Source organism: Hippopotamus amphibius, chromosome 2 (genome assembly GCF_030028045.1).
Source record: "Hippopotamus amphibius kiboko isolate mHipAmp2 chromosome 2, mHipAmp2.hap2, whole genome shotgun sequence".
NCBI classification, from domain to species: domain Eukaryota; kingdom Metazoa; phylum Chordata; class Mammalia; order Artiodactyla; family Hippopotamidae; genus Hippopotamus; species Hippopotamus amphibius.
This window is the reverse complement of record NC_080187.1, coordinates 199,456,932-199,601,110: the sequence shown is the minus strand read 5'-3', so window position 1 is coordinate 199,601,110 and position 144,179 is coordinate 199,456,932. Positions and strand designations below refer to the sequence as shown.

The following is a 144,179-nucleotide window of genomic DNA, read 5'->3' as shown; positions in this document are numbered from 1 at the left end:
TCAGGTTCCAGTTCAAACAGGTGGCACCTCCCAGGAAAAACACTTACAGTTGGTCACTCCTGGGGGTAAATGACGGTGCTGCAAGTAGCTTTTGATACCACGTCCAAGGTCAAGTGACAGGTCCCTGGGCTCGCGAAGGCACAACTCAAAGAGGTAGGGTAACCTACAGGGCAGACAAATGTCGCACATTTCATCATTTTTCCAAAGCACCATCATGCCACGGTTTTCCATCCCTTTCTTATTGTTTGTTTACTGACTGACTGGTCAACATGGCAACAATAAACAAGCAAACTAGCAGCAATAATTCAAAATGCCAGATCAACAGCCTGCGTGTGGTTAAGCCTTTTTCCGTCGTCTGTGTCGTGGGGAGTGCGGCCTTGGCTGGAGGCAAGATTGCACACCCCCCCTGCGCCTTCCGTGTGTACGCTCAGTGCTAGGAGTTACGGGAGGATAAACTGCTGGACAGGTGTTGGCAGAGCTGAGCCTTCAGATGGAGAGGTGAGACCTTTGAAGTGTTGCGAGAGGATCAGGGAGGTGAGGTCCTGGGGACTGTGGCAGAGGCAGCATCATTCAAGTCAGGGCCCGGAGGCTGCAGGGGTCTTTGGCAGAGGGACACGGACCTTCGGCTGGTGGTGCAAGGGTTGAGAGCAGGCTGGGGTGACTGAGGGGGAGAGGACAGGTGACTGCAGGGGGCTGGCTTGTCCCCGACTGCGGAAGGCCTTGAATGTCAGACAAAGAGATAAAGCTTTGGATGGAACAGAACTTGAGCACCAGAAATGGCAAGAAGTGCCTGGGCCCCTAGCAGAAGCTGCGTGGAACAGACGAGAGAACATGAAACAGAATTCAGCCCCAGCTGGCAAACTCTGGGATCTGGACGTGCTCCTTAGCCTCGGTAAGCCTCGGTTTCTTCATGTATAAAATCAGGATAATTATAGTACTGGTTTCAAAAGTTGATAAGAAGAATGAGTGAGATAATGCATATCCAGTGCTTAGCACAGTGCTTCTCGTGTAAAGTTCTGTCAATGTTATCTGAATTATTGAAACTACTGTTTATTAGTAGGAATATCAGGGAGACGGAGCTTCCGTAGGAACTGAACCCCTTGGGCCCTACCTGAAGGTTACAGACTGATAGACCATATTAAGAATCTTGCCAGACAAAGCCAATTCCTGCTTTGCCCTTTGTGCCCTGCAGCTGGGCTGATCCACTTCGGTAAGTGGGTCTGTACACTCAAGGACCACAGCCTGCGTGTAATGGGGACCCACAGCAGAGAGGCATCATGTAGGAACAGGGAGAAATGGTCCAAACTTCCGGCAGGTGGGGCAGGGTGGAGCTAGGCAGGGAGTGAGCATCATGGGAGGGGCAGTGCATATAGCCAGTAGAATAGAAGGGAAACTTTCGAACACTTTCAGGGCTATGATTTGTTAGCTACTCTCTATCCCGCCCAGCCAGAAGCTCCTTGAGGACAGGAATCAGCTCCGCTCACTCCCTGCAGCATCCTCAGGCTAGGCACCCAGCCAGAGCTCCGGGAGCCTCCAGGAGAGGGCTTTGGTGAAGTTCACTACCATCTCCCAGCCTTTCCAACTCTGGCTGCCAAGGATAGCTTCATGGTCACACACGCTGGCCTCAAGCAGCCTTACGTGGTGGCATTGTCAAGATCCAGGGGTCTCCATACTCTGGCCTAAGGCGTTTGGATGTGGAAGTGAAGGAGAAAGTGTGGAGGCACTAACACACTGGGTCATTTCCACCCCGTTGCTGTTAATCACACTAATGAGAAGAGCCAGTATTTCCTGTGCCCCTAAGAGTGCTGATCACTGCACTAAGTGCTTTGTATGCATTGTATTATTTCATCTTCACAAAACCCATTTACAAGTTACAAGAGTGAGATACAGAAAGACTGAGTAACTTGCCAAGGTCCCCCAGCCAGCCAATACCCAGCTGGGACTTCTGATCTCGGAGCCCATGCTCTCTGAGGGCAGGACCCCGGGCCTGTGGGAAGCAGGTCAGTGAGGGGCACTGCTGGGACAGACAGGGAGGTCCTGGGTGGGTGACCTTTGAAGCATCTGTGCCTTACCCAAGAAGGCGGGAGACACGGGGACAGGTGAGTAGTAACCTCCTGGCCTCCCTGCACACACTGCTTCCTCACAGTTTTGCTCCAGTCCTGTTCTGGAAGTTGGCACTTCTTGGAGAGGTTTGGGGACTGTGGGAGTTAAACAAAGGGTCTTTCGTGTCCACCTGCGTTCACTGGAGTTTTTCTCAGTATTAGAAAAACTCAGGGCTAACGTTTAAATGTTAAATGCCCAAGGGCAATTTTCAAGGTTTAAAAAACTGTTATTTGGCCTTCAGTGACAAGAGTTCTAAAAATGGAACTTAAAATGCATTCTGCCCAGAGGAGCTGGAAGCATCCAGGCCAGGGACGACAAAAAACAACCATTTGTAAACCTCCGCTTCTGTTATTCTAACCTGTGTCTCCCCCTCTTTTCCTTTTGGCTGTCAGCAACGTACGTAAGAGCACTGGGGAACGAATTTGAGATTCTTTTGATGAGAGTTATCTGTTCTATCTCTACTCCTGTGAATATGGAAATATCATGACTGAAGGGTTAATCCCAGAGGAAAAATAGCCACCCGGTGACAGTTAATATGAAAATCTACAGTTAAGGCCATTTCCAAAATTTCCTGTGATTCAGGATGGGAAAGAAAATGGTTCAAGTGTACTTGATGTCCATCTATGGGATGCTTTTTTCTCTCCCCTTAAGATTAGAATATATTTTAAGCTTCAACTTTAGCATCAAAAACACTACAGAGTCCTCTCCTGGACTGCATTTGGCCTTTGCTTCTGCATGTCAGATCCCCTCACAACCCCATCTCCCTGCACTTCACATATAATTCCTGGTGTTATAGGAAATGACATCAATGTGGAGGTAAACATACATATGCTTTCAATATGTCATCGATCCATGTTACATTTGGGGAGCATTTAGCAGGAAGAACAACAAAATTGGAACCTTGAATTCTGGAGAAATTTAAACTGTAGAAACATTCAACTTGGGGCTCACTAAGCCACATACACAAACCACCCATAAACTGACCTTCAGAGTAGAGCTCAGGGCTCTGCAGGTCAAATTGAGGGGCCGAGGACACTGATCAGAGCACTTCTCACCCAGACATGAAGGAAACACCACAGAAAGTACGGGCACGTGCATCTCTGCCACGAAGACCCCAAGGTGCCCTCTCGCTACTGCAATTCCTAGAGAATCAGGCTCTTTTTCCCCATTAGACTTGATAGCAGGAAAACGATCTGAGTGAAAAACTTATCAGTTTATACTTTACTTAGTGGTTCCTTCAAAGACAATAGAAAGGAGAGACCCTGAGATTATTTCAGTTTTTCAAAATGACTAAGGAAACTATACATACATTTTTCCCCTTTGTTTCTGGCTGGAATTATATCAACTCTGTGAGTGAAAGTGAATTATTACAGACCAACTAGGGAAGTTGGTGGTTAATATCTTTGGGTTAATAACTAAGCTAGCCCCCACCAAGTAGAAAAAGGTTGTTTCTGAAGAAAATCTTTGAAATCATGGGGTCTCTGAGGGGAAAATGAGTAACAGAGCCATTACTGATCAAGAGATTGGGAACCACTGGGTGAGCCAGTGTCAGTCTGGGCAGGATCCAGCTTCTAAGGTGGAGTAAATAAGGACTTTTCACTCCTTTCAGGTGAACTTCTGTTTTAATGATTTTTCAAGTATATTCTATATCCCTGAGCCTTTGCTCAAAGACTGGGCATAGCATGACTTGTTGTTTTACAATCTGGATGCTGGAAAGAACCAGAGAAGTAGATTTGGAAGTAAAAGATTCTTAATTGAATTGCCTTTTGTTTTGACAGATGTTTTATACAGTACTTTGTCTGTTAAGAACAAGATGTTCCAATAAATATTGGATAAGTGGGAGAGAAAATTTACTACAAGGCCATAAATCAATTGGCAAGAGGTCATAAACTGCAAGATTGGTGCTCAAAGCATTTATTAGATTATCAGAATCTAAGATTGATCTGTAGCTTTATCTACCTTCCCCTATCCATCATTTTTATGGGACATGAAAAAGAGTTATAAAGGACAAATTGCATTTAAAAAATTATAATACAGGTTTTAGACAAAGCAGTGCCAGGATATGGAACTAGATTAAAATAAGTGATAAATCAAGAAAGATCTTCAAGATAGAAATATTTTTGTCACTTGGTAGGAGACAAGTGCCAGTTTAATAGGGAATGAAATATTAAGATAAGAGAAATCGTGGAAGCTTTAAAATACAGAGGGGTCTAGAGATTGTCTTGTCTGATCCCCAAACAAAGACTCAAAGATCCACGAGGTTAAGTGACTTCTGCAATAACACAGCTGGTTGGTGGCATCAGAGATCTTATTTCTGCTAAAGATAATGCAGAAAGTTCTGTGAGTGTTTTTTCTTTTTGGAAGAATCTATTTTATTAACACAGAGTATATAAATTTAAGTTAGGATACTTACACACCATGAACTCCTTGAGGACAGGAACTGATTCTCGTTTTTACTACATATTTCCTAAATATTTGCCTGTAGACCTCAAAGTTTGGGAGACTCTTCTGCATACCTAGACTGTGTGTTTTGCTCTCACAATGTGCTGGTGGCCCCACAGACCCAACCACAAGCCTGGTTCCAGCCTCCACATGCTGAGGATGAGGTAAGGGAGGCACACATGTAGCAGCTGGGTTGGGAAACGCGCTCTGTTGCTTGGGTGATCCGAGGCCTGTTTTCCTTTGGGCCAGGCGGTAAGTGGTCCTTCCTTTCCCAAGAGTCAGGGCCAGACTAGGGGGAGGCAAGTGAGGCACTGTGGTGTACAATTTAAGGAGGCACTCGCTCTCAGGGTCGTGCCAGATCAGGGGCAGTACTTGCAAGACCCTGAGAGTGAGTGCCTCCTCAAATTGTAGCCTAAGAGCCTGGCTCTCAGGGAGGAGGAAATTTGCCAAAGCAAAGGACGACTGGAAGCCTAAAGGAGGAGGAGGCAAGGAGGATGAAACCAACCATCCAGCTTCCTAAGTGCCTCCGTACAAGCCCCATCCCCACCGCCACCCCTCCCCCCAGGGAACACAGAAGGCTTGAATGTTGGTTTCTTCCAGACGGAAAGTTCTACTAACATTGAGTATTCTGCAAACTGGAGCTCTGAATATAGGATTGCCAAATGAAATGCAGGACCCTCCATTAAATTTGAATTTCAAAGAATCAACAAATAATTTATTAGTATAAGTATGTCACAAACATGGAACATTAGGCTAAAAAAATTTGTTTATCTGAAATTCAAATTTAACTGGGTGTCCTGTTTTTTTGTTTTTGTTTGTTGTTTTTACTAAATCTGGCAACCCTATCTGAATAGATCTGGTGACAAAGGGAATGGAGTAGAAGGGATGGAGGGTAATTAAGGAAGGTGCTTGAGGAGCTTTACAGGGAGGTCCAGACTATCCCACTACAGGGAAATCCTCTGCTCTAAAAGGAAAGTTGTAGAAAGAATCATAGAGCTGGAGGAGAATTCAGAACAGTGGTTCTCAATCCAGTACACACATTAGAATGTCCCAGGAGAGCTCTTAAAATCCATCAGTGCCGGAGTCCTTCCTCAGAGACTCTGATTTAATTGCTTTCAGTGTGGCCTAGGTATTAACATTTTTTAAAGCTCCCTGGGTGGTTCTAATGTCAAATAGGGTTGAGAACCACTGCTTTAGAGACCACTATGTCCTGTCCTCTGAGGCAGAGGGTCAGACAGAGCTGGGTTTAAGATATAACTCTGTTACTTCCTGGCTATGACCTAAACTATGCCTGTTTCACCCTGTGTAAGGCAGGGATAATAATTGTACACTGTAAGGTTATTGTGTAGACTGCTGCAGAATTCCAGTTAAACATTGCAGATTGAGTGCATGCATTCAAACCCATTCTGTTCTGAAGCCCTACTAAAATGATAGTAGAAGAGTAAAAATTATACCAACCCACACACCCACCCACCTACTAGAGTAGGGAAAGCTGGTTTGTGACTCTCTGCAGATGGAGAGAAGCCAATAAAAAGCAAGCCAATTTATACCACCAAACCCCAGAAAGTTTCAGAAATGGAGGTAGCAGCATTCTCTCCAGGTCAGTCTAAGAGCTGGGCTAAAAACTGGAGGACTCATTAATGGTGTTCATAGGGCATAGACAGACCCCCAGACCCCTTCCTCCAACGCTTGCATGTGATGGTCACCCCTCTAGAGAGAGAAACCAGAGAGGGATAGACTCAAGGACGATTAGTGGGCATCGAAGGACACTCATGGATGCGCAGTGAAAGTGGGGGGAGGCAGTTAATTAAAAATAGGAGGAGGGAGTGAAAGATGGCAGCCCAAACACTGAGAGTGCCAGTACTCATCCCTGAATACTGGCAGTCAGGGGCACAAATACAGAATTTGGCCAGCACGAGAGAACGATAGACAAGTGCTGACATTTAAGGATCTCCCAAAGAAAGGCTGGGTGTCCCCATCACTCTAGGCCCACATGCAGATCCTCCCCTTAACTTTTTAGTAACTCATTAGAGAGCCAAGATAGAGGAGATCAGAAGAGAGCCTCTAACATGATAGAGAGATCAAAAGCAAACAGGGGGAGAAATGGTACTTAAAAGAAACAGATAATTCAAGGAGCAGAATAAAACAAAAAAGAAAACTATAATGCATATGGATAAGCATAAGAACATGACCATCATCCCAGAGATCCAACATCTGACTAACAGTTCTACAATGAAGATTTCCCAGAAATCAAGACATACTTTTCTATATTGAACAAATCTAACCACTAGCAACCCTCCTCATACCTACACACACACACACCCACACCCACACACACACACAAAACAGGGCGGGGCGGGGGGGTGATGTCAAAGCTCATCATCATGGAATTTCAGTATCCTAGGGATTAAAAAAAAGTCTAAATGTTGAGAGAAGGAGAGAGAGAGAAAGAGAGCGCAAGAGCAAGAGAGAGAAGTCATATACAAAGGATTTGGGATCAGAATGAAACTAAAAGGCAGTAGAGTCATTAATGTCTTCAAATCCTATGGGAAAATGATTTCCTGCTTATAATTCTATACCCAGCCAAACTATGAATCAAGAGTGGGGGTAGAAAAAAACCATCAGACTTGCAAGTTATCAAATGCTGCTTTTTTGCTGTTTCCATATTGAATAGGATATGTGTTTTATCAAAGCTTGAGAAAAAAACAGGAAATACAAAGACATGGGATCCCAGAAAACAGATTACATACAAGAGTGAGGTAAAGGGAATCCCAGGATGAGAGAGAAAGGAAGGCTCAGGATGACAGCGCATGGCTGACCAAGAGACCAGTCAGTCCAGAGTGGAGCAAGACGGGGCTCTAGCAAGGAAAACTCCAAGTGAAAGTGCACTGAAGTTTATTTGATTTGTTTGACAGTATGGAGAGGAGCTTAATGCTTCTGTTGGAAAGTTTGAGACTTCCTTTTCTAGGCACATCTAGAAAATCAGGCAAACAAAAAAAGTGAGTATAAATTCCAAAGCAAATTCAAGTCATATAAAAAAAGGACTTGGAATCTTAGAATACTTTGAAAGTATTGTCGATAGAAAATACTGTTTACATTCATTAAAATGTAAACACTGAATATTTAATCAAAAATTGGGAGGATGAGAGGTGCAGAAATGTGAGAACATGGATGGATATAGGAGCTAAACCATACCCTTTAATCAGTAGGTAGTGTGTATTTTAAAAATTAAATAATAACATCATAAGCATCCTGTTTAGAAATCTGGAGAGAAATAACTGAGAAGTACCTAAAGTAGTGGCTTTAGGAATGAGATAGGGTTGGGAAGGGGATTGCTGTTTTTCATTATAAGCCTTGTAGTTCTATTTGACTTTTTATATTATACACATGTATTTCTTTAATGTAGCTCCTCATACAGTGCTTTGTATTGAATAAGAGCTCAATGAATGTTGGCTGCTATTGTCACATCCTAGATTTAAAACTGGACAGTGGAGATATTGTCACTTGCCTAAAACTTTCTCCTCCCCAAAGAACCAGAAGCAGAACTAGGACCTCTTTATTCAAAACATTTTGAAAGGGCATCCTCTGTACCAGACCCAGGGATGAGCTACTCCTGGTCTATGAGTTTGCAGTCTACTCAGGTTGGGAAGGAACAAGTGTGTATGTAACAACTCCACAGATACACCCTGGTAAGTGCCATGTAACAAGCTTCCAATAGCGATGAAGCTGGCCTCTAACCAAGACGACCTTTTTCATGCTATAGTCTTCATGCCGGTGTAGGTCGTAAATATTGAGAGCTATCCGCCACAGATGCTAAATTTTGATACATGAGAGTTTAGGGTCTGGGGGTAATATACGCACTTCATCACATTTCTCTGTTTTATTTTCAACTTTTAGAGGAAAGCCTGTATTCATATTATAAAATGTACCACAGAAATCAGTAGGACTATTCCAGTAGCTTTGGTCATGGATTCCTTAGCTATTTTTACTTCAGTCAATTTTTCCATCAAGTTCGGTTCTCTTGAAACATTACCAACATGCTCCTGGTCCCTTCCTAACTAACTTATGGCCAAACAACTCCAAAGAATCAAAGAACTTTGCTAAAAGACCTAGGGAGTCCCTCTTCCTCTTTTACTACTACCGGGGTCTTCTCTGGAGCTGGCCATGCTGCACAAGTTCACAGAACAGCAGTGCTGAGGGCTGTAAAAGAGTCTTTCCTGAAAATAAAATAATAAAAAAATCGAGCTCAGCTGGATTCTGATTTAATAGTATCTGGCAAGCTAACTATATTATTTTTGAACACACAGACATAAATTTGATATGAATAATAAAACTGAAGTATAACATGGACAAAGGAAATATAAAATTCACCTAATCTTCAAAAGAAATTCTATACTTGAATAATTAACTATGCTCTATTTATAAAACTAGAATAATTGAAAACAGGATTTTCAGTTGATTCATATAGCCTCTGAAATATTTATTATTGCAAGTCGAAAAGATCTGTCTGGGGTTTGTCACTGAAAATGTCTAAACTCAGTGTCCAGATGTTTATTTAAGTTGCTCCCACAGAGTTCTAATGTCAATAACAGGGGTTATCAGAGAGCATCGCTGTGTATCTTCCTTGACTAATATTCTCATTTCTTCTGCATCTTTGATGTTTTCTTTCATTAAAATTCCTGGCCCATATCCACAAAAATCTGCTGGGCATGCATTAAAAATTAGTCTGCAGACTTGACATATGATGATGCCCTATGTCTCCACAAAGATAATATTTATCAGCAGCTATCATTTTGGCATTACAATCAGCAGCATAGAGTCAATTTCAGAGAATAAAAAAGAATACGGAATCCAGATTTTAGAATGCCTAACTTGCAGATTTCAACTTCCTGCCTAACTCTTTTTTCCTGATGTTAGATAAGGCAAAATTAGAACAAGCAATAGGATTTCTCACCATGAACCCATGTGCATTCCGTTCCTCTCCTTCAGTCTCTCATACCCTGTCTTCTTTTAAAAAGCTAAAGTTAGATGACTATAATATAAAGAAAACAGACTCTGTCAAAACTCACTTCCTATAGTTTCTGCAGAAAAAGACACCTGGGAGAACATTTTAAAGACATATGATGACCTTTCTCTTCATGTGAAAGTGGCAAAAGACAAAATGAGTCTATTTTTGAGCTGATCAGATGGGGATTTTGTTTTAATCAGCGGTACAAAAGAAACAAGTCCTAGAAGTTCCTCCTTCCCAAAACTAACCGAATTTTACTCAAATCGTTAAAGCACCTAGAACCCAAAGAAAGGAGGCATGAGTACATGAAGTCTATGTGAACATTCCAAAAAAAATCTTGTGCATCTGAAGCCTTGTTCAAGCCTCTGGTAGGATCCAATGGGCAGTTAAGACCAGTATGAGGTTAACACTCCTTATCCACATCTGTTCACCGTATTAATTTAAAAGAATTAAATCTGATTTGAACTCCAATACAGTGTGGAGAAAAAATTTGGCACTGGCGTGAAAAACCACTAATGAAACTAAACAATGCCCTCTGGAAGGTAGGAAATCGCTCCTCGGAACTGCGGACCGATTAATTAGAAGGTATTATCTGTGGGAAAGATCTCCATCTACACTGTTTATTTGATTAAATCATGAGATTCATAAACTCATGTAATACAGCCCAAGAGGTAACTTCCTAGCACCAAGTAGGAGCTCAATAAATGTTTATTGGCTTTTCAGTGAACATCTAGTCTAACATTTCTGTATTAATAGGTATTACATAAAATTGGATCTCCAGGCAAATACATTTGGGAAATGCTAAGGTAAATAAAGTTAAACAGGCTTTTTACTCTAGGACCTATCAAAACCTTTAATATGCTAAGGTGATTTTAAATTCCCATGGGATAGTGAGTGACGAGGGGAGAGATTATGCTGCATTTCCCAAACTCATTTGACCACCAAATTGCTTTTTTTCTCAGGATTTCTGTCTTGAGACACATTTTTAAAAGACTGTACCCAGGTCTAATGCGTTCATTTTAGAAAGTGGACAATTCAGATCTCCAGCAGTTAAGTGACTTGGCGAAGCGCTCAACTTATTAATAGCAGAGCAGAACTCTCTCCCCTCCCACTCTCATCTTCCCATCTGCACTGTCCCTGCCACCCAGTATATCTTGATGTAGGAGCCTAGGACTCTTCCTCAGAACACTCTCCTGCGAATACATTTATTTTTGCTTTAAGTGGAGCCCAACAGTTGAGATCATGCAGCATTACCTGGTGATGTGCTACAGTAATTTAAGCAAGATGTGGTCTCTTTTGAGTGGACGAGGGTAAAGGGAGCAGTTAACACGCTCATTGGCGGGAGGGTGAGTAGACGTCATGCTTCCATAGCACTCTCCAGTCACACTTCCCACATAGGTAATTGTTAGTATTCCCCACTGTGGTGTGCTCCAAGGACAAAGAACAGATAAACTCAAAGGGACAGCGTCACCTGACCCTTATCACTCTGTCACACAGCAACCATTGCAACAGCTCTGAGCTTTCCCAAGCAGCACAGCTTGCTCCTTTCCCATCCCACATAAGGAAACGTAGTCGTCCCCTTCTTCTCCCACTTTGCACATTGGAAACATGCAAACCCTACCCAATCAGCAGGTGATTCACAAGTCCCTTTGTTCCCTGGCTGTAAAAACAGACAAGCAACCCATGCTCATCCTCGACTCTCCCTGGCTACCAGGAAGTCAGCCCACTGTTCTGGCAGCATCCCTTCTCTTTAATAACTCCTATCTTCTTTACATCCTGTCTTATGTCTTTACATCCTTTTCCAACCCGCTAGACACCCACTAGACTTAATTACAAGAGGACAAGGAATTAGTCCTACACACTGTCCGTGCCTAGTAGGTAGTAGGGGTTCGTGAACATCAGCTGAATAAGTGAAGGAAGGAAGGAAGGAAAGAATGACCAATGGGACAGACCAGCTAGCTATTGTCTTAAAGAACTTCTCAGCTCTTTGAAGGAAAGAATGACAAAGCATCCCTCTGCCCACCAGTACAAGAAAAGACCAAGAGAAAATGTCTATTTCCAAAGAAGACCCAGGCAAGAACAAAGGGGCTGCCAGCGGAGGCCAGGCAGGATGGTCCCCAGGGGGCATCTTGGGATACAGTTTACCTCTGTGGTTTCACAAAAAAGAGCTACCAAACAGTGTGGTCAGTAACTACTTAGATCAAAGTTAGCAAACTAGTTTTGTGTCTTGTGTTGTCCATACTTTGAAAGGGCTGTATATCTGATGTACCAACAATAATCTGCAGCAAGTTACCTTGTTGGGAAGCCAACTTTGCCTGAAAATCTGGAAATGGGTAAGGACTGTACTTGGAACATTTCTCAGTGTATAATTCAGGACGAGCCCTCTAGTGGTGGAAGCCCACAGCATCGTTTTCAAAGGGCCCTCTGGGTGGGGAGGGTTGCTTATGGAAATTTCTGGCTAGCCACTATCCCTTTCTAGTCCGAGATTATGTCAATGTGAATTTTATCTCAGATTTTTGAATGAAGGAAAAAAACTCCTTTTAACACAAATAATTTGCACAATGCTTCTGTATGCAAATTCTTCTGAAAAGAAATGCATGGGTCCAATCTCAGGAGCTCTTCCATTTGGGCGCTGGACATGCCAAGCCAAAATTCTTGGAAAATAGATGTGGTTAAGAACGTTTAAGCAATCTGTGTACCATCTATGCTATTCTCAACTAAGCGGTCAAAATTAAGGGTAGAAACTTTATCTTTCTTCTTAAAAATCAGTATAACGCAAAGGGAGCAGTAACACACGGAGACACACACCCCTGAACTCAACCCAGGTATGTGTTTCTGGGATGCAAAGAGCGGGCAGTTCCATGGGAAGGAATGTGGCAGGACCTCCTGATGAAAAAGCCCATCTGGGACTTGAGAAATCTGGATTCAATTCTTGGCTCCGTCTCTAGCTCACCACATAATTAAGAGGGCAAATCGGCTAATCTCTCTGTCCTTCACTTTGTCCTCTTTAAAACGATAGTGTCTGGCCTCTCCCCACATCTCAGGAATGCCTTGTCAGCAGATGCTGGGAGTGGGGCCTACAGAGCCAATTAGCTGTAGGCAGCAGGGACCTGTGCCCAGCCCCGGCTGCCCCTTGTGCCCCAGCCTGTCTTGCAAATTAATGTCTTTGGTCACACGGAGTCTGCCTATGAGAGTGTGAATGAATTTCAGACCACTCAGAGCTCTTCCCTTCAGATGACAAGGCAAAATAACATTTCTTTTGTGAAGCACATATTTTGTTTCACTGCCTAAAAATACTATCCGTGTCATGAAAAGAAGACCGGATTAGGCACATGCAGAGAGGGGACCTATTCCAGACGGAGGGGTGTTCCAGGTTCTGATCTGACAGCTATGTGACCTTGAACACACCCCCTATATTAATAGTTACTTGTTTCCTGGGTGCTTGCAATATGCTGGGAAACATACAAGTATAAACTCACACATAAGTATGCTTGGCATATATACAGTAAGTGCTCAGTAAATGTTAGCAGCTAGTACCATCATCTAATTTTGTATCCCAGCAGCCTTATGAGATAGGTCTTATTGTTATTCCTACTATATACGTGGGAAAACTGAGGGGCAGAGGAGCAGCTGCGATAATGCATGGTCCAGATAGTTCTCAGGAATGAAGGATGTATTCCCCAGGCTCCTGGGAGTGCTTTCAGACAAGGGCCTCTAAGGGGACTGCCCCTGCTGCAGGAAAGTGGCTCACCCGAGGTCAGGCTTCTTTCCAGGGGCAGCCCACATCCAGTGACTGATCATACATGGCAAAAAGCTCAGGCCTCCTGTAGTCGTTTCCTAGGGCTGCTTAAACTAAGTGACTTAAAACGATGGAAGTTTATTCTCTCAAAGCTCTGGAGGCAGGAGGCCTGAAATCAAGGTGTCAGCAGGTTGGTTCCTGCTGCAGGCTCCAAAAAGTCTGTTCCAGGCCTTTTCCTAGCTTCTGCTGGCTGCAGGCAATCCACAGCATTCCTTGGCTCATAGATGCATCACTCCAATCTCTGCCTCTGTTTTCACCTGGCCTTCTCCCTGTATGTCTGAGTACTGAATATCCCCCTCTTTTCTCTTGTGAAGATGCTGGTCATTGGATTTAGGGCTCACCCTAAATGCAGGATGACCTCACCTCAAGATTCTTAATTGCATTTGTAAGTCAGGTCACAGTTCCTGAGGGATAGAACTTGGATATATCTTTTTGTGGCTACTATTCAACCCTCTAGATCCCGCATAGGGAAACTGCTTTACAGGGCCATCCAGGCTCCTAGCTCCTGGGAGGTCACCTGAGGCTTTGGTGAGACTTCAGCATCTCCTGGCTTCTCCTACACCTGACCCTGCATCCTTCTCTTCCCTTCCACAGGTGCTTCTTTCAGGAGGCCCCCTAATCGATGTCCTGCACACTAACCTCCATCTCAGCATCTGCAGCAATAGGGTTCATTTCAAAGTCTCCCCAAACTTCAATCTGTGACTCATATTTTTTAATACTTTTGAACTCAAATCCAATTCTGCATTATTCCATGAGTTCCTCTGCACAGATACTAACTGCCTTCTCACAGTTTCTCAGACGCTCTGAACTCTCCTGCCTCCTGGCCTTTGCTAATGCTGTGTCCTACCGTCTCCCCATCCCACCAGTCCACACCCCATCCATGGGTCAAAGCCTAGTTCAAACTCCGTCCTTCAGAGTCCTCCTGGCCCCCGTGCCTGGAAGGTCCTCGGTCTCTTAGTCACTTGGCCCTGTGTACTTTGGATAAGAATTATGTATGCCTGTGTCGGCCCTACAAGATCCATGAGGGCAGGATTTGAGTCCACTTTGAGGCTGCTACCTGTCGAGCTTGCCCCTGCCCACCCTCTATTGTGCTTCCCACGGTTCTTCACTGGTCCTTTCTCTTCCTGCTCTGTGCTCCCCCTGGGCATCGAGTCTGTGGGCTCTAACCACCTTCTCCATATGGAGGGGCCTCATCCTTGGTCTCTAGTGCTGACCTGTGTCTCCAGGGTCAGGCTTCCTTTTCCAGTGGCCCACTAGACATGTCTGCAAGGATCCCCGCAGGTGCACGTCCAACGCTGAATGCTTATGTTGTCATCCCTGGTCTCTTCCTGGAACACAATTCCTCCATCCTGGCTCCCAACCTTAGGAACCATGATGTACTAGAACAACCCCCATCACCGAAGGAAAGTCTAGTTCCTTCTCCTTGAATGCTGCTGCCTCTGTGACGTGTGAAATTAGGATCACTTCTGAGGACAAAGAGCCCCGTGGGAGGGCTCCAGGTGGGCAGCCTGGCTCTTCAGTTCTCTTCTGCGAAGCAGTGACTCAGAGGGCGCAGGGTGAGTGGTGTGTGGAACAGAACTCTCCTCACCCAGACAGGATGGATGCAGGAAGAACAACAGCTAGCCGTTGTTGTAAACTTAGGACTATCTCATCTTCCCCACAAGCCTATGACAGTGGCACTCTTCTTATTCTTCCCCCTTTTCAGATGAAGAGGCTTAGAGCTGCCAAGTAATGTTACCCTGCGAGTAAGTGGCGGGTCCGAGCTGCTGGCTCAGGTGGGCGTCTAAGTGCCGGGCAGCCCTCTGGGGAGGTGGTGGCTGTAAAAGGTAGAATCCACGACCTGGACAGGGATGAGCCAGAGAAGAGCCATCGCCTGGGCTATGCTCGTGCTTTTGCCGTTTCCCCCTGTCATCTCTTCTCAGTAAGGAAAATATCTGTGAAAGGCACAGCCTGTCACAGCACTGCTGTCAAGACTAACTGGAGGGTCCACCCTGGCGGTCTTAGGCTTGGTGACATGATCTTGCTTCTTCCCCCCCCTCCCCGGCCCCCATCCTCACCAGCCCCCGCAGGAAAGCCAGGCACTGGCTGCCTGGAATTCAAGCAAACAGAGCAAATAGGCAAGGCAGCATGGAAAATTGAAAAGGGCACTTGACTTGGAGAAAGAGGCAGGTCTTAATAGTTTGTGACCTCGAGAAAGCCACTCCCTCACTGACCCTTCGTTTTCTTCCCTGGAAAACACTGGAATGATAATACCTCCCTCCCAGGACACGTAGGAGAAGCAAGAGAAACCACAGATGTGAAGCCTGGTCCTAAACAGCACGTGGCCCCTGGGGTGTTGGCATCAGGATCACGCATGAGAGCGAGGGGGCCCTCAGGCGTGTACAGAGGGCGGCCCCCAAGCCCCTACTTCCTCCTTCATCTGCTCCTTTTCTCCTCTCTCATTCTGTTATCAAGATATTACTGTGTGCCCACTATGTCTGGCATTGTTCTAGGCCCCTGGGGAGATAGCAATAAACAAAACAAATAAAAATCCCTAACCTCATACTCTGGTGGGGGAGGTCAGGCCATAAACAAAGAGGAAAACTACAATTCTATGGAGAAAAATAAAGCAGCTGAGGGAGGTTATTTGCTGTTCATTGGCATCCCTGATCTGGAGACATTTGGGTAGATACTTGCAGGAAATGAGGAGCCAGGCCCACTGGTGTCTCAGGGAAGAACATTCAAGACAGAGAGAACAGCTCTGCGAAGGCCCTTAGGTGGGAGCACTCTGCACACATTAAGGCGACAGCAAGGAGGCCTGGTGCCCAGGTGCCCCTGTGAGATACCAAGGGCGGGGTTACATGGGTCATCAAAAGGAATTTTGCTTTTATTCTGAGTGAGTTGGGAGCCACTGGAGGGCTTGGGGCAGAAAAATGACTTGATCTGATGATGACTGTGTTGTGACACCTCTGTGATGTGGACAAGGACAGGAGGAGGTAGGAGGCCCCAGCAACAATCAGGCAATAGAGCACAGTAGTTCACTGGACCACCAAATCGCATTTCCTCAGGATTTTTGCTATAAAACAGACATTTTGGGAGATGCTAACCCATTCCAACTCCCTCATTTTAGAAACTGGAACACTCAAGTCCCAAAAAGTTAAGTGACTTGACCAAGAATATTCACTGTGTTTACAGCAAAGCTGCCACCACCACTATATTCTGATTCCTAGTCCCAGAGTCCAGGACTTGCCCAGAGCACTCTCGTTGCACCTGGATGTGAGTCTGCAGTTCAGAGCTGGAGATGAGAGCTTGGGAGTCAGGATGTATCCACAGGATGTAAAACCACATGCGGAATGAGGTCACCAAACCAGCAAGCAAAGGTGGAGAAGAGAGGTTCAAGCAGAGAACCCTGGGCGTTTCAATATTTCGTGACATGTGCTGAATCAGCAACATGAAGGCCTTTGCTGGCCTTGACAAAAGCTTTTTGGGGAGAACTATGGGAGCAAACACTTGATTGGAGTGGGTTCAAGGGAAAATGGGAGAAGAGGAGCTGAAGACAGTGAGACAGACCACTCTTCCCAGTTTTGCATCCTTGCTGCCCCCTGACTGTTGAGGGTCCAACCAAGCCTCCTTCCCATCCTGGCTTTCTCCTCCATTTTCCATTTCCTCTCTTCCCTCCCTCAGAACTTGCCTGTTTCACCTCCCATTCCTTAAGCCATACTTTCCTCTGAGAAAAAGTCATCTAATAAATGGACATCCACTGAGAGATTAATTAATGAGTTTATTGATGTTTTGCTATCTTCAAGATAGTGTGTATTCTGACATAGAACTCTGACAGATAAACAGGCTTTTCCCGGAGGAGATCATGGCGGCCATAGATTGGAGGAGGGAAGAGACCCAGAACCATGAACACCATATTGTATATTGTGCCCCTGTGCGTCATTATATCCAATACGTACTTTTGACCTGCACAATTTGCAAATCTGAAATTTTCCATTTTGAAATAAACTTTCATGTTGAGGAAATTGCACAGAACACTGAGGCCGTTGCCTAGAGCAGTGCTACTTGAGGGACGTATCAGGACATACCATGAGTCTCCACCAGTTGTGAGGTGTGCTAAGGGCTGTATTACCATAACAAAGTTTCAAAGTACAAATGGTTTCCTTTTGTCTGTAAATTATCTGAGGGACCCCCATACGAATAAGGATCTCAGTGTGTTGTCTTCAGAGGGGGTAAAGCCAAAGTATACTTACTGCTTGTGGGTTGAGACCTGCACATAACGCACAGCCTTCATCTCTGGATAAGACCAAAAGGTGCATCCTATGAAGAGCAATGCTGATCACACCCCTGGATGGTAAATTAAACCAATATTTTTTTATGATGTGAAAAAGTCAAATGCAAGAGGCAATCTGAGAAATGATCATTAGTAACAAGACCACCAAAACCAGAGACTTTACCAGAGTCAGGCAAGGAGGACTCACTCCTCCATTCCGTATTTGGCCACTTGGTTGCAAGTACTGATCACAAAGATGGCTTAGCAACACACCAGGGAGGTGGAGACGGCTTGCCTGCCAAAGGACGGCAGAGCTGGAAGATCCAGGAAGCTCTGAGAACTCCTCCTTGTTCCCAGAAAGAAAGAGAACCAAGAGGGGTAAAATTTGGCTGGCCCCTCGCTGTAGTCACAGATACTTCATTAACATTTTAATTCAAATGGAATTTAAGGGGGAAGGGGGTTAAATGGGTGAAGGTAATCAAAAGATACAAACTGCCAGTTATAAAACAGGCCATGGGGATGTAACGTACAGTATGGCAACTATAGTTAATAATACTATATTGCATATTTGAAAGGTCCTAAGAAAGTAAATCTTCAAAGTTCTTATCACACACACAAAAAACATCTTGCAAGTGTGTATGGAGATGGATGTTAATTAGACAATGTGGTGATCCTTTCAGAATGTACACAAATTGGAATCATTGTTGTATGCCTGAAACGAATTTAGTATTATGTCAATTATACCTCAGTTTTTAAAAAAGAGGCAATTCCTTGGCAGTCCCATGGTTAGGACTCCACATTTCCGCTGCAGAGGGCATGGGTTTGATATCCCTGATTGGGGAACTAAGATCCCACATGCTGCACAGCACAGTGGAAAAAAAAATTTTTTTAAAGAGGAAGAATTCTCAACGTTTATTTCTAAGTCCATCTGCTTCATAGAAGCCATTTGATTTCCTGGAGTTCTTATTAATGGTGCTGATTAACCGGCAATGCTAGTCAAACCCCAAGACCCCTGTTAGTATAGTTGCAGAAGGTGGTAGAAAACAGATCTCACAGAAGGGCTGGTGAGAGGTTTGATAAGCCAGTGAAAGTCAACCTTCTGACCAGCAAAGGAAGAGCAGTATGAAAGTGTAGACATTCAAAACAGACCAAGTCAGGCAGTAAAAAGGAAAAACAGGGTCATGCTTATAAATAATGAGAAGTACATCATCTATTTTTAATTTTGTATACATTATCCACTTTTATTTCAAGAAAATTGTAGTCATTGAACCTAGTTGCCATAGTTAATAACTACCTAAGGAAATTAAACATTCTATAGTTTTAGAAAATAGATTTCTGGCACTGTGCTTTTTCTATAATTTTACACAAATGTGCTGAGGAATTAATTATAAGTAGACTCCACATTAAGCAAGAGCATGGATGGGGCAGAAAGAGTTGGCTCTGTCAGAAGCAGCTGCACAACCAAGGGCAAGTCTCCACGCTTCTCTGTGCCTCAATTTCCCCATTTATAAGACGTGGAAAAATAATACCTAATTTTCCTTCCTTCCCTAAGAACTAAAGATGCTAATTTGAGATAAGATGTGCCTTCTATTGCCAGTTAGTTTCCTAATGTGCTTCATTTTGCCCCTGCTAAATGTAGCTGAAGGGGAGAAGAAATCTTTATTAAAAATCTAAGTAATCAAGGGACTTCCCTGGTAGCACAGTGGTTGAGACTCTGTGCTGCCATTTCAGGTGGCATGGGTTCAATCCTTGGTTGGGGAACTAAGAGTCCACATGCTGCATGGCATAGCCAACATACATATATATTTAAATAGAAGAGCTATTTAACTCAATACAAATATATGTGGTACTGATTAAGAGAACTGATGTATTTACTAGCAATATTTTCAGACAGAGTTTATAAGCACCAAGCTGAGTCTCCATCTTTCAAAGAGCTTTTCTGTTTGCTCTAAGGACCTGATTTACAACTCTCATTCTTTTGCTTTAATAATGTGAAGTTTTTCCATACAAAGCTGGGTCTCTCCTTAGCTCAATGTCCTAATTTCCCCTTGTCAAAATAGCTTTTTTTAGGGAGTCTCTATTGTTTTCAGTTAATTTTAACACTAAATTAAAAGCTTCATATGGTGGTGATTTTAAAACATTTTACTTCGGATGCCAAAAGGTACCTCCTAAACTACTTCAGTCATAATTGTTACCATCGTTACAATAAGGTTTTCATATAGGATCTCTTTTAGACCTCAAAGTGTTCTATAAAGACCACACTTTGAAATTTTGTTCTCTCAAAACATACCCCATACATTAGATAAGGGGTCACTGACCTCATCTTACAGACTAAATAGTCAGGAGAGTACAGAACTTCCCACTGCATTCAAAGGAAATAGCGGCATTTAAATCCTAAATCTAATAATCTAATGCTATTCCAGTGGCTTACCCTCTTTTTTGCCTTTTTTTAATTCCAAGTTTTCTAAAATCATCTGGGAAGTAATAGATCATATTTAATTGTTCAGGCTTTTATGCTGTGCTTTCAGAATCACTTCTGATTTGTGGTCTGGCTCTAGTTCAGTATTATCCAACACGAGGTTTATTTCATCAGCCCTGTATCAAAGCTTCCGCACTTTAGCCAGAAATTAAAGTAATAGCTTTAAGTTTCCCCTCCCTGTCAAAGAGCTAGTCAGTAATACAATTTGCCATATTTTGTAGATGACTGTATATGCTCCTCATAAAAGTGGGATATGGAACACTTTCATTTATTTATTAGCACAGGCACACTCAACTTTCCCTACACAAAGAAAGAATATTTTTTTTCCTCTAATAACCTTACTTCCTTTTAGTGTTATAAATTGTCATGAAGCCTGCAAAAGACTGACTGCCAGACTTTTCTGGTCCTCTGAATAAAGCCCATGGTCCCCCATGTCACTTTCACTGGCATCACTTCTCCTAAAAAAGGTTTACACAGCCAACTACAGTGCCAAGGGAGGAGGGAGGGGTCAAGATAGCGGCGGTGGTCAAAACGGCCACACAGTTGTAAGATGTAAAATAAAGCATTCCAAATACAAAAACTATCAGAAGAAAAAAGCTCTTTTGTAGTATATGTCACAGAGACAGAACACATACCCCCAGAGCAACCTGAGCGCTTGCTTAGCGCTAGCACTTTTTAAAACCCACGCGTAACCTTGATTTGTGGTATTCATGTGCAAGGCTATGTGGTCCAGCGCCCAGAAATCCCGAGTGTTGGGTTCTTTTCTTGGCTGTTCTGAGTGCCCTTGAGCAAATGACTTCAACACCCCTGTTACAGGAAACAGAGATAATCCCACAAACTCTCTACCTCCACCTTGACTCACAGCTCCAGGCTCCCCAGAGAATGAGATGCGGATTAAAGCCAGGTCCTATGAAAATGAACATTACCCTATAGACGACTGTTAGGAGATTAATCCTCTCCCACAGATGAGGTAAAGCCTCAAACCTTAGCACTTAACTTTCTTCTCTTAACATAATCCCTTGAAAACTGAAGATTCACTCCATTTTTCCTGGTTTAAACCCAAATTTAATATTTTTTAAAAAATTCTTACTTGCTAACTCTTCTCAATCAAAACTACACACTAAAACAGCATTGTGAATTTTCTATTTAACTTGTATAGACTAAAAGTAGTCATCCTAGTTTAAAAAGTAAGTCTATAAATGGCAAGGGTCCAAATCTCCTAAGTCTCAAAATACAGAAATAAAGTTAAAATCAGAATACCAAGCGTCTTTTTGAAAATGGAGACTTGCACTACCAAGGATATATACATAGAGAGACATATGTCTATGTTATATATATGTTTCATTTTGTGGAACATGGCAAGCTGATTCTAAAATTTGTTTAAATTTAAAAATGCAAAGGGCCCAAAATAGCCAAGCCACTCTTGAATAGGATGGCAGGCTTTACTCCAGCGTTATCATAGCTATCATAAATAAAGTGGTGTAATATTAGCACAAATAGATTAATGGAATGGAGAAACTGAAGGGACCCAGAAAGTAACACAGACATATACAGATGCTTGATGAATGGCAGAATGGCACTGCGTAGTGCCAGGACCAGTGGCTATACAAAGGACCCTTCCTCACAGTCACAAGTACAACCCAAGGGGAATCAAAATATAAGAAAGGCAAATTATAAAGCATTTTTTAAATGAAAAGATTTTAAAAGATAATATTTTCATGGCTTCAGGATAGAGAAAGATTCCTTTAAAAAAAAGACACAAAAGATACTAAAGAAAAAAAATGAATAGATTTGCCATTAAAATGAAGAATTTTTATCCATCAAAAAACCTTGAAGAGAATGAAAAATAATCAGAGAAGGAGAGGATATTTACAACAAATGTAACTCAATAATGATTAGTACCAAGAATATATACAAATCAATGAGTAAAAGATGGCAGACATGAACACAACTGAGACAAGTTTTGAATAGGCACTTTTCAAAAGAAATCCAGTGACCAATAAACATAAGAGGATGCTCAAATGCTGCTCCTAATTTGAGAAATGCAAAATGAAACCACAATGAATGTCTCTATAAGAACATCACATTGGCTAAAATTTAAGTCTGGCAATATTAAGCGTTGGTGAACTGGAACTCTCATACACAGTGGGGGATGAGGGGACGGGTATTAAATGATAAAGATATGCCTACCTTGTAATCCAGCAGTTAAACTCCTAGGTGAATGCCCTACAGAAATGTGTTTATGTGCACAAAGATGCTCATTGCAGTATTGCTTACAACAGCCAAAAACTGAAAACACTACATAAGTGCCCATCGCAGTAAAATAAAGTGGTACTAATGAAATGGCACATCACACAGTAATGAAAATGAATAAATCACACCGACACGCGATGTGAACTGTATAAGCAACGCTGAGTGAAAGATACCAGACACAACGTAGTGTGATTCCATGTCTACAAGTCAAAAGCAGGCAAAACAAACTAATCCTATTGTTGCACCCATAACCGGTAAAACCATTTTTTAAAAGGGGAGAAGTATTGCCACAAAGTCAGGATAGTAGTTACCCCTGGGGGACAAAGGGAAGGCTGGAGGGGACACACAGGGAGATTTTGGAATGCTGGCAGTGGCTTTTCTGCACCTGGTTTGTGATTACATAGCTGTTTGCTTCATCCATTAAACTGTGTATCTGTTTCATGTACTTTTCTGTTTATTTCACAAAATTTAAAATAATGAGGGAGAATTTGTACTACCAAATGTTAACACTGATTAGAACCATAGTTATTAAAATAGTGTGGAAAAACTAAAAGGCCCACAAATAGGTCCAAGACACAAAAACCACAGAGGAATTTAATATTCTATGATACCAGGACAGTGTAGATTTTTTAAAAATTAAATCTCACCCCATACAATATTCCCAAATAAATTTAAGATGGATTAAAAATTCCCTTCTGAGTTAAAGATAAGTATAAAAGTGAATTTTTTTAAAGTACTAAAAGAAAATAAGGATAAATCTGTAACCATCCTTGGGGTAGGGAAGGCATGCCCTAGCACAACGGCAAAGGTAGACCCCTAAAGAAAACGACTTCTACACAGAAATACCATTCACTGTATTGAAAGGCAAGTAACATGAAAACAGTAGCAACACATGACAAAAAATGGACATCTTAATTCATTAAAAAACTTATAAACCAATAAAAAATGGTAAACTCTCCAAGAGAATATAGGAAAGATATGACTAAGCAATGCTCAAAACAATGAATGTAAATGGCCAATAAACATGGAAAAAACTCAACCTTCATTTGTAATCAAAGAAACACACATTTTAAAGGTAGTCCTTTCCTGTAATTATTGGCAAATATTTTAAATAGCAATTTGCAATTCTGGGAGTTTGATACATCGCTAGTTGGGAATGTTAAAGGAAACAGTCTGTGGGGAGTGATGGGTATCGTCTCAAAAACTTTTACCTATCAAGTCACTTCTAGAAAGGTACCTTTTGGAAATAAGTCACTTTTACACCGATGTGATTATATTTTAAGACGTTGATCACATCACTGTTTTCAGGTTACACTGTAATTAACAAATTGTGAAACAAGCTGATTTTAAAAGTTACAGTACACCCATAAAATGGAATATTCTGCAGCTATCTAAAATGCAAAATATTTAGTATGTGAAAATGTTTACTGTATTTAGAGCAGACTATTAACCAGTATATGACTGCATTATTGAAAATAAACATGTATAATTATGCACAGAAAAGGATGCATCTGTACATGTACCCAATGTTAACAGAGGCCCTTCCTGGGTGGTAGGACTAACAGGGGGACTTGTGCGTATGTGCATGTGAGCCCTCCCATGATCCAGCTTTCCAGAAATAACATGTATTCATTCCATAAAGTAGCATCAATTAACTTTAGGATGTGAAATCATTTACAATTAGAATTGAACCCTTCCCATCACACATACATCTGCCTAAATGTATTCTCATTTAAATTTCATATATGAAAAGTCTCCTTTAAAGTTACATTTAATTAAGCACCAGAAAACATCGCCACTAGCATTTTGAAGTTGTCCAATATTTTATTCTTTCAACACTGTTTAAAGGTGCCAACACATTAGACAAAGAAAACTTTGATAACATACGTGTTAATTTCTTTGGAGACAACCATACAGTCCCTTAATATATGAGATTGCGGTTTCTGTAGCCTATGTAACGCTCTTTTTGGGGGGGGGGGAGGGGGGAGATAACAAACCAATGGTAGCTTTAAAAAATTTTTTGGTTTTCTTATCAAATTGAACCTATCATCTGTTAGAACAATGAAGTCAAGGCAGGCCAAGCCCAAGAACAGCTACTCCCTCCACAAACATCAATCATCTTAGACTTTTCCTGTTCCTCATTACTCCAGGCAAATCTGGTCATCTAGAAAGAGCATCCACCCTCCAGCATCAACTAAAAGTACCCCTTATTCCTAATAAGAAGAAAGAAAACATTTTTCCTAAGGGAAGACAAAGGGAAAAAATATTTTAAGCATTTTCTATGAGTGTCTTCCTTGGTATTTCACATCCAGTACTGTAATAGCCCCATGCAAACATGCACACAGTTCTCTAGATTGCCCCCTTCGTTACTCAAAAAAGGAGAGAACTATATCTTTGTAATTCATTTTAGGTGATGCCTGGGATAACTAAATAATTCACTGAAAGACATGTAAGAAATGCTACTTGGCAGAGGTAAGTATAAAGAAAAAAGCAGTTAATCACCTGCTTTCATTTGGCTTAGAGAAAAAAAAATACTGTATACTATCTACTATATACTAAACTATCAGACCAATATACGACATACTGCAAAAGTTTAATATAATGTGATCAAACACAATACTCAAATATTAAACTTTTCAAGCACAAGGACGTTATCTTCTGAAAGTGGGCTATTTTTATAGCTTCCCTGGTGTAACTTTACAAAACTCTTTCTCTCAACAATGTCTGACACTGATCTTGATACTTGTTAGAAAGTCTGATGTAAGACAAGGAGATCTCAACAGGCAGAGACTCAGGAGATGACCCGAATGCCCATCTTCAGATTTCATCATCGGAGGACGGATCACCATCTTCATCCCTTACTTCCCGGTACTTCCTCGAAGACTCCCCTTCTGGATTATAGCTCTGCATTTTAATATTCAGTCTTTCGGCTAATTTCTGTGCTGCGAGCTTGGCTTGCATTTCCTTTAAAACAAAAAATGAAGCAAAAATTACACACACATCTTTTCCCTACAATTTTTCAGTGGGAAGTCACTGCAACAGAACTGGAAGTAAAGGGGCATTCCACCCTACTCAGTGTTCTCTACCACAATCTGGCTATGCCTACCACAGACACCACAGAGCAGGGCTGGGGAGAGCTACTAACCTGCTATAGTGGTGGTGAGAGACTGCCAGTGATAAACAATGTGCACTGAAATACCCCACCTCCATGCGAGAAACTGAGGAATCAGCTTAGCACTACCATGGTTATAAACATGCAAGCATTTTCGAATATGTGGGCATGTGCATGTGTATATACTACCCTGAAGAACAATCTGAGCTACCAAGTGTCAAAAATCACTAAAGCTGCACTGATCCTCCAACTGGAAGAATCTTCTTTCCTAGATTAAATCACGGCTTCTAGGCTTGAGAGTTACATTTCAATGCCACAGTGAAAACAAAGAATACTGGGGGTGGGATGAATTGGGAGACTGGGATTGCCATATACACAACACGAATAGGAAAAAAAAAATCAAATTGTACACTGTAAATATATGCAGTTTACTGTATGTCAATTATATCTCAATAAAATTCTTAAAAATTAAAATTAAAATCAAAGAATACTAAAAACTGATTATCCCTCTCCAAATTAACTCGCATGAAAATTACTACACAACGAAAAGTCTACGTAAATCTTAGACACTGGCAATGTGCCTGTATATATCCAAGGACACCATCACTGACTGATGGCAGGTGGCAATGCTCATTCCTCCTCTGCCTCTTCACTTTTCTCAGGCTGCCCCCAAACCCCTCGAACTTGTTTATGTCCCTCCCCTAAGGCCTCGGATAGTAAAGGTAGGTGGGACTGAAGTGGAACTACTACTACTACCCTGCCAAGGAAACCAATTCCAAACTGAACGGTTTAATTCAACCTAAAAATAACTTCAGACAGACAATTTAAAAAACAATTCCTCAATGTTTAGTTACAACTAGGCAATAACGAATGCATTGAGAGGAAGAACACTGGCTTTTAAAAAGTATTGCCTTGAAAATACCAATCCATGCCAACCGAGCTTTTATGAAAAGCCAAGGCAGAATAACAACCTAGTTTTGTACGAACTGACACATAGCAATACTAGATTTGGCTGCTGTTTTCCTAGAAGCTCAATATACCCAAACTATCAACATATATATTTAAAGTTCTATGCAGAACACACAGATCTTTGAAGAAAGTGCTATCCAAAATTAAAATAGATTTTTCTATCTTCACAAGAGCCTGCAGATTTGCTTTTAAGCTTAGTGTCCAACTCCAACTGTTTGTTTGTAACACACCACTATTTTCCCATCCCTCTCATGCTCTCCCTGTACTGCAAGAGCCTGGAAACCAAACTTCCCCGATTCTCTTAGCAGGGTTCCAGTTAGATTCCACCACTGACAAGCTCTCACGTGGGTTTTTTAAGGTGGAAGACCAAGAAGCAATACACCTCTACCTGACGGTCTGGGCTTTCAGAGATGTGAAATTTTGCAGTAGTCTCCCCCACTTCCGGCAAATACCACTTTGATGTCACAGGTAGCTGTGATCATCTCCAGCTGTTTCCTGCAGTTCCAGCAACCTCAAGACTCTGCAAGCTAGAGGCACACGCTGTGAGCTGATGGATTAGCTGACCATCCTCTAGTACCTAATCCCTTCTACTAAATTCCGTCCTCCTCGAACCACGTGGAGTAAATTCTGACATACTCAAGCAGCGTCCAACAGGCAGACAAGAAACAAGTCATGCTCTAAATACCTCATAACTGTGCTTCTGCTGTTTCTGAAGTGCCAGCGACTCTTCTATGGAGAGCAGCTGTGCAGGCATGTGGTGGAGCGGCAGAAGCCGGGCTGCTGTGATGTCATCAAGATGCTTCCTGTCCCTGCGCCGCCTCTCTTCTGAGGAGACAGGAGACCCTCTCCTCTGACAAGGACTCGACAAGTCACGTTGCTGTGAAGGTAATCTGAAGGAGGCAACACATGTTACACCATCAGACTATTTCCTTTTCATACACACATTTACAACATTCACACACACAAAAGTGGCCTTTAACCTTGGGGGTTAATTCTTCTACAAAGGTAATAGTAAGCCCTTTGCCAATATTTCCATGTGTAGATAAAACGTTCCTTTCTTTTTTTTTTTTAAACATATTTACCTCAGAAACAGAAATATTTAAATTGGCACCTTCTTGGTGAATAATTGACAATGCATTGCTCTAACAGATAGTAAGTGTAGATAGATATACTCTTTGCCTTCTCTCTTCAAAGCTTACACTTGAGCTGAAGCCTGTGTTCATTTTGTCCATTCAAAAACATCTGCAAAGGGGCTTACTGTCCAGCAGAGGGAAATACACCTGTAAACAGTTTCCCTGCAGTATAGTATCACAGGTACTATGACACAGGCCCACACACGGAAACGGCCAGTTGTAAGGGAGACAGGGTGGTGGTCAGAAACACTTCCAAAAAGTGCAATCTGAGGAGTCTTGGAATAGTAAGAATTCAGCACGTAAATGATGGGATCCCCACTGGCATCCTAGGAGGGAGTGAGGAGTGACAGGGCTGCAGCACAGATGAAGCACAGGACGTGGAGACTACGGAAAAGGCAGCAAGATCCGGCTGGGGGGAGGACGCTGGGTCCAGCCCACAGTGCAACTTCTATTCTACGTAACAGGTTCGGGTTCACATTCTACAAACTGCACTCTGGCAGCAGTGGAGAGGATGGACTGGTGGAGTTAAGACTAGGCCAGGATAGATCACAACTACAGCCCGAGAGCGCGATGAGAGCCTTCACTTCAACAGGAGAAAGGATGAACGTAAGAAAGATCAGAGAGGAAAGTCAAGGAAATGTACTGTGAGGTCCCATGGCTAGCAGATATGGAAAGGAGAGAAAGAAAGAAAGTGGTGGCACTACTGACTTAGGGAATATGGGAGAAAGTAGTTTGGGAAGAAATGAGTTCTACTTTGTACATGATAAACCTAAGGTGCCACAGATCACCTCCACGTGGTCGGCTTTCACAGGGAACTGGCTGTGCAAATCTGAAGTTCTGGGAAGACCTGGGCTAGACGTCGATGAGGGGCAGCCTCCAGCATCCAGAAGAGCACGCAGGTGGCCAAAGGAAGAGCAGAATAGGAGCCAAAGGACACCCTCATCCCACCCTCCCAACCTCCATCTGTCTACAGCCTGGCTCACCAAGGTCCAGCCTTTTCAGATAACTGCATCCTGTCTCTCTCTTGTAAACGTCCCTTGGGAACCCTCATTGATACTCCTTACTCTCTTCCCGCTTCTGGCTAAATGACCATAATACAGAACCAGGATCAGTGTATTCTCTGTCGTACGTGTTGACTAGATGATGCTTCTGGTTTTCTGCCTTCTTAGAAGTGCAGAAAGATACGTCACCACACACAAGATGAGCAGTTACTTAATCAAAAACTACGTTTTATTCCCAACTAAAAATTAATATAATTCTGGTTTTTTATGCAGAAGAAATAGTTTTGAGGTTAAAAAAAATGGTAAGATAGGACTAAACTTTAAAGTCTCTATAGTAATAATTTAAAAATTTGGCTTCAGGTATTTTTACCTATAGGCTTTGAGTGTTTCAAAGAACGGCAGTAGTGGTTAGACTTTGTATCTGATGTTACATTCTTATAAATCTACTCCCTGATTTGAGTGTTTTATTTGCACATAAGTAAATTATACTCTTTGCAAACAGCTTTTGTGTTTCTGAAAATCTCAGATACAAAACTATGACAAGGAACTCAGAAGCCGAGTTCATTTGCCCCTCCTGCCCAAATCTGTTTTCCGTTTTTTTAACCCCTTCTCTGCTCCCTTCCTCCTGAAATTATTATCCAGTTTAATGTTCTTCCAAGTGTGTAAGCCTTGAGTCCTCATCTAGATCCTAAACTCCACAAGGAGCAGAATCTTTACTCTTGTGTTGCCACAGCATCTGCTACTTACACGTAGTGAGCACAAAAATAATTTTTACTGAGAAAGGCCATTGGCTCCTACAATTGTTTTCCCCTTAGCTTACAGTCTAGTCAAAGGGGGAGCCATATACCAGAAAATGGTTCCGGAAAAAACTGTAATAAATTCTCTAACTCTATGTTAAATATGAAACATTGCCTAAGTATCCTGAAATGTAATACTCCATCTGCTATTGAAAACCTTTTCAATTATTTGGCTAAAAAAACCAAAGCATTTTTCAACAGGAATCCCCTACTCTTGTCAGGCTAGTTTCACTATTTCCACAATACACTCATGCCCAAGTATAAGCAGTTGTCACACCAAGTCCACTGACCGTAAAGCATTCTCCCAGTTCTCAGAGTTTAACAAATATTATGCTCCTGTGACAAGCCTGCTTCCAATGGTACTTACACATTGGTTTTAAATTTATGCGGTGGGGGCATGGGGTTTTTGGCTCGCATTTCTAGCACTTCCATGTAATGAGGCTTCTTCTGCAGCCCACTCCAAAGGCCAGCCAAGTTCTCAGGCCTCTGGTTTTCTTCTGAGTGGTGTTCAACAGGGTCTGCAATCATGATCCTTTGTAATCTATCAATAAACAGGTTTTCTGAGCTGCTAGCATGATCCTCCGCTGGACCTGAAGCACGATGCTGAGGGAGGCGCTCACTGGCTTCGGGTGAGGAAGGCATGGCTGCTATGCTGCTGGAAGCTGGGCACTCACTCACGGTGTGTTCAGCCTCGGGGACCTCAGCATCGCCTCCTCGAGTCACATGTGCCAGTCCCTGTTGTTGTGAGGTTGTCTGAGATGATGTGATGTTAGCTACAGAGGAACAGCCAGGAACTGGTGATGAAGTATCAAGCATCTGGTCAGAATTCTGGGCCTTATCTGTGTCCCCATCAAAAACTGCAATCGCTTGTTGCCTCTCCTTACAGTCTAAACTAACAGGATGAAAGAGTTCACTTCTTCCTCTAACGTCTTCACGTTCTGCAATGGCAGCTTTCAGTTTGGCGACCGAGTCTAAGATCTTCTTACCTTTGTCGGGCAATTTGCAGATGAATTTTCTGGCAAAAGGAAAAGAACAGGTATACATTAGAGAGAGCCATGTTTTTAAACTTGACACATACAAAGCATTATTCTCAAAGGGAGAAAAATCGATCAAAAATCCAATTTCCAACGGACCCAAAACAGGAATGAAATATGAGAATCATTATCCAAATACCTCTCCAAAACAAGGGGCTGCAGGAAGAATAGTGAATATGCCTCATTAGTCTCATCTAATTAGAATTTCTGCAAAAGTATTTTAAGCATGATACCAATACAAGATACCCTCCAAATCAGCAATTTTTAAAAGTGTGATCTCCAAGACTTTCCTGGGGAGGGGAGGTGGATGAATCTGCAAGCTAAAAACTATTTTTATAATAACACTAAGATACTATTTGCCATTTTCAGTCTCATTTTCTTACCATGATGATATGGATGATACCACCGCTCTGATGGCTAACACAACTTGTATGCCTGTGTATTGTTGTGTTTTAAAGATTCTCACTTGTAATTCTTAAGACAATGATAAATATCAGTAGATCTAACACACATATGACAAGAGCTCTTCAGGATGCTCAATAAGTTTTAAGAGTAAAAGGGGTCCTGAGATCAAAAAGTTAACTCACCACTAATAGATTAAAAATCGGTTCTCACAAAGTCAAAATAGTTGTCTCTACCATGAAGCCCGCAAGTGATCATTTGCCCTTTTTGCTGAGTGGCATAAGTTCCTTTCCTGATTTCCTTTTCTTTAGCTACACAATAAATAGGGAGGGAAAGTTACATCTCAGGCGCCCTATTCCTTATGACACTACATTCATTCCCCAAATTCTAACTATTAACCTCCCTCTTCAGTCGAGATGCCTGTTTTGCAAACCTTCTCCTCTCTCTCTTGAGCCTCATGACCACTTCTCCAGGTATAATTAACTCTTCCATCAACTCAGCTCCAGTAAGTAAACTCAATCTTGGACCTATTCACCTCCCCCAACTTTCCTATTTTATTAATGGTGCTCCATACAGGATGGAAACTTCAGCCATCTCTGTCAACTACGTTATTTTATTATCCTACACCTGACGTAGTTGTCCCAACCCCACAACTACCCTTCTAATTCACTTTCCTACAACCCCCTTGTTGGGAACCCCTCTGAAAATATCCTCCTACTCTCTTTTGCCTCTCATTCCTTCAAACTATACTGCACCGACCTGCTAAAATAAGCTTCCTAAAAAATCATTTTCATCATACCGATCCTCTGCTAAAATCCATTAAGTCTACCAGCTGAATGTGAGTGCATCTTTCTTTGCCTAATAAACCACTCTTTTATTCCACTGTTCTCATCTCCTACAGTTCCTGTAGAGATGGAAATGACTAGACGTTTGGGGCACTACTGGGGAGGAGGGGGGACGAAAGGATTTGGGAGAACCGACACAGGAGCTGAGTAAATAAAACCAACGAGGAGCTGATGAGGAGCTGAAACGCGAGGAAGTCATCCCCGTAGGCGCCCCGCGCCTGGCTGAACGCGGTCGGCTCTGGGACTGTAGACCGGCCACGCGCCCGCAGGCCTGGAACGGACCTGACTGAGGCAAGGTCACCTTCCAGGGAAGGGATCGGGGTGGGGGCAGGGAGGGACGCGTCCCAGGAAGCCCGAACCCGAGAAGCCCGGCGGTGACTCGGCGGGACCGAAGCTTACACGTTGCGCAAAAGTCTCTCCTGGCGCTTCAACATCTCCCGCAGCTCCGCCAAACTCCGCTGCCCCAAGTCCTCGGGAGCTTGGGGCTCGAAGCCGCGGGGCAGCGAGGACATTCTGCGGGGGCTGAGGCTGGCGAGGCGGCGGGCACTCGGCGTCCGCGGCAGCCCCCGCGGCCGACGCTGGATCCGCGGCCGGCGAAGACTCCGGCGAACGAGCGGGAGTCGCCATTTTCCCGGAAGAACAGGTCTTCTTCTAGCCGAATCGAGCTTTATTGAAACGCCGGAAACAAACACGGACGGGGGGAGTGGGTGGCCGGAGGGGCGGGAAAGGGCGGGAGTTGCGGCGTGACGTCACGCGCCCGCCAGGCGCGCTTTCGAGTGGCTTGTTCTTCGTCTGTGCATCTGCTTTGTGCCTGTTTATTCAGAAAGTTTTTGGTGAGTGCCTCGGGCCCTGCCCTTAAGGAGTCTACGGAGTGGGGGAGGGGGGCAGACATTAATCAAGAAATAGTCAAACAACAGAATTGTAAGACGGCTGTGGGCACCAGGGAAGGCACTCCGAGAAGTGAAATATATGTGGAAGCCTGAGTGATAAGTTGGTTAGCTATTGGTGAGGCTGGAGGATGTGCCGGGCAGGGGAGGCCCTGGCCTATGGCTTGGCCCTCCTAGTCCAAGGCTTAGTGAAGTCCGCAAACGTTAAAGTTGGAAGGACCTTTAGGGACCATCCGCGTTTTATAATGGGGTTCTGTGGCGTTTGGAACAGGACTTTTCTTCGTTTGCGTGACTGCCTCAGTCACTGAAAGATATTTGGTGTCTGGCGTCTGCCCACTAGTTGCTTTGGCACTCCTGAGTCCTAGTAATACAAAACGCAACCCCCCCCCCCCCGCCCCAAAACACACACACACACACACACACAAAGGCCCACAAGAGGTCATGGGGGTGGGAGGTGCTGTGTGTAAGCCAGTGGAGAACCTCTCTTTCAAGTTCCCTATTTTGTCTATAGAAAAACAAAGGCACAAAAACCCAAGTTTTCCCAGGGCACAAAACTAGTAAGCGAGAACATCAGAGTTTAAACATAAATGCCCAGGTGCTCTCTGTACCACACCAATTTGAAAAACTTCTTTCAAATTGTAAGAAAATTTTTTGGGCTGTTGAGGAAGGCAGTATAATAAGCATTACACCTAGCTCTTACCTTCGCTTCATAGTTCAGCTTGGAGAGCTGTGTCCCAAAAAAATAGTAGGAAGCATGCTATAGTCATAACAGAGATCAGCTGGGAGGTTCGAAAGACCCTATAACCTCCAACACCAGCCTCCCCTTTCTTTGATATGGAAAATTTACATTTTCTCCATACTTTGCAAGGTGCTATAATAAACACAAGCAATTCCCTCCCAATCGGACAGATGTGCTAGATAAAATCTGAAGCTGCTTGAGGGAGCACAGCTGATGCCATTTCTGTATCCTTGCAATCTAGTCCATTCTCATCAGTTTAATGTATCAAATTCTCAACATAAAGCCTGCTTTGAAGCCCAAGGATTTCAGTAACCGGTTCCATCCCTAGCTAAATGGGAAATGCTTGAGTAAGATCCCTGTCAGGTAGCTGTCCCCTGGCAAACTCCCCCAAAGCCTTCCTCACCCTGTCCCTAGACCGCAGCTGAAGGCCTTTATTCCCCCCACAGTAGTAAACCCCTTCTGATCCTGGGCCACAGGTGCCCTTAAAGCAAGGATGCTTTCTCTTGAGCCTAAGAATTTTGCCCTTAGCTGTTTTGCTTTTGTGGAAGGCTGTCCGTTTTCCCCTAGCTCATTATGAATCTTAGCTCAAGTTTCACCTTCTCCCTGAGCCTTCTTAGATTATCCCAACCCAAATTGCTCTCTGAGCATAACTACAGTGCTTAGAATATATTATGCTTCACCAGTTGTGTTGTGCATGGTGATTTCTTTTTTTTTTTAATTATTTATTTATTTTATTGGCTGTGTTGGATCTTCGTTGCTGCACACGGGCTTTCTCTAGTTGCAGTGAGCAGGGGCTACTCTTCGTTGTGCACGGGCTTCTCATTGCAGTGGCCTCTCTTGTAGAGCACGGGCTGTAGGCACCTGGGCTTCAGTAGTTGCGGCACATGGGCTCAGTAAGTTGTGGCTCATGGACTCTAGAGCACAGGCTCAATAGTTGTGGCACACAGGCTCAGCTGCTTTGTGGCATGTGGTATCTTCCTGGGACAGGGATCGAACCCATGTCCCCTGCATTGGCAGGCAGATTCTTACCCACTGAGCCACCTAGGAAGTCCAGCATGGTGATTTCTTTTCTAACAAACTTGTAAAGTCAGGGGGTTCTGTCAAGGAGCTGTATTTGTACTTTTCTGTCTCCCTTAATGCATATAGCAGGTACTAATTAGTAGAATCTCCCTCTCATAATTTTTCTCTCTGCCTTCCCCTGTATTCCCCTTATTCTTAATGAAATATCCTTTCTATATGTACAGATCTTAAGCTTTTAATATAAACATTAACCATAATTTTTTTGTTGTTGTTGTTGCATTGGGTCTTTGTTGCTGTTTCTCTAATTGTGGCAAGCGGGAGCTGCTCATTGGGGTGGCTTCTCTTGTTGCGGAGCACAGGCTCTAGGCGAGCGGGCTTCAGTAGTTGTAGCACTTGGGCTCAGTAGTTGTGGCTCATGGGCTCAGTAGTTGTGGCCCATGGGCTCTAGAGCTCAGGCTCAGTAGTTGTGGCACCCAGGCTTAGTTGCTTCACAGCATGTGGGATCTTACCGGACCAAGAATTAAACCCATGTCCCCTGCATTGGCAGGCAGATTCCTAACCACTGCACCACCAGGGAAGTCCCTAACCATAATTACTGTGAAAATATATTCAGTGGTACGGGATAGAATCTTTTATACACCATAGATTAGGATTTCAAGTCGTCATAATACAAATCTGAATTCCTAACAAGAGGTGTACCAACTGTCTAGTTCTTGAATCAGTAACCAAGAGGCTTAGCAAGTGAAGAAATTTTGTCAAACTTTGTTCTAGATGTTTCTGAGAGTGTTTTTTCCGCTGAGATTAACATTCAAATCAGTGGACTTTGAGTGGTAAATCAGATTGCCCCCTATAGTGTGTGTGGGCCTCATCAGATCAGTTGAAGCCCTTAAGGGAACAAAGATTGACCTCCCCTGAGCAAGAAGGAATTCACCAGCAGACAGCCTTCAGACTTGAACTGTAAGTTCCTGGGTCTCTAACTTGCTGGTCTACCTTAAAGTGAATCAGGCAATGTCTCTCCCTCCCTTTCTCTCTCTCTCTCTCTCAATGCCTGATACGATTGTCATTACACAAACACACACACCCTGTTGGATCTTTTCCTCTGATGAACCTTGACTAATACAGAGCCCAGTTGCATCAATCTGTTAGGAAAATCAAGGCTTGATTGATAGACTGGCCTTCAGGGTGAGAGAGCTGACTGGGAAGTGGGAAAGCTCACATTTGCGCTGCCCCTGGTACGTGCTGAGCACATGGAGAAGAGATGGAAACCAGGGGTCATAAACAAGTATGAACAAATTCTGTTTTCTTGTGCATGCGTGTGTGTGTGTGTGTGTGTGTGTGTGTATGAATGAGTATGGTTTTCTTAAGCATCCACATGGAAATGGAACATGCTTAACTTTTTTTTATATACATCTTTATAATTGCTTTACAAGGTTGCATTAGTTTATGCTGTACAGCAGAGTCAGTCAGCCATATGTATACATATATCCCTATACCTCCTCCCTCTTGAGCCTCCCTCCCACCTTCCCTATCCCACCCCTCTAGGTCGTCACAAAGCACCAAGCTGATCTCCCTGTGCTATGCAGCAGCTTCTAACTAGCCATCCATTTTACATTTGGTAGTGTATATATGTCAGTGCTACATCCCAATCTCACTACGTCCCAACTTCCCCTTCCATCCCTGTGTCTTCAAGTCCGTTCTCTACATCTGTGTGTTTATTCCTGCCCTGCCACTAGGTTCATCAGTACCATTTTTCTAGATTCCATATATATGTGTTAGCATATGGTATTTGTTTTTCTATTTCTGACTTAACTTCACTCTGTATGACAGTGTCTGGGTCCATCCACCTCACTACAAATAACTCAGTTTCATTCCTTTTTATGGCTGAGTAATATTCCATTTTGTATATGTGCCACATCTTTATCCATTCATCTGTCAATGGACATTCAGGTTGCTTCCATGTCCTGGCTATTGTAAATAGTGCTGTAGTGAACACTGTGGTACCTGTATCTTTTTGAATTATGGTTTTCTCAGGGTATATGCCCAGTAGTGGGATTGCTGGGTTATATGGTATTCTATTTCCAGTTTTTTCAGGACTCCCCATACTGTTCTCCATAGTGGGTGTGTCACTTTACATTCCCACCAACAGTGCAGGAGGGTTCCCTTTTCTTCACACCCTCTCTAGCATTAATTGTTCCTAGATTTTCTGATGATGGTCATTCTGACCCGTGTGAGGTGATACCTTGTTGTGCTTTTGATTTGCATTTCTCTAATGATTAGTAATGTTGAGCATCTTTTCATGTGTTTGTTGGCCAACTGTATGTCTTCTTTGGAGAAATGTCTGTTTAGGTTTTCTGCCCATTTTTGGATTGGGTTGTTATTTTGATATTGAGCTGCATGACCTGCTTGTATATTTTGGAGATTAATCCTTTGTCAGTTGCTTCGTTTGCAAATATTTTCTCCCATTCTGAGGGTTTTTTCGTCTTGTTTATGGTTTCCTTTGCTGTGCAAAAACTTAAGTTTCATTAGGTCCCATCTGTTTATTTTTGTTTTTATTTCCATTACTCTAGGAGGTAGGTCAAAAAGGAACTTGCTGTCATTTATGTCATAGAGTGTTCTTATGTTTTCTTCTAAGACTTGTATGGTGTCTGGCCTTACATTTAGATCTTTAATCCATTTGGAGTTTATTTTTGTGTATGGTGTTAGGAAGTGTTCTAATTTCATTCTTTTACATGTAAGCTGTCCAGTTTTCCCAGCACCACTTATTGAAGAGGCTGTCTTTTCTCCATTGTATATTCTTGCCTGCTTTGTCAAAGATAAGTTGATCATATGTGCATGGATTTATCTCTGGGCTTTTTATCCTGTTCCATTGATCTATATTTCTGTTTTTGTGCCAGTACCATACTGTCTTGATTACTGTAGATTTGTAGTGTAGTCTGAAGTTAGGAAGCCTGATTCCTCCAGCTCCGTTGTGCTTTCTCAAGATTGCTTTGGCTATTCGGGGCTTTTGTGTTTCCATATAAATTGTAAACTTTTTTGTTTTAGTTCTGTGAAAAATGCCATTGGTAATTTGATAGAGACTGCATTGAATCTGTAGATTGCTTTGAGTAGTATAGTCATTTTCACAATGCTGATTCTTCCAATCCAAGAACATGGTATGTCTCTCCATCTGTTTGTATCGTCTTTGATTTTTTTCATCAGTGTCTTATAGTTTTCTGCATACAGGTCTTTTGCCTCCTTTGGTAGGTTTATTCCTAGGTATTTTATTCTTTTTGTTGCAGTGGTAAATGGGAATGCTTCCTTAATTTCTCTTTCTGACTTTGCACTGTTAGTGTATAGGAATGCAAGGAACATGCTGAACTTTGAGTTAAGCCTGTAGCAGCCATAGCTAATGAAAAATTAATCAAGAGTGGTAGACCCAAGACTTTATTGAACAATAATGGCTGACACCTGTGTACCATTTACCAATCCTTCTCTTCCATTCAGTCCCCCAAAGTGCTTTCTTGATGGGCCAGCCTTGCCAGCTGCCTCATCTGTCTTTACCTCAGCGCAGAACTTCACAAATCACAAGAGCCTGGCCAGCTTTGGAAGAGAAAGTACAGGAAGGAACAGGCAATTGGAATTGGGTATGAGAAAAACAGAGTGAAAAAAGGAAAGAGAAAGGGACTGGTAGAGAGGGAGAGAAAGAAGTGGAAGGGGTAATAAGGGGAATCCCTTTCTCTGCACAGATACCAGAAGCAGAAAGCTTCGTAGGAAGCTCTGTGCTGAGGAATTCACAAATTCATTTCCCTTTCAGCCCTAAAATTCTATACTTCTACAAAATGTCACATTTCCCCTCTTTGTGTTTCACTGTGATCCCACCACAGCAAAAGGTTTTCCTCAGCTACCCAAGGGTTTAGGCTGTAAAGTGCATGCACTCCACACTAAAAGTAAATTCTTGCATTAGTTATCCAAACTGTTTGAAATGAGGAACCAAATTTTCAGTTCATATCTCCCTCTTTATCAGCAAATAGTAATTTAAAGCCATTTACCAGGGCTGTAGTTCCCCACTGACAGACTGTGGGCTATTAAAATTAATCCTGACAGAAGATCCTTACTGCTTTTTCCATGCATATTCAGGCAGTTGGTTTATGAACAGGATGAACAGACGGCCCATCCCCGAGGGCTTAAGGGAGGAAGCACGTTAAAATGGCTGCCTGCATCTTTGTTTGCTCAGCTGCTTGGAAAAAAACGAAGACTGAGGGAAATGGGATTAATCAAGGGGGCAGTTGCCGGTGGAAAAAAAATAGGAAGACTCTGGTGAGAAAATCCCAGCAAATAAGGTTCAAGTCTAAGGGAAAGCTTTTCTCTTCAGACTTTCACACGGTTGAGTGTTTTTTGGCGACAAATTTCCCATTTCAGGCCACCAGTGTTTTGTGATATTTTTGTTCGCATGGGAAGAGAGAATTCAGAAAAAAAAAAATTAAATGTTTGTTTCTAAAGTTCCAGGTGATTTTACTTTGTAATTAGCAACATTAATGAAGATTATTGGTTAGATATGTGACTAATGGTGATTGAATAACACCTATGATTTTTCATATGAATAAACTTACAAACCAGGAAAAAAAGTCCTTGGAAGATCGCATGTACTGATATGTGGTACAGAATATACAGACATTGTAACTGAGGCCCCTCCTCTCCCATTAGGAGACAGAATCTTTTTTTTTTTTTTAACATTTTATTGAAGGATAGTTGATCTACAATGTTGTGTTAATTTCTGCTGTACAGCAAAGTAATTCATTTATACATATACATACTTTTCCATATTCTTTTCCAGTATGGTTTATCACAGGATATCTAATATAGTTCCCTGTACCATACAGTAGAACCTTGTTTTTTATCCATCCTATGTAAACTAGCTTGCATCTGCTAATCCCAAACTCCCAGTCCTTCCCTCTTCCAACACCCTCCCCCTTGGCAACTACAAGTCTGTTCTCTATGTCTCAGTCTCTTTCAAGAGACATAATCTTTATTTATTTATTTATTGGCTGTGTTGGGTCTTTGTTGCATGTGGGCTTTTCTCTAGTGGCGAGTAGGGGCTACTCTTCGTTGCAGTGCAGTCTTCTCATTGCAATGGCTTCTCTTGTTGCGGAGCATGGGCTCTAGGACCACGGGCTTCAGTAGTTGCAGCACATTGGCTCAGTAGTTGTGGCTTGCAGGCTCTAGACCACAGGCTCAGTTGCTGTGGCACATGGGCTTAGTTGCTCCACGGCATGTAGGATCTTCCCCAACCAGGGATCGAACCTGTGCCCTGGATTGGCAGGTGGATTCTTAAGCACTGTGCCACCAGGGAAGTCCCAGGAGACAGAATCTTGAATAAGATTTGAAATATCTTCCCCCTCTTCTAACTTATTTCACTTATCTTTGATGCATTGGCTAAAATTCCACCAATAAGAAAATTACTAGGTTAACAAGGATCTTCCTTTGAGACAGTAGATATTTCTAGAAGGGTTGTGGCCTATCCGTCATTTACACTTGAGTGTGAATTTGTTCCAAATAGCTTTCTCACAAAAGGCTAGCTGAGGTGATGACATACACTGAAAGAGTGGGCTTTGTTAGGAAGGAAAGGGATAAAACGGAGAGAATTTTAAGCAACTGGAGAGGAAGAGTAGACCAGAGAAACGATTACAATAGAGAGTTTAGGTGGCAGGAAGACCTTTTCACAGTTGGGAGAATATGTAGGGCAGACAAAAAGGGAGGATGTCAAAACAAAACTTTGCTTAGAATTGGTTCAGATTTCATGCTGGAGGGCAGACCCTCCTATACTTAAGTGGGCCTTGTCTAAGATTCTTCATAAAATATCCAGTACATTGTTTAAGGGAGGTAATTTGTAGTCACTAAAGGGTGAGATTTAATAATTGCCTTTAAAGTTTCATGGCAGAGGGAATTGAGAGTTTTGCCTTTAGTGGAGGGAAAGAAGAACCAGGTCTCTACTACAATGCCGGTACACTGTATGTCTCACTCTTTGGAATCTGATGTACATCAGAGGCCATGAAATGAAGAAACTGGTGATCAGCAGCAAAATGGACTTAGAGAAAACTGACCACCCCTCTCCTCTCATGAGACCTGGCCGGAATCAAGTATCTGGTCACCTTTAATTTTATGTCTCACATGAAAAAGAACACAGCTCTGAAAATCTTCAGCTAGGGGGAATAGGAGAAAAGGAGCAAGGGATGTCCATGTAATATAGAGTTGGGAGGATGACCAAGGGAAAAAAGTCCTCCTTGATTTTCTTCTCCAAAATTTGGAAGAGGGAATAGTCAAGCATAGTTAGGCAGTAAAGATGATCCATATCAGAGAAGTGAAGGGGTGGTGGTGAAATTTGTCAACCCCCCAGCTATGATTTTGGGAGGAGAGGGTTTGTGTACCACTACCTTTGTGGCCAGTTAATTTCCCTAGGTTTCAGTTTTCTCATTTAAAATGAGGGTATTGAACCAGGCAAACTCCAAGGTGCCTTTCAGTGCTTAAATTATAGGATTCTAGGATGATTGATGTTATAATACATTCTTTGGCAACATCTGCATCTATTTAAGCTCATAGATGTTGAAGAAATATTTGGTATGCAGTAAACCAGGAAGTAGGTAGCTCCCTTTAAATAAATAGTCATCCAACATTGATGAAGTTTAGGGTTTTATCAACCTTTGCTGGACTCCCATAGTTGCCCATACCTTATGGGACTGGATCATGTTTTCCATCACCTAGAATTCTTGGGCTTAATTTAATTTTTATACCTAATGGATGACAGCTCTGAGTAATTTAAGATTGTTTATAAGGTTAAAAAAACCTGAAGTTGTCAAAATAGCAGAAGACAGACAAACTGTAATGAATGGTATGGGAGGAAGATCACTTCAAGTTGACTGGAGAAAGTGGTGGTTTGAAGGAATAAGTATTTTCTTTATAATGCACAGAAAGAAAATCATTAGATAATGTAAATAAAGGGTTGCAAATTCTGGGTCTTTGGCCACATCCAGTCTACAGATGAATTTGCTTGGCAGCACAGAGTTTTTCAAAATTATGAATTTGAGTGACTTTAAGATGGACATGTACTTATAATCCTGGTGAGCATCCTTTTTGCCTCTCCCTGCCACCAGCCACTCACCTGCATTATCCTACCACAGACGCAGACCACGTTGATGCAAACTTCCGGGGGACCAGGACATTTGAGTTTGGGTGTGTGATACAAGTATAAATGAAAAATTTAGGCCAACTCTTTTATTTTCTTTCTTTCTTTTTTTTTTAATATTTATTTATTTATTTTGTTACACCAGGTCTTAGTTGCAGCATGCACGTGGAATCTAGTTCCCTGACCACAGATTGAATCCAGGCCCCCTGCATTGGGAGTGCAGAGTCTTAACCACTGTGCCAGTTACAGTCAGTCCTCCATATACGTGGGTTCCACATCCATGGATTCAACAAACCTTGGAACCAAAATATTCAGAAAAAGAAAAATCAATTCTGGAAAGTTCCAAAAACCAAAACTTGAATTTGCCCATGCATTGGCAACTATTTACAAAACAATCATATTGTATTAGGTATTGTAAATAATCTAGAGAGGATTTAAATTATATGAGAGGATGTGCATAAATTTATGCAAATACTACACCACTTTATATAACGGGCTTGAGCATCTGTGGATTTTGGTATTTGTGAGAATGTGGGGCCTGGAACTGATTCCCCTACCTTCTCTGGATACTGAGGGATGACTGTAATACCATGGAAACTTCCTAGATCACTTGTTATAGGAAGGTGTTCTTTATCTCTGAATCTGTTTTCCTGAGGCCTTCTGTGTTTTAAGACTCCCTACAGGGAATTCCTTGGCTGTCCAGTGGTTAGGACTCCATGCTTCTATTGTGGGGGCACGGGTTCAATCCCTGGTTGGGGAACTAAGATTCTGCATGTTGTGCAGTGCAGCCCCTCCACCCAAAAAAAGAATCCCTACAGATGGTTGTCAGATGATTCATAGAGTTAATGTCTCCGCAGATTGTAAACTTCATTGACATTGCAAGTTTGGGTTGTTGGGGTTTTTTTTGGTTTTTGCTAGAATCAAGTGTATAAAATGGATATTAATTCAAAAGAACTCAGCCTTTTCTGGGGAAAACCAGTTTGCTTGTTTTGTAGTCAGACTAATAAATGCTCTAGTCAAAGGAAATAATCCTATTATTTTGAACATTTGCTAAGAAATTGTTTGCAAGCATCTCTAACAATATACAGACTTTGTTTACAAAGTTTGATTTAATGTTTTTATCTATAGCAAAAGCCATTTTAAAATGTCAAAGAAAATTATGAATCTTATGATTGCTGTGGAAACATCAGCATCTTTACAACTACATTTTCTGTTTTAAATTCCATATTGGGATTTTGTGACAAAAAAGGTCATCTTGAGACAGCCCTTATTTCCTTTCCCCAGCCCCCCAAAAATGTTTAAACAAATTTGTGGGTACCATAAAGATATTTTATTTTAGGGTTGGGCCACAAAGTGACCAGTTAAGATTTTTCAGGCTGAATGTGCATTGTTTAGGAGGTGGCAAGTTAAGAGGAAAGAGGAGAATTAAAATATTTGCAAGATGTCATTAATCTCCAGCAAGAGGCAAGAGATGTTTTTTCCCCCCTTCATTTCAGAACTAATCCAGCTTTCTGTTATTTGGCTCAGAAAAGTCTTAAATCTGTAACAAGAGAGTAACTTCCTGTTCTCAAGAGCATGGCTGCCAAAGAAAACATTTACAAGAAAAGTCCCAGGGCCAAAAAATTGCCTACTAATTATTTCTCAACCCCCCCCCCCACCCCTAATTCAGGAAGGTGAATGCTGTAAATGCTATATGTTAAAACTCGAAAGTATGTGTTGAAAAATTCAGAGAAAACCCCCAAGAACTGTTTGCCATTTATTTATATTTTATTGCATTCAAATTACATCAGTTTTATGGCCCTTGGGCACAAATTAATGTTTCTTATAATATTTTGTTCAGAATTCCATGAAGATTATACTATACCTTCATCCAAATACATTGTGGAAATTTTTACCTGGTACCTTCCCAACTGAAGAAGAGAGAAGCAGCCCCAGCATTCAGGAACTCACCTAGTCCCACTAGCTCCAAGCTGGCCTGATACTCAGCAGAGGGTCTTAGTTTTCTCCGTGGTGATCTATCTATTCATTGCAATGTCAGTCAAAATCCCAGCAGCCCATAGGTAGAAACTGACAGACTGTATTCATATGAAATGCAAAGGACCTAGAATAGCCAAAACAACTTTGAAAAAAACAGAATTGAAAAGCCTATACTACCTGACTTCAAGGTTTAAGATAAAGCTACGGTAATCAAGACCGTAGTGTAGGGTTGGTGTCAAGATAGGCAACTACATCAGTATAACAAGTTGTGTAGATATAGACCTGTGAGTGTATGGCCAGTTGATTTTCAGCAATGGGCAAAGGGCAATTCAGTGGAAAATGGGTAGTCTTTTCAACAACTGGTGCTAAAACAATTAATTGGACATCCATATGCAAAAACCTCTTTGATTTATACTCTACACCATGTGTTAGTAATCTAATCCTGCCTGACAAATTACCTCCAAATTTAGCAGCAGTCTCCCTCTGGTCTCTTTGCCTCTGGTCTCTTTCCAGAAACGCATCTCCAGTCTTTTTTTTGGTCTTGTCCTCCTCTGACAAAGTCAAGTGAGTTAGTCTCAAATTTGCATATAAGGAAAAGGAGTCTATGGTTTATTTAATCTTTTGTTTACCCAGACAAGTTTTTTTTTGCCCTACTTTCCTTCTGCACAGTTCTACTTACAAGTAAGCATCATTCATTAAGTCTCTAATATGTGTGCAATAAGAGAAAATCCTTGGGTTTGTAAATATTCATGGTGAAACACCTCCTTCGCAGTAATGACTAGTACTAATAGCAGGGGGCAGTTGTTGGCATGTCTCTGGCGCAGTGCTGGAAACTTTTGGCATGCTGTTTCACGTGATCAGCACAGCAAGCCTCTGCGGGGGGTGGGGCGTGCAGTTGCATTTCCTTCCTAGGCAGAGCTGCTCATGGGAGCACTGCACCTGAGAGCAGAAGTGACCCGCCTAAGGGAGTACTGCTATTTAGTGGCAACACCAACTCCAGGCTTCCTACCCCTGTTATGGAATCAGACAGGCCTGGGTGGTTTCAGGCAATTTTCATCTCCAAGTTTCCATCTCCTTACCCACAAAACAGTGGTAGTGACATTTTCTACACAGAACTGCTATGAAGATTGAGTGGTTGCATACTGTGCCTAGGTCGGTAACTCTTGGTCCCCTGTACTTCCCCCAGCAAAGGCCCTTTCTGGATACTTTGTAGATTTCTCCATGCTTATTGAGGTGTGGAATGAGTCCATTCCTTTATAGGAAACTGCCCCTAAGGAGCTTACGTGGATGGAGAGAAGAAATGGACACGATGGTCACTCATTAGATATGAGAGTAGAAAAGAGAGGGCAGGAAAAAAGTACCCCTGGGATTCAGAGGCAGCAAAGATCAGGAGGAGACAGACTCACTGAGAACAATTTTGGAGAGGCTGGGGGTCTTGAGGGTACACATCTGTGTTTCCCCAGCACCTGGCATGTACTGCTTGAAGTAACTGAACTGCGCTTCTGAGTTTGGATGTCAGGGAGAGCACTATGGTCTGATGTGGCCTGAAGCAGGACAGGAAGGAATCCTGCCCTTCTTGTCATAACTCTCACCCCACCCTCTGTCTTGGGGACCACCCTAGAGTTCCTGGAGCAGGCCAATGGCATTTGCTGCAAGGAAAGAGAGTGCCCAGAGTAGACAGATGCATGGACCAGATCGGGGTCAGTCTTGGTTGGTGCGCCCTCTACTGGGGAGACCATGTCACATCACCAAACTCCAAAACACCTCCCAAACTCCCAAACACTCTCCCCAGCTAGCCCTGAAAGGAACCCTCTAGGGCATGTGCCACCCAGACTCAAACCCCATGTCAGGCACGTGGCCTGAATTTTTTGTCTCGATAGCTGACTTTTGCTTATGACTCACTAAGCAGCAGGCCGTCTCTGATTCCAGCATCCTGTGGGACACCAGCTACTTCTGAGTAAGCCCAGTCCTGTTTCCTGTTGGCTGCCCGGCACTCTCTGGGCCCTGGGGACACCTACAGGCCTGCAGCTCACACCTGCATGGTCCCAAGCTCAGGTATCCAAAGGCAATATCCTGAAGGAACTTTATTCACTGCCTGTTTGGGGGGCATGCCTGCCTAAAGCAAGCAACTTTATACACGCCTTCATTTCTCATTCCCTGTGTTGGCAGAGGGGTTGGGAAAGAACATTCTCATCCTATTGGTGAGAGTTTCAATGGACTCAAATTTCCAGAGGCCAAATTGGACAATATGCACCAAGAGACTTAAATGTGCCTAACTTGTGACCCAGTGAATCCTCTTCTAGGAGTTTATCCTAGACAAGTGTACAAAGACGTGTACAGGATGGTTCATCAGAGGATTGCTTTAAAAAGAGTAGACAACCTCCAAAATTCCAGCATCAGGGGATAGGTCAAGTAAACCACAGTATATCAGTAAAGTGGAATCCAGCTAGCTGTGAGAAACAATGGTGTAGCTCTAAACATCTGTATCTATATAGAGTGATATATAAGTGAAATGTGGTCACAAAAGTATGTAGTGATAATAGGTACCACTTAACTAAGTGCTTACCTTATGCCAAGCACTATTCTAAGAACTCCACAGATATTAACTTGTTTAAACTGCACACAGTGACAATTAGGAATGAACTGTCACTGATCCCATTTTACAGGGGCTTGAAAGAGGTTCTGTGATTTGCTCAAGCCACACACTAGTGACTAAGCTGAGACAGTCTCCAGAGCCCACATTCCTGAATACCATGATTCTGCTTTTTTTTAAATTAATTTTTATTTATTTACTTATTGGCTGCATTGGGTCTTTGTTGCTGCATGCGGGCTTTCTCTAGTTTCAGAGAGTGGGGGCTACTCTTCTTTGTGGTGTGTGGGCTTCTCAGTGCAGTGGATTCTCTTGTTGCGGAGCACGGGCTCTAGGCGTGTGGGCTTCAGTAGTTGCAGCATGCAGGCTCAGTAGTTGTGGCACACAGGCTTAGTTGCTCCACGGCATGTAGGATCTTGCCAGACCAGGGATCAAACCCATGTCCCCTGCATTAGCTGGCAAATTCTTAACCACTGCACCACCAGGGAAGTCCACCATGATTCTGCTTCTCAGTATAGGGTCCTTTGTGTTCTAAAACAAAATAAATGTGGTGTGTGTGTGTTTAAGAAAGTCTGGAAGGATTAGAATGAGACTGTTAATTGAGGCATTGTTATAGGAATACATTTTTATTTTTAAGAAACTTAACACACTGCTGTTTTTCATTTCAGTTAGATAAATTTGCTATGTAATATTAGAGTTCATTCCCCCAGTCCTACACGACCTGTGCTTATGAGGAGGTTGAAGAACAAAGGCCACCCTTTCAGACGGTGGGTTAGGTGTCACTAATTTTGAAAAGGGTCAAAAAGGATCAGCTCTGATTTTTTTCAGTTTCAAGTCTGTACCACTGAGGAAGTCTCTTCAGTGGTCTTTCTGAATAGTTCAAATGTTTAGAATTCTCCACATGTTGAAGGTGTATTTAAAAATACAAAGGGCCCAGGGACAGACCACCTTTAATGCTATGGAATGATCCCTGGCATTCTTTGAATTTAAAATTACTAATTTTTTTCCTTTTTTTTTGCCTGTTTTAAGAAAAGAAAAGGTGGGGAGTGTTTACAGAACAGTCTTCATTTCTTTCTCGGTCTCATTAAAACTGACATTCTTTATGCCACCGTATTTCATTTAGAAGCTGTTTCCACACCAGCTTCCCCAGGGGCCCAGGGGTTGCCAGTACCCTCTGCCACTCTGAGTCCCGCTTCCCTACCTCCTGATCCCAGGGTCTGCCTTTTCCTGAAATTCTCCTCCTTAGGGCTCTGCTAGGAAACGGCTTCTCGCACTAGAGCAGCTCGGAGAGTCGGGACTCAACAGTGCTTTAAAAGACACCTCAGAATGGCAGCACCCTCCTCTGTGTCCATCCCTAGGCCAGGCGTCTGCCAACCTACCTCAGTTGGCATTCACATTGGCCTATCAGGTAGGTGTGATTTTTTTTTTAATTGAAGTTTAATTTAGTTGATTTGCAGTGTGTTAATTACTGCTCTACAGCAAAGCGATTCAGTTATAGATATATATACATTATTTTTTTATATTCTTTTCCATTATGGTTTATCATGGGATGTTGAATATAGTTCTCTGTGCTATACAGTAGGACCTTGTTTATCCGTTCTGTATATAAAAGCTTATATCTGCTAACCCCAACCTCCCACTCCATCCCTCCCCCAGCACCCTCTCCCTTGGCAACCACCACTCTGTTCTCTATGTCCGAGATTCTGTTTCTGTTTCATAGGTTCATTCATGTCATATTTTAGATTCCACATATAAGTGACATCATGTAGTATTTGTCTTTCTCTGTCTGACTGACTTCACTTAGTATGATAATCTCTAGGTCCATCCATGTTGCTGCAAATGGCATTTCATTCTTTTTTATATAAAAACTGAGTAGTAGGAATCCCTTATACATATGTGCCATATCTTCTTTATCCATTCATCTTTCGATGGACATTTAGGTTGTTTCCATGTCTTGGCTGTTGTGCATGGTGCTTCTATGAACATAGGGGTGCATGTTTCTTTTTGAATTATAGTTTTGTCTGGGTATATGCCTGGGAGTAGGATTGCTGGATCCTATGGTAATTCTGTTTTTAGTTTTCTGAGGAAATTCCATACTGTTTTCCATAGTGGCTACACTAACATTCCTACCAACAGTGTAGAAGGGTTCCCTTTCTCCACACCCTCTCCAGCATTTGTTAATTAATTAATTTATTTATTTATTAGCTGTGTTGGGGGTCTTCATTGCTGCATGCGGGCTCACTCTAGTTTTGGAGAGCAGGAGCTACTCTTCATTGTGCACAGGCTTCTCAGTGTGGTAGCTTCTCTTGCTGTGGAGAACGGGCTCTAGGCACATGGACTTCCGTAGTTGCAGCACGTGAGCTCAGTAGTTGTGGCTCACAGGCTTAGTTGCTCTGCAGCATGTGGGATCTTCCTGGCCCAGGGCTCGAACCCATGTCCCCTGCATTGGCAGGTGGATTCTTAACCACTGTGCCACCAGGTAAGCCCTCCAGCATTTGTTATTTGTAGACTTTTTAATGATGGTTGTTCTGACCAGTGTGAGTTGGTACCTCATTGTAGTTTTGATTTGCATTTCTCTAATAATTGGTAATGTTGAGCATCTTTTCATGTGCCTATTGGTCATCTGTATGTCTTCTTTGGAGAAATGTCTGTTTAGGTCTTCTGCCTGTTTTTGGATTGAGTTGTTTCTTTTATTGTTGAGTTGTATGAGCTGTTTGTATATTTTGGAGATTAAGCCCTTGTCTGTCAAATCATTTGCAAATATTTTCTCCCATTCTGTAGGTTGTCTTTTCATTTTTTTTATTGTTTCCTTTGCTGTGCAAAAGCTTGTACGTTTGATTAGGTCCCATTTGTTTATTTTTGTTTTTATTTCTGTTGCCTCGGGAGACTGATCTAAGAAAACATTGGTATGATTTATATCAGAGAATGTTTTGCCTATGCTGTCTCCTAGGAGTTTTGTGGTGTCATGTCTTATGTTTAAGTCTTTAAGCCATTTTGAGTTAATTTTTGTGTAAAAAAAATACGGAACACTTCATGAATGTGCGGGTCATCCTTTCTCGGGGGCCATGCTAATCATCTCTGAATTGTTCCGGTTTGAGCACATGTGCTGCCCATGCAGCACCAGTTAGGTGTGATTATCCCAAGTTCTTAGAACATGAGGTTGGTATTCAGAGAGCTTTGACGACAACCACAAGGTTGTCAAGGCCATTGTCAAGGTCCGACAATCACAATTTAAATAAAAGTTCGGCTTCAAAATATGCCTTTTCCTCTTGACACCATCCTGACTTGTGGTGATTGTTCAACTGAGTTGCTTTGCTTGCTTTCTTTGGTGTTTCTTTTTGTTTTTTTTTTTTTAAGTTGGGGAGTAAGGGGTAGGAAGTTTGGGCACAAGGGAGCATGGTTTTTTGTTTTGTTTTTTTAGTAAAAATGATTTTTTGTATTTTATAAACATCTTAGTGTTTCTAGAAGGAGGTTAACTAGATAAATTTCAGGGTCTAAATACACACACCCCACCCTTCTCTTATCTAGGGACTGTACTGAGTGAAAGATTATGGTGCCCTGACTTGGATAGTCCAAAACCCAGTTCTATTCTCTACCTCTTCTACACAGTCATGGATGACACACAATGACAGCATCAGTAGAACAAAATATATGGCATTTATTAAACATATGTGACATAGGTTATAATATCAAAGTAGAGCATGCATGAACAAATTATTTATTCCTTTAACAGAAACACCAATTGATACTGAAAACATTATGTGATTAAATTTCCACAACATACAAAATTCTTTCAGTTAAAGTGAGAAAGAAAGAAAAAACAAATCACAAGTTGAATAAATACAGTGATTTCAGCTGGCCCCGTAAAGGCATAAGGCACAAATTAAACCAAGGGATTAGCACATCAGGACGAACCGTGTCTGCCCACACGGGGACGGGCTGCAGCCGAGGCTCCCACGCCCCTGCACACGTCCTCAGCACCCGCCCCTTCCTTCCCGGGGTCACATTTCCCCATGTGCCTGCACTCCTGTGGACAGGCTTCCCTGTAGCAGAGAAACACAGCTTCTAATACTTTTACGGGTAAATAAAACTTTCATGCTGTAACAAATGATCCTGGCTTGAGTAACATGAAATTTCAAGTTAATGCCCTTTTTCCTCCCAACCAAAGTCTAGTAAAACAGAAAATAGTGAGGGAATTCTCCCTGCAGGACTCAGTGTCTTCATGGAAAGCTAACAGCGGCCCAGTACAGCAGGGTACATACACTGGTTGGGTGTTTGAAATATGACCTTGAAACCTCTCTCTCCTGCCCTCCCCCTCCACCCCCACTTTCCTTCATGTTTTAGAAGTGGATCAGAACCTCAGCAATCTCCACTGGGGCTTAAACAGTGTATAGGAGGAAGCAAGAGTCACCCTTTCCAGACTTCAAGCCGCAGGGTTCCAGGGCCTTTGTCCATCAGCGAAAAGTGCACGTCTCCAAGTGCTTAAGTCAGAGTTTTCTTCACAGTTAACTCCAGGACTCGTGTGTATGGGGTATAATTCCTGGAAGGCATTAAGATCTCACGAGTCCTACCTGTTTGGCTGAAAAATGAGAAAAGGCAGTCAGGAATATGAAACAAAACTCACCATATGCTTCACATGGTAAGATAACTCTAGGAAATCCTTTTCAACATTTAAAAATAGACTGCAGTAATGTAGTTGAATATTTCATTTAAATATTATAAGAGGGACCATTTTTTAGCAACTTTTTAAAAAATTTTATTGGTGTGTAGTTGATTTACAATGTTGTATGTTTCAGGTGTACAGCAAAGTGACTCAGTTATACATATATTAATTCTTTTTCAGATTCTTTTCTCCTATAGGTTATCACAGAATTTTTAAAAATACATTATTTATTTATTGGCTGTGTTGGGTTTTTGTTGCTGTGCACGGGCTTTCTCTAGCTGTGGTGAGTGGGGGCTTCTCATTGAGTTGGCTTCTATTGTTGCAGAGCACGGGCTCTAGGCGCATGGGCTTCAGTAGTTGAGGCATGTGGGCTCAATAGTTGAGGTTCGCGGGCTCTAGAGCACAAGCTCAGTAGTTGTGGTGCACAGGTTTAGTTGCTCCGTGGCCTGTGGGATCTTTCCGGCCCAGGGCTCGAACCCATGTCCCCTGCGTTGGCAGGGGGATTCTTAACCACTGCACCACCAGGGAAGCCCCTATCACAGAATACTGAATAGAGTTCCCTGTGCTATACAGTAGGTCCTTGTTGGTTGTCTATCTTATGTATAGTAGTGTGTGCATGTTAATCTTGAGCTCCTGATTTATCCCTCCTGCCCACATTTCCCCTTTGTTAACCATAAGTTTTCATATCTGTGTCTGTTTCTGTTTTGTAAATAAGTTCATTTGTATCATTTTTTAAAATTAGATTCCACATGTGAGTGACACCATATGATATTCGTCGTTCTCTATGTTGCTGCAGATGGCATTATTTTGTTCTTTTTTATGGCTGAGTAGTATTCCATTATATGTGTGTACCACATCTTTATTCCTCTGTCAGTGGACATTCAGGTTGCTTCCATGTCTTGGCTATTGTAAATAGTGCTGTAATGAACATTGGGGTGCATGAATCTTTTCTAATTATGGTTTTCTCCAGATATATGCCCAGGAGTGGGATTGCTGGGTCATGTGGTAGTTCTGTTTTTAGTTTTTTAAGAAATCTCCATACTGTTCTCCATAGTGGTTGTACCAATTTACATTCCCACCAACAGTGTAGGAGGGTTCCTTTTCTCCACATCCTGTCCAGCATTTATTGTTTGTAGACTTTTTGATGATGGCCATTCTGACCAGTGTGAGATGCTGCCTCATCGTAGTTTTGATTTGCATTTGTCTGATAATAAGTGATGTTGAGCATCTTTTCGTGTGTTCTTTGGCCATCTGTATGTCTTCTTTGGAGAGTGTCTATTTAGATCTTCTGTCCATTTTTTGATTGCGTTGTTTGACATAAAGTTGCATGAGCTGTTTGTATATTTTGGAGAGTAATCCGTTGTTGGTCACTTTGCAACTATTTTTTCCCATTCTGCAGGTTTTTTCATTTTGTTTATGGTTTCCTTTACTGTGCAGAAGCTTTTAATTAGGTCTCATTTGTTTTTATTTTTTTAATTGAAGTATAGTTGATTTACAATGTTGTGCCAATCTCTCCTGTACAGCAAAGTGACTCAGTTATACACATACAGATATTTTTTTTATATCCTTTTCCATTGTGGTTTATCACAGGATATTGAATATAGTTCCCTGTGCTATACAATAGGACCTTGTTGTTTATCCATCCTGTATATAATTGTTTACATCTACTAATCCCAAACTCCCAGTCCTTCCCTCCCCCATCCCTCTCCCCCTTGGCAACTACAAGTCTGTTCTGTGTCTCTGAGTCTGTTTTTGTGTTGTAGATAGGTTCATATGTGCCATATTTTAGAGTCCGCATGTAAGTGATATCACATATGATTTCTCTTTCTGACTTACTTCACTTAGTATAATAATCTCTGCTTGCATCCATGTTGCTGCAAATGGCATTATTTTATTCTTTTTTTTATGGCTGAGGAGTATTCCATTGTATATATGTAGCACATCTTCTTTATCCATTTATCTGTCAATGGACATTTAAGTTGTTTCCATGTTTTGGCTTTTGTGAATAGTGCTGCTATGAACATAGGGGTGCATATATCTTTTCTAATTATGGTTTTCTCTGGATATGTACCCAAGAGTGGGACTGCTGGATCATAGGGTAATTCTGTTTTTAGTTTTCTGAGGACCCTCCACACTGTTGTCTGTTGTGGCTGCACCAACTTACATTCCCACCAACAGTGTAGAAGGGTTCCCTTTCTCCTCACACTCCACAGCATTTGTTATTTGTGTACTTTTTGATGATGGCCATTCTGACCAGTGTGAGTTGCTACCTCATAGTTTTGATTTGCATTTCTCTAATAATTAGTGATGTTGAGCATCTTTTCATGTGCTTTTTGGCCATCTGTATGTCTTCTTTGGAGAAAAGTCTATTTAGATCTTCTGCCTATTTTTTGATTGCGTTGTTTGTTTGACATAGAGCTGCATGAGTTGTTTGTGTATTTTGGAAATTAATCCCTTGTCAGTTGCTTCGTTTGCAAATATTTTCTCCCACTCTGTGGGTTTTCTTTTCGTTTTGTTTATGGTTTCCTTTGCTGTGCAGAAGCTTTTGTTTAATTAGGTCTCATTTGTTTATCTTTGTTTTTATTTTTTATTGAATTGTAATTGATTAACAATGTTGTTGCCAATTTCTGCTGTACAGCAGAGTGACTCAGCTGTACACATACAGACATTCTTTTTAATATTCTTTTCCATTGTGGTTTATCACAGGATATTGAATATAGTTCCCTGTGCTACACAGTAGGACCTTGTTGTTTATCCGTCCTATATATAATTCTTTACATCTGCTAATCCCAAACTCCCAGTGCTTCCCTTCCCCACCCCCCTCCCCCTTGGCAACCACAGGTCTGTTCTGTGTCTCTGAGTCTGTTTCTAATTTGTAGATAGGTTCATTTGTGCCATATTTTAGAGTCCGCATATAAGTGATATCATATGGTATTTGTCTTTGACTTATTTCACTTAGTATAATAATCTCTAGTAGCATGCATGTTGCTGCAGAGGACATTATTTCGTTCTTTCTTATGACTGAGTAGTATTCCATTGTATATATGTACCACATCTTTATCCATTCATCTGCCAATGGACATTTAGGTTGTTTCCATGTCTTGGCTATTGTGAATATTGCTGCTATGAACATAGGGGTGCATGTATCTTTTTGAATTATAGTTTTGTCCAGGTATATGGCCAGGAGTGGGATTGCTGGAGGATATAGTGACTCTATTTTTAGTTTTTTAAGGAACCTCAATACTGTTTTCCATAGTGGTTGCACTAACTTACATTCCCACCAACAGTGTAGAAGGGTTCCCTTTCTCCACACCCTCTCCAGCATTTGTTATTTGAAGACATTTTAATGATGGCCATTCTGACCAGTGTGAGTTGGTACCTCATTGTAGTTTTGATTTGCATTTCTCTAATAATTAGTGATGTTGAGCATCTTTTCATGTGCCTGCTTGCTATCTGTATGTCTTCTTTGGAGAAATGTCTATTAAGGTCTTCTGCCCATTTTTCAGTTGGGTTGTTTTTTGTTGTTGTTGAGTTGTATGAGCTGTTTGTATATTTTGGATATTAGGCCCTTGTCTGTCGAATCATTAGCAAATATCTTCTCCCATTCTGTAGGTTATCTTTTCATTTTTTTTATGGGTGCCTTTAATAGCTTGTTTGATTAGGTCCCATTTGTTTATTTTTATTTCTATTGCCTTGAAAGACTGACCTAAGAAGACATTGGTATGATTTATGTCAGAGAATGTTTTGCCTGTGCCCAGGCTGTTTTTCTTTCTCGGGATTGCTTTGGCTGTTCAGGGTCTTTTGTGTTTCCATACAAATTAAAAACATTTTTTGTTCTGGCTCTGTGAACAATGCCATTGGTGATTTGATAGGGGTTGCATTGAATCTGTAGATTGCCTTGGGTAGTATAGTCATTTTGGTAATACTGATTCTTCCAATCCAAGAACATGGTATGTCTTTCCATCTGTTTGTGTCATCTTTGATTTCTTTCATCAGCATCTTAAAATTTTAAGAGTACATGTCTTTTGTCTCTTTAGGCAGGTTTATTCCTATGTGTTTTATTCTTTTTGATACAATGGTAAATGGGATTGTTTCCTTAACACATTTTTGACCAGAGATGTATTACAGCCGCAGGCATTAATTTTTGCAAAAATCCCCCAGTCAATAATGTGTTAATTTTCTCTTTCTGATTGTTGTTAGTGTATAGGAATGCAAGAGATTTCTGTGTATTAATTTTGTACCCTGCAACTGTACCAAATTCATTGATGAGCTCTAGTAGTTTTCTGGTGGCATCTTTAGGATTTTCTACATATAGTATGTCATCTGCAGACAGAGACAGTTTTACTTCCTTTCCAATTTGGATTCCTTTTATTTCTTTTTCTTCTGTGATTGCCGTGGCTAGGACTTCCAAAACTATATTGAATAAAAGTGGTGAGAGTGGACATCCTTGCCTTTTCCTAATCTCAGAGGGAATGCTTTCAGCTTTTCACCATTGAAAATGTTAGCTGTGGGTTTGTCATATATGGCCTTTATTATGTTAAGGTTCCTTTATGCCCAGTTTCCGGAAAGTTTTTATAAATGGGTGTTGAATTTTGTCCAGAGCTTTTTCTGCATCTATTAAGATGATCATATGGTTTTTATTCTTCAGTTTGTTAATGTGGTGAATCACACTGATTTGTGGATATTGAAGAATCCTTGCATCCCTGGGATAAATCCCACTTCATCATGGTGTATGATCCTTTTAATGTGTTGTTGGATTTGGATTGTTAGTATTTTGTTCTTCAGTGATACTGGCCTATAATTTCCATTTTTTGTCTGCTTTTGGTTTCAGGGTGATGGTGGCCTCACAGAATGAGCTTGGCAGTGTTCCTTCCTATGCAATTTTTTGCAAGAGTTTGAGGAAGGATAGGTGTTAACTCTTCTCTAAATGTTTGATAGAATTTGCCTGTGAAGCCATCTGGTCCTGGACTTTTTTGTTTGTTGGGAGTTTTTAAATCACAGTTTCAATTTCAGTATTTGTGGTTGGTCTGTTTTGTATTATTTTCTATTTCTTCCTGGTTCAGTCTTGGAAGGTTGTATCTTTCTAAGAACTTGTCCATTTCTTTTAGGATGTCCATCTTATTGGCATATAGTTGTTTGTAGTAGTCTCTTATGATCCTTTGTATTTCCATGGTGTCTGTTGTAACTTCTCCTTTTTCATTTCTAATTTTATTGAATTTTTTTCTTGATGAATCTGGCTAAAGGTTTATCAATTTTGTTTATCTTTTCAAAGAACCAGCTTTTAGTTTCACTGATCTTTTCTGTTGTTTTCTTCATCTCTATTTCTTTCTGCTCTGACATGTATGATTGCTTTCCTTCTACTAACTTTGGGTTTTCTTTGTTCTTTCTCTAGTTGCTTTAGATGTAAGGTTCATTTTTTTTATTTGAGATTTTTCTTGTTTCCTGAGTTAAGATTGTATTGCTGTAAACTTCTTTCTTAGAACTACTTTTGTCACATCCCATAGGTTTTGGATAGTTGTGTTTTCATTGTAATTTGTCTCTAGGTGTTTTTGATTTATTCACTGATCCATTGGTTGTTTAGTAACATATTGTTTAGCCTCCATGTGTTTGTTTTTTACAGATTTTTTTTCTTGTAGTTTATTTCTAATCTCATAGCATTGTAGTTGGAAAAGATGCTTGATATGATTTCAATTTTCTTAAATTTACCAAGGCTCACTTTGTGCCCCAGCATGTGATCAGTCCTGGAGAATGTTCCATGTGCACTTGAGAAGAAAGAATATTCTGCTGCTTTTGGATGGAATGTCCTATAAATATCAATTAAGTCTATCTGATCTGTTGTGTCATTTAAAGCTTGTGTTTCCTTACTGATTTTCTGTCTGGATGATCTGTCCATTGATGAAAGTGGGGTGTCAAAGTCCCCCACTATTACTGTGGTACTGTTGATTTCTTTTATGGCTGTTAGTATTTGCCTTATATATTGAGGTGCTCCTATGTTGGGTACATATATATTTACAATTATGTCGTCATCTTGGATTGATCCCTTGATCACTATGTAGTGCCTGCCCCTGGAGCTCCTGTAGGTGCTGTTCTGTTTCCTGGGAGCGCTCTGAGGGAAAGAAGCTCTTATGGTGGTCCCACCCTCTCCTCATGTGTCCCCTAATAATGGTGCCTTGCCTCTCTGGCAAGCCCAGGCTTCTTCTGAGTACACCCTCAGTTGCCATAGTCTAGCCTCTTCAGGCTGTTTCTGCGCAGCCAATGCTGGCCTCTCCCTGGGTCTAACCTCTGGAGCCTGAACTTCAGCACCCAGCCCTGCACTGACAGACCAGCGTCTCAGGCTAGGGAGCACAGGGTGGCAAGTGCCAACCTTATGTGCAGGTTACTCTCCCTTTTGCCTCCCACAGACTGGTTACTGTGCTCTCCTCCTAGGAGGAGGAGACTGCTGTGAGGAGACTTTCCAAAGTGCAGAAACCTTTCCTGCTTCACAGCTCCCTCCCCGGATGCAGGCCCCATCATGATTCCTTCTTTTTCTTTTTCCTTTTGTCCTACCCGGTTACCTGGCAGTTTTCTTGCCATTTCAGAAGTCTAACATCTTCTTTTGGCATTTAGTAGATGTTCTGTGTGAATCGTTCCACTTGTAGATGGATTTTTAATGTTTTGGTGGGAGAAGGTGAGCTCCACGTCCTACTCCTCTGCCATCTTGATCCCCCTCCCTGGAGCCAGCCCTTATTTTCAGCAACTTTTAAAAGTAATACTAGGTATCTGTGATTCAGAAGATTTTTTAAAACATGCATTCAAGGAACTCACAGTTAGGCGGGAAAGACATATACATAGACATAAAAAGCTGTACTGGATGCTCTGCATTTGCCTGTTCAGACCCACCCCCACTTCTCCACCCCACCCTGTGCCCTGGGAAGCTGACCTGAAGGTCAGCATCATTGGGCTCCCTCAGCCTTTACCTTCCAGTTGGTTTGGACCAGTTGGGAGATAGAGGCAGGGGATGAGAGAAGGGAGGCCAGGACATCCGTTCCCTCTGGCCAGTCTGCAGCTTTGTGGTTGGCTACCTTCCTTTAGCAAAGGCCACACTCCAGCTCCCCACTTCATCTCTTCTACCAGTTTTCTCTCACCACTTCTTCAGGCCCAGGCTGGAAACATCTTCCACTGTTTGCTAGCTCCAGAGCAAGCCAGTGTCCATTTTTGATTTCCCTAGAAGCCACCCTCAAATTTGTACACAGTCTCTTCATTTAACTGTCTTCTGTTTTCCCTGTGAGGACCCTGAGCAATTCAAGAATGAACACATTATGGGCAAACTGATGGCAGAACAAGTTAGCTTCACTGGGAGGAAATTGGCCCAGGGAAGGTGAGCCCTGAAGGATGCCTAGGCGTTCCTCAAGTGGGTGAGGAAGAGGTGGGAATTCCAGGCAGATGGGCAGTACGGAAAAGAAGGGTGAACACAGAGGCCATGGTGTGGAAAGGAGACACACTTGGCAGGACTGGAGCAAGGAGTTCATGATGAAAGTGGCAGAAGACAAGGTCAGGGTGGAGGGTGGGAAAGAAGGGCCCTATGTGCCTTACTAAGGGGTTCAGAAGGGGACAGCGAGCCACTAAAGGTTTTTAAGGATGGGCAGGATATGCTCCTATTTTTATTCTAACAAGATTCCTTTGCAGGGTTAACTGCAAAAGGGTTAGTCTGGAGGCAAGAGGTTACTTAAGAGAATTTTGCTGTTTAGGAGGTGAGAGGGACCATAAGAACTCAAACTCTAGCAGTTGCACTGGAGGTAAAGTAGCAAGGAAAGGTTAAGACAATATTTGGGAGGCAGAATTAACATGGAGAAAATATCCCATTTCTTTTTCCGCCTAGACACGTAACTACTTTTCCCAGCCTCCCTTGCAGTTTGGTAGGCCACATGATTATGACAGGCAGAAATTATGTATATTACTTGCAGGTTTACCCATATCCATTTTGCAGCCAAAGATATTTTCCTAAAAGGACAATCAGAGCATATTACTGTTCTTAAAACTCTTCAAAGTCACCCCCTTGCTTCCTGGATGGATTCTAAACTCCTCTGCAGGGTGTAAAGGCCTCCACCATCTAACTGTTACATCTCCTGCCTGGCCTTGCTAAGAAACAGCTCTCCTCATGTACACACTGCTTCACAGCTCTGCCATCCTCAGCTGTCCCCTCTGCCTTGAGTGCTTCCCTCATCGAGTTGATCTGATGAATTCCTGCCTATATTCCAAGCTTCAAACCAAACATCACCTCCCCTGTGACAGTCTCCCCAATTCCCCACAGCAGTGATAGAAACTATCATCCCTTTCTCTACGTGCTCCCTGTTCTTTGAGCAGCACTGCTCAATTTTCTGCTTCCACAAGGTTCACTTTTGCTAAACTTTGCCATCAGCAATACCTCCCATTACCCTGCAGTGATTTTCAAGTATGGTTGAGAGACAGCATCTTAATAGGGTATATCAGAAGCTTGAGGGGGAATCTTAAACGTCACATGTCTTTCCCCAAAAGAGTCAACATATCTTTTCCTTGCTCCTCCCCTTGAAAATGACTGTCACAGAGGCTTGTGACACACTACTGGAAGCATCTCATTGCACCACTGGTCTGTGTACATCCTCTGCTAGTTATAATTTCATGAAGCATGAAAACCATATCTCGCTCATCTTCACGACCTCAGTGGCTCACTCAGGCCAGGCATAGAACTATCACTGCACGGATGGATGACAAAGGGAATCAGAGGACTTCGAGGAGTGAGTGGTCAGTGTCACCTTCACCTGCCACAAAGAGACTCCATAAGATCTGGCAATTCAAGGGTCCCCAGGGACCCAACAGGCAGTTTAGTGGAGTGCCAGGGGCAAGAGCCAGATGGCAATTTGTGCCAACTCCTGTGAAAATTCCACAGAACAGAAATAGTCTCTGGTGACAATATCCTAAAAGCCCATAAAATTCAGAAATATTTATAAAGGTGAACCCTCTGGGTTTCAAAAACAGGGTCTCATATCCCACCCTTTCAAAAAGAAGTGACGTATTTTATTTAGTTGATCACTAGGAAACAACAGGATTTCAGGAATACAAATAATTTCAACCACAGAATGAAAATTCAGCCATTTTCTTTCACATATTAAGGCTATTGTTAACCTTTTATTAATCCATAAAGGGGCAATTCCCCTGGGGGAAACAATAGCAGAGTCAGCAAATAAAGCTTTGACAAAAAGCTACTTTGTGTTCTGGTCTCTACAACAGAAATATGAAAACGTAGGCATTTTAAAGTGCTTACTGTGCGCCAGGCACTTATGACTACAAAGAATATCTTTCATTAAATCATACCTATTAAGACATAATTTATTAGTTTGCTGGAAACTGAGTTTCACTAAAGGGCAAGAGAAAGAAGTCTCTTTTCTTCTGGTATTCAATGTTTTGTTTTCCACTTTTCTCTTTGAATGAAAGCTAGCTGACCTAAAATTGCTCTCAATGACTTTAATATATATCAAACTTTTCAAATCAAACTCTTGACTTTTTCTTTTATGTAGGTGTTTAAAAGCTCCCCAAATCATGGTGAGTGCCTTAGCACCCCTTCCCTCTCTCCCTGCTCTGTTGTAAGATCCTTGCTTTCTAGAAGTCTGTGCAACACAAAGATGAGATGAAGGAGGGGAAGAATTTGAGGAGGAGAAACTGGAGGCAGGGATGGGACTGAGTAGATTAGACAGAACACTAGACTCAAGGAGGCTGGTGCAGTGGTAGTGAAGAGGTATGAAGCAAGTCGGGAAGGAAAACCCAGCCCCGAACGAGTGATTGATTCCAGGAGCAAAGTAATTCACAGCTCAAAAGGGACTGCAGAATACTGAGCTTAGGCAGTGGGGACAGTGGTGGCGGCATCCATAGAAATATGCAAACATGGTCACTGCCCTGGGCGCTTTATGCCTGTATCTTACTTAATCATCTCAGCAAGTTTCAGGAGGAAATACTATCAACATCTTCCCCTAGGTAAGGAAACTGAGATTCAAGGAGGTTAGGAATTTGTCCAAAGCTATAGATGGAGCAAGAGGCAGATCCAGGACCCAAACCCAGGTCTAATTAACAAGTCACTGCTCTTAACCACAACTAGAGGACCTGACTTTGATGGAAAAAAACAATGTGCTCAGCTATGGACAGGGTGGGTATGAAGATCAAGTGGTGCCCAGCAGGCAGCTGGGAATGAGGACCTGTACGCAAGAGAGAGGTCTGAACTGCCTGATGGTGTGGCCACCAGGAAGAAAGAGGGGAAGCCATGAGACTGGATGCCATCTTTGCAGGAATGAGTGTTGCCAAGATAGGACCATGAGGAGTTTCCATGGTGAGGATCTGGGAGCAGAAAGTGGTGTCATCCAAGAAGATGGAGGACAGGCCATGGAATTAGGGAGAGAACCAGGAGAGGACAGTCCCACAGGAAGCAGACATTCTTCTGCTTAGAAAGAACCATCAAATACTACAGAGAGATGACTCCATTCAACAAATATTGATTGATTGCCTGTGTGGTACGAGGCCCTGTTCTACGTCAGGCCCAGGGCAACTGCATTTAGTGACATGGATGTAAATCCCTGCCCTCATGGAGCTTACGTTCTAGTGAGAAGAGAGAGAACAAATATAAGAAGTAAAACATAAGCAAGAATTGCCTCTTTCAACTCCTTTCTCACTTGGTGTGGACTCTCATTCATACTGCCAATGAATGTTTATTGAGCATCAGGAAAATGCTAGCCTAGGGCATGGGAGCCCAGGGTTCTTGTCCACAGGAGTGCACAGTGCCAGCAGGCACGGGAAATGGTGGGGGTGGGAAGGCAGGAATAAAGGGGCTTAACGGCTCTATAAGAAAAGGCTGGTTTCAAATTTTTTCAGGAGCACATAAAAATAGAGCAGCTTTAATTGTAAGTCAGATGCTATTAGCAGTAGCACAGCATGTAAGACTTGCAGGTATATAGAGAAATGGGTCAGAGGTGCTGTACTGCTTTACAGCATTACTGGGCTTTGTGCCCAGTGCCTGGAACATGCTGGGACACCTGTGATGTCACAGCTGACAGAGACCTCATCAAACACTGGGGCATCCAGAGTTTACACAGTGTCTAAAGGGTTCCAAACCACTGATAGTTTAATTGAAGAGCTCAATACATGCTGAACCACTATCCACTTGACTAAGCTATCAATCGATTTAATAAAATCACTAACAGCCGCCAAAATAAAATAAGTTAATGAAATGTCTTAGCATACCCAGGTTCATTTATATTTGATACAGTATCTGGAACAGGATAGAAAGCCCAGAAATAAACCCACGTACCTATGGTCAATTAATCTCTGACAAAGGAGGCAAGAATGTACAATAGAGAAAAGACAGTCTCTTTAATAAGTGGTGCTGGGAAAACTGGACAGCACTATGTAAAAGAATGAAATTAGAGCATTCACTAACACCATACACAAAAATAAACTAAAAATGGACCAAAGGCCTAAATGTAAGGCCAGATACTATAAAACTCTTAGAGGAAAACACAGGCAGAACACTCTTTGACATAAATCACAGCAATATCTTTTTGGGTCCACTTCCTAGAGTGACGAAAATAAAAACAAAAATAAACAAATGGGACCTAATGAAACTTAAAAGCTTCTGCACAGCAAAGGAAACCATAAACAAAATGAAAAGACAACCTACAGAATGGGAGAAAATATTTGCAAACAAAGCAACCAACAACAGATTACTCTCCAAAATATACCAACAGCTTATGCAGCTTTATGTCAAACAACCCAATCAAAAAATGAGCAGAAGATCTAAACAGTCATTGCTCCAAAGAAGACATACAGATGGCCAAAAAGCACATGAAAAGATGTTCAGCATCACTATCTATCAGAGAAATGCAAATCAAAACTACAATGAGGTAGCACCTCACACCAGTCAGAATGGCCAGCATCAAAAATTCTACAAACAATAAATGCTGCAGAGGGTGTGGAGAAAAGGGAACCCTCTGACATTGTTGGTGGGAATGTAAATTGCTATGACCACTATGGAGAACAGTATGGAGACTTCTTAAAAAATTAAAAATAGAACTACCATATGCTCCAGCAATCCCACTCCTGATCATATATCCAGGGAAAACCATAATTAGAAAAGATACATGCACCCCAGTGTTCACTGCAGCACTATTTACAATAGCCAAGACATGGAAGCAACCTGAATGTCCATCGACAGAGGAATGGATAAAGAAAATGTGGTACATATATATACAATGGAATACTACTCAGCCATAAAAAAGAACAAAATAATGCCATTTGTAGCAACATGGATGAACCTAGAGATTATCATACTAAGTGAAGTAAGTCAGACACAGAAAGAAATATCATATGATATCACTCATGTGGAATCTAGTTTTAAAAAATGATACAAATGCACTTACTTACAAAACAGACTTACAGATATCGAAAACAAACAGTTACCAAAGGGGGGGGGGGGTAGGGGTGGCTAAATCAGGAGCTTGGGATTAACATACACAATTACATATAAGATAGATAACCAACAAGGACCTACTGTAGAGCACAGGAAGCTCTACTCAATATTCTGTGATAACCTATATGAGAAAAGAATCTGAAAAAGAATAAATATATGTATACGTATAACTGAATCACTTTGCTGTGCACCTGAAACTAACACAGCTTTGCAAACCAACTATACTCCAATAAAATTTTAAAAAAAATACTTGACAGTGTCTTAGATGTAAAATCAGAGTTTTGATTTAGATAATAGGAATACTAGCTATTATTTATTAAGTTCTTAACTTTGGGCCAGTTACCATGCTAAATGCTTTACACATGTTTTCATTTAATCTCATAACAACACTGTAAGATTTGATATTGTCATCTTCATTCCCATGTTAAGGATGAAATCACAGAGGTTTAAGAGAGATTGAGTAACTTCCCCAGGGCTGTGCTCAGCTAGCAGCTGGCCGCGCAGGGAACCCCACGGCCTGAGCCTTCCCACTGGACTGCACCGCGGGAGAACTGGGAGTAAGAACAAAACTTACCTGTGTAACTGAGGCTTAATTCATTACTTTTATGGCTCTAAGATATTTTGGGAGCCTGTTTTTTAAACATTCTGGAAAACACCATGGAGTCTTTTATTAGTTAGATGCAAATCTGAAGTCCACATGAGAACCAGGAATTGTGTTAGAACATACATAACACAATTTAGCAGCTCTCTATTGAGTATTTTAAGTCTACAGATGTACCACACCAGGACTCCAAAAGTATGGTTCAAATTCTGGCTGTGTGGCTTCTAGTGAGTCCCCCGTCTCTCTGGGCCTTGATTTTGGTTTCTATAAAACAGGGAGATTAATCTAGATCAGGGGTTCCAATTTGATTTTGCCCATAGAGCTCTTTATTCAAGCAAAATCCTACTTGGAATTTAACATATAAAACACACTAAAAGTTGAGTTTCTCAGGGTTTTTTTTTTTTTTTTTTTTTTTGAGAGGGGACAGTTCGCACAGGCCAGCTCCTTGCTTACCTCCTTGCGCCCAGAGGCCCCTCCTGGAGCCCTAGCACAGAGCACACAGTTCCAAAAAGCACAGGTGGAAAACCGCCCTGAATCACCTTTCAAGATGCCGTGCTCCTTACCACCCAGACGTGCACAGCGTCTGTCACGTAGTAGGCACTTCATAAATATTTGTGAGGAAACGAATGAAATATGACTCTGCCTTTTCGGAAATGCATATACGTAGTTTTCATTTCCTCTGCTGATTGACCCAGGTAGTTAACGTGCTAAGATGGATCCTGGGGGAAACCAAATGTTACATTTATGGAAAAGCTGCTTTCAGATACTGAAGTGGCTTCCAAGTTCAGCAGAGCCATAAGTTAAGGGTCTGTCAGCACTTCCATTATGAAAACTGCTTTGTGGTTTCATAACTTAGCCATAAAAGTTTGCTTCAGGCTGTCCCTCAGCACACAAATTGAAAACCTTGTTTTAAGCCAAAATGTGGGAATTAGAAAACAAACAATTTATTGGTTTCAGAAATGGTTCTGTACCCGTCTTAACCAAATAAGATTTATTATGTGGGCAATTAGAGGAGACTAAGCCACTTGGTTCTTGAGGGGGGAAAAAAGAAGGAGGAAAATAGCCAAACTATATTTTAAAAGTTGTCCCTGGACATGATCAATCATTCTTTTAGGTCCTATTTTTCAAGTATTTTGTCCCCTGCATTGATGAGACCTGGAGTCTATTTACACATTCTTTTTCCTTCTGTTTTTAAATAAACATTTTCTGCTAATGATATCGGAATGATAAAATTTGCTTTGTTTTTACCAAAAAGCAGGCAACGTAAATGAGAATAATGTCGGGGGGGGGGGGGGGGAAGAGCTTAATCCTGTTTTGGTAAATACTTTGAGAATGACAAGTGGCTCATTTTAATGAACAAAAAAGACACCAGTAATGAATAAAATAGGGAGGGAAATGAGACATTGTTCCTCAATGTTAGAGCTGGTTAGAGCTGAGAAGTCACTTAGTCAACCCACTGACTTAACAGACTGGAAACAGAGGCCCCAGCAAAGAGAGAACAGCCTGAACACATCCTGCGGCTACTAAGCTCGAGGACAAGAGCCGGTCTTCTACAGCCCAGCCTGGCGGTTAGCTCATCCCTGTTTCCCACCCGTGTGACCATTCAGGGCCCGGAGTCTACATCTTCCTGACCTACTAATGTCTAACACGACACACACACAGAGATGCCCCTAATCACACAAGAATACACCTTCCTACACACAGTATACAAGGCACTTTGTGACTTCAGTTACCTCAATCACAAGCCATGTACTTGTTTTCTGTCCTCTTTGGGCCAAGTATGGTTTTGAGCACCTAGAGACAGTGGTTTGGTTACTGGCTCACAGGTGCTAATTTGACTAGGGAGAGACCCAGGCACCAGGTTTGCAAGCAGCTTAACAACACATGGCTCAGTCCTCTAGATCAGAAATGCAACTGAACAAACCAGGTTATAGTTACTGTTTATCTGCTCATGACTGAAGCAGATCATGTATTTGTGAATCTGGTCCAGTGCATGACAATACTCTGTTACAGTACTGGGGAGCGGACGGATTTTGTTCAAGGTTTAGAGTCTCCCTCTGTTACTAAAAGCACCTCGCAGGGCCCTCTCACACTGTCGAGAATGTCTCCCTGCATATCTGACTCCCGTTGCAAACTGCACTCTGGGGCAGGAACCCAATCTCATTCCTCTCCTTATCATCACTGTCTGGCACAGGGAAGGTACTCAACAGATGTTTGCTGGATGAACAAACGAATGAATACATGAAGGACCACATGCATGCACTGGGCCCTCACTGCCAGGGCCCATCTCCCTCTGAAGTAGCCTCCCCAGGTCTCTCCTTCGCCACCCTCTGGGCCTCGCACAATCTCCCTGTTCCACAGAAACCAGTCAGACCCCTGAGTGTCCACCACTTCTCTTTGCAGAAATACTTTTAAGAGAAAGAATGCAATTCTGGGAATAACAGCCCAGGAAAGTATTTTCTTAAGTCAAAGGGGAATTTGAGTTGGAAAAGCAGGAAATTCTTAAATACCTGGGTAGAAGATCACAGCCCACTCCGACCTCTCTGGTTTCCACTTCGGTCCTGGGCTGGGTTTCTATTAAATAGTCCAACCTGCTTTGTAGTTCATTATTCTAAAGATGAGAGAAAAAGTACTTTTAGTAAAGCAAACGTTTCCCCACAAATACATATGATACAATTATATATAATATCCGGATTTCCCCCTAGACACAGACATCTATCACAGTGTATTTATTAAACACCTCTTATACAGTAGGAATGAAAGAAATACATTGATTGAATTCTTACAGATAGCTTTATGAGCATGGACATACATATGTCTCCAATTTTACCTAAATGAAAACAAACAAAATATCCTACTCTGTACCATTATTTGCTGCTTTTCCCAACTCAGCAGTTTGTTGTGACTCTTTCCATGTTCATTAATTTTCTTTTTATGTCAACAAACTATTTTAATGGGTTCATAGCATTCCATTGTATGGATCTACCTTATTTATTTAACTAGTCTCTTATTGATGGCATTCGGACCTTTTATCACTTTTTTGGCAATTATAAATAAGGTACAGCTCATGTTTTAATACTCCCTCATTAAACTATAAAATAAGTGAGTCTATTAATTTAATTTAGTGGGAAATACCTCTGTAACTTAATAATTAGTATTTCATAGGTGTGGAAAATTCAGAATCTCAAACATATAAAGTAGAACAAGGTCCTTGGGATTAAAATTAGTATTCTAAATAGTTTTTTTTCAGGCCAGAGCCAAACATTACATAGGTTGATGATTAGATGTTCAGGAATTGGAAATTTGCCCCGTGGGGGAAATGAAGGACAAAGGAGCAAGAGAGTTGAGGATTTTGAAATGAAAATAGATGAAGTACTGGTGCTTAAAATCCAAGGACAGAAACACACATTTAAAAAAATTCAGACAGATTTTTGGATTTTTTTTTTAAGTTCTTCTATATATTTTCTGTAATGCTAGACTAAATTTTCACGAAGCAATGACCATAACTATCTTCCTGGCTGTATCCTCAGAGCACGGTATGTAGGAGATGCAAGATAAATACTTATTGAATAAGTGTATATATGCTTTTGAAATGAGCATTTCATTGGCATAACTAGAAAAAAATTAAGCATTTCTCTTTTTAAGTTGCAACTGAAGCTACCGCACTATATTCTAAGATACTAGACAACACATGAAAGTTGAAAAGTTCTTTGGAAACAGAAGCGCATTTGCTTTGAAAGAGCTCCTGCTCTGAATGTGTGATACCAAGCTGCAAAGCAGGAGCTCTGGTACAAACTCATGTTCTGCAGGATGTAAAGGTTCAGGAATCCCTTCTGATAAATGGGAAATGGTGTAAAGGAAGAGAATGCATTCCAGGTTTCCTAGCAGCTGACAAGCCATGACAAATCTATGGGCTCTGCATCTATCACCTGGTGCTCAGTATGGGAGAATGGTGCTGGCTAACTGCCAGGGGTTCATCACCATGTACACACATACACACACTGCTTCACTGACAATATTTTAACTCTCCCATTCATACGGAAAGAGAAGGCAGAAGAGGCCTGCCCATTAACAAGCTTCAGCAATCCCACTGTTTTATCCTTTCTCAATGTAGACTTTAATCATGAGAATTTCTTAAAATGCTGGGCTGAGTTCCTATAGTTAGGGGACATAAAAGACAAGGTCAGCAAGTGTGCCCCAACTGGTATACAGTGAATAGTGGACTGGTAGCCCCAATTCCTTTGTTCTCTTTCAGAGGAACTCTGTGTGTACACATCAGCTATCCACTGAAGCACTGATATTGAAAACCTTACACTCTTAAAAATGTAATACTATCAGTTAAAAAAAAAAAAACCAAACCCTGAGTCACCTACTGTGTATCAGGTAGTATGTAAAATCAGGTGTGGGGAGGATTTTGGCAGTTAAAGAAATAGGGCATAATTTGCAACCTTTGAGGAGCTCAGTTTTTTGGGGGTAGACATCTAAGCAGAAAATCATGGGACAAAGTCATAAGTCCCATGCCAGAGGGACCCCAAGAATATTATGGGGTGACTCAGAGGGGATGCCTAACTCAGAATGGTGAAAAGGATTGAATTGTCTGTGAAGATTTCCTGAAATTATGCAAGGGAAAGAGAGTAAGGGAAATAAAAGGGGTGAGTAATCCAGAACTATGGACACATACCCGGTTGAGAACAGGCACCTCACTGCAGCACCCAGTAGGGCAGGAGTTATAAAGGATTATGTATGCCATTACCAAGACTCCTACATCCAGTCCTATAAGACCAAGGTCAAGATTTTATTTCAAATACTTGGGCAAAAGTGAAAATCGTGTTGGAAGGAAATAAAACTATAGGCAAGGAAGAACAATCGAGGAGGTCACTGCAATTTTCCAGGTAGAGCGAGAGCTGCACTCCTAGTATATAGTAGTAAGCACTTAACAAACAGATCCTCCTGCAAAGAATAGCAATCAACCTTGGGTAAAAGACAAAAAAACTGCTTTAAAGACCAAACGAGGATGGGCAAGTTTTAGAGGGGAGGTAAAACTTGGAGCAAATGTCAAGCGTTGAATGGCTTCTCTGTGATTCATTTGTTTTTGTTTACAGCTTTGCCCAAGAGCAGTACAGTCATGGTGGTTGCAGCACAGACACAGCCAAAATTCACTAGAATGGTCATCTTTCTGGTAGAAAAACCCAGTAGGAGTCTACTGGATAGGATAACCAGCATTACCAAGAGTAAGGGGGAAGCCAAAAAGGAAGGGTCAGAGAAGACAAATTCTAAATTCTGTGTATAAACTCAGTTCAAGTCTCTGGCAGACCCCTGAACAATGTATGTGTGGGGCAAAGTGAAAGAAGTATGCATCCAAGGCTTAAAGAACTGAACTGAGATCTAAGCCATCACCCACTACAGCTTGGCAGGGTGCAACTGGGTCTAACCAGATTCTTTACCTTCTAAAATAATTACAAGCCTATTTTCCTTTACATCACTGATGGAGTAAAAAAACAAACAAACAAACAAAAAAACGAAACCAGAAAGAAATAGAAAATATAAATAGAAAACAAATGGTAACTTTAGAACAGAAAAATACAATGCCTGAAATTTTAAAATTACTAGATTGACTTGAGAATGGCTATGAGAAAGGAAGCAGTCAGTAAACTTGAAGATACATTAGTAGAAATCATTCAATCAAAATAAGATTTTAAAATGTTGAAATTAATACATGGAACTTCATGGAACTGTGGGACAATTTCTAAAAGCCTAATGACGTAGGGATACTGGAATCACAGAAGGAAAGAAGAAAGAAACTTGAGCAAAAAAAACATTCAGAGAAATCATGGCTGGGGAAAAAAAAGAAAAGAAAAAAGCACTCACATCTCCAGATTCTTAGCAGGGAGTGGCGGGGCGGGGCGGGGGGGGGGGGTCGGCTGGAATAATGGCTGAAATTTTCCCATATTTGGTGAAAGGCATAAATTTACAAATTCAAGAATCTCAGCAAACCTAGACAGAATAAATTCAAAGAGAAACATACCTTGCCATATCACAGTCAAACTACTGAAAAACACAAAGAAAAATCTTGAAAGCCATCGTGTTACATACAGGGGAACAATAATTTGAATTACCAAAGGTTGCTCATCAAAAACTACGAAAGCCAGAAGAGAGTGAGTACTAAAAGAAACTGTCAACCTAGAACTCTATATATTTCAGTAATGAAGGTGAAATAGAGGCCTTACTTTCAAATAAGAAAAACTAGGTGAGTTTCTCCCCATCTGGCTTGCTCTACACAAAATGCTAAATAAAAGTTATTCAGGCTGAAGAGAGAGGATATCAGGAAGAAACTCAGATTTTCAGGAATGAGTGAAGAACATCAGAAATAAATACTATATGAGTAAACATAAAAGATGATTATTTTCTCTTAATTTCTCTAAAATACATATGACTGTTAAAAACTATTACAATGTACTTTGCGTTTACTGTATATATAGATATAATACATTAGATAACTCTAACAGCGGGGCGGGGGGGGTAGATAGACCTTATCATTGCAACACCTATATTTTTTCATGAAGTGGGACAATATTACCTTTAAGTGGACTGTGAACACTTAATGATGTATACTGTAATACCCAGAGCAACCACTGAAATCTTAAAGACAGAGCAAATGCCAATAGATAAATTAAAATGGAATTCTAAAAAGTACTGGCATAATCCAAAAGAAGGCAAGAGAGGGGAACAAAAACAAACCAGTGGGACTAAATAGAAAACAAATAATAAAATAGCAGGCCTAAATCCAACCATATCAATAATAATTAAATGTCAGTGGACTGTATTCACTATAAAACAGAGAATATCAGAATGTATAAAAAACCAAGACCTAACTATTTATTGTCTATAGGAGATGTATTGAATATATTTACTTTAAATAGAGAGACGCAGAGCAGTCAAAAATAAGTGGGTGGAAAAAGATACATCACACAAACAGTAAACATAAGAGGGCAGAAAAGGTAATATTCATACCAGATAAAACAGACTTCAAGACAAAGAGTATGAACAAAGGTTAGTGATCAACATTTCATAATAATGAGATCAGTTCAGCTCCAAAACACAACAATCAAAAATCATGTACTTAATAAGAGAGCTTCAGAATATGTGAAGTAAAAAAGTAACAAAATTAAAGAAAGAAATAGTCTAAAACCAAAGCAAGGGATTTTAACACCCCTTTCTCAGCAGTTTAGAGAATAATTATACAAAAGCCAGGAAAATCATAAATGATCTAAACAATATTATCAATGACCTAAATCTAATTGATATTTACAGAACACACAAAAACAGCAGAATATGGGTTTTTTTTTTTTTTTATAATATTCAACCAAGGGAAACCATATACTGAGCCATAAAACAAGTCTCAATAAATGTAACAGAATGAAAACCATACAGAGTATGTCCTAGGACCACAACAAATTAGAAACCAAAAACAAGAAGACATCTAAGAACACCTCAAATATTTGGAAGTTAAACAACACACTTCTAAATAATCCATAAGTCAAAGAAGAATCTCAAAGGAAATCAGGAAATATCTTGAACTGTATGATAATGAAAATACAGCATATCAAAGCTTGTAGGTTGCCGCTGAAGCAGAGCTCAGAAGGACATTTATAGCTTTAAAGGCTTATAAAAAAGAAAGGTTTAAAATCAATGACCTGGGACTTCCTGCGTGGCGCAATGGTTAAGAATCAGCCTGCCAGTGCAGGGGACACAGGTTTGATCCTTGCCCCAGGAAGATCCCACATGCCATGGAGCAAGTAAGCGCGTGTACCACAACTACTGAGCCTGTGCTCTAGAGCCCGTAAGCCACAACTACTGAGCTCATGCACTGCAACTACAGAAGCCAACACTTGCAGAGCCTGTGCTCCGCAACAAGAGAAGCCACCACAATGAGGAGCCTGCGCACCACAATGAAGAGTAGCTCCCCCTCGCTGCAACTAGAGAAAGCCCGTGTGCAGCAACAGAGACCCAACACAGCCAATAAAAATAAATAAATAAATAAATAAGTAAATTTTTAAAAAAATAAAATCAATGACCTAAGGTCTACCTCAAGAAGCTAGAAAAAGAAGAGCAAAGTAATAGCAATATAATTATTCGGAGGGGAATAATGAACATGAGAGCAAAGCTCAGTAAAACAGATAATAGAGAATACTGACAAAGCCAAAAGCTATTTTAATTTTTTAAAAAACAGCAAAATTGATAACACTCTAGACTGATTAAAGAAGGGGGAAAGGGGACAAATGATCAATATCAGAAATTAAAGAGGTGTTAAAAGGAAACAATTGGATATCTATGGTGGAAAAAAGAATATCAATCCTTCACACAAAACATCAAAATTAACTCCAAATGGATCTTGGATCTAAATTAAAAAGCAAAAATTTACAATTTTTAGAGGAAATCATAGGAGAAAATCTCAACAAAGATTTCTTAGGACACAAAAAGCAGAAACCATAATAGAAAAAAAATTGATTAACTTTATCAAAAACCAAAAACAAAAATATCTCCAAAAGATATCATTAAGAAAATGAAAAAGCAGGTCATGAAATAGGAGAAAATGTTCACAACACATATATCTGACAAAGAATTGGTATCCAGAATACATAAAGAACTCTTAACAACTCAATAAATAGGAAAAGTAAAAACTCAATAAAATAATAGGCCAAAGATTGGAACTGACATTTCAAAAAGCAGTTTATATAAATGGCCAATAAACATTTAAAACATGCTCAGCATCACTAAGTGACCATGGAAATGCAAATAAAAACCACAATGAGATACCACCACACACCCTCTAAAATGGCTACATTAAAAAGACTGACAATACTAAGGGTGAGGATGTAGAGAAACTGGAACATTCCAACTGCTGGTGTGAAGAAAGTTAAGTATACTACAACTCCTTTGATAAACTGACAGTTTCTTAAAAAATTAAACCTATATCCACCATACAGCCTAGCCATTCCATTATTAGGAATTTACCCAACAGGAATAAACCATATGTCCACATAATAACTTGTAATGTTCACAGCAGCTTTATTCACAATAGCCCCAAACTGGAAACAACCCAAATGTGTATCAACAAGAGAATGGAGAAATAAACTGTGGAATCTTCATAGAATAAAAAATATTCGGCCACAAAAAAGAATGCATTTAACATGGATATATCTCAGATCATTACGCTGAGTGAAAGAAGCTAGCTAGACACAAAAGGGTACACAGCCAATGATTCCATTTATATAAAATGCAAACAAGTCCAAAAAGGATCCCTGGTTACCTAGGGGTGAAGGGAGAGATGAACTGTAAAGAGAAACAGAGCGGTCTTTGGGGAGTGATGGAAATGTTCTGTATCTTGACTGCAGTGGTGGTTTCACAGGTATATATGACTGTCAAAATTCATTCAGTTATATACTTTAAAAAATTGAGGTTTAATTGACATATCACATTATGTTTCAGGTGTACAGCCTAACAACTTGGTATTTGTACACGCAAAATGATCACCGTATGTCCAGTTAACATCTGTCACCATATACTTTAAAAAGATGCAGCTTTATTTATGTGAATTAATACAAGGTTGACAAGACTAAAAAAAGATGAGATCCTGAATATGGGCGATAGGAGGAAAATTAGAGGGACGAGAGAAATACTTTAAAAAAGGTCTTAATACAGGAAAGCAAAGACACTCCACTCTGAGTCTTGCAGACTATGACTAAAGAGCAGCCTGAGCTGGCCGCCTGGCCTGTGCTGGGGAAGAGACAGCTTCCAGGACTGAGAATCAGGTTCCAGTGTTTTCCTACTTTCAAATACCACCACCTTGTGTTGAGCTGTGAAATAAAGACCACCTGGGACTTGGGAGGCTGTGCGCTTTCCAGAAAGGAAGGACCTGGCATGACACCTCTTGGCATTTTGGGGAAATTATGTCACAAATGAATGGCAGCCTTCTCCTCCCCCAGCCCCCTCAGGCCCAGGGGAGGGAGCAGCCGGAGCTGTAGCACATGCACTGAACAAGAATGCACGTCCAATAAAACTTGTACGTGGTGCCTGGTGCTGCCGCCCCAGCGTTGCACAGGAAAATTCATAATCGACCCAGGAATGCACAGCAGACACGTTGAGAGGTTTATGTACCACACAACACATTAAATGCAGGATGGACAAAACCAAGACATTTGACTCCTTTCCTCTGACTTTTGAGTTGAGCTAAATTTAGGATTTTCAGCAGTGAAAAAATGGAACCTGTTCAGACTCAGCTGATCGACTTTTGAAGATAGACACTCATAATTTTATTTTAATAAAAATTTCTATATTGGAAATAGAGGATGGGATATTTCTTCTTCAAGAGATGAGTGAATAAAAAATTATTAAAAAAAAAAAAGAAAACAGAGTTGGCATATTTTTGCATCAGGAAGATTTTTGAATCAGCTGATGAAAATGTAGTCTGATGGGGCCAGGCTAGCACAAACTTCTAGGGATCTGATGGGGGCTGGGGGTTGCAAAATTTAATGAGTTTAAGCATGGGTAAGTACAAATGGTGAATTCAGGGACCACAATAATCTACATTCTCTATTTAAAAGGAGGAGAAAGAGGAAAAGAAGGAAGAGAAGAACAAAGAGGAAATATATATCATTAACAATAAAAGGAGCCATTCAAGAAACGGTAAAGACATGGCATTTACTGTGAGCCATGTACTTTTCTAATCACTATTAACTGATTTAGTCTTCATAACAGCTCCGTGGAGAGGACTCCCATCTACAGATGGGCAAACTGAGGCACAGAGCAGCTAAATAACTTTCTCAAGACCACGTAACTAGTAAGTGACGGAGCTGACACTGAAACCCAGGCAGTCCACTCCAGAGTCTGCAATTAGGCCCTTAACAAAGGGTAGTTACTTATGGGATGTAGGAGGTTACCAGCTCTGTCCACCGAAACTGTTCAAAGATACCTGAAACCACCATTGCATCATGGTTTAAGGCAGGGGATGGAAAGTCAAGGTATAAAAATTCCTGGTGTTAGAATAGGTCAACATAATAGAAATTCTTAGTGGCCAACAGAATCCTGTATTGTAAAGCAAAACAATAAGAGAAATTTGGAAAATGTGAGTGCGACCTCATAATCTTGAAAAGAAACATTCTCCCCAGTTCCATCACTACTAAAATGGGCCTTAAACAACAAGGTCCTACTATACAGCACAGGAAACTATATTCAATATCCTGTGATAAACCATGATGGAAAAGAATATGAAAAGGAATGTGCACATATATATAACTGAGTCACTTTGCTTGTACAGCAGTGATTAATATTATAATTCAACTATACTTCAATAAAAAATAAATTAACAAAACAGATAAAATGGGCCTAACACTAGGCACAGCACTTTAATTTTAGCCTACTACCAACGCTCAGGTGCAGATAGTCTGCAGTACAGTTCTCCACTAAAACAACCCAGGGCTCCTTGGAGACAAGCCAATATATCTTGGAGCAGGACAAAAACGAGGACAGGTCTGAAATGCTGTTGTTGCCATACAGCAAGAATGACTCCACAAGCACTGGGGGGAGCCCTGCTACATGAGCGAGGAAGGTAATGCAGAACTCTCTCCAGCTGAGCTGTCATAATCTGAGCATCAAAACTGGGAGGAGAAGGAAAAAAGTATTGTGGAAGCAAAGTGAGTCTGAGAAATGCCTTGTGTCCATGTCACTCAAAAGGAAAGTTAATATAAAGTGTAGAAGAAGATAGCTTTAATAGGGAAGAAAGATGACAATAATAAGATATGTTACAATTTGTCATTGATTTTTAAAACTAGGAAGCATTAATATATAAGGCTATGTAGTTTCTTTTACAGAGTGTTAATTACATGTTTGTTTATAAGATTTCTGTGTTGAGTAGGAAAGAATAACAAAAGGAACTGTAAGTCAGGTCATCCCAGGACTTGGGGGCCCTTGAAAGGACTGCTTGGCATTGGTGGTCATACAACAAGCAGGTGGAAAGAGGGGCAGAGATTCACTGGCATCAGTGGTCACGCACAATTAGCAAGGAGTCAACAGTCAGCAGTGTGTTTGTAACACAGACTACTCACACAGCCTGAAGAGGAAAACCAAGTACTCAAGCTCAACCTCACCTCCTAGGAAGTGAAATACCTACCTAGTTCAACAAAGAATGGTATGATACTAATAAGGAAAGCATACATTTTCAATAGTGCTAAAGATAGGTCAGTGCCTCCCAATGATAAGGGGTCCTGAGTTTGAAGCACCTTGAAGCTACCTGGTCCTATACTGTAAAGCAAGAACTGTGTCCATCCAAGAAATTGGCATCCTCTAGCCTTAGCTATTCAGAAAAGGTATCCCATGTCCGTTGGATCTGAAAGATCACTGCACCTGTCTGGCAAGTGTGAAAGTGATGTTAACTAAGGAACAATGGCCTTCGGAAGATATTAAAGACCAAGAACACAAACAATGAAGAAATAAATTAAACCCAAGATACTTAATATCTTAGAATAAGTTAAAGTGTAAATATATTATTAAATCTTGACATTTTGTGTATGTTTTTCTGCTGTTTAAGGTGGATGATCAAAAGGAATTAGCCATCCTAAATTTGTAGTAGAATTTGAATAGTTTAGTCAACCAAATTTATAATCAATGTTTAAATGCTCAAGGAATAATGGTTTTCAAACCATTTTTGAATGGCTTATGGGGTACACACAGCAGACACGGCAGGCCCCACCCATATGCTCTGGACACTCACCACACCACTTGTGACTCTCCCTGGGGGCTTCCTCTGCCCAGGGCAGGCCAGAATTGCCACAAGTGCCAGGAGCAGCCCTCAACCAATTAGTGATGGGAGTTAGTGGATAAACGCCCCAGCTTTCTGACCTTTTGGGAAGGATAAGTCAGAGGCCAGTGCACATCATCTTCCAGAGATGCCCGGGAAAGCGAGCAGTAGCTGTCCACAGTGGTAATCTCAATAAGGCACCCATTATTGGCCTTCGTCCTTTCCCTGACTCATTTCTCCCCTCCCCCACTGGGGCTTCCTGGGATCACCTCCCAAAGAAACTAGTGGACTCATACCCACATCTCAGAGGCTGGGCAACCAAACCTAAGAGGAGAAAGGAGTTTAAGAAATCAGAATTAAACAAAGCACACATGCGCAAGGCTCTTCTCAATGCACCGAACCTCCTTGGACATTTCCTAGTCTCCCAGCAGGGGAGCTGGCTTGAGCAGCGCAGCGAGGGGAAGGGGAGAGGGGTGGGCGCCCTCTTGGGTAACCTTCTGCCTCTCCTGTGGGCATATCTTTCCTCCCTCCTGGAACCAGCCTCACTCAGGACCCATGGCTTTTAAGAACACTCACTCTCTGACTCTCACTGGGAAAGTATGATTCCTCCCACAGGGAGCTGTGATTTCAGAGGGCCATCTTAGAAACAGAAATGTCCAATCATGAAGCTGCAGTTGGACCCAGTGACTGCGGAGGGGAAAATAGTGGGACAGGACAAGTGTCCATGTACTCAGCTGTCAGGACACTGAGACTCTTGGGCTCTGAGTCTGTTACCCCGTGGGCCACAAGGGACTTTTACTTATGACTTTTATATGAACCACCCCACCGCCCCTCCACCGCCCTGAGTAAATAAAGACCCTGCTCGCCACCTCTACAAACACGGTGGTTAAGAGCTCAGCCTTACCCATTTCTAACTGTCACCTTGGGCAGATTCCTTAACATCCCTGAACCTCAGTTACTCCAACTATAAAATGGAGGAAACATAATCTAACTCACAGGGTGGGCATCGCTGTTAATAAAGAGAGAAAATAATCAAGTACTTAGACGTGTCAGGCACTTTCTGTGCACTCCCATTGCATGGACACACATGTCGGCGCAGTTATCATCCTCAATTTCTAATTCTAATAAACTTCCCCAGGGTCACCCAGCTAATAAGAAGCAGATGTAGGGTTCAAACGTGGGCAAGTCTGGTTCCACTCTTAACCTCTAGGTTATACAAAAGATATGGAAAGTAAAAGCAACCAACACACACTAGGAGCATAAATACTTTCGTTACTCTCCTGTCTCCTTACTTTATCATTCTCTCCTGGGCTCTCTCTCATTGGGGGCACAGACAAGGAGAAAGTCACAGAGGCTCAAAACCAAGTTCTTAATAAGTAGCCTTCAGAGAAAACAGAAGGCTTCCCCTTCTATTAACACCTAAGCTCTTAAGATTCTTCCAACTCCACAATTTCCTTCCCTGGAACCTCCACAAGATCCCCAACATGCCTTTCAAAAGGCTAGAAAGTCAGGAATACTAAATATCTTAAAAGTTCCAGGTGAAATTAAGTCACCTCTAAAGCACTGTCACAGAAGAGCACTGAATAAGGAGTTTGTCTCTCAGCTGGCTCTGGCATTAAGCTGCGTGACCTTGAGAAAAGCCACCTGCCTCCTCTGTGCCTTTTTTGTTGTTATTGTTAATACGGTGATAATAATCCTTGTCTTGCCTTAAAGTTGTTGAGAGAATCATGTGAGAAATGTATGTGAAAATACTTGGCAAATTATAATGTACAACACAGATGTGGGGAGTTATCAGTATTCATCAACAGCTTATCAGACTTGCTAAGAAAATTCCTGAATAAGAAAAATGGGAGCCAAAAAGCAGAGGTGAGCAGCAAGGGGGAATGAGGAGAGTCAGATGGTAAAGAAAAACTAGCTGTCAGAACCTCATTTTCAGTGTTGGCAGTTAACCTTCAATCAATTTTATAAGGCCAGGAAATAGCCATATTTTTAATTAAGTGTCTGTGGTAGGCTCAGCAACATAAAATTTAATGGTAGGAAAGACACCAGCTTAAAGAAACACAGCTTCTTACCTCTCCTTCTAAGAAAGATATCTTTTCTAAAAGCTGCAATATTAAGAGCTGTTTCTGCTGCACCTTTTTCTTTAGTGATTCAATCTAGAAAGAAACAAATTGGAAATTGTTATCAAAAAGGCAGAACTGTACAAGTTAATCAACCAGAAGAGAAGCTTTTGGTTTTCATTCAAATAGAAACTACATATTGGTTCTTTTGTGTAGTGGAACGGTATTAACACAAGATGCTCCACAGAGAGGGGGAGGGGTTCTGTGCCCGGGTAAGCTTGGTTCATCACACGTGGTTGTGGAGCTGCTTCATTCGATTTGTTTAGTCTAACATTTCTGCACTGATTTTGCCATGTAACCCTTAGTAACGTCCCACCGATGCTTTGGGGAAGGAGACATAACTCTACGTAAGAAATTATTCAGCTTGAATTTATGCAGCACCGTACATTTCAAACATTCCACTCTGTTGTTCATGTTCGTATACTCACATTTGTTCAATCAAGTATCAAAAGTTTTGCTCTGGGGAAAAAGTCACTGCCACTGAAAGTAATAATGAAATTCAGAGGACTGAGGACTCACGTGGGCTGGGGTAAGCAGGGAAGGCTTCCGAAACACAGAGACTTAAGCTGGGTTTCCACCTTTGTTTTTACGCTATATCTATCTTGGACTACTCTAACTTTGTTTTTTCATTCACATATCATGTCTCCATAGACATATGGTAGGTTTTCTAAAAGCAGGAACTAGGGTGCTCTGTACCCGGCCACTTCTTGGACAATAGTGGCAGCAGTGTGTAGGTTCAATAAATAATGTGTGATTTTGAAGAATGCACTAATCTTCTAACCATCTTTTATATGAAATTTGAGCATTTGCAAATTTTTTAAAAAATCCCTCTCTGTGCAAAATGACAATTCCTATAGAAGGGACTCTAGCAATAACTAAAAGAAGTACAAGTGTACAATTACACTTAACCTTTGACTCAGAAATTCCATTTCTAGGAATAGATCCCAAAGATATGTTAGCCAAAATATGAAATGACTTGGACACAGGATTTTTGGTTTTTAGAAAACACACATACACAAAAACAGAACTCCGTCAATAAGTGCCTGATAAATAAACTATGGTACATCTCAACAATGGATGTCTATGTAACCTTCAAGAAAAAATGAAGATCTCTAAAACCCTGATACGGTATACTGTAAGAAGTATATGGTATGCTGGCTTTGGTGTAAAATTTGTGAAAACATATCAATGAATATATATTAGCAAAATGAAACACTGCAAAGATTAAACAAATCTTAATTGTTCATATTTACCAACAGGGAGACGGAGGAAATTAGACGAAAGAGACAGAACAGAAGAAAGACTTTTCTGATAATACCTTGTTACATAGGTTCAGTTTTGAAAGCACATTTTACAGATTCAAAACATAAAAACCAAAAAGGGGGGAAGAGTGAATCCTAAAATTTGAAAACAAACTGAAAAAAAGGAACTTAACTGTATATCAAATTGGTTAAAAGAATTAATTCAAGTGTTGTTAGGACAAGGTAACCTCACTGGATGTTTTTAGTGGAATGTGGTCTAAAGGTAAACAGAATTACACTCACTGGGAAAATTTTAGTAGTAATATTGGTATTATATTTTGAAACTATTTGATAGGTTGTAGTATAATAACGTTTGGAACCAAGATTTTTAGTGTAAGAAAAAGAAATACAAGTATGAAATCAAAGATGTAAAAACAAAAAAGTTTTGTTAAATTTGAAATGAAAGTATCGGTATGAACTCATAATCTTTTATTCTCTTTAAAAAAAATATACTAGATGAGCCTAAGACACCTTATTCTAACTGAAAACAAGGGCATAAAGGGTCTCCCATGGGTCAAAGATGGGACAATTTGAACATCAAAAAGAATAATGAGTGTAATTGAGTAAAACTATTATACTCATTACATGGAATATATATGTGTGTGTGTGTGCGTGTGTGTATATATTTAAACCCTGAGTATGTTAGGATTCTTAAAAAAGAAAACCAAAAACAAAGCAGCAACTCCTTGGAAATGACAGTGGAACCAACTCCTTACTTAGAAGCTTGGCAATTTAAATAAAAGAATAAAGCATTTATCCTGCCTTACTTGTACAAACTGCACGTTCAGATTACTAAAAAGTCCCAGTTTATGAGGAAAGAAGTTGTACTTTACAGAAGAATTCCAGTTAATAAATGGGGAAGGAATGAGAGAATCTGAAAATCACCATTGTGCAATCCCCTAGGAAATAACTGACTCAAGCAACCGTCATGGACAGATCAAACAGTGAGGGGAGAAGCTGGTGAGGAACTTTACAAATTTGTTGTGGGCTGTCACCACCTGAATCCACCACCAGCCTTAGCATCACCCAAAGTGGGATCACCAGGCATTATGTGCCCCGGAGAAATATAAAATGAATCACATAGCACCACCGTTGAAGTATTCTTGCCTCCCCAAATAAAAAAAAAAAGTTGAAACAGAATCTAATCGAGCTAATAAGGAAACAAAAAGTCAAATTCAGAATGTGGGAAGGTTTATAGGACAACTGACTTAGTTTCTGCAATAGCTCACTGGGTGGGGGTAAACTTGAGTTGGGGGGTGGGGCGGGGGGAGTAAACAGAGCATGCTCTAGATTAAAGGACTTTAGAAACCTAACAACCAAATATAGCAGACCTCTGTGTATGTTGACTGGAACAAACTATCAGTTAAAAGACATTTTAGAAAATGTTATCACAGGCTAGTATTAAATGGCACCAAAGAATTATCATTATTTTGTTAGGTGTGACAATAGCATTCTGATTACAGAAGAAAAAGTCCATGTGTTTTAGCGATGCATAGTGAAGTACACAGGAAACATGCAGAATGTCTGGGATTTGCTTTAAAATAATTGCATAAAAGAAAAAAAAGGAAAGAAGGTATAGATAAGGGAAATGTGGCCAAATCTTACTGTTTGTTGAATCTAGGTGATGATGCCTCATTATCCTCTTTGTTCTGAGAGAACCTTACACTTTCATGATAAAATATTTTAAATTCCACCAGATGTAAAAAAAAAAAATAATACTTCAACATGAAAAGCAAACCATATGAAATAGAATACAATAAGATACATACTTAAAAAATGTCCAATGTTGATAATTATTTTTTAAATTAACAGTTAAAAACAGTCACTAGTTATCCTTTCATACCTATTAAATTTGCCCAAAACTATTGACTAAAGAAATCAGTGTTGGAAGGGCTGGGAGGGACAGCTACTCTCATGTGTTGCAGGTGGTGCTGTAAATTAGAATGACCCTTTGGGTGATGTAGCAATAAATATTAAGAGCCATAAAGCTGTTCATACTCTTTGACCTACTAATCCCACTCCTGGGAATTTATCCTAAGGATATAATTCAGATGTAGGAAAAAAGCTATATATACAAAGATGTTCTTGCTCCTATTATTTATAATAGAGAGAAAATGGAAATAACCTTAATGTCCAGCACTAAAGGAATAGGTAATAAATTATGGAATATCAATTTGATGGAATATATTATACAAACACTAAAAACAAATACATTACAAAATGGAAAAGTGTTTACAAAAAGCCTCAAGGGATAGAAAAACAAGAGTTTACAATGAGGAAAGTAAAAGCTGGAAGAGAAGTTAGATCAACGAAATCGGTCTGGGGTTGGGGTAGGATTGTGAGCAAAACAAAAGTTTGTTTTGTTTAAATTTCCTTCATTTTTGTAGGAATAATTTGCAGAAATCATCCTTATAGTGTCCCTTTTTCATTCCTTCTTATAGTGTTAAAATTTTCTAAAGCTTTTAAAATCTTTAAATGATAGGCAAGATATGTGCTGAAATGAACTAAAATATCCAAGAAGGTCAGGCGTTCATCAAGTAACACACACAGTAGCTTCACACGCACTAGTGTCACTATCTCTGAAGTAATCAGAGTGCTTTGTGAGTCAAGAGAAGCAAGAGGTGTGGGTTAAGGACACCCTAATGAAGAGCTCACAGGAAGAGACCGAGGTGACTGTGCTCACCTTTGTCCCTGGATTTTAGTTTTAAAAAGAAAGAAAAGCAAAGCAGAGATGTCATCTGGAGAGCGAGCTGAGGGAAGAACTCTGGGCTGATGCTGGTGTGAGGAGGCACCTGACTCTGGAGAAAAACAATAGGTGGAGGGAAGGATATAGGGGATCTGAAGCTTCTGACCACAAGGCTCAAGTTCTTCAGCAACTGATGCTTCAAGAAGTGATTATGCTCTTGCAGTAAATATGAATGCTGTGCATGCTCATTTGCTTTCATCCTTGAGCATTTCTCATAGAAGCATCTTGTACAGTATATTCTGTGGCCAGAGTTGACTTGCTCAAATTAGAGGAAAAGGATGCTTAGGCTGACAGGCAGTGCATGGCTGGCCCCTCATGCCTTATAAAGGGTGCCGACCCTGAATCCCAAGTTACTCCCACCTGAGGTCTGCTCCCGGAGCACATCCCATGCCTTCTTCTGAGTGAGGTACCCAATTTCTAAAGCAGACTCTCATGAGTCTGGGTTTGCTAATATTCTAAGTAACATCTGACTCCCAAGCCTCAGATTCTTTTCCACAATATCTAAATCACACATCTGTGTGGAAAATGCTGTTATTTCTGACTGCCAACTTCAAAGAGCCTTGAAACATTGTGTCCTATAGCACCTACCATGAAAAACCCTCAAAAATTAGCTACTACTATGTTATTACTGGTATTTCTCCCTCCCTAGACTGTCAGCTTCTTGAGAGTAAAGACCTTGATCATCTTCATATTCTTAGACACTGAATGAATGAATCAAATAATCCATCCATCCATTATCTCTAAACAATCTGCCCCTTAGACTTTAGGGTCAAAATTGTCTGGAACAGACTCTTGTAGACCTAGATGAACCAAGACAGACTTGCTAAACACACAACCTCCAAAGCACCCCCCAAAATTGGGGGCACCTCAAAATCTGGGGAACCATGCAAGTGAAATCCATTTGGCACCTTTGCTTTCACTTCTTAACTCGTATAAGCTTGTAAATTTGACCTTTAAGAGATTTATGTACACTTCACGAAGCTGCATTTAAATCTAGCTGTCACCAGGTGGTGGTAAATGACCCAAGTTATCAGACTCAAGTCAAGGCTCAAGCCAAGGCATCAAGAAATGAGAAATTAGATGAGGTCTAGAAAATGAGTGCTTCTGTTTTACTTATCCAACTATGTAATCTTGGGCTTCCCTGGTAGCACAGTAGTTAAGAATCCGCCTGCCAATGCAGGTGACACAGGTTCAATCCCTGGTCTGGGAAGACCCCACATGCCATGGAGCAACTAAGCCCGTGTGCCTAGAGCCACAACTGCTGAGTCCATGCTCTGCAACTACTGAAGCTCAAGTGCCTAGAGCCCATGCTTCACAACAAGAGAAGCCACCACAATGAGAAGCCTGTGCACCACAACAAAGAGTAGCCCCTGCTCTCCACCACTACAGAAAGCCCACACACAGCAACAGAGACCCAAAGCAGCCAATAAATAAAAATAAATTAATTAATTAAAAAAAAGAGAGAATGTAATCTTGTTGCAACCGTTAAGTTTAAATATCAAACAGTAACCCCCCTTATAAAACAAAGTGAATAAACCCATCTTGGTAAAATATAGAACCTTTTAACTGATGTTAACTCATTGAACTAATTTTGTCTTCATTAGCTGGGTTTTGTTTTGTTTTGTTTGTAATTCAGACTAAATATATGTCTTGCAGCCTAACTGATCATGCAGGATGTTAGGTTTCTAAGACTACAGGCCAGTTTGGTGTTTAAGGTGGGGGCTGGGGGGTCATCTAGTTCCTTAAAACTTGTAACGGCTTCTCTTCACATTAGCCACAACCAAGTTACCTGCATAGGTGGTCTGAGCTAAGCAGTCCCTCTTAACTACAGCCACACACTGGAGTCACCTGGACAGAATCATCCACTTCCAGGATCTACCCCAGAGATGCTGAATATATCACTCTCTTAAAACCCTCTCAAGCTTCAGGGAGTTGGTGGGGGAGTGGGGGGGGGGGGGGGGATAAGTTAGGAGTTTAGGATTCACATATACACACTACTATAATATAAAACAGATACCCAACAAGGACCTACTGTATAGCACAGGGAACTCTGCTCAATATTATGTAATAACCTAAATGGGAAAAGAATTTGAAAAAGAATAGATATATGTATAACTGAATCACTTTCATATATACCTGAAACAACACTGTAAATCAACTATAGTCCAACATAAAATAAAATTTAAAAAAAAACTTGTGATTACCAAATGGGAAATGGAGTGAAGGAGGGATAAATTAGGAGTTTGGGATTAACATACACACACTACTATATATAAAACAGATAACCAACAAGGACTTACTATATAGCACAGGGAACTATACTCAATATCTTGTAATAACCTATAATGGAAAAGAATCAGTTATATATAACTGAATCACTTTGCTGTACACTGGAACCTAACACAACATTGTAAATCAACTACACTTCAATAAAAAAGTACCAAAAAACAAAACAACCGTCCCAAGGTTCTAATGTTCCAACTCCCTAGTGTGGACATGAGGCGCTTCTGCTGTGGTCCCACTTTATCTCCCCAGTTTCATTTCTTGCCTGCTCTGTCCCACAATGAACCCTACTTAGAGGCCTCTCCATCCTCTCAGCGTGCTGTGGACATACAATGGTCCTGCTGCCAGGCCTCTGCACAGGCTGGTGCCTTCACCAGGCATGCCCTCCCACCCTCCATCTCTTTCTCCACCAGGAAGTCTGCTGTCAGGGAGTACTCAACAGTCATCTCCCAGGCCAGCTCTTCCCAAGTCCTCCAAGCTGGCTTGGTGTCTCTCTCTGTTGCATTTCAGCCCTTCAGTAGGACCCATCATTGCCACTACCATTCTGTTTACATCCTTTCCTTGCACCAGACAGCAAACCCAGGTGGAACAGATGTTTAGTGTATCAATCATCTTATATGAAAGAGCAGTCCTCTAAGGAGGTGAAATCACCCCGTCAATTCACACATTTTTATAAATTGCCTTGGAAACAGATTCCTATAGTGAAAGGATCCCTCCCAATTTCTTTCAAAAAGACCTTGTATGTCAACCAGACCAAAATGAAATTGTACAAAAATTTGTAAGGTCCAGTTATGGATTCACAGCAACCCAGGAGGCTGTGAGGCTTTTCAGCTTCCTGGAATTTTTTTTCCATCAGTGACAGACATGTAGGACATGGGTCATTTCGTGTTAGATGTCAGAATGTGATACAGCCCTATAATTAGAAGGATGTGAATAGTACCCAATTGTGCAGGACTCATGAAACATAACTCAGTATTGAGGTTGGGAATGTGGAGAGAAATGAACGCATATAAGAAATGCAGCAGCAAATAAGTATTAAATACTAGATAGCACTTGATATAGTTTCTTTTAAGAAATTGTGCTTTGGGGTGTTTTCCCTTAACAGCTGGCAGATGATAACATACGTGTATCTGAAAATGCCTTACGTAAAGCAGGAGACACACTGAAACAGGGCATGATATTAGAAGGTATGGTAAAAGTGATGGTCACGTTGAATTAAATTGTTTAAAATCTTGTAAGGATAAGAGAATTAGATTTTTTAAAATCCAAACTAAGTTTATATTGTTGTTTATTTTCTTTGAAATTTGTTTTATGTTGTTTTTATTCTAATTTTAAGAATAACCAGTTAAAGCCCGCAGGCACTTTTATTCAAAATCAGAGTGTGAGAGCTGTGTGTGTGTGTATGTGTGCCTATCATGAAACTCAACTCATTAATAAAGTTTCCAAACCTTTATCATTAACACCCCGCTGTGTTACTCCTTCTAATGGACCCTCATTTAAAAAGACTTTCTGCTTTAAACTGCATTGATAAATAATTCATTCTCCCATTGAAAATGTACCAACGATGGCTAATTGCCAATCACAGCTTCTAATCAAAATGAGATAACCAGGGTTCTGAATCCTAGGTCAGAGTAAAGCAATAGGATACTTGAATGTAAGTCCTTCTTGACTTTTCATGGGAAGTGTATGCCGTTCGATTATTTGAAAATTTGACAGAAAAATAGCTTGAAGATCCCCGGTATTGTTATCCCTAGAGATCCAGGGACTCAGCAAACAGACTGGGGCATGGTTGGCACAGGACAGGCAAGAACCTTCTAGAACCACCCCCCGGGTTATTGAAACCTCCCTTCGGTCCCTCTTGCTTCGGACCCAGACTTGTTTTCAACTGAACCTCTTGTAATCTGGCAAATAGTTTTCTCCATTTCCCTCAACAAAATAGGAATCATGTTTGATCCCCAAATACCTCACATGAAAAATGACCATAACTGATATCTAATGCTCTCCCTCTGAAAAGGTTTTTTTAATTTTTGCTAGTTTCTCTTAAATCTATTTTAGAAGTGTTGTAACACTGTAATTTCATAGTTATGTATTTTTAAAGTGCATTCCCTTTGATAAAAACCACAATAAGAATTTTAAAAATAAGGTTACCCTCTTTTCCTAAAACATAATAAAGCACAGAGACTTATGACAAGATGAGGATCTGGCCTGCACTAATGCAGCATGAAAGAGCAGTTTTAAAAGGACAAGGAGAATGGTACGTTATCTCATTTTGTGGAGAGTGAAGGGAATGAATTAAGGCCACAACAAAACGAAACTGAAAAATTGCTAAATGAAGCTCTGAGTGGGGAAAATGAAAAATCAATGAAGGAACGGAGGGGAAAAGGTACATTTTTCATCTTCATGATGCTTGATTGGGTTTGTAGAAATTCATTTTCAATTAATGTGTCTTGTGGCATTCAGCCAGGCCAGATATGAACAGGGCACATGTTTTAATCAATTTTTTTCTATTAAGTTTGAAGTAATATATAATAGAACGCTACTATTCAAAAGGATCAGTTGGAACTGGCTTCTGAAGTAAAATAATCTAATTTAGTTTGATTTCTATCTTATATTAAAGATTACCCAACTTCTATCTAAGAAGAAACAGCACCCTGATTCTCCTGGGTGCCCGAATGTGACTGGGCTATACAAACATCAGGAAAGGATGGATAAACTGGCTTTCCAATCTGCATGCATTCACTGGGAGGGAAGAAAAAGGGGTGTCCTGGGTACCAGGGCTTTTGCTGGCTGAGCTCTTCATCCTCAGAAACAACCCTAAGAGTCATTATCCCCATGGACGAGGGAACTGGGGTTCCTAGAGCTTCACTGTTCATTCATGCCTCAGCAATCAGCCGTGATCACCTCTGCGCCAGACTCAGTGCTAGATTCCAGGAGCACAGCAGTGAAGAACCACTTTCAGGCAACCAACATCGCAGTGAGGCAGTAAACGGAGAAAGAAACGCACAAGTTAATGCGATAAGGGAGCAGGCAGGGTGATGTTTGGTCCCCCCGCCTACCCAGAGATAGGATGCCCCTGCCGTCTGCCGATGGGGTGAGGGAAAGGTTCAGACCGCGGCACTAAAGAGGTGACCAGCTCGTTCCAGCTTGCCCGAAGCTTTCTAGGTTTTAGTCTCATGTGTCAGGAACCGTCTTATTCACAGGCAGACCAGGACAGTTGGTCATCGTAGAGCTTGATGCTGTCAGGGCTGAGTTCTAAACCCACATCTCTCTGATGACAAAGCCCAGGCTCTTCTGTTCACACCAGCCTGATGTCCAAAGGTTGGCCTCTATCCTCCCTGTGATGACAACCTATCAGAGCGATGCTGCCTGGAAATTAGGCAAGGCTGGGAAGAAAACTGGCAGGTGATACCTTCTTTGACAAAGGATTTACTGGAGCCCTAACTCTTTAGGCTGTTCTTTTCTCCTCTGTGACTTTAAAGGAGGTTGGGATGGAGACGTGGAAAAGAGGGTACTCTAAGCTTCTCTATCCCTGTGCTTCCCTGGATGGGTGCAGTATCAGGGACAAAGACCACACACTGAACAGGAATATCCAGAGAGAGAATGGTTCCAGGCTAAGCAATTAGAGGATATACGGGTATAACTCATTTTACTGCACTTCGCTTTACGGTGCTTTACACATATCACATTTTTCACAAATTGAAAGTTTTTGGCAACGCTGCCTTGAGCAAGTCTGTCAGCGCCTTTTTTCCAACAGCATTTGCTCACTTTGTATCTCTGTGTCACATTCTGGTAATTCTTGCAATATTTTAAATCCTCCACCAGCAAAAAGATTACAACTCACTGAAGGTTCAGATGATGGTTAGTGGCCATTTTTTAGCAATAAAGTATTTCTAATTAAGGTCTGTGCACTGTCTTTTTATATGTAATGCTACTGCACACTTAACAGACTACAGTATAAATATAACTGGGAAACCAGAAAGTTCACATGGTTCGCTTTACTGCAGTATTTGCTTTGCTGTGCTGGTCTGGAGCCCAACCCACAGTGTCTCTGAGGTAGGCCTGTAAGTGGAAGCACCCAGCTTCACACCTGGCGCAAAGCTGATGCTAAAAAAATGGTAGTTTAAAAAAATGTTCTCATTGACATATACACACTACTATATATAAAACAGATAACTAATAAGGACCTACTGTACGGCACAGGGAACTCTATTCAACACTCTGTAATGACCTATATGGGAAAAGAATCTAAAAAAAGAGTAGATACATGTATATGTAGAACTGATTCACTTTGCTGTATACCTGAAACTAACACAACATTGTAAATCAACTATACTCCAATAAAAACTTTTTAAAAAATAAAGATTCTTATACTAATCATGTCAATTATAAAACAAAAAATAAAGGAGATTTTAATTACACACACACACACACACACACACACACACACACACACACAAATGTTCCTAAAGTTCAGGTGGCCTGCACACGGACCCTCACCTGCACTGACCAGGACTCTCCTGGGAGCCTCCTAGCTGCCCCTCCTGCCCTCTCCTCTCCTGTTTGCCAGCACACCTGCCAGAGGCATCCCTCTGAGGCTCAGATCTGACCAGGCGATGGGGAGCCATCGAGGAATCAGGAGCGGAGTAACAAGGGACATTTTCTTGGCTTGCTGCTGGTAATCCACCACCCGACCGACATTTCCCGTCTCCTCCTCATTACTCCCTCCTACAATCCAGTCAAGCTAGAATAACGCTCCCTGAACTCACCCTATACTTTCCGGCCTCCGTGTTTTTGTTTTTTATTTATTCTATATCTTGTCTGGCACGTCCTTTTCCACCTACTCAGTCCCTGCCTAGGAAAAACTCACCCATGCTGCAAGACCCAGTCAAATATCACCTCCTCCCTAGAGACTCTCCACGCACACTGGAATTAGTGGACATTTACAGGCACTGGGCTACGCCCTTAGTGTACATTCTTTCAGTCAATCAGCAACCCCTGAAGCAGGTACTATTATCATCATTCCCATTTTTTTCGATAAGGAAACGAAATGTTGGAGAGGATCAATTAGTTGCTCAAGATGTAAAGCCCAGTCAGGAGCAGAGGCAGAATGCAAAGTCAGATTTAATGTACTTGAAGCCTATGTTTTCCAGCTTCTGTGTCCCCAGCACACAGCTCATTGTCCTGCTTAACCCTTATATTCTGCCTCAAGCTATGAAAAGTTTTAATGTCAACCAGGAAGTCCTTTGAGGGCTTTGGGGACTCAGGTCCATTTTTACATTTGATTCATAAAAGATGCTTCGTAAATGTTTACTGATTGACCCATCAGAGAAGAGCTCTCCATAAATGGGACCTGGCCTTCATCACCTCCACTCCCACTTACGTGTGTGAGGACTGGCTTTCCTGTGGGCTTCAGCACAGAGGCAGGGGAACAGGAATACATAAAGGCAGTGGCATAAGGGAAACAACTCCAGCTTGATAAAGGTTGAATGAAAAAAATCAGTGGGGGAAGGACGGACTATTCAATAAGTGGTATTAGGAAAAGAAACTTTCCATGAGGGGGAAAAGAAGGTGACAGCTCTATTCACACTACATGCACAAAAAATAAATTCCGTATGGGTTATTCTTCACTTGTTCAACAAACATTTACTGAGCACCTGCTATATGCGCATGACTATTCCAGCTGTTAGGGAGACAGCCATGAACAAGACAGACAAGAGCCACTGCCCTCAGGGAGCTTACATTCTAGTGGAGGGAAACAGACAACACGCAGGTAGGCGGAGCAGATAAGTGTAGGATATGTGACAAGGTGATACGGGCTATGGAGAAAAAGTATGAAAGAGAACACTGGTAAGAATGTGGGGGAGGGGGAGTCATTACAGACCTAAAGATGAAAAACAAAACTCTAAAACATGACAAACAAGACACACGACAGAGCAAAAAAGATTGATAACTTTATAACAAAATTTAAAATGTGTGTATTATACAAAATACCATAAACAAACAAAAACGATTGACTGGGAAAGGATAATGGCATTCAAATATTTTTTGATAAATGACTAATATTGGCAGTATCCAGAGTTCCTACAAATCAGCAGGAAAAAAGAAAAACAACCAAAGAGAAAAATGAACAAAAGATATGAACAACCAGTTCATAAGAATGGGAGTCTGACTGGTGAGAAGTTTATGCTCAATCTCTCCACTTATAATGAGCAGTCACCAGGCTGATGCCAATTAAAATTAAGACAAAGAGATACTATTTCACAACTGGCTAAAATTATAGTCCAGTGGTGCCAAGAGGTGGTGAGGATGTGGAGAAATCTGCCTTCATACATGACAAGTGGAGAGCAATAGGGAAATACCTAGCAGAGGTGAGACTGCCAACTCCAGGCCCTGGCGATTCCTCCTGAGTATATTCCCTAGATAAGCATGGACACATGTTTGGCACTTTTTGTAAAAGAATAAAAAATTGGAAACAAGCTAAGTGTCTATCAATAGGATACATTAAAATATATTCATGTAATTAAATATTAGACAGCCATCAAATTGAATAATTCAGATCTATATGTAACAAAATCAAAAACAAAATTGGGAAAAAGAGTAAGTCACAAAATAAATACAATAAAATTTATTTATATATTATATACAAAAATTTACATACCTTTTATCATTTATTTTTTTATTTGTATTTTGGCTGCACTGCACGGCGCGGCATGTGGGATGGTTCCCCAACCAGGGATCGAACCCGGGCCTCCGCAGTGAAAGCGCTAAATCCTAACCACTAGGCGACCAGGGAACTCCCTATACACTTTTTTAAATACAGAAACTAAGCTATATACCAACAATAAATACACATATGGGTAGTAAAAGCACAGAAACATGGTCTGGTTAGAGGCCAAACTGCCTCTGAAGGAAGCAGTGGGGCAGGATGGGGTGGAGGATAGAAGGAAAAAAATCTGAACTGGGAGGAATAAAATGAGAATTTCTTTGTAATGTTTTACTTAGAAAAAAATATGAAATATGCCAAAATGTTAACATCTGTCACTTCCAGAAGAGAGCACACAGGTTTTATTTTTATCATTCTCTGTAAGTTTCTGTATTTAAAATTTTTTTCCAATTATAAAAATATAAGAAGTAAAGAACAAGGCTGGCTTCGGATTCAAAACTCTGGATGTGGACCTAACACCATCATCACTTGTGGAGAGACTGCTAGCTACTTATTTTGTAAGACTCTTAAGTCTCAATTTCCAGTACTAACAAACGGTGCTAATAATACCTCCCACAGATGGTTACTGTGGGACGGGAGGTGTAGATACACAGCCTTGTAGCAGGAGAAACACCCACCAGCTGGCATTTACCTGGGTGAGGAGCACAGCCACACAAGCTACGGGCAGAACATGAGCACCCAGGTCTCTGAGAAACATTTCAGAGCCAATTAGAAATGATTTCAATACACAGAAAGTGGGTTCAGTGACATTTACAAAGAAAAGACCTTCCCCTTGAAAGGACAATTCACATTGTGAATACATTAATCAGTACATGTCATGCAATGAACCTGCAATATTTCCATAATGCAGAGAAAATAGAAGGTTTACACCCATGTGCGCTGATTACCTTCTAAAAACTTCACGCTTTAGATAAAGCATCTAAGATTTTAAAATAAAAAAGTGTTAATACAGCGTAAAACACCAGAATTGGAAACTTAACATTTTCAATTACTATAAATTTGGCCTCAACTTTTGAGTAGCATCTCCTTTGGGTGGGGGTGTGAGTGGCCCTGAGACAAAATTACAGCCTTACCAAGAGCCCAAGGCTTAAGATCCAGTTAAGGGTCAGGGATGGGGATGGGGTGGTAGTGCAGGGTGAGGGTGGGGCCAGGTTCGAGCACCTAACTCATGTTTGACGCAGGAAGTCAAGTTCACACCATATCACAGTCCTGGCAGGAAGGGGTGAATTGAGGAACACAGGCAGAAGCAGGGATGAGCCGGTGCAGGGAGATCCTCTCAGGCAGGGGACCCAGATCTGAGGAGATCCCCGATGAGCCCAGAACCCAGGCCTGGGGGAAGTGCAGGGCCTGTCTAGGGCACGGCGTTTCGGAGGCACTCTCACCACCCTGCAGACAGCCTCGGCACCTCACTCGCTCTCCGCCCCACAACATGAGGCCTGTCTGGCCTCAGGGTACTATCTGTGGTCCAAAAGAGAGAAGACACTCCAGGGGAAGGGGAGAGCACACAATCCTGGGAGGGAGGCCCACGCGGGTGCCCCGCTGTCTCTAGACGTCATGACGTTCCCTTGTGTGATGTTATTTCATTTTTTGAAGCTGGGGAGTGAGTCTACTCCACTAGGACAATCCCAGCAACTTTTCTACCAGAGCCTTTGAAAAACACGAGGGCAGCAAAGGTTATCCCTGGAAACAGTGTAGGTCTCTACGCTAGAGTGACATCTAGATGAGCGATTCTCACATCTGACTCAAACCTCCCGAGGGGAAAGTCTGGAAACCCAGCAGCGTGTCTGGGGATCTGCGTTCAGACAGGACAGTGGCGGAGGTAAACCGCGTGAACAGTTCCCTGCTCGTGTGGGAAGTTATTCATCTGCGTCCTTTCCTAGCCACTGCCTGCTTGCATCAGCTGGCCAGAAGCATCCACATGAAAGACCAAAGACAGCTACTGACAGAACGCATTTACTTGCCCACGTTGCCACAGAGACGTGAAGGGCGTGGAAAACTACCCAGCGTCTAGGTGACACCCACCCCCTTAATGAATCCACTTCATTATCCGGCGAACGCCACCCACTAACTATTACTACCACTGCTGCTACTACCATTCTCAGCAACACCGCTTGGTGTGGATGAGATACCAGGGCCTGCGGCTGTCTCAGGAAGACCTCTATGAAAATAAAGCATGCATGAAGTCTATTTCACTTCAATCTCTTTCAGCCGAATACATTTCTCTTTTCATCAGATATGCTTCTCCTTTTCAGGAAGGGAGTTCCACTGTCTATTCATGGTGACAGAAGCAAACCAAACGCTTCTTAAACAAGAAGAGTGCTACGCTGCCGAGTGCCGTTGATCTTCATTCAGAAAGGACATCCTCAGGGCCACCTCCCACGTACAAATATAATCAAACTACAGCGACATGTGGCTGCTTCTGTATTTCCTGGGGTGTGATCAGGTGGGGAGCACTTCTTCCCAGAGGACTGGAGTTCTTCGAGCCCGCTTCCCATCTTCTTGGCAGGTGTCCTTGGCAGCTTTTCCATAAATAAGGCTTCATTTTCCAAGATCTTAGGACCAGCCTCCACCTGGCATTTTCTAAATTATTTTTTAGTACTATCTTTCATCCCAGTTTGTTCTTTGATGTCTAGGAACCCACGTTTCTAGAAGTACTCTGTGGATCTTTGAGTTCTCTTGACTCGGCAGTGTCAGGCTGTAGAAGTTGAGGTTATAGAATGTGGGTGTTTCCACAAATAAGAGCCGTACGCGGCCACATTTTCTTTTCAATATCATGTCCTTCATGTTTTGTTCATCAGCTCATCACACAGACATGCCACCTCTTCCCAGCAGAGAGAATACAAGTGTTCTTCTAACCACGAACAACAAAAGGAACAGCTTCCAACCCAGAGCAGGCTACCACTTTGTCATCTTCCAAAGAGCCGGAGGCTAAATCTGGAGAAGAGCTCGTGGGACATGATCTGGAAACAGTTCAATTGAGTGGGTTAGGGTTGTGGGCTCAGTGCCGCGGCTCCTTTCCCCTGCCCCCATGTGGCTAATTATCAGTGATGGAGAGCACTCTGAATCCTCTAAACACAGGGTATTTGGCAAAAAATGTACTTCCGCACACCACACAAGAATTTTAAAATAAATTGTGTGCTAACAAATGACGGATCCATTCAAAAGGGAAGAGACTTGGAATGGCAAGAATTTAAATTTTTCAAATTGCTTTCCTCCAGATAATTTTCCCCTGGGTAGAAAACTGCTTTGGTTGGCAGGGGACTGAGCCTTGATGAGAGCAGGTAAAGAGGTGTCAACGTCCTGTTGACTGCAGATGTTTAAAGATGTGTCAGGTGTTCCCTGCTCTGGCTGGAGGTTCCTCCCAGCCTTGTGCTCCTGCCTACTCTCCTGGCTCCTTTAACAGCAAGCTAAAGAACTCAGCTGGATTCGAGACAAAGGACCTAGTCCCAGCACGGCTTGTCGACAGAAGAATGAAGCCCAAGGGCAAGGATGACCGGAACTCCCGTAACACCAGATGGTAAGATCCATGCGGGCAGGACCACATCTGCCCCGCTCCCCACTGGGTACCCAGCCCCAGCACAGAGAAAGTGCCAGTGGATATCTGGTAAATGGAAGGATGAGTGAATTTCCTCATGAGTGCTATTTTTTTCAGTCTCTCTATATTTTCTGGCAAACCCTTAAAAGTCTAAAAGGGCATATTTGGTGAGGGGTGTGTGTGTGTGTGTGTGTGCGCGCACGCACGTGCTTGCGTGTGTGTGTGTGTGTGTGTGTGTGTGTGTGTGTTCTGTCAGATCCAGAACCAGTCAGAAGAACTAGTGATGGGAGGGAGATGACCAATCCCTGACAAACACCACAAAAGGAGATTTAATTCAGTACAAAGATCTAGCCAAGTGGGGGTATTTGCTCCCACACATCACACAAGACACTCTGTATCTTTTCTCAATGAACTTGACCCCATAAGATATATATTAATCCTTCATTTCAAAAGGGCCCATCCTGCCCCCTTCTTACATGCGTAAATCCCTGCAGAACTATACTGTCTCACACAATGAAAATCAAGTCATTATTGAGCTAAGGGCTGAAACACCTAGGCCGATTAATTTTTATTCAATACATCATCATCATTATTATTATTAAGAAATTACACTCCACTGAGGTGGAAGTAAATATATTGCTTAACTGAGAATTCCAAGAAACTCAGTAATAATACCTGGATGTTTTGAGCTGAAAAAAGCCCATCACTTTAATAAACTAACTTCCTTCACAGACATTGTGACTCCGATGACAGCAACAACGGATGGGGACTAGATTCCTACCCCTGGTGAGTGTGAAGCCATCACAGGGAGACGCTTTCAGACTTCATGTGAGGGAAGGAAAACTGTCCCTAACACTGGTGACAGATAAAGGTTGCCTCTACCTCCAGGTCAAATTTGTCTCAATATCTGGGTGGCTGGAGTTCACAGACAGAAAGACACGTCTCAAGTCAGAGTTCAAGATGCCACATGTGACTAATTCAGTCGTCTGGATTTTTCAAAATTTGGTCCAAATGACTTGAACCAATTTAATATGTCTTTGCTGATTTCATTCATTATGCAAAGCAATGAGAAGGCCGAGATCCTAACAACAGGCACAGCCAAGTAAACAATAGAGACTTCTTCATATAAGGAGCTTCTATCCCGACTTCTCTCCTCATAAAATGCGCCCGTGACTAAGGGCTAAATACCCTCCCAGGGCAGCCAGTACTAGAAATGTTTCCTTTATGTTGAACAGAAAGCTGAAATTTGCCTCTTTGCAAGTGTCACTCAGCAGCTCCAGCCTGGCTTTGCATTGCAACACAAAAATAGATTCCCTCTTCTCCATGACCATCATCTGAGATGTGAATTCACCTCTCACGCTTCCCCTTGGCTGTCTCTTGCCCAAGTCCTTCAACCGTTCCCTGGGTTACTACAATTCTCAACTCCTTTCCAACCTGATCGAGAACTTCACAATGTGCTCATCTGTCCCTTTTCCGTGTTTCTAACTTTTAAAAAAAAGTATTCACATAAATGGCTACAGCAATTGAGATTTTAAACCATCCTTTTGTTGTATGAGTTAATATGGTGTACTGGACAAATACATTAATTCTTACTAACCTGATTTAAGTAGTTTTTAGTTTAAATTTAGAACTGAAGCTTTCTCTGTCTCCATCTACCTGTTGAAACCCATCCGGCCCCTAGGTGGTGCTCACTCGGACAGTGCCATCCTAAATTTCAGCCTGTGATTTCATTCCAGCGGCTGGGTCTTTCAGACCACATCATCAGCGCTTAGGCTTCATTTGGGAGATATTAAATCACAGGTAGTAAAGCAAGGCAAGGACAGTGATCTTTATATGCTTCCCTATTTTCATATATAAATATTCCTCTACTCCTTTCAAATTGATATGTCTATTAGATTCCAGAAGTCACTTACAAAGCAGTTGTAAACTCCTTGAAAACGTCTTTTTAAAAAGACCAGTCCTTAAACCCTTACAGACGATAACTGAATCAGAAGCCAACGCACATGAGGTTTTGTTCACTGGTTCTCTGGTATCAGACAGGGAAACAACACAGACAGCACCCTGCGGCAAGGCGGCAGGGATGGAGTGTGCCAAGGAGCCCCACGGGGCAATGAGGGATGGCCGTGCCCCACACTTCACGCGTGTGAAGCTCACAAGCAGAAAAGCTACAATCTGACAGCCGTGGTTCCGGAGATGCTCACTGTGACAAAGCAACGCTTTTCCTTGGGAAACGCACTCCTGACATCTACCCAATGCCAGTATGCGGCAAGACCCACCCATCCCTGTTGCTGGCACTGCTCCTGCCCGGCCGTGCCGAGGGACTGTGAAAGCTCCTGCAGGATTCCCTCACTGAGCCTCTGCTCCCCACTCTCTTACGCTACTGCGCCCTGAGACAGACACCCAGGCCAATCACACTGTGCGTTTCTCCTTTGCGTGCAGATTTTATCTAATGTGTATGTTTATCCTACACACGATAAAAAATGGTGTCCTTTCTCATCCTCACAACTCCCTGACCTTAACCCTACTCACAGCTCCAACATTTTAGGGGTTAATAAAAAAGATACATGTTTAATCTTCTATTTGTCTATCATATGTGTAAATTATTTATTAGAAATAGATATACTTTTAATTTTAATAACTCAAAAGTGATAACATCACTTTTCAGAGTTGTGCTTAATATAAGGAAAGTGTTTTTTTTTAGTTTTTCCACTGCTGACCAAATGTTTAATTAAATCAAAACTTTTCTTCGCAAGTGAGAGAATGAGTCCCTAGGGAATTCTTATAACCCTGTTAGTACTCACTGTTCTGATTTCTATAGTTTTTAATTGAGCAAGAAAAATACACTAACGTGATTAGCTCTGCACAGCATGGACTTTCTCCTATGCAGCATCACAAGAGAGAGACGGGTACAGTAACACAAGCTAAAAGCAATTTTTTTTCTCTTTGAGAAATATAAATGTTCAACTTACCTGTTTTTTCATTTAGAAAAACAGGATAGTAAACTATGTCCAGCATACAGTAAGCCTATAACTTGCCTTCATGTTACACAGACAGTTAAGGAGAACAAGGACAGTGGACAAGAGAAAAAATGAGGAAGAAGCAGGAGTGGGAGAAGAGAAAGAGGGACAGACGTGGAAAGGGAATGACAGAGACACACCCAGAAGTGGAAAAAGGACACGAGCAGGAGCAGGGGGAGAGGCAGGCAGGTCCCAGGTGTGCAGAGACCTGAGCTGAAGTGACCTGTTCTTGTCACACCCTTTGATCTCTGAGCTGCTGGCACCCACTTGTATCGGTGGGTGAGCTTATGAATTGCACCTTCCTGCTTTAACTGTGCCCTTCTGATCTGGGGGCAGCCCTCTTTTAGCGGGATCATCACCAGTCCAGTGGGGACACATGAGGAGCTTCTCCTTTGGGCCAAGACGGCAGTGGCCTGAGCTAGTTCACTGTGAGCCACAGAAGATGGAGCTGAGAGTTGGATCTGGCTCTAGGGCTGAAGTGTCCCCACCTCAGGAAGCAATCCTGGGCCCGTGACCTTTCACAAGGGCTTACCTCCTCAACCATCTGCTTGACTTTCTTCTGCTGGCAGTGCACCATGTCATCGAGGTGTCGGATCCGCTCCCGGAGGCTGGCTGATGCCTCCTCCAGCCGCTGATACCTAACACAAGAAGAAGAAAGAGCAGGTGAACCCTCAGCCAAAGCAGCAGCACCAGCACACAGTCAGCGCCTGAAAGGAATACTGCCCAGGACAAGATGCACTCTTCCTGCTTTGTGTGTATCCTAGTTTATTAACCACCCATTGACCGCCCCACTGTACAAGGAATACAGGACCCTTTCCAAGTCCCCACATGCAAGTTTTACCCTGTATAAGGACAGTTACTATACTTCCCAGGGGCTGAGAGAGAATGATTTTGCACCACTTACAGACATGAGCGCCTTTTTCTTTGGTTAATACAACATTGGAACATCCAGTAATTACCACAATTAGGAAAACAGAGACAGAGAAGAGTCTAGCAACACAACAAAATATCTGAAATCAAGTAGCAGAGTCCTGGGAAGTCAGGAATTACAGTAGTTTCATACATCATTTGTTTTGAGAAAATGGGAAATATGGTGAAAGACCTTCTCTTCATCAAAACAAAGCAGAGCAGACCTTCTCTCATAAAACATTTCATACTTTACTTTAAAAGCAGCACAAAGTATCCTCAGACTTTGCTTGGTTCAAATAAACCACAGGAACCAGAAGACGGACTCTACGGTTCTTTGGGGCCGTTGGACTGAAGCACGGACGAAGGGTCTGGTGGTCTGCTTACCACTTCCCATCTCTTCCAGGTCCCTTCTCAGCACTACACTAAAGACTAGGGAAGATTCCTATAACTCTGAAAACTCTGAAGTTGCTTAAGAGAAAGGAAAACAGGAATTTTTTTCCAGCACATACCATGGGGCAGGCAGTACGCCCAACAGTACCCTCACCATAGTAACCCAATCAGATGGGCACTGCTAGCATCATTACAACTTCCCCCCACTTTAAAAAAGAATGCCCACTTTACAGAGAAGCAAAGAATCTCAGGGAGATTAAGTAACTTGCTCAAATGCTCAAAGCACGCCAACCTTATTTTCCTTCACTAGAGGGCCGTGCGTGGCCTCTCTGCCTTCTGGTTTCCAGAAGAGGCAGTGGACTGCTCCTGCCTTTCCCCTGCAGGGCTTTAAACACTCACAGCCAGAGGACAAGGCAAGGTTTCACTGAGGAATGTTTGGAAACAAAGTCACTGTAAAATTAGTTTCCGTGGCAATGGTATTAGTCACTGTTGATGAGTTCAAGGTTACAGAGGTGAGTTCAAGGTTACAGAGAACGTTGATAGACCGAACTTTGGCACCTGTGACAGGCTTTGATGTGTGCTACTGCACTAACAACCAGCCCTGGGCTGTCAGATGTGGCTGGAAGCGCCACGCTGGAAGCACCCAGTCCAATGTTTTGCATGTATCCGTCTGCAATGAGTGATGACCAAATGAATGAAAATGCAAGGACCAAGTGAGCCCACAGAAGCATGGCGTGTCCACCATCTAAATCCATTAAAAGACAAAGGACATTACATCTTACCTTTCTTTGTCAGAACTGATAATTTCCGCTGACATTTCTGTTTCATGCTCCAGGAGCTGGAGTTGAAGTTGATGGCGTTCCTAAAACAGACAGACACTAATATTTAATCAATGGCTAAAGAATGTATATAGCCAGCAACTCCAGCACTAGTGACTTCAAGTCTATGCGACACCCATGAGTTTTAGACATCCACTCACCAGGGTCCAAACAAAGCTCCAAATGTCAAATTTACTGGTGCGTATTTATAGATGTATTTATGAATTAGAGACAAATATCCCGGATAAAGCCATTCAATATTTATTTTTTAAAAAGTATTTCATCAGCCCAGGCTCAGAGGCCTTGTGAAAATGTATAGTTCTAAACGATGATAATCAATACTCTGATTCAGTGGCCTGTGATACTACAAGTTTCCTGATTATTTTCTGAATCATCAGGAGGGTCTGGAATTCTGTAATATCCTATAAATTAACTGGGGTGGTGTTTACACAGGTGTGTTCACTTGTAAAAATATATTGTGAAAATCAGTATAACAATCCCCCAATGATGCCCACATCCTGATCTCCAAAATTTGTGAATATGCTGCCTTACATGGAAAAAGGAGCTTTGCAGGTGTGATTAAGTTAAAAATCTTGAAATGGGGAGATTATCCTGGATTATCTAGTTGGGCCCTTATTGGAAGGAAGAAACAGGGTTAGAGTCAGAGACAGACAAAGACTAGGAGGTGCTACAATGCTGGCTTTGAAGCTGGAGGATGGGGCCATGAGCCAAGGACTACAGTCAGTCTCTTGAAGGGAGCGAAGGCTAAGAAGTGGATTCTCCTTTAGAGCGTCCAAAAGGAAGCCCACCCTGCCAACACCTTGATTTTAGGACTTCTGACCTCCATAACTGAAGATGATAAATCCATGATGTTTTAAGCCACTAACCTTGGTAAATTGTTATAGTATCAATAGGAAACCAAAACATGTATCAAGCTGTGCACCTAAAACTTGTACACTTTGCTGTGTATGTGTGTGTGTGTGTGTATATATATATATATATATATATATATATATATATATATATATAAATTTAGAAGTTTACCTAAAAAGTAATGTAAGAATCTGGACAATTATTTCTTTGAACAAAGTAGAAAATATTAATAAAAGCGTACTGCCCATCACCACTAAAATTGCACTAGAAATATGTTACAAATGTTAGTATAATAAATTTCCTTAAAATGAAGTTTATCAAATCCTGCTCACTAATTGGGAGGAGACTATTCTACTTTAGGTCCTTCTCCAAGTATGGCTGTGCCTCATCTTTAACTCAGAAATTCTCCCCAACAAGCTCTGACTAGTTATACAGATTCCAAATGTCTTTTGCACCAAATATTAAAGGCAGATCTTTGAAACTTGAACTCCCACAACTTCTGAAGCTGTAAGCAGTGGCAGACTAAGGACAGACCAAAGTGGGGAGGGGAGCAGTCCACCCTGGAAGGAAGGGTATGTTATCATCACTGTATTTAGAATAATGAAGGAAGACCAACTTTTCAGTGGGGTTTTGTTACTGCTTTTAAATCTTTACAGCAAATGCCATTCTTACTGCCCCCACAGGTTCTGCCACTGGCCAGAAGTTTACATTAGCCCTGAAATAAGAGAGATGAACCTTTACTAAGTAAGCCTTCCCCTCAGACTCCCCAGAAAGGTGTTGTAAAGTAAGTAAGGCCTAAATTACAACATACTTTAAAATTTGATTTTTTTCTAAATTGTGATACAACAAATCTTAAGGGAACATTGCACAATCACTTCTTACATTTGTATACACCTAGCTACCTGGTGGAACCACCACTGAGATCAAGGCATAGAATATTCTCTATTCTGCAGAAGGGTCTCTGAGAGAGCACACTCCTTAAAAGACTTTTACTGATCAGAAAAAAAAAAAAGAAAGAAAAGAAAGAAAAAGGAAAACAAAAGACGTCTTGGACACAATGCTCAGAAACAGGGATCCAGCAGAAAAGCACATGGTTTGTCCTCGAGAAAAATCCAAAAATAGGTGAGAACAGGATTTCAAACTCTGTGGGTGCCCTGTTCACATCCTGTGTGACAGAGACGTGGCACGATTCCTGCTCTCCCAGATTTACCCTTGAAGGGGGAAACACAGTAAATGGGTATATCTAATCTTAGCTAAATAAAACAAGCATTTCGCTAGCCTAAATGGGAAAGATTAAGAGAAAGGACAATAGATATTCAATCACTAAAGTAAAGCCAAGAGGACTTGGGGAACATTTCGTGTCACACAAACGCTAGTAGGAAGGGCTGGCCTTGCCACTGTCCTGACCCCCCAGCCATACACCCCTCACCCGGGCTCCACGTGGACATCAGTGGGAAAAAGCCGGGAACTTTCAGAGTCCCAAGGGTACAAAGAAACTAAGCTATGGAACAGGTCCAGCTGAAAAGCTGACGCCAGGGGCAGACATCTAGGCAATAACAGCATAAAAATCAGAGCCACACGTTTGGGAGCCCCTGCTTTACCCATGCCAGGCACCACGCTTAGCACTTGGCACAGTTTTTTCTCATTTACTCCTCACGAAAGGCCTAAGAATAAGAATTACTATTATCAGCATTTTACAGAAGAGGAAACTGAAGTTGGAAAAGTCAAGGAACTGCCCACGACTAGAAAGCGAGGCAAGACTCAAATCCTAGGTCTGTCTGATTCTAAAACCCACCTGCTTCACCACCACATGGTCCGTCTCTCTCTGAGACGGTTTCCCCGCCCACACAGCTCCCCAGGCTGCCCGCTCACCTGGCTTCCGTTTGCTGCAGGACAGTATGTCACCCAGGGGACGTGTGTGCTTTACCCAGCACCTTCGGCTGTTGTAGGAGGGCAGTGATGTGGGAGAAAGCTCACCCACATTCTAGAAAATGCCCTTGTTGCCCAGTCTTTACAACTACCACCCCCAATCGATACCGACATCAGCCCTAACCATGCCACCTGCCCCCTCTTCAATACAAGATACGATTCTGCTTTCCCAGAGGGTGGAGGTGAAATTGTAATGGACTATTTGCTCAAGTCCCTCCCCACAAAAAATATTACCTAAAACAGGAGCCCCCAGCCAGACCCGAAGCGCCACAGTATCACATTTAAGGCTGTTCCCGCTCTGGTTACACCTCCCTTCTTGGGACTGTAGAGGGGACTGTGCCACAGACACCACGGGTCAGCGCTCTTCTCAGAATCGCCGGGGAGCCCAGCTGTTGACCCTGCTCACACTGTCATTCCCCCTCCCTCCATCATCAGCTTGGCGATTCTCAGCATCCGGCATGAGTTACAGGATGCTGATGGGTCAGGTCTTGGCCAGTCACCGCTGTTCTGCAAACGCATGCTGCTAGAGAGCCACCTTCCAGGAACCAGCCGCAGCTCTGGCCCTCCACTACCTCCCTCCCCCAGGAGTCAGCCGTCACCTGTGAAAGGTCACCTTCCCTTTCTCTCTCTTCCTTTTTCTCTTCCCTCTCTCCCACCCCTCCCTCCCTTTTCTCCACTTCCGGCCTAATTTCTGGACTCCCTCTTCCCTTCCTCTAGACTGGCTCATTATCCCTGCAGAGCTCCTGCCTTCCACAGGCCTCTCTACCCTCGCCCCAGAGAAACACGGTGTCCCCTACTCTGACACACAGTGTCAGGGAAAAGCCAACCCTTCAGATCTAGGCCCCAGAAACAACAGGCTTGGGGTGTTGATGTAACATCGAAATAGGGCTTGCCTGCTCAATGAGTAAACTAAGTTCATGCTTGGGGCCCCAGCAAAGCAGGGATGCTAAAATATTAATTTCTGTAACTAATTTTACTTGCAACGCTTTTTGAAGCATCAAAATTTTCACCATGGGAAAAATTAGAACTTTGTGGGATTTCCTTATACTTTCTTTTATAGTTTTGTCTTTGTTTTTTTCAAGTCACAAATTGCAGGGATGAGAGGGATCAGTGGTGAGGCTTCTCATACTTTCGGGCAGGCCTGCAGGGGGAACCACTGCAACATAGGGGAGGCTGGGCAAGGGGGCACCGGGTCCGAAGCTGTGTTACCTTCTCCATGCGCTCAATCAGCCTGTCCAGCTCCCCGATCCTCTGGTCCTTCTCCTCTAGGCTGATCTCTGCTGCTTGCATCTTTTTATTGGCTTCTTCCATGGCTTTCAGAAAACTATTGGTTTCTTCCTACAAAACAAAAAAGAAATGCCCTCTCCTCAGCAGAGCATGGAGTCGCTACCAATTAGGGTCCAAACAGCTCAGGCCTTGCTAAATCATGTCTCTTTAAAAGCATGACCTGGGGCCCTAGAAGTGTCTCACAGATCCTGAACTCAAATTCCATGATTCTGGTTCTCTCTCACGAATAAAGACACAGTGCATGGCTTTTTAATGGGCCTAGTTATTTTTTTCTCCTTTTTTCCCTCTTGAGTCTTTATGTCTAAAAAGAGCCTGCAAATATTATTTATCCCCTGACTAGGTGCTCAGAGTGTCACACAACCTAAACAGAATTAGAGCCAGATCTGTAATTGAATGCAAAATGCCCAGATCTTTCTCCCATATTGCAAAGTACCAACTCAGTCAATTATTCAGCACATACATTAAGCCTATGAGGACACAAGATAGGCAGAGTGGAGACCTTGCCTTCAAGGAATTTATGCTCTTCTAGAGAAACCAAGATGTGAGGTGTACAGCCTAGCTCTAATAACAGGGACGAGAGAATTCCATGGCAAAGAATAGAGAGATAGTGGGCTTCCCAAGGACAAGTGTAGCTGTGTGAGCGGGAAAGACGTCACTCGTGGAAATGCTGGCACATCCAAGGCTCTCAGGGCGCTTAGGTAGGATCAAGGGCAGGGAAGGAGGAGTAAATGCAGTGAGGAAGGACACAGCTGCAGGTAAGCCCAGCATCTGCCTGGATGCTGGCAAATGGTCAGACTAGCTAGAGAAAGGCGTGTATTGAGAGACAGAGATCGAGGACTATTGCAAGCAGGGACGAGGGTGAGGAAAGGAAGTGAGGGACGAGGGAGAGGAGTGAGTGGGCAAATAATAAATTCCTTGATCCATCACCCACATTAGAGTCCACTAACTCACCTCCGAGCAGAAACCCTACCATTTAAAGCTTACCAACAATAATGCACCCCAAACTCTCTGCTATTCCATCTGCAGGTAGGACATACACACCAGGAGAGCCTCTTTCTCAGCGCTGTGCCTCTGCTGCTCTTCGTGCAGCTTTTCTTCATACCGGCTGTACAGCTTCCTGGTCATCTCTCTCATCACCTCCGCGTTGGCTTCTTGGGAGGATTCCACCTGCAGAGAGACTCACTTCAGAGCTACGGCTTTGGCAGGTCCCAGGGGAATCCACACCTTTCACTCTGTATTATGATGTGTGGACTCATAGAGGAGTGACCCGCGGGCCAGGGTTCTGCAGGAGACAGAGGCGGCACGAACCAACGGGGAAAGGGAGGAGCTAATGGGGAAAGGGATAGAAGGAAGAAGGAAAGAGGTAAGCAGGTGCACAGAAAATTAAAAGTGGCCCCTTACACTCATTTACTTCATATTATCAGGAAAAGATGCTCCACACGTGTGAATTTTTCGAAAGCAGAAATATACTTCTCTATCATCACTGCCCCCCAAATTAGCCATTTTAAAATTGAATTCTCTTTAAAATGTGTCATGCTCCACTGTCTTATTAACACCTTTCTTCAATGACTCTTCCTGTCTAATGTTCTTCTGCTCCTGAAATTTTATCATCTTTTATTCTACCAACTTTAACAACCCCTTTTTTCGGGTCAATATACCCACACTCTAACTGGCCTCAGAAAGACATGCTTTTTAAATTCTTAAGTATTTTGTGGTGGGCTGAAAATAAGACCACTACGTTATTAGAATTGGGTTGGAGTAGGATAAACTATAAAATGAAAAAATAAAAAGGTTTGCGATAGGAGGAAAGAGGGAGTAAGAGAGGAAAAGGGAGATTACAGATATAGATGTTCTATTTCTTCTACTTTGTTTTATAGATTTGACTTTGAAACCAAGTAAATGATTTACCTGTTATAAAAAATTAAATTTTAAACAATTGTCTACCAAGATGATTACTGGGCAAAGTATATAGTCTTTTCAACAAATGTTGCTAGCACAATTGGATTTGTCACATATAAAAGAATGAAGTTGGATCCCTAAATCACCATACATAAAAATTAACTCAAAATGGAAAAAAGACTTAAATGTTAAAGCCAAAACTATAAAACTCTTAGAAGAAAATCATAAGGCAAATCTTTGTGACCTCTGATTAAGCAATGGCTCCTCAGATATGACACCAAAAGCACAATTGATGAAAAAGAGATAAATAAGACCTCATCAATATTCAATGTTAAAAACTGCTGTGCTCCAAAGGATAGCATCAAGAAATTGAAAACACAATACAGAGAATGGGGGAAAATATTTGCAAATTATATATCTAATAACTTGTATCCAGAATATACAAAGAATTTTTACAACTCAATAATAAAATATAAATAACCCAAATTAAAAATGGGCAAAGGATCTGATGGACACTCCAGAAAAGATATACAAGTGACCAAAAAGCAAAAGAAATGATGCTCAACATCATTAGTTACCAGGGATGCAAAACTATAAGGAGCTACCACTTCATACCCATGAGGATGGCTATAACCAATGAGAGAGAGTACCAGTGTTGGCAAGGATGGGGAGAAATCGGAATCCTCCCACACAGCTGATAGGGATGTAAAATGGTGCAGGCGTACTGCTACATTACCTCTCATATTGTTTGACTTCCCCCCCCCCCAGGAGCATACATTACTTTAAAAGAATTTTTAAGTCAGAAAAGCAGGAAGGCCTTCAAAGAGAAGCTGTGCACATGGAGTTGAAGGCATTCCATTAGTTGCACTGGCCAATCAGTCTCTAGGAAACACTTAAGCTCATATGAGAAATCTGGACTCATCCTTTCCATACCTTTGTGCTTTTCCAAATGTTGTGTTTGGAAACGTTCCCATCTGGTTTGCAGAACCTTAGCTGGGGGCTCCTGGAGGCTTGCATAGGCCCAGCTCAGGAGATGAGAAAAAGTAGAGCCGTGGGCAAGCAGGCTTATGGCGGGGGTGGCTGCTGTTTCTTTTCTGCCCAGGCCCTGCCCTTGCCTGTGAACTTCAGGCCACTGACTTTATGCCTCTGAAAGTGTGTTTGTGTCCCTTCCTTCCAGCTTATTGCTAATTCAAGAGAGCTGAGTTAGCTGGATAGGTAACCTCTGGATAAGCAAGGCATACTACAACCTCAAGAGGTTACAAGATGTTTATTCCAAAGATTGGACAAAAGTCTCTCCTGATGCCCTCTAAATCTCCCTTCTCATCACTAGGCAAGGTTTGGTACCAATAAGCCACAAAATGGGAAACTCTGAATAGAGATTATCATTAGCTGAGAGAGGCCCAGTGTGTCCTGCACGTCATCTCCACTTCTAGAACAGGCTCTGTCCCTCATGTCATGTTTACGCTGCATCCAGGTCACATGAAATACTCTGAGTCTTGTAACTTTTTATTATTATTTTTGGGGTAAAGCATTAGTCTCTAGTACAGGCAATTGCAGGCTGGATTTAGAGGCCTGGTTTCCCTGATGCCACAACACCTCTGGAACAGACAAGGATGCAGAGCACAGGTGCAGAGAGTAGACATTCGGCACATATTTGTGGAATGAATGACTGCATAAAGATCCTACACTGAGGAAAAGACTCCAAACAGTCATTTCAGAATTTTTCAGCAAACAAACCCCTTCTTTTCAAAGTAAATCTTATGCAGAAATACAATATATGAACACACATAAATAAATGGGACCTAATTAAACTTAAAAGCTTTTGCACAGCAAAGGAAACCATAAACAAAAAGACAACCCTCAGAATGGGAGAAAATATTTGCAAATGAAGCAACTGACAAGGGATTAATCTCCAAGATATACAAACAGCTCATGCAGCTCAATATCAAAAAAACAAACCCAATCAAAAACTGAGTAGAAGATCTAAACAGACATTTCTCCAAAGAAGACATACAGATGGTTTAAAAAGCACATGAAAAGATGCTCAACATCACTAATTATTAGAGAAATACAAATCAAAACTACAATGAGGTATCACCTCACACTGGTCAGAATGGCCATCATCTAAAAACAATAAATGCTAGAGAGGGTGTGGAGAAAAAGGAACCCTCTTACACTGTTGGTGGGAATGTAAACTGGTACAGGCACTATGGAGAACAGTATGGAGGTTCCTTAAAAAACTAAAAATAGAGGTACCATATGATCCAGCAATCCCACTCCTGGGCATATATCCAAAGAGAACCATTAGAAAAGATACATGCACCCCAGTGTTCACTGCAGCACAATTTATAATAGCCAGGACATGGAAGCAACCTAAATGTCCAACAATAGATGAATGGATAAAGAAGATGTGGTACATATATACAATGGAATGTTACTCAGCCATATAAAAGGACAAAATAATGCCATTTGCAGCAACATGAATGGACCCAGAGATTGTCATACTGAGTGAAGTAAGTCAGACAAAGACAAATATCATATGATATCACTTATATGTGGAATCTAAAAAAAAAGGCTACAAATGAACTTATCTACAAAACAGAAATAAGTTATAGATGTAGAAAATAAACTTATGGTTACCAGGGGGTAAGGCAGTGGGGAGGGATAAACTGGAAGATTGGGATTGACACATACACACTACTATACATAAAACAGATAACTGATAAGGACCTACTGTATAGCACAGAGAACTCTACTCAATACTCTGTAATGGCCTATATGGGAAAACAGTCTAAAAAAGAGTGGATATACGTATAACAGAATCACTTTGCTGTACACCTGAAACGAACACAACATTGTAAATCAATTATACCCCAATAAATTTTTTTTTAATTTTTAAATTAATTAATAAAAGAAGTACAATATATAAAAAAGTAAGTAGAAGAGCAGCCCTGTTTGAAGGGAAAGCAAAGAGGACTGTGTAGCTCTCTGGTTCCTCCCCCTCCCCAGGTGGTGGTGTTTGGCCAAGTGGGTGGTGATGGCACCGCCTATGGGGCAGCGGTCACGACGGAGACTCTGCAGTGTGGTGTGGCGGCCCGTCCTTCCATCAGCCATCCCTGAGGCGGCCCGAAGGGAGAGGACCACAGAGCCCACTTTGTTCCCCTAACTAAATTCTTAATAGCACCTCCTTTCACTCCCAAACATACTCTGGTTTAAGCAATAATTCACATGGGTACACTACCCATAAGGCACCCTCCTCTAGAATAGCCTAAGGCTGTGTTGAACACAGTCTGAAAAGCACAGGCTTAAATAAAAACAAATTCGTTCAGGAAATAACTTGTTGAGTGACTTTTGTGAGCCATTCGTGGGTCTGCTCCTGGCACTGGGTAGGAAATCTACCCACGGTTCAAAGTTGGAAGGAGACTAATACCTCCAGGGCCTTAGAAGCCAAGCCGAAGAAAAAGCACAGCCTGGGGGCAGGAGGGACATGGCCCTGAGTCCTTGATCACCTGTCCATTTTCTTCCTGGAGGCCCCTCAGCTCTTCATTGTGAAACCAGACAGAAAGGCCTTGGAACCGGAGAGAACCTAAACTAGTGATGCTTCTGAAGTCCCAGACCTGTGGGCACTCCAAGTACCCTCTCAGTAGTACATAAAAGCAGTGCCACGATGAGGTCTCAGTCGCCCCTGAAGCCCCTGGGACCAAGGCAGGAGAGCCCAATGGGGGTATATACAGGGTAACCCCAATCTGCACTGACAGCTGTGGATGCAGAAACCTCCTCCGTGCCTTCAAGTCAAATCCTGTGGGGTTGACCACAGAAAGGTTGGGGAAACCCAACAAAGAAGAGAGAAAGGGAAATGGGAGAGTTGGCGATGGGAGGAGAGAGAAAAGAAAGAGAGAAGAGAGAAAGGTTAGCAGGAAATCTACACTCCTGTACTTTACCTTCATTTTCAGCAGCTGGTTTTCAACTTGCGCTACCTCTAACTGCCTCTCCTTTTCCCGCAGCTTGTCCATGGAGGCTTCGTATGTCTGCTGCAGATTTCTGATTTGATCCTTAATGTTGCTGTTCTCCAAAGTAACATCCACAAGCGTTTTCTGTCAGGATGAAAATAAAAACCAGATCTAGCGGTGGGAGAAAACATGGCCAGAGTTATACACCGGGACAACCCTTTGTCATTAACGGCTGAGGGAGATGTCAGCCCACAGGGGCTGCAAGCCTAGGACCCTGGTGGCCAGGAGGTCTGCCACCCTGCACTTGGGTGGGCCAGCCAGCTTCCCCCCGTAACACCCTACGACTGCTGCCAACACCACTTGCCATTGCTTAGGATGGATGGAAATGGAATAAAACCCTTTTCCAAGGAAAAACTGTTCGTAATACATAATTTCACGTGGAAAAAAAATGGGTTTGAAAACAGTAAGTACAGAAGAATCCCATTTCGAAAAAAATTTATAAGCATTTGTCCAAATGTATTCATGCACAGAAAAGAAAAAAAAAAAAAAGAGGACTAGGAGGAGAGTCACCAAAATCCAAATAATGGTTTTCACCATGGGATAGGATAATGGATGGTATTAACTTTCTTCTCTGTATCTTCTATATTTTCCAAATTCCCTAAGTGAAATCAGAAAACAAAATACATGTTTTATACAATGGAGATAGTCCCCTTTTTTCTTAAACAGGCTGTTTACTTCTGTACTTCTAGACGAGCCGCCAGGACAGCGGCTGCATGGCTGAGGTTACCGTGATGCCTGCAAGTGCTTCACCTTCCTCCCTTGGGCAGAGAAGGGCGGTGATGAAGGCAGGACCAGAGAACCGAGTCTGTGACTCAGACAAGCCACCTGACAAGTGTCAAAAGCCTGTAGATTCCTGCTCCAGGCCACCCAGTGGAGCCGGAATCCTTAAACTAACATCGTTGCTCTTTCATGCTTTGGGTTACTTGTTTCACTCTTCTTACAGAGAAATGGCTTCCACAACCCCAGATATCCTACCACTGGACACAGGGTTATGGGCACCTTCTAGCACCTTCTAATATAAAGTCACCTGCAACCTTATATTAGAAGAGCTGGAAACTCTTGTGTTGGACACAACTCCTAACACCTGTGTCCTCTTTGTAGATGCCCAGTCTCTGAAGCTCCTCCACTTCTTAGCCTCCAGTCTGGATAATAAGCCTCATTCCTAAACCTATTCAAATCAGTAGAAAAGATTTTCGATGGTGGTAAATAGATATTAAAGAAAATACAGAGGCCATTTGCAAGTTGAAATCACAGAACACTGAATATGCAAGGAGCTTTAGAAACCACCTAGCCCAACCACCCTCTCTCCAAGTCCCACTGGCTTTATAGAGAGCAGTCTTGTGCTCAGAACCTATATCTGGACCAAGAGACCAGGGCTGTAGCCCTGGCTCTGCCACTAGCTACACACCTTGTTCGAGTCATTTCTGTTGGCCTCAGTTTGTTTATCTATAAAACAAGGGGGTTGGAGATCATCTCAACAGTTCTTTCCAGCTTTGACATTCTATAAAAATCAAACCAAGGATCTGGTCTCGCGGTCAGTAATAATGAAAATGGGTAGACTAGACAATGGAAGAAATAAGAAGCCAACTATCTTCAGACTCAGTTGAGTTTCCCAGCCTTGAGATAATGTCTTTCTTTCCTCCGCTCCTCCCCCTTCTCCTGCCTCCTCTTCCTTCTTCTTCTTTTTTTTTTTTAAACAACAATTTTAAAACTTTTCATTATAAGGCTCCTCTATCTGCCCTGGAATAAGAGACTAGACCATAATTAGGAATCATTCAGGGTCCCTGGGTTCATGGACACTGTTCTAACAGCTGACCTCTGGAGAAAATGCCTGGAGTGTCACTGGTGTGGACAAAAATGTTGCCTGCCATTCCTGTAAACAATGAACGTTGCCCGCCATCAAGCCATCAGCCACTGCAGCCCACCCGACAGTGTGCCCTGAGGGGAATTCAGGATGGAAAAGAGCAGGATACCAGCCCTAGATAGTTAAGATGCATACCAAAGAAATAATTTCAATGAACCCAGACTCTTACATCTTCTCATACATAGAAAAAGCACGACAAGCATTAACTTAAGAGGTCTTTTTTTTGGTGACTAACAGTAATCTTCTGATGTTTGACTACATTTTTTTTAAGCAAAAACTCCTATATATCCCGGCTCCTCCCTTACCTCTTTGGAACATTTCCTCAGATCTGTGTGAGCCTGATTCCCAGGCTATCGTCCTTAGTAAGGTCCCCGAATAAACCAGAACTCTCAACTTCTAGGTTGTGGGTTTATTTTGTCAATCAACAGTGAGGTGGCAAATCAGAAGTATGATGGGGAAGAAAACCCAGATACCAACCAGATCTGAGCTCAGGTGAGATATAGCATTTCCTGGTTGGCCGGAAGTGAGATGTCCGAGAGGGGAGGAAAGGGAGAGGATGGGCAAACAAAGGCAACTGAATAAACCGAACCCGCAGTAGTGCTCAGCTGAGGTCGGGAGAAAGCTGGCACGCACTAAGGAAAGCCAGGAAGAGGCTGGGACTCAGAGGCCCCACCAGAATCGGGCCTCCCAGACAAATCCAAACACGAGGCCCACCCAGGCCCACTGTGGGACCGTGGCCCAGCTTTTGTGGTTGGCTCTACTGCCTGAACAGCTGTTAGCAGAGAATACTAGATCCTAAGGGAAGTGGATAATCCCAACATGAAAATTTGTTTGCTTATCTAGCAAATTATTTATAGTGAACCAGAAAGGATGTGAAATAGCTTATGTGAACTTTCAAGAGGAAGGTAAAGAGATAAGAGCCAAATAAAGTTGGAAGGGGACAGAAACTATTATTTGCATGTTTGGAAATTCCAACCAAGGGAAGCTGCTTCTGGTGAATGTAATGCTTTGTTCTGAACATTTTCAAGTTAATTTGCATGTTACAAGGGGGCACAGTCAGAAGAGCAACAATGGACAGCACTTGAGGGATGAACTCCTGGCAAATCAAACTCATCAAGAGAGAACCCCCTTTACATGGGCTGACAACACACGTTTGCATAAACATAGGATTCTGACTCATTTTGCTTCCCTGCCTGGTACTACAAGATATTCTTTGGAAGGCACGTGATTTCTTTTAAAGCAAAGTAATTTCTAGAGGCTTCCCTGGCGGTCCAGTGGTTAAGACTCCAAGCTTCCAATGCAGGGGGTGCAGGTTCGATCCCTGGTTGGGGAACTAAGATGCCACGTGCTTCTCGGCCAAAAAATAATAATAATAATTTCTAAATTAGGAAAAAGTGCCTAACAGCCTTTGGGAGTTACTTGTCATGAATGAATGCAGATTGCCTTCGGTTAAGTTTGGCTTTCCTATGATTGGTGGAACTTCTTGTAACACTGGGGCTTGAGGGAGTGGCTAGCATGCTGTTTTAGGCACTGACACTTAGGACCACTTGGGTGTCTAGTGGAACAAATGACATCTCTAGCACTGAACTCTAAACCCCCATTTTAATAAGGGCAAAAACAACTGCAGCTTCAAGGCTGAGAGTCTCAGCTTGGAAGCATTTCCATCAGCTTCCTCCCTTCACCGTCTCCCTGTCCTGGCCTTTACTGTGGCCGTGTGTAAAGGATTCCGAATAATGAGCTGAGGACATTCTGTGACTTACTTTTCTACAAAGGCTCAGAGCCCACCCTTGGCTAAGTTTGCCTGCACTGGGACAGAGGAGACCCAGGCAAACAGGGGGTAGATGAATACCTGTAGGCTGATGGAGTCCGACGCCAAAGCCAAGTTCATGGTATTAAAACTGTCCAGGGCTGACGACTGGGTTTGGATGTGATTCTCCAGATAGTTCTGCTGAGCCTGTGAAACCTGGACAGATTGAAGAGACAGCTACACACAACCAATCCACACACACTCATGACAATCTTCAGTTAGGCTGGAATGTTCTCCTGACAGTAGCCACATCCAGGTCAATGATATTTCAAGTACAGCTTTAAATTAAAAACTCAACACCTGCATGACCCAAAGAGTAGAAAGACAAGACCACTTTCCCTTTGGATAATATTCACACAGTCCCTTACCGGGCTTCACTTAGTCCTCACAACACTATGCGGCAGTTAGAACATTCCCTTCTATAGGGAGAAAATGGAACCAAAGAAGTTAAGGGATTTGTATGCAAACAGCTAGGAAGTGGCACCACTACTTTTAGAACTAGAATGCAGTTGGAATACCTTCTTGGGCCATCTTGCTTTTTCTACTCATCATGGAAGGAATGTACTTTTGGCCCACCCAATTCTCAAGAGTTGTTTTGGGGTGCTGCCGTTGTTGTGTTGTCTTTGTTGGATATGTATTTAACATGATTGAGAGAGTTTCATCAGAGGCCAGTCTTAAGCAAGACCTTAAAGAGGGACTGGATATAGAAAGGCCGGGAGGCAGTAGAACTAGGGGTAAGGTTCCAGGAAGGCTCAAGGGTAGACCCCACGTGGCCTGTGGGAGCCACAGGAAGCAGCCAGGCAGGAGGGAGTGAGAGGGGCACCCTTGGGAATGGGAGAGAGAGTTTGAAACAGCAGGCCAGGCCCAGGAGCAGGAGGCATGTTCCTGTTCAGGGTTAGCATCTTAACCCGGCTACAGTTCGTGGTGTGGCCTGGAGGAGGAGACTGAGGGTAGAGACGGAGCTCCTGTGACAGTCCAGCATGAGAAAACAAGGCTGTGCAGGAGGTGGTGATGGAGAGCAAAGGGCAGAGATCTGTTTATGCATCTATTTCAAATCCAATCCTTTGGCTTTAATTACAGTCATTTGTGTAGCGCATGGCAGAGAGAATTTCCATAGGTAGGTGAAAATTTCACAAGTCTCTTCCTGCGTGTCAGTGAGCGTGGGCTAGGTGGAGATGTTTACACACCCTCACCCCTATAATCAAGGCAGTAGGTCTTACTTAAGCAGAGAATGTCACAGCCCAGACCTAAACTAGACTAATACATGGCTGTTGTGACCATGCTTCTTTCCTGCAGATGTTAACTTTTTTTTTAAGAACTTTTACTGAGATACAGTTAATATACAATAAACTGCATATATTTAGAGTGTACAATTTGGTATTTTTTTTCTTATTAGTAACGTATATGGCAATCCAATCTCCCAATTCATTCCCCCCGCCAACCCTCCCCGCTTTCCCCACTTGCTGTCCATATGTTTGTTCTCTACATCTGGGTCTCTATTTCTGCCTTGCAAACCGGTTGATGTGTACCATTTTCCTGCAGATGTTAACTTTTATGGAAAGTATGTCATACAAAATGGACTTTTTTTCTTCAAGGTTATTAATCACAAATATTTTTTTAATGTTTTCTCCTATAAGCATTGGCTAGGTTAAACTAGAGGAAGCTTATTTTTTCTTTAATTTGGAATAGGTAATACATTCATGGAGTTCAAACATTTTAAAAGTAGGAAAGGTATACACTAACATAAATCTCCCTTTCACTGCTGCCTCATCTGCTCAGTTACCACCTTGCCCACTCTGCACCTCAAGTAGGAACCACTGTTAATTACTTTCTTGATGATCCTTCTAGTAACTTTGTGTACACATGCAAAACAACCTAAATGTATTTATTTTCCCCTCCTTGTTTACATAAATGGTAGCACACTGTAGGTGATATTTTCCTGTTTTGCCTTTTTCACCACTTACTGTATATCTTTGATATTTTTCTGTATCTCTTTTTGAAGAGCTTACTCATTCCTTTTTTTTCCTTTTTACAACTCTGTGTATTGTAGAGATATAATGTATTTTACATTCTGCTTCTTAATGGAAGTGGAGGCTTCCAACCTTTTCACCATTACAAACAATGCTTAAAAACTAAGTTCATACATACGTCATTTCACATATGTGAGAGTTTATCTATAAAATAAATTCGTAGGAAGAGAACTGCTGAGACAAAGGATGTAGGCATTTGTCATTTGGGTAGATATTGCTAGTTACTCTCCCTAAGAGTGATGCAAACTACATTCCAAGCAGCAATCTGCCTGGGCCTCCACAGCATGGCTAAGACAGTGTCTTGTCCCACTTTTGCAGTTTCGCCCGTCTGCTGGGTAAAAATGGCATCTCAGGACCGTTTTAGTCTGAACTTCTCTTATTGAGAATGAGGTCGAGCATCTCGTCATACACCAAAGAGCTCTTCATCCTTCCTTTACTGTAAGTTATCTGTCACAAATATTTTGCCTATGTTTATGAGTTGTGGCCTTTTCCTTCTTGATTCATGGGCGCTCTTTAAATACTCAGGGTATTAGCCTATTATCTATAGTTTGAAGGCAAATAATTTTTCCCGGCTTGTCATTTGACTTGGGTGTTTTTGCCAGCATTAGTCTTTATTTTAATGTAGTCAAAGTTATAACTTTTGCCTTTTGTGATTTTGGGACTGCATGTCATAGTAAGAAAACACCTTCCCCACCCCAAGAGTATAAAAGAATTCACACATATTTCCTTCTGGCACTTCTAAGCTTCATTTTTTTAGCTTCTAAGTCCTTGATCTATTCAGAATTTGTCCAGGTAAAAGTCTGTCCCAACAGCATATACTGACTGGTCCATTTTCCTCCCTTCATTTCAGATGGCACGTTTATCATACGTTGGGGTACATTTCTGGGCTTCTTTTCATTAATGTCTATTTATTTATGTGCCAATGCTATATTGTTTTAATCTCTGAGGCTTTCTCAATTTCTTATAATATTAAAGAGGGCTAGTCTCCTTCATTGCCTTTTTTTCCCCCCGGAATTTCAACTCTTCATATTTATTTTCTGTATACCATGGAATCACCTACTCCAGTTGTAAAAAACAACATAAAATAAAAATCTGTTGGTATATTTACTGGGTTAAATTAAATTTGTATATTAACTTGAATGGTATTAACATCTTATAATGTTGAATCTTCCTTTCTAAGCACATGGTAGATCTTTCTACTTGTTAAAGTTTACTTCCAGATACCTGGCAGTTTTTTGTTGTCATTATTTCCTCTAACTGGTTGTTTTTGTAGATTGAAACCTATTTGTTTGTGTCCATTAATCTTTTACCCTGCTACCTTAGAGAATTCTTTTATTGCTTACAGCAGTTTTTTCATTGGTTCACTTGAGCTTTCTGGGTATACCACCATAGAGTCTGTAAATAGTGACAGTTTTACATCTACCTGTCCAGTTTTTATACCTCTAAATCTATTTCTCTTATTTAATTCCATGGGACAGTCTCTCCAGTAGCATGTTAAATAATAATACTGAGAGTTGGCTTCCTTGTCTTGTTCCTGACTCTGGAGGGAATGCTTTAAATGTAAAGGTTATTCTCACCACAAAAATTTTCCTTCAAAAAATAAACTTCATTCTGTGATAAAATTCCCTCAGTTCATTTAAAATATGATTCCATCCATAAGGAACATCATAAACTCAAATATCTGCAGGCACTAAAGCTTGGCAGAGTTCTAAGCTCTAGCATCCCTCCACGTTTGACTTACTGACAGTTCCTGGGTGAGCTGTCGAATCTTCTGTCTCATTTCATCATAGTCTCCGTACATTCGCTTCCTTACTTTTTCCAAAGTGGCTCTCACCTGCGTCCCACAAAGATGCTAGTTAGAGATCAAGCTCCAATATTTTCATGTGAGATTTCCAAAATGTTTAAGAAACCCTAATGAAAGAAGGCCCCCCCCCCGCCCACACACACACAAATCTTAAGAACAGTACAATTCAGGATAGTAGGAAAGAAGATCAATCTCATTAGAAGCTAAGGGAATTAGCTTATAATATATATAACATAATATAGCAAATAATAATGATAACAATACATACATATTATGATCATATACAATTATTAATAAATATTAATGATACAAATAAAATGCTCTGAAGAAAAACTGGTTTACCGAAATTCACCTACCACCCTGAAAACCATATTCCCCTTTTCCTATCACATGTTTTTATAAGTAGAAAAGCTGACTTTGGAAACACATGGCTAGGAGGACCAAAACACCGAAAAGCAAAAGCCACCCCTAATTTTCCCCATCTCTGCCCTGACTGCCAAAGAGCAAATAAATGTTTGGACGGTGAGGCAGCAAAGTACGAGCTTAGAGAGCCCATAAATGAGAAAGCCAGCTCCTCAATAATCACCAGCAATGCACAAGGCACTAAATATAAGGAGCGTCAAGGTGATCCCCCAAACACCTGTTTGTACAAACTCTCTTCAAGTTTCTCTATAGTACCACTTCCAGAGGAATAATGGGGACTTCAATATATTTTCAATAAAAACAAACGACCTAACCAAGAGTCTCTGTCTCCTCCCTTCTTCTGGTGCCCCTAGGAGGATGAAGAGCTCAGAGACCGTCGAATAGAACCGGAAGCCTCCTCTCCAGGAGGCTCTGGAATTCCTATCACAGGAAAGCCTCAAAGGCAGCAGCTGGTTAGTTAGAATGATGGGTGTGTAGGGCGCAGCACAAGGGGACTTAATTTTGACGCTCTACTTGCACAACTAGCACATTGTTTCAAACTGACTGAATGTTTATGAAGAGTGACTGCATATTGGTGGGGATTTTAGGGCAGGAAGGAGAGGGCAAGTCAAGACACCATGCCCTCCCCAGATGAATTCTAGTAATGGAGTCTACTTTGTTGCCATTGACTACAGATATTGGGGGAAAATGAGGCCAAAAGCACAACTTTTCATCCTGGGCAGGCAGAATGGCTTTCATCTATCTGTGGCTGCTCACCATCGAGAAGCGGGTGGAGCTGGGTGTCGCTGCCATTGGCAAACACTGCAGGAAGCCCACTAAGCCAGAGTCACCCACAAGCCAGGGAGGGCACACAAACCCAAAAACACACTGAGGAGCAAGTAATGAGGGATGCATCTGAGGTCAGCTACAGAAGGTGGTTACCCAGAAATTAATTTGAAGTTGCAGATCACATTGGAGGTTGAAAATTCAGGTCAGTAACTCCCCTGTGACCTGGGCACCAGACAGCCTGAACTGACTGTCTTGTCTTGGGCAACCTGCAACTCTCGAGTCTGCTTAGAAGCAGGGGCCTCTGAAGTGGTGCCATGTTCTCTGGGGCATTTCAGTGAGGAAGGCCTAAGCATTTCCATGAGAAAAAGACGGACGGTGCAAGCTGTTCCTATACAGGAAAACTAGGAATGGGATACTCTGAATGATTAAAGACTATCCTTGGGGGCCGGATGGCAGGGGCCCTGAGGCTGGTGGTTGCCACACGTGCTCTGCGTGTGTAAGTAGGACTCTTCTGGCTTTTCTTCATTTTATCTGTTAAATATTTATTATTTTTTTATTCCTTAAAATTATACAAGTATCCAAATCTTTCAAGACACGTTAAGAAAAGTACATTATTTTTGATATTTGATAAGAGATGGTCTTCTCAAAAACTCAAACAAACCCTGACAACACGTGTCTGTGTCTCACTCACAAACATGACCAAATAAAATGCGGCACACTGTTTATACGAACTCTGTTCAAATTTCTCTATGGTACCCCTAGTAGAACTAGTTTTGACCATCAGGGTCGCTTCCCAGACCTCACAAGCTATACAGGAGAAAACTGCAGCCCAGACAGGGTAAAAGCTTGGCTGGGCCAAAGAGCTGGAGCTGGGACAAAGATCCACGGGGACGTCATGGCCCACGCTGCCCTGCTTCTCACGAGCACTTTCTAGTCCACAGGCCAGTGTTTTGGTGCAGCTCACGTCCTCTCTACCCAATCACTCTGGTTTGGGTAACAAAGGCACTGCTCAATCTAGGGAGACACTGGATGGACCAAAAAGGAATGGAGATGATGGATGGATGGTCGGATGGATGGATGGATAAAAAGAAATGAAAAGATTACAGGAAATGTTCTAAAATGTTAACAACTGTTCTGGCTGAATTGTAGAATTACTGGTGATTTTGGTTTTTTCTTCATGCATGTTTACGTTTTCCAAAATTTCTCAACAGAACTTATAGTTTAAAAAAAATGTAGTATTAATTACAAAGAAATGGTTGAAAGTGGCCTGGGTCAGGCAGTGTCTATCGTGCTTGACTTTTCACCATCCACTTCAGTCCAGCTGACTGATCTGAACCAGCGATCGTCATCGCACTCCCCTTGCCACTGATGGATCTGGGAATGGGCATGGGACCCGGGTCCTGGCCAATGAGACACAAGAGGAAGTCTAATGGAGGGTCTCTAAAGAGTAACCAGAGTCTAATGGAGGGTCTCTAAAGAGTAACCTCCTCCAGACACCATCATATTTTCAGACGACGCCGTGAGGCTGAAGGAGGAAAGAACCAAGGGGAACTCAGAGAAGCAGAACTGGAGCTTAGAGAGGCCTGCCTGGAGCCCACCTACCCCTAGACTTATCCCCACATGAGACAAATTTCCTTTTCGAGTTGGCTTTTCTGTTATTTGCAGCAAAAACCATCCAAATTTATACAGTTCTCCAAACTCATATATTAGGAGTATCCAGTGTAATAAGCAAAACTACTTAAGAGCCTCCTTATCATACTTGGAAGAAAGAAGCCATTTGGCCTCCTGAGTACCCCTACTTAGTAACATCTAGAAGTTCACTTTATACCTCATTGTAGAATCACATCTGCACTTTTCACATTACCATGAAGATCTGTAGCAACATTTCCATCTAAAATTATAACACTTAGAATTGTTTCAAAATGCCTTATTAAAAATCCCTTACTACATTCATATCAGGTCCTCCAACTCTACCCTCTTCCATGCTACAAGAAGAGTATAAACCAGAAAAAAAAATCCTTAAAAAACTCACATCTTGGATGTAGTGCATCTCTTCTTTGAGCTGGTTGGTGGTCCACCCATACACCACCATCTCTTTCTGCTGGTTTTGATCTGATCTTCGCACCACACCATAGACAACACCCTGAGGGAGCTTCCTGGTGGGTTCTCCATGGCTCAGGTCACGATGCTAGAAGGGGGTAGAAAGAGAGAAAAGAATAACAACTCTTTAGGCCTTGAAAAGACAGCTGGCATTACAGGCCCACAGTATGTGGTCACGCAGGCTGTGCCCAGCACTGGGGTGTCTGGCAGCAGGGAGAGCGGCCGGCAGAAGTCCAGCCTGGTCTCCACTAGCTAAGCCACACCTGGTGTGCCTTCACCCTGGAGGACCAGCGCCTTGCCCGAATTTCTACCAAAGCTCTGTCCCTTTGCCTCGTAGTATTAATACATCTGCAGGGCCCCATCTTCCCAGAGAAGGTGCCTTCTTCTAATCCTCACAAAGGTGCCAGGTGGACTTGTGCCCTCCCTACTAGCAAGACTGAGTGTCGGAAAGCCCGCATTCTTGGTAATGCTGTTTTTTTCTTCATACCAGTTCCCCTGTATGACTTCATCCCCGTCACTAACTGTGTGGCCTGAAGTGCATGAGGCTGAGACATGCGAGGGAGGAATGCTGGCAGCCATCAGGAGCCAGACTGTCCTCTGAGGTTAGGGCTGACCCTGAGGCAGTTCTGAGGAAAGGGGGTGGGGTCACCTGTTGTGACCATTCATGAAATGTTTCCGAAAAGCCAGGCACAGGTGGCATAACTTCATCCCCAAAGACCCTTCTGCTCCTTAACTCCCTCAGTGAAGGCTCTGATCCGTGCTAAAGTGCACAGACCCTTGGGAAGGGGGGACATGTCCAAGTCCTAACACATCTTCATAGAATGAAGGCTCAAGAAAGCAGGAGGAAGGGAAACTAACTTTGTTGAGCCCCTATTATAAGCTAGAAAATGTTCCTTACGTGTTTAATCTTCACAAACCACGCCATGACCTGGTGACTGTCCTCTCCACTTTACCGCTGAGAACACTGAAGTTCAGAGAGGTTAAGTCTCTTGCCTACAGTCACACATCTCGATTCAAGCCCAATTCTGTCTGACACTAAGGCTACCCAACCCCTATAGTGCAGGCTTCGTTTCCTGTAGAGGCACAGAGTATGCCCTCACAACATGGAAGGGAAAGGACCCGAAAAACTCCAGATGAGAGACTGAGACGTCACAGAAAAACCAGTCTACTTCTAATCTTCCTTGGGGCTGATGAAGCCACAGGACAGGAGGCTGAATTCCATTTAGGCAACTCTGCTCTGACACCAATTTTAAAACCACCTTTGTATAAGTTCTTTCCATGCACTTGCAAAACCCCTTTGACATACAAAACTATAATTTGCATTTTAAAATCATTCATTTGCAGCAGAATAATAAGTAATTTATGATCCCATTCAAAGTTTGTAAAAGTAAAGTTAACCAGACAAATTATTCATCATTAACGACCTTTAAGGAGGGGATGGTGGGGAGTGGCGGGGATGCTGGAGGTCAGGATGGCTTCAGTTTTTTTCTTTATACCCTTGTGTATTGTTTGCTTACAATGTGAGCTTTAAAAAAAAAAAAGAAAAGAAAACATCCATTGCTTCCCACTTCTGTACAAATTTATTAAGAGATAAAACATGAGGGGTGGGACACTCTGCATCTGCCTCTGGAAAATGCTTCCACTTGAGCCCCTCACACCAAGGTCCCACGGCACTGAGGCAACTCTTGAAACTGGTACCTGAGTTTAGGTGAGGGGGGTGGTTAAATGGCTCTCAGTGAAGTGAGAGGCTGGGATTAGATGTCCCTGCTTTACTACACATATAACTAGCAAGAGGAAAAGCTCTGATGAAACTCCCCACATACCAGGAAACAAAAGCATGCTCTTTCAGTCACCAACTCCACCCAGTTCCTGAAAAACAAGCTGATGCCGGCCTAAGGCTTTGGGGAAATGCATTTCTGCAAAGCAAAGGTTTTCACAGGGGGACTGGCTTACAGGACAACACGCAGGTGGCCGGATACAGAGGACTCTGCCTCCCTGCCCACGCAGGGAGATGAGGACCACCACTGATGGAAGCAAAGGCAAACACGCCAAGCACAACACGGTCTGCGAGACGCCGCCCTAGAGTTCGTGGATCTGAAAGTTATGCACATGGAAAGATATCAGAGGTCTGTTAAGTAAAAAATAGTAAACTTCATATTCCCACTTTTTGTTTCACAAGTGTGTTTGAGTATGTAAAACATCTAGAACGATGGACTCCACACCTTTAATGATAGTTTCCTCGGGGAAACGGGATTTCACTCTTCCCTTATGCTCTTTTGTATCCTATTTGGTAATTAGTTTGAAATAATGGGCATTAGTTTTGAATTGATCATTTTAATTTTCAAAAAATGAAAACTAAAAAATTATTACAAAGTCAGGGTCTAAATGACAGACCCACAGGGAAGCGCCCAGCACAGGACTCTGCTCAGGAGCAGGACCACCAGCATGGGCCGCCCCACGAGGACAGGACTCCCAGAGCAGCGTGAGGAGCTGCTGTGCGGTGACAGGCAGAGGGCAGGGGTGTTTGTGAGGAAAGAGAAGGGGAAAATACTGGGCTGGCCAAAAAGTTTGGGTTTTTCCATACGGTCGCATGGAAAAACCCGAACGAACTTTTTGGCCAACCCAATATTTGTTGTCTGGCCATTTTATTATACAATACTTTCTTTAGTCCTCACATTAACCCTCCTGTGTATATATTCCTATTTCTTCCAAGGTGGCAGCGTTCAAGTGCCTGTTTATCTTTCCAAATCAAGGCTCTTTCCTTAACCACGAAGCCTTCAAGATAGCTGAGCGGAGAGGAACTGGAACTCACATCTCCCTGCAGCCCCCAGAGCTCAGGGATACAGAAGCCAAAAGCCTGGCTCTCGGGTCCAGGGCCACGGGGAAGAGGTGGGCCCAGGATGGGAGGCTCTTCTCCAGCCTCCTGGGGTCCATCTCCCCAGCCCCCACCCCATTCCAGCCTCACTGCCTCCTTTCTGTTCCTTTATCAGCCAACCTCCTTCTTGCTTCAGGCGTTTACACAGGCTATTCCTTCTGCCTGCAGCGTGCACTGCTAGGCTGAAATGTTCTTCCCTCAAGGTCATCCTCACTGACCCTTCAAACAGTCAGGCCTCCGCCACACTCACCACAACCACAGTGGGGTGACTATTAGCACCGTTGTATGTGTAAGGCCTGCTCCCCTATCAAGTCGAAGTTCCAAGAAGTCTAGGGCCTTGTCTGTCTTCTCTTCCACCATAATCCCTGGCATCTGTGATCAACACTTAAAGAGGGTCTCAACAAATATTTGCTGAATGAATAGGGAGCTTTAGAAGTTGGAAGAGGTTCTGGAGAATTATCCAGAATACGTAAATATGGTCCCCTAAAGGGAACATCCTTTGTTCCTCTTAGATGGAGGGACAGGGAGATGACATTTGCCCCCGTCAGAAAATCTATATCCAAGAAAAGTTGCAAAGGAGCTGAGACTGCTATCATTTTTATGAAGTGTCAGTATGCTTTTGGTCAAAAACTGGAGAACCCAGAAAAAAATGAAAAGAGCTAACATGTTTGGCACTGTGCTTGTCGCTACATGTTTCTCCTCTAGTGTCCTTTAAAATAATCTCCCCATAAGATAAATATTAATTTTTACGCCTGATAATAGCCTTGTGATTATATTAAGAGATAATCTTTATGTTTTAGAGAAATATGCTTGAACTATTGATGACACCTGGGGTACAGGGTGGAGGACGCGGATGGAGGTGGAGACGGGACAGGACTGACGACGGGCTGACGCTTGTCAGCTGGGTGAAGGGTCCATTATTCAGTACGTGATTCAGTCTCCTTTTGTTTATGTTTGAAATTCTCCATAATTAAAAGTTTTTTAAACTTCTTGATAATGCTGCTCTGTATTAAAAAAAAAAATCAAATTTGAAAAACTGTACACTGGGCCTATTAAAAGCCTCCTGGACATGAAACAATAGTAGGTAAAATCACCTTACAAACAAAAGCCCTAATAAATGCATGGAATGGAAAAGTTATTGTCAAAAAAGAGAAAGGGATGGGGATATGTGTATAAAAACAGTTGACTGAACCTGGTGTACCCCCCCAAAAAAAAATAAAAAAATAAAAAATAAAAATAAAATAAAAAAAAAAAAAAAAAAAAAAGAGAAAGGGAAACACTCAACTGAAAGGGCATCCCAAGTCCCTCTGTGCAATGCAGCAGAATGAGCAACAGGCATCACCAGTAAACTATACGGAGACTCTCTCAGTGGAGCTGTTCCCTGGGATGTACGCAGAGCTCAAAACTAACTTACAGGCTCATGCTGTGGCTGTCTGCCTTAAAGATACACTTGGTGGCAAGTGCCTTAGAAAAGAAAAACTACAGAAAAGTAACTCAGCCTGCACCCCTGCTGTAAGAGTTTTATTGCTGCTGGAGAGTTGGGCTATGAATCCAGGGACATAGGACCACATTTTCTAAACCCTAAATCAGAAGATAAGATCTTATAATGAGAGAAGCTCTACAGAGGGAGTGACTCTATCTGCCATAGTCACCAATACGCAGCATAAATAGATGGTCAGTAAGTACATCTTGACAGGAAGAAGAAAGAGGGCATATTTGGAACTGTGTCTGTGACAGAATATCTGGAGTAGGTGGTCATCCTAGGCTCTGATCTGTGCAAAGGAAGAAAATCCCATGGTCAAGAAGGGTTCTCAGAGAATAAATAATACCAGAAACACAGTTTGCCATAAATCCAAACTGACAATTGTAGACCACCACAGCCAGCCCCTGACCCCAGAGGCTAAGACAGGCAGCTGGTCACACGTCCAACTGCCAATATGACTTAGATGAACTGTAACATGAATTGAGTGACTTGAAAACTAGAAGCTAAGTTATTTCCAAAACTTTTTGTTTTGGACCTCTTCTTCCAGCCATAGGGCAGCGGCTGACCTGGAGACTCCAACTGCTGAGCCTCTGGCCATCCTATCTGTCTTGTAGGCAGGAGGCCACTTTCAGGAATGTGCTCTGACCTGTCTGACTTGTGTGTCCATCATAGCAAATTATGGTTCCTGGTCATTACTCATGCTTGACATTGTTCTGCCAGCTTGTGGCAAAAAGTACGCTACAGCTGAGCCTAAGGGGCTCTTCCACAGCCTGGGAGAGAAATAGGGAGGGGATGGGCCACCCTGTCCCCTCAGAGAAATGGAGGCCTTTGGCTTATTAAGATATTCGTTATTTCTGACTATCTCACAGACAGGATAGAGGCCACTTCCTAAATAAACTCAAACTTGGAAAAAGACAGATCACTCTGAATGCTTAAAGAGGAGAAGGGAAAGAAAAATTCTAACCAAGCAGAAATCCCACGAGAGAACGTAGTTCTAATGATAGTATCCTTGTAAGAGTAACCTCTTAAAGATATTACTCTATATCTTAAAGACATCTTAAGGATATTACTCCGTTCTAAGCAGACAATATCTGCTTAGGCCTAGAAACTCCAGGAACAAGAGAAGAACATCTTGGGGAAGGTGGGGGCATTGGTTCCTTTTTGGAACCCAGTGGTATAGTACACATCTTAGGTAAGGTACCTTGACTGATACAGCAGACTTTCTGGATGGGAGGAAGCGGGCAAGTTGACATCACCATGACAGCGTGGCCGGGGCACAGACCCAGGGCGGAACTGCAAATCCACTACTACTAGCTGTGTGGCCCTGTGCAAGTGACTTACTTCTCTGTTTCAGGGTCCTGAACAGTAAAATGGGGTTCATACCACCAATTTCAGAAGCCTGTTTTAAGGAACACACAGAATAATATACATAAATCACCTCGTGCGCTGCTGGCCACACTAAGCAGATACTGACAGATTCTACCGTTAGTGGTGGTGCCTTTACATTTCTGAGTATCTGATTGCCTACTAAATTCTCCACGTCTGTCTGGATGCTTCTGCCTCTCTGTCCACCTCCCTCCTCTTGGGTCTTTTTGCTATTCCCCTCACAGTCATTGGATTCATTCTTACAGTGAAAGACTCACCCTTGAACTGGCCTTGGTTTCTCTGCGTAAGGAGAGAATCACAAAGTCTCGGGAAGTTGGGAAAATTTGGAAGAGTTGTGTTGCTGGCAGCTTCGTACACAATCTCCCAGCCCTTCCTCAGTGTCTGATGACATCGTGGGGTGGAGATGGGGGCAGGGGACACTGCTGGGGCAGCCGGCGCAGCCCTGACCGTATTTTAAACCACAGCCACTGCACTCTCACTGTTCTACAGACAGCACTGTCATATGTCTTTGTTTGAATAAAGAGCTCCAGAACGAAAGAAACTGAGGAAAATGCTGGCTCCAGGCTAACATTTCCATTTGCTAGAAGAGGAAACTGAGGCCCCTGGAGATGACCTGAGTGGCCCGACCACGACCTCGGGCGATCAGGCAGCCAGGACTGGAACCCAGGCCTCTCTGCCCTCCGGGGGCTGCTATCTCTGACAGGCACACAGAGTCCTGCACGCTGTTGCCGGGGCAGCCCCAGTCCCATCTGAATCACAGCATCACACTCCCTCCTAGCAACAGCCCTTGATGTTGTACAAACAGTCACGCCAAGGACAAGAAGTCAGCAGGCTTACTCATCCAGGGTTTTAAGGGAAAGAGGACTATAAAACCAAATGGCAAGGGTTTTCTTTTAACCATTTTACTGGGCTATGAAAGCCCCCGACTTTTCATACATACACATACATCCGCTCTCCCGCACTCAGGGTTTTCCAAGGTCTAGACGGAAACAACTTCTTTAATAACACAAGTCACCAAAAGACATCTATGACAGAAGGGATGTTAATGGCTATTAAAATATTATCCACTTCAAGCTACTCTGTCACTTTGGAAAAACCTCACCATCGTACAGTCTCAGAATCGGCAGAGTTCAGATCAAATTCTCTGAAATTCGACGATGCAGTGAGACCATGATTCAACACGATACAGGTTTAACAGCTGGTAATGGTTCTATCTGTTACCTCTGTGTGCATGTGTGTATCTGTGTGTGCATAAGAATATCTGCACACAGATTTGGATAGGAATGTAGACACACACTTCACAAAGTTCTCTGAAAATGACAGGGGTTTAATTTCAAAATTATCTACTGCCAATTTTAATTTTAATGTTCAACAATTTAACAGACGTCATCAGTTCCTCAACATGCAATTTGTGTCTACAAACTAATCAGCATTTCCCCTCCCATATAATTAATGACAGTTAATAGACACATCAAAGTGCACCACTCATTCACCCAAGTTGTTAATGCAATGTAAGGTGATAATATTCCACAAAGAAACTTATCATGGGTGGTGGAACTGTGTCCTGCAAATAGATAGCATGGTGGAGTCCTCACCCCCAGTACCTCAGAATATGGCCTTATTTGGAGACAGGGTCAAATTAAGAAGAGGTCATTAGTGTAAGACCTAATCCTGTATGACCAGTGTTCTTATAAAAAGAGGACAACTTGGATCCAGAGACAAACACACGCAGGGAAGATGCCATGTAAAGTTGGAGTGATGGGGCCACAGCCAAGGATTGCCAAGAGCCGCCAGAGGCTGCAAAAGGCAAGGAAGGATTCTCCCCTGGAGCCCCCGGAGAGAGCAGGGCCCTGCTGATGCCTTGATCCTGGACTTCTAGCCTCCAAAACCGGGACACTATAAATTTCTGTTGTTTACACCCTACCCCTGCCAGTTTGAGGTACTTCTTTATGGCAGCCCGAGGAAATTAATACAGAACTGTGCATTAAACATCAGAACACACAGTCATTCACTAAGCACCAAGCATGTGCAAGGCAGAGAGCTAGGGTCTGGGAAAAAAATTAAAAGACTGCATATTTTTATGTGTATGTATATATGGACATGTTGTACACAGATTTTGCAGGAATAGGTATGTATACATATGTGGAGGGCTTAGCAGCAGATGGCTAGGTGCCAAGGGAGAGGGTAGCCTGGGTCTCCTGTAGCTCAAGAGAGGGGATAATCACCCCAGCACAGGCAGTCCAGCTAGGTCTCAGGGAAGCGGGCCTGCAGGAGGGCCTTGAGGGATGAGGACACTTGGATAAACTGAGCCCCGCTGGGCAGAGACTCATAAATGATCCAGATTTCATACTTTTAAATACTAAAATAATGGCAGTACAACAATAACATATCTGTGCATAAAAGGAACACCGTACAGAGAACCCTGAACACCAACACAGCCAGCAGCAAGACAGGGCTCGGGAGAGCAAAGCTGACGTACGGGGTGGGCATCCTCCCCAGAGAGGCCAAGCTGTGTACCTAGGAGTTCTCTGAGGTAAGGTTTGTGCAGAGAGAGGAGACAAGGCCCAGGTGTACTGGCAGAGGGATGCTCAGAGAAGGACACAGTGACATCAGAGGAGATGCAGCAGGCACAGCCCAAGAGGGAAGAGGAGATGCGGGACGGGAGTTTCAGGAAGGAGAAGGACTTCTCCAGGGGGGACAGGGGAGAAAAGCGAAGAACCAGGGCCACTGGGTTTGACCGTCAAGCGGAAGCAATTCGGCACCTAGTCACCGCCTCTCCAATCAATATTACAGGCCAATGCTGTGGGGGGACCGTTGCATATACTAGCTCAGTTACCCTTTGCAACCAGGCTTTAATGTGCCTACTTGAAAGATGAGGAAACTAGTAGCAGAGAAACAAAGTGTCTGCAAGTCATTCGTGGACTGGGGAAAGCAGTCTCAGGGCAGGTGGGATCTTCCTTAAGAGAAAGACTAAGAAGAGCAAGCACCTGGACACCTGCCTTATGAGCAGCAAGCCTTCCACACTCACCTGAGGAAACCATGACTCCAGAGAGAGACACTGCCTCTGTTGTAATTGCCTCCAGAAACCTCCAAACACCCCATCATGAAGCTGGGCAACCTGTAACACCTGCTACACCCTCCCACCCCTCCACCGTGAGTAATTCCTCTTCCTGATGATTTAGGGCCAGTAGACAGAACGGCCCAGCTGGCAGTGGTGTCTACGTGCGGCCAGCTGCCCCATGGCATCCTCAGGCCCTCAAAAGACACTAAGCCTCCTCCATGACTGTGAAAAAGAACAAGGCCCAGTCCTGCCCTCAGCAGCTGCAGCTCTCACAGGGCCCTGGACGTCCTCTGAGACGTTTTACTTCATCGGCAACCCATCGGGCCATGGACAGCTTCTGCATCTGAGCGAGCTCCAGTCTCTTGACGTTGCACGCCGCAGATCCCTCCAAAGGAACCAAAGTCGCATCACCAGTGTTCTCGGCATCCTACAATTTTGTGGGCTATGTACAATGTCACAGAGAGGGGCCGCCACACCGAAGATACATCAGAGGAGCTGGCACTCCTCGCTGGTGCCTGCCTCTGGCTCCCAGTGACTCAAGACCTGGCACCAAGCCAACACATGGTGACAAAATCACCCAGAACAGCCTCACAGTTATCACCAGGACCTTCAAGTGCTGCCACCACCCAAGGACTTTGGTTCTGGGATAACAGCCAGCCCCACCCTCCTCCTCTCTACCCCCGTTCTTCTGCAGTGAGTCACTGACGCATCAGAGACGGCCACGCAGGCTGCACACCTGGTCCACCCAGTCTAAGAAGCATCCTGGTGCATCCTCTCTCCTGGTGTTTCTGCCATGAGCCCCTCGAGTTCTCAGGCAGGAGGGTGCAGGGAGACTGGAAGGACTTTGGTCCCCCACCCCCTCCAACCCCAGCACTACTTTCACCTGGAAAACATGAGGGTTGAGGATGACGTTCTGATGTAAAAAAAAAATGGAGGATCTAATTGCTTTTAAAAGTTTGAAAAGCATTCAAGACCAATAGGCAAATCGGTACACAACGTGGTTACCAATGCACCTGTGACACAGAACATACTGCCTCTTTCTTTGGGAATACTTGACTCTTCCTGAGCACTAACATGATCACCAATGCCTCACGGCATCCACGACCCCAGTGTCAGCACTCAGAAGCCCCTGACAAAACATCTCCCCATGCATGCAGCTCGGGTCTAATTCCAACAGACCAAATCCCCCACTGCTCTACCGCGCATATGGGGCCCTTGTCTTGTCACTCACCCCAGCCTGGGCCCCTTCTCCAGCAAGCGCTCGTTCTGATTCCCCACGTGCTAAGCTGCCCACGAGCCCCCGGACACGGGCCAGGGCCACTTCTCTGACCAATCTATCAGTTCTGAAAGGATGGACAGGGAGGGGATCCGTGAGGGCAGAGGGGACCCTTCCCCCAGGTCATCAGCCAGGTCCAGCAGCCATAGCCTGACTACTTCCACTCTCTTTGGTTATGAGCTTTTACCCCCAAACTTCTTCTCTGGAGAATGTTCAAAGCTATAGAGAAACTGGAAGAATACACTACCTAACCAGCGCACCATCATCACAACACATTTTCTGTGTTCCCAGAGCCCTGCTTACACAGTCAGTAAGTGATCAGTGAGGTAATACCCCAAGCCCACACGAACATACCGCCCCACAGTAATCTTCCAACAACTAGTTTTTGTGTTTATTGATGACCTGACCTTGGGGTTACAAAGCAGAGATTTTCTAAATTTATCAGCTGATATCACATAAAGAAGAGCTTTCCCTTTTATAATCTCCCTCTGAATCTCTCTCTGATTATTACTATAAACCCATGAGGTTTTTTATTATTCAATGTGTCATAACTCATCATTACCATTAGTTCTTTTTGCTGTTGAAATTTTCCCATTTTTACCCGTGAGAGCCCTTTCAAACAGGCTTCTGGGTCCTTTGATATGGCCCCATTTTCCGTGTTCCCAGAGCCCTGCCTACACTTCTGGATCCTAACACTCAAACTATCACGTCACCATGGTTTATTTATACGTCTGTCTCACCTGAAAACCCGTCAGTTCCTCAAGGTAAGGCCAAGGTCAGACTTATCTTTGTGGCCCAGCACTTAGCACAGCAGCTGGCACAAAAATGACTGCCCGACTCCTCCTCCCTGCAGCCCGGTGCCCTTGTCGTGCCAGGGCGGCTGCTGGGCTGTTCCTCTGCGGGCAGCTCCTCCACCACAGGAGCGGGGCCCCCAGCTCCAGCCACGGAGAAAGGCTCAGCCTCCGCCGGCAGCTCACAATGGGCCCTTTGACACAACTGGACGCAGCTCTTTCAGGAAACACACGTCCCAGGCCACGGCACCTGTCACTAAGGCTGGGGCCCCTAGAGCTTCAAGGCGACACAGAGCCAGCGTTCACCAAGAAGCAAGAGCAGGGACGGGAGGCAGTGGAGCCAGCCGGGCAGAGCAGCCAGGCTTCTGGGAAGATGGCAGGTGGGGGGGCAAGTTCGAGAGGGTCTTTCACCACACAGCTGCTGACAGGCAGTCTCTGTGAATAGCCTGGATGGAGGACGGCAGGGGAAAGGGGTTAAAATGAAAGAGTACAAAGATGGGAACCGGTCAGGGCTTTGCCTCACAGATGGCTTACTTGCTCTCTTCTTTCAACCTTTTCACTTGGCTCAGACACTGGACTCTCAGGAGGTACGGTCAGCCGTAGTCTGCAGACATTTGCCTAAGAGAGAGGAGAGCAGAGGCCGGTTACGAACTCACATTTGGGGCAGAAGGAGCAGGATCACCTGGGGCTTCTCAGAGCCTCTTTCCTCCACTTAGCAACAGGGATGATGGTACCAATCACACGGGGACGGGGGGTAAGGCCGGCCTTTGCCTGGCCCGTCATACGCACTCGCCCCCTGACTGCTTACCTTTTATGTTTTCCTTGTTTAGGAAACTACCAAATAGTTTCATAGAGTTCAAACATTTTTTAAAATGACTCCTGTTCCGTTACAGTACAGAATGATCTGATTTCACATCCATAGGCCAAAATACAGCTAGAAGGATAGAGGCCAAACTACACACAGTGGTGATGGGGTGGGAGGGTGCTTTGTCCTTGACTCTATGTTGGCTTTTCCTATAATAGACATGCACATGTCTAAAAAGTCTATATATCCCTGTTCACAGCAGTGTTATTCACAATAGCCAAAAGGCAGAAACATCCCAAACGTCCATCAATGGATGAAGAAAATGTGGTAAGTACACAGAACAGAATATTATACAGCCTTATAAAGGAAGAGAACTCTGACACACGCTACAACATGGAACCTCGAGGACATTACGCTAAGTGAAACAAGGCAGTGACAAAAAGACAAATCCTATATGCTTCCACTTACATGAGGTCCCTAGAGTATAGTCAAATTCATACAGACAGCAGGATGGCAGTTGCCAGGACTGAGTTATTCTTTAACGGGTATGGAATTTCAGTTTAAAAAGATGAAAAAAATTCTAGAGACGGATGGTGGTGATGGTTGCACAACAATGACAATGTACCTAATGCCACGTGATGTTTATTTCATCCTTCTGTCACAGCCCGGTCCTACGGTGACATTCTCCAGAGAGAAGTGATCCTACCACTAAATAACAACAGCAAAAAAAACAGAAGGCCAAAGCAGCACCAGAGCGCTCAGCCCACACATACCTGCCCTCACGAGAGGGCTGCCTGTTCCTGCTATGGGTTGAACTGTGCCCCCTAAAATTTATATGTTGAAGTCCTAACTCCCAGTACCTCAGAATGCGACTTTATTTGAAAATAGGGTCCTTGTAGAGCTTACAGAAGTTAAAATGAGGTCAACAGGGTGGGTCCTAATGCTTCTATAAAGGGGAAGCTGGGAGACAGACATGTACACAGGGAGAACACCACGAGCACAAGCAGAGGCGAGGGGCCTGAAACAGGTCCTTCCCGCACAGCTCTCAGAAGGAACCACCCTGCTGACACCTCGACTGTGGACTCCCAGCCTCCAGAACCGTGACACAGTACATTGCTGTTGTGTAAGTCACCTGGCTTGTGGTACCTTTTTGGAGCAAGCCTTGCAAACTAGTATACCCCCCCACCTGATTTGAAGGGTCACAGATCTGCACTCGTCCACAGGGCAGCCTCTAAGCAAAAGCACCCTGCATTCAAGAACCCCAGGGTTGGCTTTGACTGTAAAGCACCTTTGAAGTCTAACCTGCCAGCCTATGAAGGAACCCTGTCACCCAACAGTGTACCTGGCAGGTGGACACCCAGCCTGAGCATAACATTTTCCATGTACAGGTGAAAGCCCATTTGGGACACACATTAGCACTTCCACATACACCACTGCCTCTTTCTGAGGCACCCCATTTTGCTACCTGACACCTCTAACTTCCTGATAATGAACTTGTGAATTCTGCCTCAGGACTCCTACCTAAGGGACCCAGGGCACCCTTAGGGACTGCAGCAGAATTCCCTTCAGAGGCCTGAACCTCCTTTCTTCTGCACTAAACTACCCCAGTTCTTTCAGCCACATGATTTGGTTTCAAGATCCTTTCTTTATCCTCACTCTCTTCTGGGCAAGATTTGACTCCAGTGACCCCAGGGTGAGATGTGGCCTGACACCCAGGGATATCACTCCCTCTTACATGGCCAACTTTGCGATAAAGCTTCAAAGCTCACTGCCTGTCATGCTGGCCAAAGAGAAGCCAAGCCATTCCGGCACACAGCTCTCTTAGCTGACAAGCAACAACACTGATGGGAACCCCAGGAGAAAGGTAACCCTGGACTTCAGGCCACTTGGACTGGTTGAAACCAGCTGGCATTTGCACAAACATCAAAGTGTGACTCGCACCAGGCAGGTACTCCAAGTCTGTGATGCTCAATAATCTTCTCTAATGGGTTGGATCTGAGCAACAGAATAATTTTGCAGAGAAAAGGAAGTGCTTTTCTCCTGCACCACATCTCTCTCTCTCTCACACACACACACACGTACACACCTGCACAGGTGCACACGCACATACACAAGTTCCAACACCTACTAGGCTGCGTTGACGATGAGCAAGCTATGTGATCTCTCTGAATCTCAAGGGCAAAATGAGGGTAGAGGAAGACGTCTGGCACATAGTGAGCCTCTATCAATGTTAGGTATTTTTTTTATTATTATCTAGATATTATCATCATCCTGCAAGCTCCAACATGACACAGGCTTACTTGGCTTCCCGGCTCTGCTTTCCATGATGATAACAATTTGGTCAATGGATCTAGTGCGTATTAGCACTGCAAGTGATACCTTTTTTTGGCTGATTGCCCTAGAGGGGTAATCTCTAATGGCAATCATCTTCAGAATAATCTGAAAAACTGAAAAAAAGACAAGGTCCAGAAGGGACTCCATGACTGCAATCACTCAAAAATGAGAAGCCCCCTCCTTTTGATTGAGACAATTCTTTATTTGTCCACCCAGAACTTTGATTTTCCTCAACACACTTCCTACAGCTCTCCTCGAGCCATGTGTAGCCTACGGTATACAAAGCCACAGGATAAAAAGAATGCATTTCTCTAAACTATCAGTTTTACCTGGTGATACACAATGAATTAAAATAAAATGAACATGTAAAATAAACATTTGACTTCAAAGCTCTCTGGCAGGTGCTTGCGGCTACACCCAGGCCCCTGTGTAGAGTATTTGCTTTTGTTATTAGAAGTGCTTTTATGGAAACAGTAGGGCATGGACTACACGTGGTGCCTGCATTCTGTAACCAGTGCTGATCAGTGATGGACTGACGACACACACGCAATTTAAACCAAGCTTGGAACAGGAACAGACCTTTCCTAATAAGATGGTCAAATGCACTGTCATGTGAAAAAAAGAAAGGTGCTGGGGAAAAAAATGTTAAGAATAATCCCTCCTTTTATTTTTTATAGATTTGTGGGGGGAAAAATGTCTTTAAGGAAATACAATCAGCTGCTGCTGCTGATCTTTGGAAAGTGGGATGTCTGCAATGTCTGCACCTGTTCCAAGTATGTGTAAGTTTTTAAATTAAAAATCATAGTAGTCATAGCAATAATAAAGATTGAGAGCAACTATATCACAGAGAGAGAGAGAGAAAGAGAGAGAGTGAGAGACAGAGATCCTTCCTAGACCCACAGGACTGCTTCAGGAGCAGCAAAGAGAACATCCCAAGGATCTAAAAGGTACCCTGAATTTCTTTAGGTAAGCACTAAGTAACCCTGGAATGCACCCAATAGGTTGACCCAGTAGACTTTACCTCCCTTTAGTTATTCACGCTCAGGAATATCCCCGTGGGAAAATCTTCCACTGAGAAAGATCAGGCAGTGTTGCTTATCTCTTGGAGCATTTTATGATGCTGACCTTCAAGGTTTTCTGACACTCAGATATACAACACCCGGAGCAGCCCAGGCTGGACAGTCCCTGAGAGGCAAGTAAAGTAGTTTATTCCCAGGGGTTCCCACGGCAGCTGGCTCAGCCTTGTGTTCTGAACATTGAGGAGAGCTGACTCTTCTCACCCTAAACACTAGTGCTGGACCAGCCATCCCTACAGGCGAGGGTCCCTTCCAGGGGATCAAAAGCAGGAAGATGGACTTAGCATACTTCAAGTACTGAGCACCTACTACTTGTAAAAACACTTTTAAGGGCTATGAGGGTACAATATGGAAAAGAAACAGCTGTTCCCATAGAGGTTCATAATCCAGAAATACACCCACAAAGGGCACTTGGCATAACCAGTACAATATTGGGAGAGACAGGGTGGTTTGTGGTTAAGGCACGATGGAATGCACTTCTGGGTTCCAATTTTGGTTCTGACACCTACTAGCTATGAAACCTTTGGAAAGCTACTTAATCTTTATTGATTCAGTTACTTTAGTTGTAAAATACAGCTAACAACACTGCAGAACTACTCTCTTGAAATTGTGGTGAAGATTAAATAAACTAATACATGAAAAGGGCTTAGAACAGTTTCTGGCACATATTAAGCACTCTGTAAGTCATCTTTTTTACCCTGGGGATATAGGAAGGAAAACAATCATTCTTAACTGGAGGTGGGAGTACATCGGAAGGCTCCTAGAGATGACATTTGGGCTGGGTATAGAAGGACAGAAAGGACTTCTAGGGTCAGTGAGATTGGGAGAATCCATCATCAGAATAACAACAGACAGTTATCAGGCAAGGCATTCATTCCAGGCTGGCCAAAGACACAGACATTGGTATGTTCTGAGAATGGTAAATGGGCCTGCAGCCTGAGCAACAGTGGCGGAGGGAAATGGACAAACAGGTAGGGGCCAAACTCTAACAAGCTACAAATGCCTGATCGCAAAGCAAGGCCTCTGATGGAAGACACTGGGAACCATTTAAATTTTCGGAGGAAGGGGTTAACACTCAAATCTGAGGTCAGTGATTCAATAGCAATTACTGAATACCTCCTATTATGTTCCACATCCAACAACACGGACTGGAAGGGGGAAAATTGGGCTCCCAAGCAGCCTTTGTACCTTAATTGCTTCTGTAGTCCGTACAGTGCTCAGCATAGTATCAATACATAATGGGCCCTGCTCAGTAAATGTCAGTATGGGTTTCTTTTTAGGTTGAGTAATGAGAAAGTACCTGAAATTCCCCAGAGAGCCTTCCACTTTCTTCAAACCAACCCCATGGGAGGAATAGCAAGGGAGGAACAGCAAGTATTCAAGCCTCCTCTACAAGAAGATACACAATCGAGCCCTTGTCTGCAATCAGGGCACCTGGGAGCTAAACCAGGCCTCTGGGGACTTGTTTCTGACCCCCTTTGTGGAGGCAGAGGGCTGGTCCCCATCTAGGGGGGATTCTGGCATCCACGTACCATCATGCTCTCAGTTTCAGGTACCTGGGCTCACCCGAGGAAAACTGTCCATCTCAAATAAACAGGGGTGGAGGAGAGGACCCAGGGAGGTGCCCGGTTTGCTCATCCGTTTACAAACATGGATTTCCCTAAGGGAATGAGCCAAGTGCATTTACACTTCCCTCAGGCCTGGTCCACTTTGTGACCGTGGGCCCCTGCCCAGCTCCACCCAGCAACAGAAGGTGTGGCCACTATGGCAGCGGGGGGAGGATGGACACCACACTCCCTCTGCTCAGCACACGCACAAAATCTCTGGGATACACAGGTGGAACAGGGCCTGCCCCACCTCCAGCAGGCCTCTTAGCTCTGCTTCGGCCCTCAACTTGCAGGCCTGCTTCTCTACATCAGGGTGGGGCAAACTTTTTCTGTAAAGGGCCAGATAATAAACACGGAGGGTTTGCAAGCCGTGTAAAATTCATTCTTAGCTCAGAGTATACAAAACAGGTCGAGGGTTGGATCTGACTGTGGGGTCTTAGCTTGTCAACCCCTGATCTACATACTTGGACACTTCTGCCAGGTGGTGTAAAGTGTCCTGGAACCCCCTTTCCTATGCCAGGGCTGATTCCAGACAAAATTCATAAGTAGGAGGATGGTGACTTCTGCTTCCTGCTCTGGCTGGCTCTTCTGTACCAGGCTCACCATGTGCCCCGAGTGCTAAGACCCAGAGAGAGAAACGCAGGTAAATGAACACACGCAAAGACACCAGTGTGACCCGGCATGTTATGACTCCCCCTCCCGACGCCATCCCACCTTGCTCTTCCTCCTAGCCAAAGGTACCTTCCAGAGCACAGGTCCAGGACCACCTGCATTTCCAAGAAAGCTGTCTGGGAGAGCAACCCTGGAAGGAGGTGTTCCAGTCCTTGGCCGCACATTAGAATCACCTGCGGAGCTTCCTCAACAATACTAATGTTATTCTCTACTGTCCAGAGTTCCCCGTTTAGATGGCCTGGGGTGGGGCCTGGGCAGCTTCTCCGTAATCCATGCATAACCAGAGCTGAGAACCACTCACTTAACCAAAGGAATGAAACTCCAACAGTGCAACAGGATGAGGCACCTGGAATATTTGGAGGCCTTCCCAGAGCTGTCAAACTCCTCACCTGGGCCGGCACTCCCATCCGTGGGGCACCTGCTTCCTGCCCAGGTGGGCCAGAGGTCACAGGCTGGCTTCATCCCAAGCTTCTCTTCCTGTTTTCCCATTTGCCAACGCAATGTTAAGGGTGGCTGTTTAAAGACCCTAGTGACACTCTTCTTTTGAAGCGCCTACTACACCAGGCTTGGGGAGGACGGGTCCTTCAAACTCCTCAAGGAGTGACTCATAGGTAGGAGCAATGATGGGGTGCACAGGCCTCTAGGGGAATACAGAAGAGGGGGGTCAGAGCAGACTTCCCGAGGAGCTGACCCTCCCTCACAGGAGAAGCATGAAAAAAGGCAGAGCCAAGGAACAGCCTCAAACGCTTGGGGAATAGCAAGTAACCTGAGACATCTGCAAAGAGCATGCGTGAGGAGGGGGCCGGGGAAGGCGAAGGCCAGATCCGAAGGGCCTGGGTGCTGAATTACGGGGGTTTGTCCTTGTTCCGGGTGGTACTGAGGGGGCTCTTGAAGCAGAGGAGTTAGTTAACTGCATTTTAGGGAGATCACTCTGGCCTTAAAAGACAACGAACAGTCAACAGTGTGACTGACATTTAGGAAATATCACTCTTCTAAGGAGGGAAAGAGGTACATACCTCTGTGTTACTCTTCTGTGCACTGGGGAACATCGGGACAGTTTTTGGCTGAGAGAGAGGCTGCAGGAAGCAGCAAGACCGTAACACACGTAATCACTGAAAGTATTTTCAATGGAAACATGGTCTCTAGTTAGCTGGCCCAGGACCCACAGCTCCCTGCACTCGATTCTACAATTTTTGAGACTGACGTGAAAGGGCGAAGTGACCAGAAGCTCCGTGATAGCAGCCTCCACGTCTCAGGTTTCCTTAAGAATCCCCAAAATCCAGGTCCCTTCATCCTACACCCAACTCAGCAAGATGGGTGAACCAAAGCAGAGAAGTCGAGACATTTATGTTTTTCCTGAGGCTACAACTATCAGTTTTTGGTGGCAGAGGCTTTTCGGCTGAGCCCTGGGGACACCAGGTTCCAAAACCCCTCAACTGGGCTCAGGAGGGCCCAGGGGAGCAGCCAGCCTGTTTTCTGGGTGCAGCAGGGCCCCTGCCCACCCCCTCCCTGGGGGAGGCTGCAGCCAGCTTCCTTCCACCAGACGCTGAGGTCCCACAACGCCCCTTCCCGTGCGCCTTCCGCAGAGCCCCGCAGGACGACACAGAAGTTATGCACACAGATGTTCCTGTGAGAGGAAAGGGAAGTGAGGTAAACACCTGGCTGACCCATTCACCGGCCAGCTAAGGAGAATTCTTTATTTTGAGCCAATCAGACAGAAATAGGACCCAGGAGTGTGTCGCACGGTGAGGAAGTAATGACTGGCCAGCCCATTCTAGTTTTGAATGGTGGAAGCCTTTGCCAAATACAAAGAAATATTGGCAAGAGCAGGCCAGGAGTTCTACCCCTGTGGCCTTGTTGGGTTTTGTTTTGTTTTTTTTATGTGCCACTGAGGGGCCACGATACCAGTAACACCAGCCAACAGTCTCTTATTATTGACAGAGCGTGGTGCTGAGGGAACCCTTGACAAGTCTATCGTCTCACACCATCCTCACTGAACAGCTAAACCAAAAATATCTGGCTGCCCAAAGCAACACGTGCCTTCCCCCCGTAGCACACAACCTGGCCACATAACTGACCTTTCACTGCAAAGTCCCACTCAGTGGGATTAATTGCAAAATTAATTAATTTACAAAATTCCTTCCAAAATCACAAAACAAAGACAATATTTTTAAAAACGTTTTCTCCCATTCTCCAAGGTCATCAATCTGTCTATGGTTATTCTCCAGCCAATTTATATTCCTGCTGTTGCCATAGATAAAACTATTTTTAGTGCACAACTGTTTTGAAGGCAGATTTTTTTTAAATTTTATAACCCCTGCTGGTTGGCATCCATAAATGCCTCTCCGTGCTTTGTTTATCAGCTGACAGAAATTACTCTCCCATCTGTTTTTTTTTTTTTTTCTCCCCTTGAGAGATTTCAGATAAGAAGGAAGTACAAATTGTAGGTGGCAGCTATTGAAGAAAGGATAACTAGTGACAGTCTGGTCTGGCCACACCACCCTGGGCGGCTGACTCAGAGAACTCCCTGCTCAGTGTCAGCTGTCACCACCATTTCTAGCTGGCTTGAATGCCTGGACCAACACATTCTGGTTTCCCTGCAGTCCCTAATTTGGTAAGCTCTTCGGATGAAACAGAAATGTTATTTTAATGGCTAATGTGTTGCTGTCCAAGACATCACTTGCCCAACATCTGAGAGGAAAGACAGAACAAAACAGAGCTTATTGAAAAACTTTCAACTTTTTCACTTTTTACTTTCACTTTTTCACTTTTTACTTGTTTGGTCTACAATTTTATTTTCAAGACATCCTGTTCTTGTTTTTCCAAAATATAACTGTTTTGCCCTAAAGCAGGTCTAATACACCATTGTTATACAGTATATGCCAAGAGTTTCATTTAGAAGAATATTTCCTTTTTTCAGTATCTCAACGATGTCAATCACTTTACAAAGTCCCACTCATCCTGTAAGACTAAACACAAATGTCTCCTTCAGAGGAAGGCCTTCCTCAGATGCTTGAAGAAGAACCCTTCCTTTTAGCTTCCACACAACCTTGTCAACAGTCTATCCCACTATTACAACCATCACTTTGTAAGATGGTAGTCTGTGACCCACAGGTAGAGTGGACCCCAATATCTAGCCCTGCTTCACAAAGAAGATCTATAAACGTTGTTCAATAATCAATTAATCAATCAAAGATCATAATTTACACACACACACACACACACAGTACCTGTGCTATTCACAAATCCTGATCCGGGTTGGAAGTCATAAAGGGAACCCTAGAACCTTTAGATATCTTCTTTGCAAAACAAGTACCCATGTGCTCAGAGCAGCCCTACATGATCTGCTTCAGAGCAGCAACCCCTTCAATCCAACGTATTTCAGTTGTCTTATTCAAAGAGCAAAGCCTTCTCAATAGTGTGTTCATGATGCCAGACACCACAGCATTTACAACTGAAGAAATATTTGATAGTAAATATGTGAGAAGAAAGAGATCTTCGGAAAGGTTATCTACTATGCTAGTCACGTTTCATCCACCCATCTCACTGCAGCCACCCAACTAGTACCCACTCTGGAGGGGGACCTACAGAATTTCATGCAATCCATGCAATCCGGTCCCATGTGTGACCCTGTCCAGGCTCAGGGCTAGCTTTTCAGTGACTTCATTCTTTCTCAATCATAATTATGTTCCAACTGAGAAGGATTTCCAAAGAAAAATGCAAATACCCATCTTGGTGTAAGGCTGGGATTATGGTTGGAAACCCACTTGGATCTGATGGGGATCTTGATTTATGAAGCTAATGATTGGACAGAGTTCTGTCAACCCTAAGTGTCTGGTATACCCACACATACACATCTGAGCCCATCACTTGGCCCAGACCCAACAGTAACACAGTGTCCTTCTTCTAGAGCTAAAGAAAAAAAGCATTGAAGATGACGGCTAGTCACTGGGTTGAGGTATGCAAAATCAAATAAGCATGTCTACAAGACTAGAAGACAGATAGGAGTACCAAAGCGGGCCCTGGCTTGGACTTAGCTACCTGTCTAGCTAAACCATGGGGAAATATGATTAGAGAAGTCTCAGCCACAGAAAAGTACTCACCCAGACGATGAGCACTGAATACCATAATGAACGAATGAAACAAAAAGGCACAAGCCAAGGCCCTGGCAGTAAGCTCTGAGGCACCAACCTTGGAAGAGATATGAAATGGGAACGACGTGGCTAGCATTTCTTTCACAGAGCATCTGGAGAGATGAGAAAAGATGCAACAAAGATGGCAAAGAACCATCACTTCCAAAGGGCAACCTAAGGGATGGTGCCCACTGTGCTAATATTTAAGTCAGAAATCAGAAGAAAGCAGTTTGCATAAACCCAAGTCCCACAGCTGGGCTCCTGGGTGGCCAGCTGCTAATCTCAACTTTGTATCGATAAAATGAAGCCTACTTTGGTTAAGCCCGCTTCAAATCAGTGTTACTCTGTCACCAGTGGGGACAAGTGGCCCTTTCTTTTCATCGCTGGAAGGAGGAAAGTTTGGGTGTTAAACACATTCATTACCTTTGAGTCTCAAGAAAGGGACAATGCAGAAAGATTCCCCTGCGTTTTAAATTGGTGCCACCAATACACTTGGCTTGATAGAGGAGGCGGGAAGGGAAAGGAAATCTCTGGGAATTCCAGAAAGTCCCCTAAGCCTTTCGAGCCAGTGCGGCACCTCTGCGACGTAGAAAAGAAGGGTCTCGTTCGGAGCTGGGACAGGAGCTAAAACTGAATCCAGGTGGGGTGTCAGGGCCAAGGGACCGGTTTCCGGGCGTCTTTGCCCCCAGACCCCCAGAGCCGGGCGGCTTAGACCGGGAAGCGGGACAGAGGCAGCTTCCAACCCCAACTACTCACCCTCCTGCTGGGCGCCCCGGAGCCACCGCCCGAGAGCAGGGTGACCGTGGACGTGGAGCGCAGCATCCCGCAGCAGCGTTGGTGGCGGGCTCTGCGCGGCGCTTCCCGCGGGTGCAATAAGCCCGCGGCCGCTGGGCTGGAGGCGGGGAGGGTGGGGACAGCGCGCGCCTGTAGCTCCGGCGGGGGCGGGGCGGGGGCGGGGCGGCGGCCGGGCCGGGGGAGGAGCCCGCGCAGGCCACGCACTCGCCTGACCCGTCGAGCTGCATTTTCTCCCGAGGGCGCAGACCCAGCCAAAATTGGTCATCTACCTTCCCCCACGGCTCTGCGCCCTCCCAGGGTCAGTCCCAGGGCAGGACTGAGTGCCTACCATGTGTCCCTCCAAGCGGCCAACACGATCCAAGGACCCCTAGCCTATGGAGTTTGCAATCTGGTGGGGATACCGAGAGATGAGAGATGACAGGTGTCAGTGCTTTGGTAGAAGAGGTGATACCCCTGGGAGCTCACAACGTAGCCTCAGGAGTTAGCCTGTGTAGGAAGAGGCTTCCCAGAGTAGGTGGTGGCAAACCTAAGACCTGAAATACAAGTAGAAGCAAGCCAGGCATAGAATGCTCATCGCAACTGCTCCTATTTATTTAATGGTACTGTGAACCCAGCTGGCAAATACTTTGCATGTGTTACCCCATTTAATCCTCGTAACCACCCTTGGAGTAGGCACTGTATTGTCCCGTACCCCCATTTTGCAGATGAGGACACTGAC

The 144,179-nt window shown here is 42.8% G+C and overlaps 2 protein-coding genes and 1 non-coding gene across 7 annotated transcripts; all 3 read right to left on the bottom strand.

Moving 5' to 3' along the window:
• Positions 1 to 22,903: 22,903 nt before the first annotated feature.
• On the bottom strand, positions 22,904 to 32,265 carry POLR2M (RNA polymerase II subunit M). Its single transcript, XM_057722490.1, has 4 exons — positions 32,029 to 32,265; positions 29,716 to 30,363; positions 27,103 to 27,307; positions 22,904 to 25,300 (listed from the first exon to the last, which is right to left on the bottom strand). The coding sequence occupies exons 1-4, from the start codon at positions 32,139 to 32,141 to the stop codon at positions 25,154 to 25,156; spliced, it is 1,113 nt and encodes a 370-aa protein (XP_057578473.1). The 5' UTR covers positions 32,142 to 32,265; the 3' UTR covers positions 22,904 to 25,153.
• Positions 32,266 to 49,016: 16,751 nt separating this feature from the next.
• LOC130847295 (U6 spliceosomal RNA) lies at positions 49,017 to 49,122 on the bottom strand. Its single transcript, XR_009052071.1, has one exon. It is a non-coding gene; the product is annotated as a U6 spliceosomal RNA (small nuclear RNA).
• A 517-nt stretch (positions 49,123 to 49,639) lies between these two features.
• MYZAP (myocardial zonula adherens protein) lies at positions 49,640 to 143,547 on the bottom strand. 5 transcript variants are annotated; one of them, XM_057722485.1, is made up of 13 exons: positions 143,423 to 143,547; positions 132,574 to 132,657; positions 121,100 to 121,255; positions 117,814 to 117,906; positions 114,085 to 114,198; positions 110,303 to 110,455; positions 105,504 to 105,629; positions 104,385 to 104,513; positions 100,338 to 100,417; positions 98,789 to 98,894; positions 78,603 to 78,686; positions 66,245 to 66,345; positions 49,640 to 50,580 (listed from the first exon to the last, which is right to left on the bottom strand). In XM_057722485.1, exons 1-13 carry the CDS (start codon positions 143,486 to 143,488, stop codon positions 50,484 to 50,486), a joined length of 1,389 nt encoding a protein of 462 aa, XP_057578468.1. In that variant the 5' UTR covers positions 143,489 to 143,547; the 3' UTR covers positions 49,640 to 50,483. The 5 variants fall into 5 exon arrangements, with proteins under 5 accessions (XP_057578468.1, XP_057578469.1, XP_057578470.1 ...); XM_057722486.1 differs by lacking the exon at positions 78,603 to 78,686; XM_057722487.1 differs by lacking the exon at positions 117,814 to 117,906.
• Positions 143,548 to 144,179: the final 632 nt, after the last annotated feature.

Coding starts and splice junctions, on each gene's coding strand:
- POLR2M (XM_057722490.1), bottom strand. CDS start 32,141: ATGTCCTCGCTGCCCCGCGGCTTCGAGCCCCAAGCTCCCGAGGACTTG. Junction 30,364..32,028: donor GAGAGACTTTTGCGCAACGT/GTAAGCTTCGGT, acceptor TCCTTTTGCCAG/AAAATTCATCTGCAAATTGC. Junction 25,301..27,102: donor AGCAGAAGCACAGTTATGAG/GTATTTAGAGCA, acceptor TTTGTTTTAAAG/GAAATGCAAGCCAAGCTCGC.
- MYZAP (XM_057722485.1), bottom strand. CDS start 143,488: ATGCTGCGCTCCACGTCCACGGTCACCCTGCTCTCGGGCGGTGGCTCC. Junction 105,630..110,302: donor ACCAGCTGCTGAAAATGAAG/GTAAAGTACAGG, acceptor GTCTCTCTGCAG/GTGGAATCCTCCCAAGAAGC. Junction 78,687..98,788: donor TCAAGCAGATGGTTGAGGAG/GTAAGCCCTTGT, acceptor GTTTCTTTCTAG/ATTGAATCACTAAAGAAAAA.